Consider the following 135,783-nt stretch of genomic DNA (forward strand, 5'->3'; position numbering starts at 1 on the left):
TCTCTTTCTACCAATCCAGATCTTTTGGCTCAGCTTAGCGACAAGAGACGACTCTTTTGGATCCCAAACAGCACTTCAGTACTTTGCTGTATAAACATAACTATAATGGATTAGCTACCAACATTAAACAATAATTGAATGGATGGGGTGTAGTCCCTCTGTCATTATTTGGATGGATTGATTCTATTAGAATGAAAATACTCCCAATATTCTTATTTCTATTTAAAGCACTACCTTTGTATGTTAGCCCAAAAACATTTGTTTTGATCGACTGTAATACATTTGTGTGGAACAATAAAAAGCCAAGAATTAAACTGAAAACTTTAAAATTAAGGGCAGACCCTCACCAATTTACATAATTATTAAAATGAAGCCCACATACAGATTCTATGAACATAGTTCAATGATGGTGCACAGACAAAATTGAGGTCTAAGGAGGTGTCTTTACTTGAATGCTTGGGGAAATCTTTGCCTTTCTTGGAAAAACGTCTAAACAAAAAACTAGACAGTAAAATATTTGAAAATACATCGACTGTTTGGTATAAAGTCAGGAGGGAACTTAAGATGCAGGATGAAATGCTGGTTTTGAGAGAAATAAGGTGTGACCCTGACTTTACTCAAAATAAAGAGCTGATGTTTTTAAAGTCTGGTACAAAAGAGGGTTGATTATATTTGCACTCTTGAATTCTCACTTCTTTTGATAAGTCAGAAGCAACCTCGAGAACAGTTGTTTATAAAAGAAAATGATTACAGACTTTCACCATCTCACGATGGCCAATCAGATTTCAAAGAGGCTAAGTGCTACCTCTGGACATCCCTCTGGACACTCCCCTGTTGGTGTAATTAGTTGTGCTGCAGCTACATCTGCATTGGTAATTTGTGTTCTCAGGATTGATCTTATGTTAAAAGTGTTAAAAATACATGTTGATGTGGATTCAGCACCCTTAACATTAGCTTGTCACCATGAAGTCAGATTCTCTGGTGAAGACCTTTCAGAATCTTTGTCATTGTCTGTATCTTTAATGTGATGTCTTTTATGGACAATCCATCATAACTCTCTGCCTGGGTTTAACCCCTCTCAGCGCTTTGTAATTTAGTAAGAAAGAGAATGGCCTTGAGGCAGTGATGAATTCACTTTTCTGCAACATTTCATTATTATGTTAGACCTGCTGAGGGAAAGCAGTGACGTGATGGCGATGACTCGAGGTACCAAACCTTTGTTTCATACAGTAAATCAATACATGAAGCTGTTTGGTTTATGTTCTACGGCTTGCACCAGCATTTTCATCATTGAGATAATGGCCTTAGAAAATAATATGGTTGAACCTGTCCTGCGGGGATGTGTTTTTTGTGTGAAATATTTGTTTTACTGTATATTGTGAATGTTGTATGGCCACATAATAAAGACATGAACACATTAGGGTTCCACAAACTTCATGAGGACCCGCACTGTGTAAAAATGTCTGTTTGCCCCATAATTGCAACTGGGGTCTACAGAAAGAGAGTTTTGCGGAGCTGGGCAAGGACAATTCCATCAAAAAATGGGATCACAGTGTCTTTGAGGAATCACACAGAGTGACTAAAAGCCTAATTAAGCTCCACATCAAGAAGCTTGTTTGACTGGCAAACAATTAGGGACAAATGACAAATGCTGAAAACTGACAAAACATTGATTGAACAATGTTTTGGCTGTTGACATTTATGGGAGATTTTACAGAAACAAAATATTGAGCATAGAAAAGAAGTTAAAAAAAGGTTGCTTTCTTCTATAAATTCCCCAAACTGAGAGCCTAAAGGTTGTCAGAGTCAGAGTTACAACACTGTCAAGTACAAGGGCACAAACTGAAGAGGAATGGCTCAGCATCGACTTTAGTGTTTTTCCTGCCAGAGCGGATTGAAATATTATGTACCATAAAAGTTTAATGGGATTTCAGCAGGCCCGATATATAAAAGGAGGACTGCAGGACTGAGTCGCTGTACTTCAGTCTTTCCTTTATAGCGCTCCGTACCATCTGAAACAGTATAACTGGGCAGGAAGCTGCCAAACAAACAGCTGAGTGGACAGAATGTTTGATGGTTTGGATTTTGATTCACAGACTGAGGCTTTAAATCACTTTGTAAATCAGATTGAAGTAGATGTTTAATGATGCAGCAGTTATCTCCGGCAGTTATCTCTGGCCCTTGCGCACTGGTTTTTGCACTATGTTTCCCATGACAGTGTCTCAGGGTCTAAAAACCACTTACAACACTATTAGTTGAAAGTGCATCTCTTTAACTCATAAACCTTTTATCCATCAATAAAAGTCTTTTTTACCTTGAGCTTTAAAAAATCATCAATGTGCCTCACCATTCAAGAGATGCTCTGGGAGTTTTTGAACATGTCTTGAATCTTCAGCAATTAACTGACCATTCTAAATGTTCAGGACATCAACAAAAACTACAACTACACTACTGAATTTAGCCTTAATGCAAGCCTTCATGCATTTGAGCAATATACCAGACAGTTGAATAAGCATTCTTGGTTATAAAAGGATGTATTGCTACAATACTGATGTCATACACTGCTAAACATGCAGCTGTGAGTTTAAATAAACCCTTTTCACTGCCCATAGCTTTTTATTCTCACTTACATTTTAGCTGCACATTATGACTTAAAAACAAACTATATTTTCCCATTCTCTGTATGCAAACATATATTCATTTGGAAAACACTTTATGTTTGGGCTTTAATGATGTCAAGGACTGCTGATACAGGAGAATGGCTGCTGTTTAATGCATGCCCTATGGAGTTTTACATTGTAAATGGGATGAGCATTGCAACTAAGCTGTAAAAGGAGTTTGCTTGCCCTTACCCCCAAAAACATCAAATATATTGCTCTGTGGTTTGAACATTCCAAATTTCCAACATATTAAACACATTGACATTCATTTTTAACAGAAAAAAAAAAATGCAACACTTGCCTTAGAACCTGGTTTTTTTTTTTTTGCATTGCCTCCTTTCTTGTATTCCTTTATTAATACACTGACACTTTAAACAACATATGGCAAAAAAAAAAGCAACCAAACTTATGTTTGTAGCAGCTTTTATGTTCAGTATCTTTGTTGTGACATCACTTCCACAGTCTGAATCCACATATCTATTTTGGCTTAACATATCTTTTAGAAACAATGGTGTCACAGCATATTGGTCAGACATTTCTGACATCTTCTGGGGCTTTCTTTTACACCATTGCTCCTCTGTGCTTCATTTACATTCAGACTCAGACAGAGTCTCTTTTATCACCTGAGGCAGTAACTGTGATACTTGTCTCAGTTGTGCTGTGCATACAATAGATAAAAGAGTGCTAGACTGAGGTATATAATTAAGATATTTTAGAGGATCTAATGATCTCACATCACAACAGTCCTCTGGATGTTTGTGCAATTTAATTACAGAGTTTAAAATTGACATTTGTGATAATTTGCACCTCTTTGTTGTGGTATGTTTTCCCACCACTGTGTGATGTTTCATTGCTGTAGGAAATTAAGAGGTTCACTGAAAATGAAATCATTAGCAAGGTTTTTGATGATAAAACAGCACAGTATATGAAACACCATGAGGAGCTTCTTAGAACTAGAGATAATACAAAAAATATGTTTTTAGGTGGAGGGTATGAGCAAATCAAGAAAAAAGAAAGGAAACACCTTGGCCTTCATCTTCAAAAACCATGGTCAAAAGGCCTTTATTGAACTGGTGAGGTCTGAATGTAGAGCAAATTAAAAACTGTCAATTCCAACACACATCTTCTCAGAGCCTCCAGTTGTTAGCTTTAAACCGTTCACCTCTGGGTGATAAGCTAGTGCATGGTTATCTACCTGCAGAGCATAAAAAACATCTGGCTCCCTCCTAAATCGCTCGGGGGCCTTCAGTCTGGTCATTGTTCAAACATATGGAAATGTATTAGGGATCAAATTATGAAATAAGATGCTTTATAGGTTGCAAAACTGCATTTGTCGTGTACATATTGAAATGTCCTCTGTGTAAAGTGTGTTATATTGGAAGAACTAAAAGCAGGCGATAAAGACGGACTCTCAGAGCACAGGTATACCATTCCATAAGGACAAAAACGTATGCCTGTAGGGTTAGACATTTCACTGGGAAGTAACCCATGTATTCTGAAAGCTATAGATGCTACGTATCACAGAGTGAAGAAGAGACAGGATCAAACCACTCAATCAACGTGATAGTCTCTAGATTTTCAAGTTAAGAGCAAACCACTACCCTGGCCTTAATGAGGATCCAGCTCTGACTTATTTCCTGTGAAGTGTGGCCTATTGTTGAGGGAAATAGATTTGAATATACTTGTATTGTGTGTTGGTATGTTAATATGAGGTTATGTTTATTTATTGAACACTATGATACTTCTATTTTTCTCTTATTTGTATAAATACATCTTGAGCGGCTGCCCGCTGCTGACCTTTGTATTTACTTCTTGATTGCCCCTTGGTGACCACATGAGCTTACTTGAAAGGGAACTCTAATTCAAACTCTGATTGCTAAATGTTTTCACATGTGGAGTCATTAATCCTTTGTGCATGAGTCGTGTTAACCCATAGTCTGTATAATAAATGAACAGTCTCTGAGACATTACCCATCTGTTGAAACCCTGTTTTGAAGCCTATCGTCACGGGTGCCATATTGGAAATGCTGAACTCAACCAAACTTGTGTCAAACCCTCCTGTATAGTGTGTGCCGTTAGGGAAATGAGCTATTCAGACTAAACTCACTTTTTTTCCAGTCTGTAAACATGTTTATTTTTGCTGTAAAGATCAGCTTTTTTGAATTGGTGTGTATGTGGTTTACGTTACTTCTGGAGCTAGCATCAAGAGGACACTCGAGGAACTGCAGTTTTTTTTGCACTTCTGCATTTAAATAATTTCTCGCGGCCAGAGGTTCCTGCTTGGTTTTACCACATGCATCTGTAACTTCTTGAAGAAGGCTTGACTCTAAAACATGTCTGAGTAAACCGTTTTTAATTAAGTCTTACATTTAGCCAGTTTAAAAAAGGCATTTTAACCATTTTTCTTAAGATGAGTGCTAAGGGTTTTCCTGTCTTTTTACAACATCACAGTAAAGTTTAAAGGGCTGCACACCTCTAAATGTTCAATTCTACCTCCAGGCTGCAGAGGTCTCATTTCTAGAAATGTCAAAGGACAGACAAGATATTACAGTATAAAGCCTTTGACTACTGCAAAGCAGGCAGTAACTCATGCACATATTCTGTACTGCTGATGGAGCTTGCAACAACCCCCAGAGTGCACTTCCCCTCAGCCCTGTTTCCAAGATTTAAGCATCTACCATAAGGATAGGAACAGGAATAAGATAACATTTATGTATTTTCATAACACACAACAGCCAACATTTTTCTTAACTGCTACTACATCGACCAAAATGTTTTTAAAAGCTGCAAAATACAAATTTATCTGGCACATACATCAACCATGTAACAGCTGCTTTAATACCAAAAGCTAGACCAGCTCTGTGTGCTGGCGTCTGGTTGGCTCATTTGGTTCTTTGCAGAATCAGCAATGTTTCCACCTGACTGATACACCCTGAACCACTGATATGAACTGCATTTGAAAGCATCATAAGATTGGGATGTAGAGGAGGAACAGAAGTCCTCCTCAAGATGAAGAGTTCATAAAGCACACGTCAAAACGGAAATGATCCCATTCAACTTAACTTGACGTTTTTGATGCCTTCCTATTTACATTTGGTTCATAGATGAGGCCGTTCTCTAGAAATTACAGACATCTTTCAAGACTTATCTCACAGAAAATCTACAGTGTAATATATAATAATGGGACCAAGAGACTCACAGGATTGTAGCTTTAAACATAAATGTACAGTATTTGGACAACAACAAGGCAGAAACTTTTAGACAAAAAAAAAATAGAAAGTTAATCTCTAGATTAAACACTCTCAGGATGGGTTTCCACTTTTATCTATTTGTGCGGCCCTCATTTATCATTGCGGACAAGGACCCTGGAAAGAAAAGTATACTCGCAGGATAAAAGGTAGCGGTAGTCATTGCAAACCAGCATGAAATGAAAAAATAACAGCTCCTGAAACGGCTTCACTTCTTCAGCATGTATGGTGGCAGCAATGCAAGTGATGCTACTTGCACACACTCTCTTCTCTTAGCACCTGACCAGCTTGGCTCTTAAAATAAATCGATGGCGATGAAAGCAATCCATTTCAAGCTTTGAGTGTCACTTCAGCATCAAACATCAACACCCTATAACATGGCAACGGACACACCTAAGTCATAGTGTCCCTTCATCTGGATGATTCTGGCAGCCAACATGAGCAGCAGGCCAGTGGCCACTTCCAGGCTGTAGGAGAGCCAAGCTGAGGCAAAGGACCACCCGAAGGAGACTTTCACGTTGGCGAGGCTCTCCGGGGATACTACCCGCTGGAACTCATCCATGGCCTGGTTGGAGTATTTGATGTAGATGCTTATTCCAGTGAGGGTAAATAGACCTGACAAGGCATAGAAACCAAACAGATATCACCAACAGCAAACAGAATCTTCCTTGTCATGGCACAATAATTTTGGCATGGGAATGCTTTCATCTTGAGGAGTTGGAATGACCTCTACATGACCTGCCTGAAGGCTATGTGAGGAATTTATTGATTTTTATTTTCTATTCTGATGCCTCTTCATTTCAGATCAGCTACAAGATTGTTTTTTTCTTATACAAAATTTTGATGCCTTTGTTCGGATTTCCCTTAAAAAAGCCATGTCGATATTTGCCACTCACCCGGAAGTGGCTATGTTTAGAACTCTGCTGAAAATGTTGTCAGTGAGAAATGTAGCTCTAGCGAAAGTTCAGACAGGAAGACTATAAAACAATCACAGCAGTTGTTTAAGTCTCCTCTCCCTCATTCAATAGCTCACACGCTTCCAGCTTCACGCTCTGGAGCTGTCATTGGTTAATCAGCGGCGGCTGTCATCCAATAGCTCAGTGGCAGGCCCTTATCGTCAACTCTCTGCTGTCTTTTTAAATGTGTCTCTCTCTCCTGCTAGTTCCTTCTTGCATTGATGGTGCGCACCCCTCCACCTCCCCATCTCCACCTGGTCTCTGCAAGTCTTCAATACCTAGGATCATCATCAACCACCACCACCAGTGTCTGGACTCTAGAGGGATTTCTTCAGCTGCCAAATTCACGCATCCTACGCTCACAACATTATCCCCATAGAGTCCTTACGCCAAATATTTCTGTCAAGTTTCATCATTCATTCAGTTGTAATAAATAACCTTTAATATTCAAATTGTGTCTCTCCTGATTGAAGTAATTGTGTGAGCTGGAGGAGGTTTTCTGTCTTTCAGATAATATTCTTTTTCCATGATATTTTGCACTCATGGCTGATACTGGAGCAGGATTAGCAAACAGACGTGCTTCTTCTGTTTAACATTTCTGACAGAGAAACTTTACAACTGCTAGGTAACGGAGCAAAATGACTATGAATAGGATTTACTGTTTATGCCAGTGTGCGGATGCTCACTGCTCTTTGAGGACATAAGACTCAAACTGTGTGCATGATTACTTCATTCAACAGTTATTGGCTCCCTGGAGTACACATCATGCCACCGGGCATCAAGGACGTGTAAGGAAAAAAAACACACACATGGTCACCTGTTTTAAGGTACTTATGGTAAAGAATAAAATACACCATCTCTCTTCAGCCTGTATAAATACCCATATTCCATTAATATGCTTTCATGACAAATGCACAACTGGCATGAGCCACATCTTTACGACAGTAGGTGATGGTGCTCATGGGAAATGAAGTCTTTATCTCAGAAAACCCTACGGATTGCGTCCAACGGGGCCGCCGGCATCAACATAACATGAAATTTCCTCACAGTAACTTCAATTAGACTCTGTTATCAAAAGGATGTATCACTCTGAAACACTTTATAAAGTAATAATGCATTATTGGTGGTCCTTTTTTCAACGTAATTATCTTTCCCACTCCTGCTGGAGATTTTGAGTCAATAGACTTCAACCTATTAGTCCGATAATAAGAAGCCGTTAGAATAATGTTAAAGCATTAAAGATTTCGAGTACTCCACAAGAAGAAAGAGCTTTTTCTGTTTCATTTCTGAATCATTCCAGAAAGTTTATTCTATCTTTCACTGGATATTTTGCAACTGACTGTCCTTCATTGAGTGTCAAGCAGTTTGTCGAATCTGCGGGTGAGCCAGAGCAGGTCAGAGATCGGTGAGAACAGCAGGTCCTGCTGGCTTCGTTGGTTTGCAAGTCTAGCAATCAATTTCTCAAAGACTTGTCCAAACACAGTCTTTCACTTGAAGAAAAGCAATACCAATTACTTCGTTTAATGGAGTTCAGGTTGCTTTTTACAACAACCTTGAGTTGCAGAGTCAAAACCAGGCAAGATTAAAAACTGTTCAAGGTGAGAATGTCAACTTTTACAGATCTCTTATTCACAGAGGCCTGTCCAACGAGACAGATTCATCAGAGCTGCGGTACTCCATTAGCATTTGGACTAAAATTTCAAGGACCTATCACTGCATTGCTTAACATTAAACTTGTGTTTGAATAAACCATCCCAGATACAAAACTCAGAGAAGGATGTTAAGTTATAAATTCCATTGCCCTTTACATTTAAGTTGGTTTTCAAAGTGGCAGATATCTGAGCTTGCAGGTCTATTGATGTCAAGATGTGGTCAGGACATTTTGTGCAAAGCATGAAATTAGCTGTTGCTTCGGTGTGACAGGGAAGGCCGGCTCTGTCAGCTGAGATGCTGAGGTATATAATAAGTCCTTCTACAGCTATGACAGATTCATGCATTCCCTCAATCTCAATCTAAATTGAGATTCGAGCCTATTGCGTCTGAATTTGTGCCTAGTCAAATGCATTCTTTGAAGAGTATTGTGTTTTTTGAGACTGCCCAACAGCTAAACTCACAAACAAAAAGAGAAAAGGGCAATCTTTCTGTTTCTGTATTGCTGCTGAAAGCACGAGCCTCCACTTTCATTTTAGAAATTTGATAAGGTCTCCTTACTTTAAAGTTTAAAAAGCGCCTCCTTTTGCCACCAAAGAGAATAATAGATGGTGTTATATTTGAACGCTTATTCTGTCAAACATAATTATTGTATAGCTTTATAACTCTTGACCATTTGACACTCTCTCTTTCATGCACAGAAGAAAAAATCTGTAAGTGTTACAGATGTTTTGTTTCTCATGCTGCCATTCAAACATTACACTTTGGTAAAGTGATGCTTCAAGCCAAATGCTATCACATGGAATCATAATCATAAGTTATAGGATATGAAATGATATGTTATTTGATTTAATTCCAATGGGAACATGAATTTTTGCACCAAATATCATGGCAATCCATTCGATATCCGTTAGGATAATTAGCTTAAAACCACCCATGAAGCATCATTGGGGAAAAGCTAGGGAGAAACCACGGTCAGAAGCTGTTAACTCCTAAAAACTCCCCAAAATATTCTGAGGGGGTTGCATGTGTAGAACAGAACAGCTGAAACCTGTACCCCAACTTTACTTGAAATATCCTTACCAGCACTCAAGTAAAATTTTGAGAACTTGTCCCTTGTCTAATCACATCCTGTAGCAATATCAGTAGTATTCTGTAGGAATCCTTCTGCTGTCTCATAACATTCACTGCAAATCTTTTCTGTGGTACATGTGAGGAAATTAAGCACTTCTGGTTTGTGCATTGCATAGCGCTTTTGTCAGAGACCAACCTGGCAGCAGTGGTAACAAGCAGGAAAATTTAAAATACAGAAATAATCAATCTTCACGCTTATGGTCTGGTTTGCTGGTATACATGCCAAAAAACGAATCAGTATTCATATCACTGTTTTATGTAACCATCATATAATACCTTTTAGAAGCTTTAAGTCTTCGCTAAGGATTTGCATGTTTGGTCAACTACACAATTAAACATCATCACCCTCTCTAGTCAGCACCAAAATAACTAGTGGGCTAAACATATTATTACTATTTTCATTACTCTGGGTCCGAAATGCTGGTCATCTGTTATTTCTGAGCTGTAGCACAGCCTCTCTCCACTTGGAGGGGCTGGAGTGCCATAATGCTAGACTGCTCTACTACCTGGATGTAAACAAGCACAGAGCCGAACAGTCTGGCAGTATTTTCATCTAGAAAATGGAGATAAAGTTATATATAGGTTGTGTCTGGTTAAACTGGAATAAAACCACTCAACCAGAGCAATGCGTAACCCCAAGCCAGAGGATGTTAACCTGCAAGGAGGACTGTAGGCTGGCAGTGCTAGCTCTGCTAACATTTGCCACACTTGGCAAACCAATTTGAAATTGTTTACCCCTGAACGCTTTGATGCTATTTTTAGCTGTGTTAAATGAATCGTGCTCAATTTTGACTGTTGGAAAATCCAACTGTGTAAGAGTAGGGTGTATCAAAATAGTAATTTGGGGTTTCCGACAGAGTCTGATTGTCAATCAAGAACAAGCTCATCTGCAATTTAGTGCTACTCAACCATGACCGGCAGTCACTCCACATGATCAGTAATGTTGATTATGACAACATACCTTGTAGGTTTGGTGTCTGGAAATCATGTTCAGGCTCATAGAGAACCATTTTCACTTTTTGCAATTGAAAAAGGGTAAGAAAGTATCATCTAAAAACTAGTTCTCTTTTTATTCACAGCACTCTACAGCTTCATGTTGTTTGGTGTAAAATAAATGATTTTGCACATGGGTGTCCTTGTCAGAGCATCTTTCACTGTATAATTATAATTATCTCGAACGCATTATGTAGGGCTGGTTGAAAAACTTAAAAAGAAACACAGATTAAGTAAAGACAAAGGAGTGCATTACAGCAGAGTATCCTCACTTCTGTGGTTTTCAAAGTGGTTTTCACTTTGATCTATGAATATCCTCATACATCTTGTCTAATTACAGTGTGACCATAAAGGTCATTACCCTAAACAACTTAATTAGCGTGACAGACATATTTACAGGTAGCTGTGAATTCAACATTATGTCAACTTCAAGATGAACATGTTTTCTTATTGGCCCTTCAGTCGGCTCTGGAAATGTATGAAATAGATCACAGAAGTTGCCATAAGTCTAAGGAGAATCATATTTCTAAGGAAGTATTTAAAATGATACAACAATGCTTCTTCACAAAGTTCCCACAGACTCAAGGGTAACATTATGCATACAATATGCAACCCACATACTTTTTCTGAAAAACTGAAAAGTGAATGACTCACTTTAGTCAAGCCTGCACCCAATGATGCATACTGTAAATGCTACAGGCAAAGATGAATAAATGTATAGTAATATGCTGAGGACTTACTACAGAAGAGAAAATATGATGCCGATCCAACCAGCAAGCTGGGGCTACAGGCCAGCGAGCTGACGAGTCCAAAGATCCATCCAAACACCAGCAGCACCAGGCTGAGGGGCAGGATGATGACCACTACCTTATGTAAGCCTGTGGATACACAGCATGTGAAAGCACACAACGGTTACTGAGCTTATAGATTCTCAAAGCATCATCCTGTTATTGTTCTGTCACAACAGATCAGCTGAATTTTTAGGTTATTGCAAAGTTGAACCATTTGAAAACCGTCTGGGAGTTTCAGAATGATTTAAGCCATCCAGGGAGACATCGGTTTTCATTTTCACTATCAGTAAATTAACTTGTTGAATATTGAACTCATCCTGAGACAGTTTGGACATCATATTACTGTATCACCTTATTACCAACTCCTTTGTTGGTTAATTAATAAAACCACTCACCAAGAAGCTGCTTTTCTGTCTCCGACAAGCTGGACATATTTGCTGTGAAAGAGGGGATGACTGAGCTTCTGTTTGCTCCTGAAAATGTCAAACAAAAAGGTTACACATGACAGAACATAAGGACAGAGCTGTGGGACTGAAACTGGATTTCAACAATTTCACATTTTTCCTAGTAATGTTTTTTTTCTACAGCTGTGCACAAAACGAGTACACTACAAGAAATATTACATATAACGAATTCTAATTAATCAAATCAATTAAAGACATCTCAGTTTTACATGTGTTTCCTCAGCCCTGAATGTGCGACGGATTTGCACCAAGAATGTGTTGTGCATCCCACTATGTCACAGGTGTGAGCACTGCATGAAGAGTTTCAACCATTATGTAGGCTCATTACTTGGCATGTAAATGTGGATGCCAACAGCACCAAGTAGGAGACCTCTGGGATCAATTTCTGCATCCAACAAGCACATTATGTTGCAGCTGTGAGGAAAAAAAGCTCTTTGGAATCTGTCTGCAGTCTCCTGCATGCTCACCTGCGGCTGCTTGCAGGGATGTACGGGGATCACTACTACAGTTTTTAATTAGGGGGGGATATTACAGATCTACTGATATATGTCTAATATCCCTTCTGCATATATTGGCTATATTCAATGAATGCAAAGTGAAATATATAGTTTCTTATAGCTTACCTGACAATTCACTACAAAAACGCCTTTACTTTTTTTCTCCAAGTTGATGACGCCCGAACTCACCTTTATTGTGCAAGTGTCTCTCAAATGAGATCCATGGCAGCATTTAAGTTCATCAAATCCTCCGCCCTCTCAGTGGAGTGATAAGAAATAAATCAAGGCTTGTGCCGTGAACTGTTACGCAGCAACAGCATGCATCTATGATCGATGGAAATGTACTCGTAATTGAACTCCTTGAGACAAGTTGGCTACATTGATTTTCATTGTTTGTCAATACTAGATACGATCAGCGTTTTCAGTGTTGCATCTTAATACAGAAATCTGGCATACTGTAGCCTAATACCTGGTCAATTCAAAATAATTATAATGTTACAACGACTGCATAAAGAGCGCAGTGACGGTGCTGCAAAATGAAAAGGCATATTTAAGATACCTCGTAAGAGAAAGCGCAAAAGTTGTTTTAGAAGAAAATTAAAAATAAACGTATAGCAGCTCACTCCTTACAGGCTACCTGAGCATCTTCTCTTTGTATGAAAGCTTTTACAAATTACAGCCTGTCACAGACTGCGCTTAAGTTGAAATCACATACCTTCAATAATTCTCCACAGTCCAGAATGTGAACTCAGGTCGTCGGGACCTGTGTGGTTGTCTTTGTTCACATCGATGATGTACCAGTAATCAGTCCCAATAGCCAAGGCGAGGAGGCTGAAAGTGAGCAAACCTGCGAACCCAGCAGCAAGGACCACCAATCCGTACCTCATTGTTGGCAATACAGTCCACAAGTAGCCTTAATGGTATTCTCTGAAGTTTCTATTATCTTACAACGATGCTATTTGTACAGACGCTCCAAAAGATGCCATGCGTAAAAGCTCTCCAGCTGGATCCATCCCTGTTACGTGCTGGCTCCCCATGCAACCAAGACACAGAAACTGGTTGCAGGGGCGGAGCCAGGGAATGGCCAGGGGGGTGACCATCCCCTGCAATCTTATTCGCCACCTGAGTGGTCACCCTGAAATTCCAAACCACAATTGGCTATTTGCCTTGTTAGAAGCAGCAGTTATATTGAATTCTACAATTTGGGTTGTGTTTCAGCCAGCTGCAAGTAGCTTCTATGCATTCTAATGTGTGAAAATGTATTTTGTTCAGTTACCTCTAACAGTGAAAATTATATCCAAGAATGTTGCTTCTTTTTGGATTAATTTATCTTAGAAGTTAAAGTAGATGTGATAAGAGGAGATAACCCTCCTAGGTGTAGGGTAAGCCCCTAAAGTGTACCATGAATGGCCACCCCTACAGAAGTCTGTACCCCAGTAGCCCACCCCAATCAAAAAGTCTGGCTCTGCCACTGATAGGTGGGAAATTATAAAATAACAAAATTGATTTCTGCAGTGCTGTCCAATTTTCTTCAAAAGAAATGAGATAAGAGGGGAGAGATGTGCTTTTCTCAGCGCTAGTTGACCACACACTGCCTCTTACCGGCAGCGCTCTTTGAGAGATCCACATAGTCCAGTTACGGGAGTCTTTTATAATGGCCACCCTGGTCAGCTGATATTTGAAGGGTCCTGCAGGTGGGGCAGGCAGGTTAAATGACTGAAGTATGTGTAACACACAGCATGCATGAGTATCTCCTAGAACGGGAAGAGCATTAGCACACTGTTGTGAGTTTGACAAGCTAATGTGTTGTAGCTTGACTATGTGGCAACTAGCTAGCACTTAAACATTCAAATAAAAAGAGGAGACATGATGGAAACCTTTTTAGCTACAGCTAACATCAGTACCAACCTAAAGTAGGTGTATGACAAATGAAGCCATCAATGACTATATCTCCCTATTTGGAAATGAATCACAGCAACAATTGATTTAGGCCTATTTCACTCTTCTCTTTGAAGCCACCATGTAACAGTAAACCTGGCACATTTGGCAACCACATGGCCTAACTGGAGTTTGTGTCTCTGCCATGTCTTTAGTGTGAATGGGTCCATTAACCATTCACATTTGGACACTTCATTTACCCTCAAATGTACGAGCGTCCACAAACGCTGTCCTTGACTGAGTTGTTCACTCTCAGCCCACAAAGTCAGCTCAAGATAATTAGAAGGCATTAATGTGGAGCATTATAGCTGTTCAGTTTGTAATTATTTTGCAGCCTGCAGCATTTACTTCATTTTGTTTATTTTTGAAATATAATATATTATCAAACATTTTACTTGTTGGAAATATAGTTTCTTGATGTAAAAACAACGTAAAAGAAAATAAGCACATGTCCCACAGCCGTCTCCAATTACATTCAGTTAAGTGGAAAATAAAATTCTAAAAATATACTTATCTCAGAACTACACCCTTAAACTCAGCTGTTAAACTGTGCTACAGTTCTTGTTTGTGTTAGCTCAGCTGGGTGAACATTTCTTACTTGTTAAAAAGTTAAATTCAGACATGCTTCTCCGTCTTAGACAAGGAAGAAAGAGGATGGAGGATGCAGTTGGCTGCTTTAGAATAACACCTGTCATATTTGACAACAACAGCTTGGAGGATTTGAGGGTATCTTAGTGAAACTATCAAAAAGTTATTATAAAGAAACATGCATACAACCCATTAACAACAAAATAAATAAAGATATTCAAACAGTGTGCTTGATTGTCCTCTGAAATTCCACATTTTATTTACTTTAGATCGTAAATTAAGTGTGAATTTATCCTCTTTTTCCTAAACTGTTGCAGCAGCTGACAGCCCTAAATGAAGAAGAAACTGATAGAAAATAGGACATCTTTATACTTTCTTCTGTGACCTTGTAATCAATATATGTTTGAAGTCCTATAAATACATCATGGCAAGTTTTCTGACACATTGCTGTCAGTTTCACAGAAAGCCCTGCTTTTCACAGTAACAGACTTGCAGTGTCTCCTCACCTTCTCACCTAGGTCACATTGTTATGGCACAGGAACTGGTTGCAAGATGCAACAGTTGGAACAAGATGTTCAGGAAGACTCTCAGATCTTTTATTGTCATTGTGTGTCCTCCATATGCTCCACATAGTAGAAACATGGATTGATAGATGATTGAACCCTCTCAAGCTTCCAGCTCCCTCTTCAAACCTCTTCCCCTTGAGCAGGAGTTTAGGTCTTTCAGTGCAGGTTTGTTCTTTACCTGAACTGAAATGTAAACACTCTTGAAGAGGAAGAGCTAGTGCTTGAACAGCATGCACTTGAATATGTTTTAGGGACAGCAAATCAGAACTTTGTGTTAAAGTACCGATACTTTTTTTATGATTTGAAATGTATTAGCTTTTACAAACATTCAAATAAAGACACACAAATAATGACAATACAATAAAATTAAAAAATACAAATACATATAAAATAAAACAATAGACAAAGCAGAACAAACAAAAAAACAACAAAACAACAACAACAAAAACAGACAAAACAAATTCAGCCAAAAAACATAAATTTGACGGATTATTTCCAGCAAAAAACAGTGAACATAACAACTCTTCTAATGAGAGAAACATATCATACCATACACATACTGATATACACATGTTAATAATTATGTGCATAGGCACATATATATGTATGTGTATATGTACACATATTAAAGAAAATTAAAATAAATACATAAATAAATTAAAAGGGGGATGCGGAGTGGCTGTATTGGTTTTTAATACTATTAAATACAAGAGAAAGACAAAAGTTAGAAAAGGGGCGTCCTAATGTTTTCCCTTACAAGATGTTAATATAAAGGAGAAATTTTTCCCACTTTTGTGGTATTTATCTAACCTGTTAAGCAATGAAAAAGAAACCCGTTCATATGCTGCCACCCTAGCAAGAAGGTTATGCCAATCAGTGACAGATGGTGTATGGGCTTACTTCCATTGTTGAACGAGCCAGCCTTCTACCCAACATGAAAGCGGTCACTCTGGACCCATTCTGTAAATGGTAAATGAGACTTTATCTTTCAAAGTTGATGGGTCCCCTAGAACAAATAATTGGATGCAGAAGGGGACTACCTGACCAATGATTCTCTGAATTAATTCATGCACTGCTCTCCAGAAGTCCTGTACTTTTGGGCAAAACCATAGGACATGAGTGAGTGTACCATGGTCAGGGTACTTCCAGCACACAGGGCCCCCTTTGAGCTTAGCCCTAAATAATCTAGATGGTGTCCAGTATATTCTATTGATTATCTTGAATTGTATTAACCTGGTACGAATGTCTTGCGACACATATTTTGAATTGCGCCAAACAGCCATCCACTAAAGTACCGGTACAAAGAACTCCAGGTTTCCTAAGTGTGTCAAAGCTATTTTTGCCGTTCTGATTAATGTATTGAGTTAAGAGGGCAATAAAGTATCTTATTTAATTTTTCACTATCTCCTACACATTTACATCACAGAAGAAGAAAGATGGAGTTCAAAAGCATAGGATGGGTAATACAGATAGCTTTGATCCCTGCAATCTTCAAAACTTTAGCTGCCGCTTTGAAGTTGAACTGCTTTCAGTCTCCACAAATGCACCTGCTGTGATGTTGGAAGGTCTAGAGAACATTGCAGCACTTATGGAAATAGACTCGATTGAATCTGTATTTGTCATGTAGGGGAGTCAGAAGGGAACATTACAATAAATAAGCTGTGCCTCGGAATAGACTTTGTTGAGATCTGAGTGTAATTCAGACAGACAAGCCTGTATGTGGGAGGAATTGAGTGTCATTACTGAATGTCTTGAATCAGAATCGCGGTTCACATGTTTTTGTGGAGTAACTAAAGCAATAATTATCTTCTGATCATTGCACAGCTCAAAGAGAGTTCTTTTTTGTAACTGTAGAAGGATATTTGATTTTACTTTAGTTTAACAGAAGCAATATAGCAATTTAATGATCCAAGACAATAAGAGGAATTCTCTTAGCTATTAAGATTCTTAATAGAACATATTAATACATGCAGACTTGACACTTCTCTGCACAAGCTGTAGACTTAGAGTCATTTCATATCATTAGTCATATTTAAGTTATATTATGCCCCTTTGTGTGGAGCAGAAATAGAGTGCCTATGTAGATGTTAGCATATTATTATTATTGCACTTGAATGTTTTCAACCATGACATTTCAGATATTCACAGTTTTGCATTTTGAAGGTTTGAGATATGTGCCGAAGACCTTTACCACATTTATTCAGAACTTTAATCTTAATGTAAAAAGCTTCCCTTTTTCCTTTATTGACTGCCATTTTAAGGAAAGAGTATTAATCAAATGGCACATGCTTACTGTAGGCAGTTACACTACATTATGGCAGACTTTTCATTATTGTTACAGTGAAAAGTCATCATGCTTATCTATGTAATGCGAAGCGCACATATTTTTTTTCCACTAAGTACCAGCCGTGAAAAATTGGCGTAGTGTAAATTAGAGATTCACAATGCAGAAAATAAACCGTATTGGAAGTTTTATTGAAAGACATTTTGTGAGTCACATTTTTTAATTTTAACTGAAAAAAAATGTTATTAATTCCTATCGATGACAATTATTTGAGTCATACTGAATAAACTTTGTTTTCTCACCTTGAAGAGAATATTCATAGGTGGTTTATCTCTGCAACATGACTACACTTCATCATGACGCTAACACAAATTCTACCATTGACAAAAATGGCAGCTTCTTGCACTTTTCTGAGAATCGTGAAAATTATGATACAGCTGTAGTGAGGAAGTTTGTTTTGTTAGAATTGATTTTAAAAACCCCTGTAGGCTAAACGGTAGATCTTACTACTTTGCTTATCTTATCTTGTACATACTTAAGTAATATTTTCTCAAAGAAATCTAATTCAGCCTTCTTCAAATAGTCAAATGTGTCAAAACTCAGGAGCTGTCAGACTGTCTCCTTGAAAATTCTCCAATCCACAGATTGCCCTAAACACATAATCTTTAGGTACAGTTCAATAGTGGACACATTGTTTGCGAAGTGTCTTCAAGTGTTACAGCCATCTCTTCTTCTTGTAAAAAGCCAATGTTTAACTACAGTATTGGTTTTTTACCTAGCACAAAGCATTGCTTCTTCCAGCTCTTTTAAGTGGTCTTCTGACCACTCAGAGCACTTCCACATTACAAGTCAAATTTATCCGCTCACACCACATTCACACACTGATGGCAGAGGCTGCTATGTTAAGCACCCATTAGTATTAAGTAATCCCATTCACACACTGATGACACAGCCACTGGGAGCAGGTGGGGTGAAGTGTCTTGCCCAAGGACATTTCGGCTTGTGGACAGTGGGACCAAACTCCCAACCTTTCAATTGACAAATGGCCGACAACCACTGAGCCATAGCTGCCATACAGTCTGCACACATTGAAGGTGGCTACATCTATTCTATTTTCCAAGATTAATTAGAGGAATGCAAGAGGATTCCACTCAGCAATGTTGTTTCTAAACTGTCAAAGCAAGTGTGAAGGTGTGAAAGCAGAGTGATTAGGAGGAGCTTTAGGAGGAGGGGAAAGGAGAGGTAAGAAAATGACACCTCATTGAATCTGGAAACAACGTTTCTTTTCGTTCTTTTTTTGTTGATGTTTGCAGATGGGACTCTGGGTTTCCAAGTCTGTCTGTGTACACCTGTTACAATGGAATTCATGTCTTTTCATCCGTTTACGCCACCTAGGTAATCAGCCTTCCTGTTGTCTAGTCAGGACCAGATCAAATTAAGGTATAGCTTTGAACTGAATGTTAAGTGTCGGTGCACTTACTCCTCTGATTTGCTATAATGAGGTATGTCAGAGAAGGTCTTGATGGCCAGCTGAATGAAAGAAAATTGTCCTAACTTTGTCTCCAAAAGCTTTAAATTTATGTAATTTGCAGTCCTTTGTATGTATTGTTATATGCTTAGTGCAATTTTCAGATGGAAACCCGGGATATCTGATGGTTGTGGAGGGTAAAGACATAGTTTGCACTTTTAATTTTCTCCCTAGAGATTGATAATGTATTATCGCATCTTTAACTAGATTTCATTAATAAGAAAAACATATTTCATTTTAGTTAATTATTGTATTGTTTTCATCAATAATTTAACAAAACACTTGTCACATTTGATGACAAAAAAAGAGGAGGACCCGTGTTCAGGCAAAAAAATAATGGATTTATTAAAAACAAAAACAAAAAGGCAAACTAAGAAAACTTACTCTCTATGTAAATCCACCAACTGAGGAAAATAACACTTAAGTCAATAGACACAGGAGAAAGCACTAGAAAAACTTAACAAACAGACACAGAAGAGAGAAAACACAGAATGAGTACCCTAAGGGTAATCAAACACGGGTGTGACACGCAAATGTGTGAAGCTAATCAAGGCAGGGCACGCCATAGACATAACAAAGAGTAGACTCCGCATCGACCGCTACTACCTATTGGCGCTGACGAGCCATGGGGCCGCCATCTTGGTCCGGTCACCCGCTCCACTCAGTGTAATCTGTTTGGCAGGCGCAATTAATTGTCAGCGCATTTAATCAATCATAACTCGCTGAATATTAAACTGATTTTCATGCAGGTGTTTTTTCTGCAAACGTCATACATGTAGATATGATACAGGACACATGGTTCGGCGTATCTTAATATTCATAGTGGGCGTAATAGTAATAGAATATTCTGATATGTGATATATGTGATGTATGATAGGTATTTTGCCGCACAGTGCTCTGGCATCTGGAAGTCTCTGCTGCTTCAGTTTATGTTTACAGGTAGGATCATGGGTAGGATGACCGGACCAAGATGGCAGCCGTATTTCTTGTGCCCCAGCAGCCAATGCGGCTTCTACTCTTTATATGTCTATGGGGCACACAATCACAGAAGAGGGAAAACCCAGGGAGAAAAACTTGCCTTGACACACTGGGGAGAAATACTACAAAATAAAACAGGAAACACTACACATACGAGTACAGAATGGACCAGGGCAAAGAATAACAATATGACAAAGGAAATGATAACTACAATACAAACCAAAGCAAAAAGAAAAACTAAAACTAAAGAAACTCATGACATATCCCCTGTTATCAAACTATGAAGCACAGTAATAAGTAGCATATTTGCTCCGTAAAGGTGAAGCTGAAGTTCCCAGCAGCAGACAAGGGAAATACATGTAAAAGTTGCTGCAAGGATATTTGGTTTGTATAGATTTTGGCGCCCCCCTGTGGACTAAGTGATTTCTGCCTTTCATGTCCTTTACATGCTTAGAGTGTTTTCAGACAAAAAATCGCATCCTGCTGACTTTTGATGGTCACTTATAGTGAATACTTAAAAATGGGAAATCTAAATAAATTGTTGTTTCTTCTGCTGCTTATACATGCCCACAAACACCAGTTTAAGACATTAAAATTACAATATCAAAATAGTCAATCTTGTGGCTGATTGTCTTGTTTGCTTTTGTTGTTCATCAAGCAGAATCAATATTAATTTCAGTCCATGTCATAACCAGGAAAAAACTGCTAACAGGAGCTTTAAGTACAATTACCTTTAAATTGTATTAAGGTGTTGGGTAAATATACTAAGCAGATTACAGCCACAGGTAATCTCTTTGTTCTAGATATAAAGGGCATGCCTGTAAGACTTGAGTTGCTGTGAAGGGAGCTACATTAAAACTAATGAATTGCATGAAGTGATGACACTCAAGCAATTTCAAATTGAAGAAAGAATCTGAAGCAGTGGAGTGAGAAAGAAGTGAGATTACCAGACCTTGCATTTGTGCCTGAGGCTGATAGCTCCAGGCTAAATTAGCTGCTAAAGGCAGAAACTGCAAGTTAAGTGTTGCTGGTTAAATTTAATTGTGGATGATGAAGACACAGGGTTTGACCAAAAAGACAAATGAATGAAATTAAAAACAGCACAGCACCTCTGATCCTGGTGCATCAATTTTGATAATTTTGAAAGCTAGTCATGAGTCAAACAACACTATTGTATAGAAACACAATGCTAATTTAGTAATTCTGCACCTTGCGTCTATTTTGCTGAAAGGTCATAGCTGATCCGAGCAGTTACTTGAACTTCATCAAATGGAATTGCATACACTCCTACATAGTCCAACAAAACATCTGTTTTAAACAAGCACTTGTCCTCTGTCTAGTGTTAGTATTTTTCTGATTAAGTGTAAGCATGTGTCAGAAGAGCCAGAAAAAATATTATTATGTCAGGAACAACTGTAGCTTTAGGCAGTGTTGCAGCACAACACACACAGGACCAAAACAGTGTCAGTAATACACATTGACCTCTGGTCATCCATTCCCAGCAGAGCTCTTCAATTTCACAGTTCACATACAAAGAGACTGAAGAAGGAACTCACGTCAGAAAGTTTTGTTACACTTTGGATGAAAACATTTTTATTAAGCTTCACAGTTTATTTCTACTTTATTTGCAAGAACTGAAAGCGCTCTATTCTTTTGATAGACATTGCATGGTTAAAATTCTCGCCAACAGCAGAGTCAATGTCAGGCTAGGCAAGTTAATCTGTTAAAACATCCCCACTTCAGTGAGTAGTGTGTAATTATCTGGCCTAGTGAGCAGCAGATTAGTGGGCTGTGATTCTCAAAGAAAACCTTTGCCAGAGTAATTACAGAATCAAACACAAGCAGGGATGTCATTGTTAGATGTGTTTGGGCTGTAGAAGAGTGAAGCGTGTGCTTGTGTGTTATATCACAAGCACACACTCCATACACTCCACTCCATGGAGGTGATGGATGCTTCTCACTCTACTTACCTGTCGGCATTTTGTGACAGCTGATGTCAGTCCTGGATTTAACTCAGTGTTGTGGTTCATGGAAGCCTGAACAGATGTCATGAGGTGAACAGCAATGTGGGGGATTACTTACAGGTGTCTGCCCTTGATGTGCTTGAAGCAGTAAATTCCTCTTTCACAGCAATTGACACTGAGCATTACTGTAACAAACACTGAACTTAAAGAGGTACACAGTGCCACCCAGTGTAGCAAGGAGGAAATAACCTTGGCTGTAAACCCAACCATTCAGTTTCCACTGCCTTTATTTGTGGACAAATGCTTGCAAAGTTGGGAAATTCTAATTCACCAGCCAAACAGTCTCCTAGAACATCATAGCATCCAGTCACATTTGTTATTCAGTTTCCCTCTAGCAGCTATATTTTATATAAAAGTTACATGTTTACAATGTAATTGATTACATAAGTGTTGCCTCATTTCCATTAGTACGTCCCATTGAGCCAACATGGTCTTTATTAAGACCCTATACGAGTCATAGACTAAAAGTAGCTATCAAGTCATCAGGTATTAATAATAATTCTTCTCCTTCTCTGAATTAAACAGAAGGAAAAGGCATATTTTCCCATGCAATACAGTCCTCTTTATGGCTGGGCATATATTACTGTAGAGAAAGCACACATAACAATGAAATAATAATAGCCCACTAATGACGGCTTTGGCTGCTCCTGTTTCAGTGTGCTGTTTTTTGCATTACTGCTACCTGTCCAGCATGAATGCTTATTATTCCCAGAAAGCAGGATAAAGACTTAACGAAACAATGTGTTTATCCATCCACTTCTATTACGCAAATACAGCCCACTGAGACAAACACCTCGTGTCACTAATTCTCCTGTCAGGTGCCATTAAACCAGGAGGGTGCCGTTAAATCAGGGTGATGTGAAAGTGCCAGTTTAAGCTCAAACAGTGAAGGATGTGTAGGGAATACGCCAATTGTATTTGCTTCATGTTTAAACACAAAGAAACAGTTTTTTTTTTCACAGCATAAAAAAGGTGTAATATTTGTTTGCCAGCTAATCATCAGTAATGGTAGATGTGAACATTTCCTCTGACACCTGAGAGGGTGACACACTAGTAACCTTATTGACCTGAAAACAGACAGCAAAAAAGCTCTTGCGAAGTGAAGCACAGGTGACGCGAGGAGGAGCAAAACACTTATGTAAAACTGCTGATTCAAATGTGATATAAGAATCCTCATCCTGAACAGCACAATCTCTGAGAAGTAAAAATGCAAAAGAGTTAGCCATATTTCTGAATGAATATATTTGAAAAAGGATACAGTTATTATTTATGGTAGGATCAAATGTTGTTTTTCTTGTTTTCTGTCGGTTCTAAAATAAATAGACTGTTATAACAAGAGTAGCAGGTAAATTCTAGTATGAGGAGACTTAGTTGCCTTGTATCGGTATCAGTATCAGCCAAATTTAGTCTGAAAATATTTGTATATACACACCCCTAATGAAAAACAACAGGTCTTTAAATTTGAGTTTGGAAAGAGTGTGAAATTTGGAAATGGAAAAGTGCTTCATGGACATCACTACTGGTTCTCGAGTAAGCGTGATGGCGTGATGGCTTTGATCAAATTAGTTTAGCTGATCCTTCTTTTCCATGTCAACCATGCATGTAAACTTGTTCAGATTTCCAGCGTTTCTGCTTTGGTACAGATTGAATGCTCGTAATGACTTTCATGGATATGCACTTGTGTTTGGAACAAAAGAAGCCTAGACAAGAAAAAAAATGCAATTTGATCTCAGCAGATTTGCTTAGTCCAGAAGCTTTGGCAGCTCAAACCAAAACATCAGGTGTTTTTGCATTACTTGCAGCTGGTCACACAACAACAAAACTGACAGTGAAAGATGTTTATTAGAGCGCCTGAGCAGAACAACAATGGAGGATTATGTTGTTTTTTTCTCAATAGGCATGATTGTTTGGAAAATAGGAGCATTTTTGATTTAAGATGCAGGTGCTCTGGAAAGCTGCATCTTCTATGTATGTTACTCTCACTTACATTGTCACCTCTGCAACCAAAATAGATAGGTTTGTTTTGTTTGGACACTCAAATCAGTCTTCAAGATCTGATTTGAAAAACAAAACAAGAGCTGCAGTCTAAACTCAGTCGTCATGTCCTAGTTAACTACGCTGTAACAACCAATGGAAGCATACACTTTTGCTGATTTCACTTGAAATCCAAAATGTATTCTTTCTCTTACTGTTTGGAGTGTAATGATTCTTGCCCAATAGTAACAACAGGCCAAAGTTCTTCTAGCTAACACTGCAATCACTTGCCAACCCTTCATCCATCTGAACTTTTAAACTAACAACTTTGTCGTAGTCTGCATGCTACTTGTACAGTTCTAGTACCAAAGAAAACACAGTCATCGTCAAGTTTTTATTTGTCATTGACATTTCAAAGGTTTGCCAGAAAACATAGATAGTATAACAATTTAAATCTATTTATAAAATACATTCTATGATATGACTGGAGGCGGTCTACAGAGCTGGTACAGGATGCATACGTGACCGAGCTGTTCATGCCTTTCTAAAGTGTTTCTCCACTATTGCATATGTCACAAAATCATTGGGTTTCACATTACACTTGAGCTATTGGAATTCTTCACAAGAAATAAATGACAAAAGCCTACAGGATAAATTGTATATGGGTTCAGCTTGTGCCCTTATTGATTTATAAAACATTGAATCATAATACAAAAAAATGTCCCCCCTTCAAAGGGCTGCACTTACTAGAGGTATACCAGAGGCTACTGAGCACATTTGACAAAAGCAGTGATGTTAGGTTACCAGAGTAACTCTAATTCTGCATGGATCCTTATACGATATGACTGTTGTTATCACCTAACACGTTTTCTTACTTCACTTTTAAGTGATCTTTGCAATTTAAAAAAAGAAATCTGTTTTCTTAATCAGTCATATTTTCTAATCTTACCACCCAACTCTGAACATGAGAACAGGGCATTAAGGGATGCAGAGCGCAGTATGGTTTAAGGCCCCTAGGCAGAAGACCAGATAAGCACTTTCTTAACATGTTTATACCTGGTACATTAGAGAATGATGAATAGTGTGTCACATTCTTTAATGTCCTTCCCCTCTGGTTTCATTGCTCGTCCCTGTAATGGGTTTATTACATTTCTACTGATATTCTTTGTTCCTTTACATGTCTGATCTGTGATTCTAAATGTGTACACATTAAACATTTCTATATGTGCAGTGATGTTGGATGAAGCCCTCTTTGGATATAAATTGCTCAGCGTTGCAGATCTGTTCAGGTCTGCTTCATTTGCTTCTTAATGTGCTTTCATGGAAGCTGTAAATGGTTCATCAAGATAAATGAAACACCATTGGCACTAGCCATTAGCTGTCTTTGAAGACATCGGTGCATTACCTTTTTAATTGGTGTCACATTTATGACAGTTCTCATAGAACACGTCTTAATATTAAAACCATCCAAAACTGTAAACAAACATTTCTTTACTGTCTAAGGTTGCAGAAGGAAGATCAAGATGAAGTCAGCTGAACTAAAAGTAAGTTGATTTTTTTTCTTAAGAGAAAGGATGCAGATCCCCTGACCTTTTAATTCTGATGTTTGGTATGAAGGGTTTTGTAAAAGTATGTGAATGCTGTTTTGAAAGAAAATTTGCAAAGGCTACTTCAGCTTTGGGGATACTTTGTCTTTTTGCTCAGTTGGATTTTGTAGTAACAGAACGACTTAAAATTCCTCTTGTTAGCGTCCATTGCCAAGCTTTTTGAATAGGCTACACAGAAAATGTGTCCAAGGCAGCAACACTTAAATTTCTCTCTTTTCAGGGACTGATCAATATGGCCGCCCTCAAAGCTATTTCAACCTAACTGTATTTGTTTTGCACAACATATAGATCCACTGTTATATTCCTTATCATGTGAAGTATGACAAATTCACACAATATATGTTGTTTGCTGTTGGCATTGTCATTGGGAAGACAAAACATTCAACACTTACAATCCTGCCACATCCTCCCAAAGTGTTCAGCTCTTCCCAATTGAAAATAAAACAAACCTTGTTTTTGGGCACCGGTTAGCTAGTATAAAAACAGGCAGGAAAATGTAACTGGGTCAGTCCGCTTCATTTGAGTAAATAGAAGCAGGTCCTGCACTCCGTCTTGTGGCTTTCTCTTTGAGGACCCTGATTGAAAGGGATCAGTACTCCCAAAGAGAAGATGCATCAACAGTTGTTGCATCCCCCATAAGCGTACCTCCCTTATCTCCACGAAGGTACTTGCCATTCGAGCCCTTGATGGCGACGCATCCATGTTCCAGGAACTCAAGGAAAAAGTCCTCAGTTTTTTCTCCATCTGAGCACACTAGGCCACTGCTAGAGACGTACCAGAACAATCCATTTACACCTGCAAGAAGACAACAGTGGGTTATGTTGTGGCCATTTTTTCAAATGACACCAAATAAATCAGCTCACAGGATATATTGATTGCTTGGCAGAAATCTGGTTGTGATGTGAATATGAAAACACTGACTTTTTACGTGATAGGCGCCGTCATTGAAGATCAATGAGAAAATGTCATAGACTGAACGATTTGCGTCCAGAGCATTGGAGCTCTTGTGGTGACACACAAAGCCATTCTCCCCACGAAGTATCAGTATGGGACGATTGATGAGCTTCATCAGGAATAACTCTCCCTCACCTGCGATGAAGGACAAATACTGTTTATAAGTTGAGAAGGGGAAATATATCAATGATGGTGCCCTCAAACAAACACTGCATTTCAAGTGGGTTGCCTGAAAGCACATACCAACTGTATCGCTGACCGCTGAGAGCTGCCCATTCTTCTTTGTGCAAACATACTTTCCATTACTTGCTTTGAGGGCCACCCTTTTTCCTCGCCACTCAATGTCAAACATTGTGTTTACCTCTCTGGGAAAACAGAAATGTAAAGGCTTCAGGTAAGAATTATGTGCCAACATGGAAGAAAGTTCCTCTTTTAACAGCTACAAAATCTACTTACACTTCTGTGGCAGTGGACTGGATCTCTCCGTGAGACACCAGAGTCCAGTAGGATCCGCCATTTGTCCTGAACATAGGCTTTTTGCTGTCCTTATCAATCTCCATCTGGAAGGTCTCCATATCTGTCTCCACATCCTGATTGGCTGAAATACTCACTCCTGGATACAAGAGAAGAAAAGGCAGCATTGTTTATTGTGTCTCTCTAGGGTAGACATTGTGGTTTACAATATTGCCTCCCCTTGAATGTCATTTCCTCTCTCAGGCACTGTCGAGGGAACGTGGGAGAATAATACTATTCCAACATTTAATTATGTTGTACTTATTCTATTGTTGCATCACATAATACAGAGGGCTACATACTGTCTCATGCAGGGCTTCACAAAGAAACACATTAAATCTTCTATTCATTTCAACAGTGTATTTGCTGAATTGTTCTGGCTGTTTGATCCGGTTCAACCAAACCTGTGTTTTCATGAAATGCTTTACAGCAACTAACACGTGTGCAGGTTTTTTAAGCAGCCTCAAATCAAATGTATTTGGAGTTTGTTTAAATTTTAAGTTATTCATTTTATAGCTCATTACTCAAAAATATAGATTCAACTGAAAAGTCTCAGCCCTACCATTACAACATGTCATTAATGGAGTCTATTGTACATTTCGAGCTAATAGAGGTTGAGTGTTTTGGCACCCAAAAATACATTTGGGGCTGTGGATCACTTTAACAATTAACCAGCTTTGTTTCCGTCTGCCAGCTTTGGATTTCCCCATGCCGCGCATTGAGAATCTTTGCTCTCATGCTCTCATTTTACATGCTCAACTCAAAATGTTTTTGCATACATGAAACAGTGCAAGTGAAGGTAAACCAACACAGAATTGTTTTTAGTTTTCACTTTAGTTTAGCCTAGCTGTTAGTTTTTAAATCGGCACCCTCTTCTCTGAACCTGATTGCCTTACTTCCAGCCTATCCAAAGTCACATACTTAATCCACATGCATTCTGTCTTTGGGGTTTGTGTCAGGTGGCGGAGAATACACAGACACAGCTGAACTGTGTCTGCTGTTGTTCAAATTAGATGCCACGAAAATATCCTCCAACCTTTCTCTTAAGCCTGTTACAACCCTAATCCCCACCAGCCACCACTCCACCCTTCCCGTTCATTCGCTTGCTGTAATTCCCTGAGTCGTGAAATGCAAATCTGCACTGCAGGGCCCACTAAGCAGCTTTCAATACCTTGTTCCTTGAAAAATGTGGAACTGCCACAAGGAAGACTACAACTGTTGAAAATTGAATTCCTGATATATACTGTATTTTGACATTGAACAGCCGAGTTGTTTAAAAGTGTCAATTCTATTTTCAGTTGAGTATTAGCGTAACGATGATTGCAATCTTGAGGAAGTCAGAGAACCTGATTTCTCAGGTATACTATAGTACTGAATGTGCAATGCAAAGCTACTTTCAGTTACTCTAACAAATATGTCCTCCAAAACAATGAATAGTTTGTTCCTAAATATAGACTTAAAGCTCAATGAGAAGGCAAAATAATCTCATTTGCCCCCTGTCTTTTTGCATTGTTTGCCTCAATAGCTGTGCAGAAAAGAGAAGATCCCATTATACAAAAAGATCCCTTGTAACTGATCTGTCTGGTAAGGCCTGGCTGTAGCTCTTTGCTGCCAAACTACTGCCACATTGGTAGACGTCATTGCAAAAAACTAGATGACGGTGATCAGAGAGTACTACGATGGTAATCAGCACCCAAGGGGCAGAGGTCTGCACAGGAGTCAATTTTGCCTCTGCTTAATCTTCAATGGACACACAGTGGAAATGACAAAGCCCATTACCACAATGACCTCATGGTATGTTTGTCCACCATTAGGGAACCTGTGTAGTCAGAAAATGCAGGGTATTCTCTTATTAGCAGGGACATTTTACCCACTTCTATGAACTTACTAAACTTATTTTAACTTTAAGATTATATGTAATATAAGTTATATGGGCTACATAACTTAGAAATGATACATATGCTAATGCTAGAACTTGAGCTCAGCTAAATCCAAGAGCTTGGAATTAGACCACACGAAAATGCCGGGAATTATCATATATAACTTCATTTAAAAGGACCACAGAACTAAATCAATACGCTTTAAGAGGACTCTACAACAAACAACACATAAGAAAGGCTTGTCATGAATACTAAGAGTGAGAGTCTTCATATTCCTACATTGTTACATTCTTATTTCGTCCTTCCTTAAGTGTGAATTTCATCAGGGAGCCTCTGATGAATTCAGTCAGGTCCACTTAGCTCTCATGTTCATTTTATTGTTTTCATGCTGATTTGTTTCCATGGCTACACTTGTGCCTTGAGTTCTTTTGGATTGATTCAACTTTCTTGAACTTTCAAGCATGTCTTTAAAACAAATCAAATACCTACATTCAAAGGCTATGATTTCTGTAGATGGAAGTCATTTTTATATATAAAATTTTCTTATACTATACAACATTGTGGTCGTCAAAACCTTCAATTAAAAAAATGTGCATCCATGCAAGTTTAGCTTGTTATCATTAAACAAGTAAGAGATGTGATTACATAAATGTTTTTTTCTTAAGACTGCATTCAAGACTTAATTACCTTGCTTCACAGAGACAAATCTTTTGTTGGCAGCTTGAAAAACCACTTGAGGATGACTCTCCTCCAGATCAAACAGCTCGTCTTTTCCAGGCTTGGAGCATCGGCCGGATCGCAGTGTTCCAGTGGGACCCAGGGGGCTCAGATATTTCCCATCACAGTCCTTAAAGGCCAGCTTACCGGACTTCAGCTCAAGTGTGAAGCTGGTTGTATTGGTGTTCTCCTTCACCAGTTTTCCATCATTTCTGAGGAAACGACTATCACAGGTCTTCAGGCTGTACTTGCCATCAAGGTATACCAAGGTAACCAGGGAGTCGACTCCCCAGGGAATGTTGCTATCCACTGAGATCTCTCCATCTGAAGAAGACAGATGGGCATAGCGCTTACGTGCCACACTGAGCAGGCTGGCCTGTGGGTGCAAGGCCAAATGGACAGCCCATAACTCCTGCTCCCCAATTACCTGAGCAAAGCAAGACAGGTAGTCAGCTGAGCCTCCAAAGTAACGCTGATAAGGCTCTGATTGCAATGCCCAGCGACCATCAGACTGGGGTACAATAAGGAAACGGCAGTCAGGGTCAGGCTTCTCCGCTCCACATGTCATCTTTCCATCTTTGTCGGAGGCCAGATACCGTCCAAGGTGGCTTCTGAGGAACACGACCTGGCCATCCTGCTCGTCCTGCTCTAAGGTCCAGATCTGTTTCTTCTTCATGCTGATGCCTGAGGCGTTAACTTTGAAGCCAAAAGCCTCAGCTGTTAAGTATCGGTTCCCATAGTTGATGAGACCAAACTGCAGCTTCAGGGCCTTGTTAATTCCGTTTGTAGGCATGCTTCAACAGGCCACTCTCAAATATTACAAACAAGGGAAAGGGTAATGAGGGAATGCAAATACAAAATGCTTGATTTCTCCCCTTGTCCGTTTTTCAGCCTGTAAAGTAGCTCCACTTATCTCCTCTGATAGATTGTTTTCTGTTCCTTCCTTTTCCTGTCACTTTCTCTCCTTCACCAGAGGGCTTGCACAGGCACTTGCTCTCTCTGTTCCTTAATGAGTAAGGATTAAAATCAGCAGGACACAGCACCTCATCCAACAAGCTGCTGACGTCACATACCAGTGCACCAACCGCAAACCTCCCCTCCTCCCCTACCTTCTCCAGTACACACTCAGGGCAGATTCTGTCAATATCGTCTCCATATCTTCTCCTTACCCTCATCTCCTCCTTTTCCTAAACCCTTGTCTTTCCTCTCTGTAACTCACACCGGCACACTCATTTGTCAACTTGACAGCCTATTGGTTGTTACTCCTTTATTTGCATCCATATTCTTGTAGACACGCCATCCAGTCCAAGGATTATCCTAGCTTTGATCTGCTGGCGAGCCACAGCCTAATTGGAAAAAGTCCAGACATTAAAGGTGCTTTTAGTTGCTCCCCGCTGCTTCTCCTTCTCTTTTGAGTCACTTTTCAAAGAGACTCTGTCTAAGATTGTGATTTCATGGTCAGCTCAAGTAAACATAAGCACACTTTGTGTAGCATTCCCTCGTCCTAAAAATGTATTCTGCTCGTTAAAAAGCTGATATAAAGATTAAAATAGTTTTCACAAAGAACCTTTTCCAAATGGATTTGTCCAGAAGAATAGACTTAACACTCCAAAGCAGTACAAAGGTTTCTTTCTCAAAGTTTTTACCTCAGTTTGTCACGTACAGGTTCAGAGGAGCTGTATAGCAACAATATGAGTGCTTCAAGTCTTCAGAGATAATCAGCTGCATGTCTTTGTTGAGCTTAGCCAAGACAAGTTTGAATAACAAACATTTGCGTGCACCAGCATCGCCCATTTGCCTTTGTTTGACTATCACGTGGCTTGATCCTTACCTTTTTCTAACCTACCTGTGCCATCTTTGTTATTCTGTCAGTCAACTGAAAATAGAGGACGCAACTCCCATGACCTTTGTTACAGTGCACACCAAGATCAACCTTTGTAAGAGCATTATCTTCCATTAAGGTTCCTTAAGGTTCCTTGGGAAGTTTAGGGTAATACCAAGGAAAACACAATGTTAATACCTAAAGCTCAAAACTGTGATTGATACTATAGGACGGAGCAAAATCCTTGAGGTATTGTTTCTACTTGATAATCTTTAAAGGCAATTGCTTTAATTAATTAGCTTTGACAGTTAAGCGTGATTAGCGTAGTGATTCCAGACCACCACAGGGGGTCAACGTTCCAATGTTAATCTTAGGACAAAGGCTGGTAACAGCCCGGATCTAAAAAGAGGCCACTTGTGGAGCACGACATTAATAGGAAGTAGATGTGTGGAGTAAAGAAAGGGAAAGTATCCTTTTTATCTATTTCTATTATAATTGTTCAATTCACTGTTTTACTTTAGGGCTTAGATATCCAAGAAGAGCTTTGAGTATTCTTCTTCTGATTGAAAGTCAATTAAGGTTCTGCTTTCATCAAATACCAGAATAGTGTGTTGTCATTTGGGGACACAAATAAAGCCAGGATTCTGGGGGCCATCCACCTAGATATTTGAGCATGCACACAATGTCCTGTGTTCTTGTCAACATTTATGCAGTGTAATTTTGTATGTACACAAAAGGAGACTCAGAGACAGAATATGGAAGATTTTTGTAGTTTTATCAGCTGTGTAGGAGTATTAGTGCTTGTGGTGGTTGCAGAGGGAGTTCAATGGCTGACAGTGCAGGCTGGTGAGTGGAAAAGCTGGCTTGCAAGGAAGAACTGGACACTGGTAATCTATAAGAGACAATTGTAAATAAAGGAGCATAAGAAAGAAACTCTAGAGGCTATACTGAGCAGCCAAGAGAGTGACTCCCTCTGAAACAGGCGGAACAATCCGGCAATGATTGGATGAAGAGCCAGGGATCTTATACTGCATTGTGATGAGATTATCGGTCACTGGCTTGGAGATGAATCAGCAGCCAGGTGAGGGGAAACCCCGCCCACACAGATACTCAGAGGAAGAACAAGGAAACAGCTGTGATACCACTTTGTAATTAAGCAAGACTTAAACTGACTTAATGACTTTAGCACTGTTAATGTCATCTAAAAACAAAAATCCCAAATCAGGTTTTGGAGATAAAGAAAGAGAGAGAGAGAGAGAGAGAGAGAGAGAGAGAGAGAGAGAGAGAGAGAGAGAGAGAGAGAGATAACATTTGCTTGTTTAACCTCAAGTAAACTAACCCTGCCTTCTGTAGAAGTCCTGGATACATTTTGCTGAAAGGAATTATTTCTAAACAAATAAATACAGTTAGGTAACTATTATTGAATCACTGTTTGTTGTCGGACTGAACACAGCAATTACATTTCAGAGTTGTAAACAGAACTCACATGTCTCAAAATTAGCCTAAACCATTTGGACTAAACAACCTTCTTCAATCTGAGATTTCATCACCATCATGCATTTCTTCCAACTATTCATTTCTCCCTAAGAAAACACCTGGAAAACACTTCTAAGCTGCACCATAGGGATCCTGACTGTAATATTTTCACTCTTATCCGTCAGCTTCTCTCTTTCACTTGGAGTAATGGGTATTTGTAATAAGTAAAAAGGTATTTTATCTCTAGATAATCAATATGTATTGTACGGTGGGCCTGAAGGGCAAAACACAACATTACAGAAAATACAAACACTTCACAAAACGGAACAAAGGGAAGGACAACACTTCTTGTTGCTGATTGGAAAGAACCCAACAGCTCGACATAATTTCCTGTTTCTATTACTACTACTCAGCTGAGTCCCTGTATGAATTTTAAACTGAGTTGGAAGGACTGGAAGAGGAGATGGAAATAATAAAGGAATATTTAGACAAAGGATACGCATGTAATATAGCCTAGTACTCCAGCATCAGGTCTCTTTTGCTTTGGAAGCAACATTTTTCCCTTTTTTCACATTTTGATTACATATAATTTGACTACTCTTTGGAAAGTACTCTGATTGCATGTAATCTGAATGCTTTTAGGAACAGTAACAGGATGGTATTCTTTCTGATTAGTTTGGGGAATGAACTCTGATCATTACAGGCATGTCAATTGTTTGGTGGTTAGCACAGACAATCTTCAACAAAATAATTCTTGGTTCACATCCCGGACTAAGGCTTTACATGTGAGGACATTTGAAGTAAGTGCTTTTGAAGTATCCCAATGTAACCGGCTGATTAGCGCTCATGCCCCACAGCTGGGTGGGAACCAATCACCTGCGGTTACCTGGTTGTTTGCGGGGATAAAATTGAGTGACGGAGCTCCCTTCAGTCTCTGCAGAGCTCCGGGTTTAGAGCAGGTACGAGTCGCTTGTGTTAAGTGTTTTCAATGTCCGTACATGTGAGTAACTTTCACTTTTATTTCAGGACTGTGTTCCTTTCGGGTTGGCGGATCGTTGTGTGCCGGCAACGCATATAGTATGCGGTACGAGCGTGAGGTAGTGACATGATAGGGTCGCGGACGGCCGAGGTAAACCTCAACTGGGTTTTGTTTATCTTAATGTGCCGTGTGTTGTTGTATGTAAGTGGTTAACGTTCATGTATTTTGTTGCAGATTGCCACTTTTGCCTTGTCTCTTTTTGCTTGTCTTTTTGTCTTGAGTTACAGACTCTGCTCAGTAACAGTGTGATTTAAAGACTCTGCTCCGTAACAGAGTGATTTAAAGACTCTGCTCAGTAACAGTGTGATTTTAAATACTCTACTCAGTAACCGTGTTAAAGTATCCCCGTCCAGGCTGTGTAAGCAGCCGTGGCTGTAGCTACAGTTTGTGTCAGGCTTTTTCATGTCCTTTGCATAGTCTCATTTATTAACTAGATGTGTGTTTTATTGTAGTGAGTGTGCCGTGTTTATAGGCCTGATGAAGATAACCTGGCTGCAGTTAGCGGTGTCCCAACACTGATTTCTGGTATCTGTTCATGGTTGTAGTAGTAGTAGTTGTGTTAAACTATTTTGTCTACCAATTAAAATAAAGATTGTGTATATTTTTCTAAACCATGCCTTTGTATTCGTTTGTGGACTAACCTGTGTATTGTTAAAGGGGAAACCCTCTGTTAAAGGGGCGGTAACTAAAAATAAGTATATTGTTAAAACTCTTTGGCTGAAAGTCCCAAGGTGGCATTGTTGGTATTTTATCTTCTAAATCCAGAAATCCCTTTCCAGCCCTAGCTTGGTTACACCAATAAAATGTTTCAATGAAAACCCCTAAATCTCAGCTAGATAAGCACTGCCAGGCAGACCGTGGTACAGTGTGCTTTCGGTGATATAGTTAAGGGTTCTAACCCTGGACGGAGACCTATTTGATGGTAAACATGAAATGTTTTCATCACAAAGGAGATGAGCTGAGCTTTTGAAGTACCATTAAGATATAAATGACCCAGATAGATAAGCAGATGCAATGTGTAGAGAGATACGGCCTTTTAATCCAAGGGTCCTGGGTTTGAATCCTGGCGGGGACTGTGCATGGGAGATTGAAATTAAACACTTTCCTCACAGTGTGCTTTTGAAGAACAGTATCCAAATAGTCGAATGAAAAGACTTCCAGAAGAGAGCTCATCGAAGAAGCCCCGTGGTGTTGAGGATAGGCAACATGTCATGTTTTGTCAAATTTTTTTGTGCTTTGTGAAATGTTTTTTTTTATTTATTTTTTTATTGTGTTCTCTGTAATGTTTTGTTTTCTGAAATGTTGTGTTTTGCCCTTCAGGGCCACCGTAGTGTCCATTCCCACAATGTGATTCTACCTGTCGCAGGTCCTCTATCACACAAAGGCAAATAGGGGGCACAGAGTGTCACAAGTACCCCCCGGTAAGCCAACAAGTCAGGGCACTGAATATAAATATAATTTTATGTAGGACATGCACTCCCACTGAGAAGCAATCACAGCAAGAGAGAGGGAGAGAGATCATTTAAATATAAAGCCTGATGTTCATTTGTATAAGTATCTGGTGTATAATGGAAGAGTGTTAACCACATGGAAGTCTGGAGTGTCTGTTAAAAGTGACAGCGCGGCTACTATCTGTCATTAACAAATTCTCCACAGGTTGAAAGTTCACATTAAAGGCACACTTGATTTTTATAATTACTGACACATTTATTGGCAGTAACAAAATCAGTTGGAAATAGGAAATTGGTAAGGACATGTCTCTACCACCACTATTAATTTTACACCCTTGTGTCATTACCGTTATCTGTGACTGCTGGCCTTCAACTCCGTCTTCAATTTTGGTAATGGAAAGCTATAAAAACGTTGAACTTGCTGATGACGGAGGTCTTACTGGTGCAGGTCTGGTTATGCTCCAAACATTTTAGTGCCTATAATGTGTTGTACCAATCTTGCTGTTAAGTTTTACTCCCACATTTACAAAATGCAAACAGTTATTTCCCTTAGGATAGGAAACTAAAATGCTTCTATCAAGGGCGGCATGCTTTGGGGAAGGGGAACTGACTACCAAGCCCCAATAAAGGAATGGGCCTCGCTGGGCCTGAAATGAAAATGCATTTTTGGTTTGCATATAATATTAAAGTTATATCTGTCACAAGTAAAGTAAGATCAGCTGAATACATGAACAGAGTTCTTAACTCTGAAAAATTGTGGGGTCTCTCTTAGAGGTCCCTCTCGTCTGTACTATGTGTACAAAATTGACCACAGAATTGATCTTACCACCATAGATGATATATACAAATATATTAAAATGACTAAGTCTTTACTGACTGTGAAGCCAAAAGATTTGGAGCTTTCCCTGCACATAAGGTCATAAAACCTGCCTCCTCCATTCTGACAGATGGAATTAGGGGCACGCTATATAACTCAAATAAAAATCAAATACATTTGGTCCAAAAAATGTTTTCTGTTATTATAGTTAGTTCATATTATGCTGAGTTATGTCCAATTGCTCTTTTTTCTGAGAAGCTTAGTTTTTTAATAGTTATTGATTTTAAAATGAGGGGGTGTGATGTCATGATTGGCAGCTTTGTTGACAAATGTGGGCACCTGCATCGTTCTGTGCCAGATCAGCAGAGTGGAAGAGGAATGGTAAAAGAAAACATTGCGAACAACCAAACATGAATGTTAGCTTCAAATCAACACAGGAATCTGTTGTGCTGTGGATTGTACCCATCTGGGGCAGAATTCAATGTGTTAAGGGTAAGTTTTACTACGTGTAAAAAGTACAGTGATTTCATTCATATTCTGTGTTGGTAATGCATCAATGCCAGTAGATTTTTATTCAAGAAACTAAGCAGTAAAATAATATTAAGAAAGATGGCTTTCCATTATTTGTTCAGAAGGATATTGGTGTTACCACAGTGAAATCCATTGAAATCTAATTGTCTGGTAAGATGAAATAAGTTGAAAAATAGTGGGGAGTAAAGTTTTTTTTTAAAATCTTTTACTTCACTAGGTTGGGTGACAGGTTATTAAGTTCCTTCTTTATAACCTTGTTTTATTGATAACCTTCTGTTTTTTCCTTATTCAAATGGTTTGATTTACAACATTTTGCTTGATTGCTTGTCTTCCTTAGTTGTTATTCTTTCCATTAGTTAAAGGTTTACCTCCTTTTTTCTATTTCATTGATTTGCCCACACCTGATGCAGTGGTACTGATTAGGCCATTACTGGTAGCCCCAACCTTTTTAAGTTTTTCTGCCTGTCTTCACAAAATGTTTGCCTGATGAAAGTTTAGTACTGAAATGTTGCCATTCAACTTTTTATGCAAGTTGGACAATGTGCTGGATTCTTGCAACTCAAATGTTGTGTGTGTAGCTTCTTCTCACTTCTCTCCTATGCACCTGTCCTAAATTAGATGTGCGAGGCCCTTTCTTCGTTTTTGGTATGTGGTGCAAAAATATAAACATATTGTGGAGAACAAAATGTCAACAGGCTCTGTAAGTTCTATGACTTGTTCAGTCTTTTTCCACACAGTAACACTTCAACATCAAACATAATGTTTGCTTTAATGTGAGGAGTAACAGCTAACTACACTGACTTGAAGAATGGTTTCAGCATTTTAGGGACCATTAGTGGAAGAAAAATGATCCTAAATCATTTTGAGGTCAAAATGTGTCAAATTATTGATTTTCTTTAGAAATGTCATTAACATAATATGTACAGAAAGTGGGTATACCATCACAACAGTACTCTGACAAAGAGCAGGTCTGCTTGAAATATCACTGCCCTGACAAATTACATTTTCTGGCTTTTAGAACCCTGCAGTGTGGGAGCTTTCTTTCTTCTTTGATTTTCTTATGAAACTCTTACTCCACTCAGCACCTGCCCTCATTGTTTATGATGCATGTGTGACTTGATCTTTGTACATTTTTTGAAGTCGTCATCAAAAAGGCTCATATCTTGTTCTAAGCTCATAGTGGCATTTCAGTATGCTCAGCAGTTGACTAATCTGCCCCAATTCCCTCTGACTTTCCATGTGTTTTCACCTTGTGAACACTGGGTGGCAGCAATGTCATGTAGTCATGGTCAGACATAGTGTTCAACCAACACAAGGAAGAGTTACCTAATATCCATCTAATAGGTGACTTAAAATGTATCTTTTTACAATGTCTGTTTGTGTTGTACTGTAAATCGTATGGTAGTTAGGATGATTCTAAAACAAGCCACATATCCACCAAATTAAATATCCATCATTGGTCATTCTCATGCTATACTGTGATCATTATTATTCCTTGACATTATTATTGATTATTGTGTAAATTGGGATCATTTGTCATGGCAGGGATAACAACACTAACTAAGCATCTTCATCTATGAGAGTATGTGGGCTGACTTTTGAGAGACCATGCACCTATTTCAGTTGTCAAAGTCATTTTACAGGACATACACTTTGAAGATTTCCCAGTGTAAAACAATCAAACAATAGTAGAACACTTTGGCATTCTGTTAAGGAAAATAACAACAACTAAGTAATCTTGGTTTGGGCTTGGAGTCAGACAAACAAATTGCTTGGACTTTGAAAGATATGATCATTTGCCAGACCTGTAAAGACCAACAAAGGACATTATTGAGTTGCACAATGAAGGTTTAGGGTCCAGGGTTTGAGCCTGATTTGGAAGAACATTTTGGCTCCTGCTGCAAGATTTTCTAAATCTGTCAGAAATCTGTCTGCTAAGTCCTCTTCCTATGTGGGAATGCTTTTGAATGTCCACCATTTTCATTTCAGTCATGATAGTTTTGTTAACAAGTCCTGGTTAAATCACAGTCCTCTCTCTTATGCATTAGTACAGATACGTTATAGGCCCCTTTATGAATATTAATTGTCTTGGATGCCAAATATAACATCCACTCATCTATTCTGGGACATGGCCCAGCTCTCTTTGAACTTTGAAACAGTACCCCTGTGTTTGGTACAATTGATGCATGTCCAGTAGATGGCAGTGTTGACTATAAATTGAGACTATGTTCTCTCACACATTTTGATTTGTATGTTCACTGGGTTATGCTGTCACTAGTTTCACAAGCTTCCTAATAGAAATAAGTTGCTTGGCCGGTTAAACACAAAGCAAAACTGAATTGGTTTGTGATACAGTGCAGCAAATTGATTTCTGAGGGTAAATAGAAGAGGATTCTTTTTTTCTTTTTTCCTTTCTTCCTGGATAGTGCATGTCAGCCAAGTGCACATGTGTATCAGTCTGATTTCCCCTCAGCTATTTTGTCAGATAATTTAAAAATGACTGACTTTGAGAACAAAGGCGCATAAATACTAAGTTCCTTTTATTGCATGTTATGTGAATGTCATTCATATTTCACAAAAAAAGATCATGGAGTGGTCACAAAACCATGGAAATAGGAAAGTTGACCAAGCAACAATATGCTGTGACACTGTAAAAGACATTTTGAAATTTGCTGTCAGGATCTCAAATACAATGACACAGGAGCAAAGTGTAGAGTGAATCATACTAATAGAAAATGGGGCTCTGTATCCACTCCTGTGACTTCTTCCAAACACAAAACAGAAAAGAGCAAGAGGCTTTTTTTTCACCTGTCCTTCAGATGCCCCCACTCCAGCAGGTAGGGGTTGTCCGACACTCCAGGAGCCACATGAGCAATAACTGTATGCCATTTAAACCGTGGTGGTCCAGTGCCCATGCCAAGTTGCAATTATAACTTGAATGTCTTTAATTTCTCACCCTCTCTGTCTTTACTAGGTGTCGCCCCATTGGTCGCTCTCCTTATGCTTTTTTTCTTAACCCCCCTCTATCTTTTTGCGCCAATTTCTCCCACTGGAGTTCCTTGACAAAAGCATTAATGTAAGCCAAGGAAAAATGACTTACTTTGTTGTTAACTCAAAATAAAATGATTGAAGGATGTTAAAGGGAAAAAAATGAATAAAACTTGCAAATACAGTGACGCATGCATGTGCATATACCCGCACACATACTGTAGACATGCACTCACACAGATCAAATGTTGAGCTGAGGTCTCCCCACGGGGGCAAGAACATGGATTAATGTGCAGAGTGCGATTATTTCATTTATAACTGTCCTGGACCTTTTCAGATAAGCCCGTTTTTCAGGTTGCCATCTCAGTAGCACCTTTTAGACTGCATCTATTAGCCTGCCATGCACTCAGAGCTCCATTTAAAGGGCCAGGACTCTCCCTGTTTAGCTTAAATTGTAAAGCACCTTTAGAGGTTGTCTTGTGGCAGATTGAGCCCCATTTCCCAGATGATGAAGGTGCGAAAGTTAGAAGAAATGTGAAAAATGACATTGATTTGATTGTTTCTTCAAAAAGAAAAAACATTCAAGATGGGAATTTACTAATTCAGGTGAGGCCAGATTCTGGCAAATTCAATGCACTTTTTTAATAATTGTGAAAAATACTCATAAATAAGCATGAAATGGTTTCTCCTGTCCTTGAAATGGCTCAAGGTTTATAAAATCACAGATGTATAACTAGTATTCCCACCTCCCATGCCCTATATACAGTACATAGGTCCAAAAATGTCCTTTCTTTGCCCTCTTGGGCCCTGTGGGACCCTCCTGCTCCCTCTAAAACCAGCAGAGGAAAACGAACCATGAGACATGCAGTTAAAGTAAAATGTAAAATGGCTGCCTTGGCTGGGATTCTCCTTTCTCAGCAGCTTGGTGCTCACTGACCCCATTAATCCAGGTGTTCAGTCATCTACAGGACCATCCTCCCACAGGCCGTTAACGGCTCACCCCACTGTGTTTGCCCAGCCCTTACCCAGCCCATCCCGGCCTTCTCTTCTTCGCTCCATCCAGTGAAATGGGGGCTGCCAATGAGCTAAGTGTGGACAACCATATAAATGAGCCTTGGTAAATGTCAGGCCTTTTAATACCCGGTTGTAATGCTACATTTGTTTTGTTGGCTGTCATTTGTTTTTTAGCGTGAGCCAAACTTGTTAAACCCCCCCTCCCCCTCCTCATTCTGAAAGGAGTGAAGACAGAACTGGTGATGCAGAAAGGGAAGGTGGTATGACTTAATTGGAGGTTACTTTGCTGTCAGGGTAATACATTATTGACAAAGATACCTCAACTCTCAGGGAGGGAAATCAGCCTGTTAATAGGTAAGCAATAAAAGCAGTTTCTCATTGATTAAACTGCAGGCTGGTGGACATTGCATTCAGCCGTGCACAGACTGGGCTCTTGTTTCAATGCAGACAGGGTGAGCTTTAAGGGACAGGAGCGCTCATGTTAATGTCATCCTTTGCTCACTGGCTCTGACAGCAGGGCTAATATGAGGCCTCAGCTTCTGCCATTCTGACAATTCCCTGTCTCTTTCATATAAAGGGAATGATCATGTGAATTACAATGACAGGTAATGGTTGTCTGTCTGTGAGAATGTGCTTGTTTGTGTGTGCGAGCTAACTTAAAGGTGGTTGTGAGCTTGCATGCAAAGCTAGTACTCACTACCCCTGTGTGTGTGTGTCTGTGTTTTGTTTGTGCCTGTGCGTGCATGTGCATGCATACACAGTAATTTATGTGCAAACACATGGTGTTTCAGCATCTCCACATGTTTGGTCTGTTCACTCTGACGTTTATGCACAAGCTCTGCCATTCTGTGAGAGCTAGACGTGTACGTCGCAAGGCATTTCTTCTCTCTCACTTTTTTACTGCATTCCCACATGCCGAGACTGTAAAGGAGAGTGATTTACACATAAGTGCATAAATAGTGTGAGCTGGTGATACAGTCTATGTCTAGTACCTCTCTCCTGCTGATTTCAAAAGCTTCAGTCATTCCCAGGGTCTTTTAAAGCGGGTCAGAGGGGCATGTTTGCTTAGCGCCCCAGCGAAATGTGTAAGCAGGACTGTTGGCACAATAGCTAGAGGTAACAATAAACAAAATAATTCAAACAGTGCAATTGTTAAAGCAAGGGGATCATCACTGAAATATAAATTAAAACAACATTTTTCAAGGTTTGTCACATAGTCAAATAGGGATAGAAGTCATCACTAGGCTACTCATGGCAACATGTGAGGTCAATACTGGCGCCGATAGCTAATGAAACTGGCCAGGAGACAGCAGTGTAGGCCAGCAGTAGGAATAAAGGGGACAATGTGTGGGAGGAGAGACAGTGATGAAGAAAAGAGAGGGAGCCCTTATTATGTAGTGTGAACTCAGCCAAGCTGTATATCCAACGTCTGTCTCCATAAGCCCTGAGCACTTGCTATGTGTTCATCCAGACAGAGAGATGCTATTTGTCCTTGCAAACACACACACACACGCACACACACACACACACACACACAAACACACACACACACACACACACACACACACACACACACACACATACATACACACAAACACGCACACACACACAGATTCCCCTCAAACAGTCTATGGTAGCTTGTCTGACAAATTGGGCACATTTGTTCGCTGGAGAAATTTTCATTGAGCAACTGAGTCTCCCCTCCGTCTCCTGTTGTTTCTCATTCAGAGGTTTCCTCCCCTCTTCCTCCGTCTGTGGGTCGATTGTTTACAGCAGGAAGTGCCTGGCATCCCCTCACTTGGCATTGGGAGACAGTGACTTGGCTGGTGCGGGTAGCCCAACATCATTCACAGTCCCAGTGCCTGCTTCAGTGTAATTCATGTGCTTTTGGGAGGCATCCTTACCGGAATAGAAAGCATTTTCGTTGATTATTCCGTCTGTTTTTGATTACATCCTGGCTGGCCTTGGAGAACTAGTAGACAATTTAGCCATCATTTGTAGATGGGTCAATGGGCCCAGGCTGGAGGTTTCGGTTGGGGTTCAAAATAGTAGATTGGCTGAGCTTTTTATTTGTTACAACAATGATTACAGGAATGATTGGGTTGTATTCTCTTCTACGTATGTTTACAAATCGAAAGGTTCCCAGCTTGTAGCTTTCAGTGAAATGTCTTAACAATTGAATAGATTGCAAATAAATTTGGCAAACATTGTCTTAACCACACACAAACACACAAACACACACACACACACTCACACACACACACACACACACACACACACACACACACACACACACACACACACACACACACACACACACACATGCATGCCTTTACTCAGAGGATAGGACAGTGGATATAGTCAACTGGGAAGTGATAGTGGAGATGACATGCAGCAAAGGGCCTCAGGTTGGATTTCAACCACCTGTCAGGGACTACAGCCTTTATACATGGGGAGCATGATTTAACCCCTGAAGTAAACCAGCATGATGATCCCTGAGCGTATTCTCTGTGGCCATCATTGGGTCAAGATTTTTTTTATACTTTGATATCTAAAAATGCTTACTTGTATTTCCACCAACTGTGGTTTGGTTAGTGGTAATATGAAAATGATCACACGATGTAACCCTGTCTCTGGGGAATTATGATACAATAAAACTAAAATGCCTTTCTTAATTAGTTGAGGAGAGAAAGTAATCACTGACTGCTTTATTTTACTGACATTTTCTTTTAATTGGAACATAATAATTACATAATGAGCTAGGAGGTGGCAGGGGTTTATGGTGGGTGTATGTTGATGAAGAGTATGACTGTCACACCCATAGACTGTATTATACATGGAAGTAGTTTCTGTGACATCACCCATTGGTTTTGAGGCCTTTCGTTGGCTGTCGCCATATTGGAAATCTTAACCTTACTTACTTACAGATGACCTCACTACAGGCACAGAGGTGGAGTTGAGGTCAGCTTTAGGCCTACTTAGAAGCAGCTGCAGTGTGCCTACCTGTCAGTCAAGTCAGCTGTGCCCCTAAATATGCAAAACTTGTAATTTTAGAATCATTGAGTTATTAAAAAAAAATTAACCTCCTGTACGATGTGTGCCAATAAGTAGAAATTTGCTATTCAGAACAAAAACGTTTTTTGATCCAGGCTGTAAACATTACAATTTTTGCTGTAAATATGCCTTTTTTGAATCGGTGTGTATGTAGCTTACGGTGCTTTTGCAGCCAGCCTCAAACAGACATTGCAGTTTTTACCACTTCCTTAGCTGTACATTTCAGTTTAGGCAACAAGTCCCTCTGGTAAAGGTCAGGGAAGGGTTGTGAACCCTAACCCTTGTAAGATTTTAATAAAAAATTGTAACGTCTCGAGTGAGTGCTGAATTTTCATTTCTGTGTAAAACACACAATACAAAATTTGAATATTGTCACTGACAGTGGACAGTGAAAAACTGTCAAAACAGACAAATTCTCAGAAAAAAAAAATATTGTAACTGTCATATTACTATGTTTCTGCAGTATCTGTTTATTCAAGGATCTCAATTAAGCTGACTTAATCCTTACGGAGAATGGAATGTTGACTTCAATACAAATTCAAACTCAGCTAGCATATACTGTTGAATAGACGTTTCAAAAATGTCTATGGATACTGTCGATCAAAAGACGTTCAATAAGGGTTCAAGAGTGAAAGCTTTTTCAACGTCTGTTTGAAGACATTGATTCAATGCCTATGTTTAGACTATATTTCAATCGGGAATCTGCTTCTGTCAAAAGGTTAATCACACTTTCACGAACATTGACAGCAAATTTGAAGCCTTATCACATATAAAGTGAGCAAAGGATCTCAGTCACCATTGAAAATCTTATAAGCAAAAATTGTCAAATTGTCCAGCCCTCATCACTGTTAGCCACCAAGAACTGTATACAACCTTGTTATCAACCACTTGGAGATTAAGGCATCTTTTTTGCCTCATAGTAAATGCCCCGGCATGTACATCTTCTTTTTCTTCTGCTGTAGCGAATGTCAAAAACTGTTCTCCTTACATCTCTAGGCCTTCTAGTTAACATAACACGGCCCATAAAAGTGTAGAATTTATCAGTTTTGTATGAGAAACAAAATGTGTTGAAATTCCATCTTTGCATAGATGGGTTTTCAACCAGTGCTGGAAATCACCTCAGAGTAATGCGGTCAAAATTAAATCATCCTACCTTTTTTTTTTTAACTAGAATGCAAAACAGTGTTTTCTGACAGGTTAATGTTGAAACTGTATTTTTGCTGATTGAAAACAACTTAAAATTTAGTAATATAAGTCAAGACCCAATTTCAACCTTTTTTCAACCAAATTATTTGTTGACATCATGGTTAGTGCTCACTGGGAAGTTACATGTCTAGAAGAAAGGGCTGCATACAACACACATGACGTATGGTGATGGTGGAAAACATAAAACCTGCGTAGTATCAGCATGTTTCCTTTGTCACTGACAGTTTGCATGCTTACATTTGCATCTAGCCTCACAGACCCGAACAGGCCTGAAGTCTTACTAGACTTCAAAATGAAGATGATTAATCCATCCCCTCACTGTTTGTCCGGCCCACTTCCTGTTGTTTACCCAGCTGTGACACGGGACAAACCGTGAAATGGAAGATTCTGCTGTCTTCAATGTGCAAACAGAGTTTTTGCCCTTTGACCCTTGTGATGAACGTTGCATGATCTGAATAGTGCTAACTTCTGCATAAGTACACCAATTGCTCTCTGCTGAAGTGCTAAGCCTTCTGGGGCAGTTTGTGCTGGGTGTGCTTGTATTTCCTTGAGCACGCACCACCTGTCAGCAAGCAACACAACTGTGCGTACATGTGTGTTTGTGTTTATATGTTCATGCATGGACTTTACAAGCATGTCACAAACCATGACAAGTGGCACAAGTCGAAACGCATATGTTGTTTTTCTATAACAGTAAGAGGGTGCGCTCTTATTGAGGAGCTTTTAGACCATGTAACTGTATTCCAAAAGCTTTTTGCCAGTGTGTGCTTTTGTTAGTGCACATACACATGTAACTTTCTCATGGGGCTACCTGATCCGATTACATTATCCACCAAACATCAAAGGGTTAGGAGCTGTCTGCCTCTATAGTCATTAAGCCCTCTCTTAGCCACAGTAAATCAACGCTGTGCCGGCAACAGCTGCTCTGATCACCTATTAAAACTTCCATAATGTGCTGTGTGTACAGAGTGGGGCCTGTAACCTGACACTGGCCAATATACCCTGGATAAAGGCCATATTGAGCCTTTGATCTGGTTCCTATGGTCAGGATAGTGAGGGAAGTGGAGCTGAGTGGGGAGAGATGACAGAAAAGCCTTGCCTCAGGGCTTGAATCCATGCAGGATGCAAAACAGATATGGCCTGCACTGTAGATGTATTTATATCTCAAGGCACCAGACTATAAGATGTTATCACGCTTTTAGCTCAGTTGGTTGAAGTCTTTAGAACTTAATGTATTCAAAGCTGGAGATTTCCTCAGCAAATGCCTGGTAACGGCTCAGAAAAGGCTTTATCTGATGTGATGGGAGCTGTACATTAAAACTAAGTGAAGGAATGCACCATGCACATGTGAAATGCTTCTTCAAATACTACAAATACAAGTGTTAAGAGCCAGATCTTAACATTGAAGAGAACACAAAGCAGATTCTTGCAATTTTCCTCAAAATGATTTGACCACAGGCTTGGTTTTTCCCCTGATCTGGTCAGAGAAATTGTGTGAAAATCAATAGTAGGACTAGCTAGCTGGACGACTGTCAGTTTGTACAGAAGCATACACTCAGGAGGCCTGTCTCCATGGAGACACAAACAGGGCATAGGACCGCCCTCAGGTGAATGCTCTGTGTGGCTCCGCAAGCTGAATTGGTCCATTTAGGTTTCATTTTCTCTCTTGTCTACATCTTTCTCTTTCTCTTTTTCTTTCACTTTCTCCCCCACTGTTCGGCAGCGGGCCCTGAGCCCGACTCTTCTATCTTTTGCTTTCATTCACTCACTTTTGGTTTCTCTCCCACTGACAGGTTGCAGGGCTTAAATTCAAAAGAAGACATAAGGTGATATTGGGTCTCTGTACATAACAACTGTCACAGGACATTCAGGGGATGGATGCTGATTTGCTTCTGCTAAGGTTGCAGGGATGTTTTCCAGTTGATCTCACAGCACAGGCCATGCATGCTGAGCTCTTCCCTCTCCTCTCTGGCAGAATATCTCTTCACCTTTATCTGTCCTTGCCTCTCTTTGACATTTCCTCTAATATTTTTTTTCACTAAAACATGCAGATTGTTAAGCAGTATCTCACCTCTTTATTAAAGAGACTGTATATGGCCTCTTTTTTCTGTATCACAAGGTACATTTAGTGCTTTGAGTTTGTTTCCAATTTAGCGCACCAACCCCAATGGATTTGTTTGAAGAAAATAAGAGATGTCTCCAAAATGTCTGATCAAAGCCATGCTTAGTTGCCCAGGGGCTTCAACTCATGTTGATAAGATGTCCAAGTGCCAGTCATGGAGCTTATGACTGCACAGTATCTAAGCAGATTGTATATTTTTAAAGTGCTAGATATATTCGAGGAGGAGAGGAGAGTAGAGCAATCCAGTGAAGGACATGGATGTGTTTAAGGGCTCTGGCAACTGGCACTGGGGGCCTGGCAGCTGGGTAGAATTCTTTTATATCCTGCTATGACTGGCACTTTTATACACACACACAGGCATGCATGCATGAGTACTCGCTCTGTCTCTCTCTCTTTCTGGATGTCTCTCTCTTTAATACGCTCACTCACCACTTGTGCCATTACACACGCTGATATCCCTTTTCATCGTGGGCGAGGCTACTACAGCGCAAGGCACATAGGAGAAGAGGTTTTTTGTGTGTGTGTGTGTGTGTGTGTTTGTGTTTGCAGCAGCTTAAAATGCTGCACGTATGTGTCTTCATCTCCCTCAGAGGTCTGGAGTTTATTCGCAACAGTAGATCAGTTGTTTTGACCACCTGCAGCCCAGATTAGGGGTATGAAGGCATAATAGAGCTGGAGGCGACACTAGTATGTTGGGAGAGAGGGGTTATATTCCAGGAAAAATTCAGAACCTTAGAGATTTACCTAAAGATAATTCAAGCTATACATTCCCTGAAGAAAAAAATCAGAAACGTTGAGATTCTAAAGAGGTTTTTTTTCACGAGAAAAAAAGAAAGATTTGAGAGACGATTTTTGAATACTGTCTTTGCTGTTTTTTCAGTCTTTTGCCTTTTTCTCCTTTCCAAGTTTTCCTCTTTTTTTGTGTTCCATGAACCCCATAAGAATGTTAACTTTTTGTTTTGCCATACAGATACAGAGAATCCCAAGATTCATGGTTGACTTGTTAAGATTTTGGAAGTATATTGCAGAAACTGATTGAAAAATGTAGGAATGAACACACAAAGAGGTCCAAGTAGAGAATAGGTGAGACAAAAAGCCCATTGATCAGGGATGTACAGGCCTCCATGAAACACTGATGTTGTTAGCTTATTTTGCACCATACATTGTTACCATAGCAACAAGAAGAGGCTTTTTCATTCACATCGATCAGGTCAGAATTGCTGTAAATGATGCACAATGACTCGATATGTCTCTTAATGAAACACCTCTAAACCTGCATACTCAAACACAACTTGAAACAGAAAGAGAGAGAGAAAGAGACAAACTGATGCTAGTTCACATATGAGCGCTTGCACACAGATGAAGGGACATATAGACCAAGGAAGGCCCATATTCCACTAGCCCCAAGCAGCAGCTATTGTATTGTGATAAATGGAGTGTCTCCTGTCTCTGCAGCCACACAGCCCTGCAGCGGTCCACTGGGAGCCTGAGGATGCTTGGTGGCCTTCCTCCAGGTTTCCTGTCTCCTGACTCAGCACCAGCTGTGCACACCAGCAGGAAAAAGAAAAAGCAAAGGGTAAAAATAATTCACTGGAGATTCATGGTATGGTGTGACCCGCAGGCAGTCAGTTAGACAATAGTCCTTCCTCTACCTGACAGCTCGGCAGGCAAAGCGTTTTCTGAGGAGGGATCATCATGCTCTGTGAGATAATGGCCCATATGGATGATGTCATAGTTGTAGAAATATAGGGTACTCAAATGATGAGAACGCAGTATGTTCTTAATGACGCCCCTCCAAAGCTGTGTTTCATTGTAAAGATGTTTGTACCAGTTTATTTTAGATAATCTGGATATGATTGCTTGCTTATTTTAAATCACCGCAGAAATGCATCCCATACGGAGACAATTAATCAAAAGCTAAACTTGGCAAATTTGTCTTGCGGTTTGAAGACAATCTCCAACAGTTGCCCTGGCTGACTCTATGCCCAGAAGCCACTCTGGCATTGAAGGAGACTGAGCTTTATGGCAACAATGGCAGGCGTGCCAGCAGGGCCAGGCAGTCGTCATGCTAGCAACCACGGTGGGCTGTCAGTGAGAGAGAGCTATGTGGCAGCACTGTGCAGTTGAAGCGCCTGCTCTCTCCATAATGGAACAGCTGTTTGGAGCGCGGTGCGCCAGGGCGCTGGAGCACAGAGTAAATAGAGGAGAAGAGCAATGTAAACAGAGATGGGATGGCGGGAGCTGCTTCCCTGCTACCGTGAAAGGGGGTAAACACCCCAGAGAACTAGACGGAGGGGTTGTCGACACAGGAATGCACAAACACCACTACACAGCAAGGTGTGGAGAGAAAGAGGGGTGTATTGTGTAGGATGAACAGCAATGCTTGTGCAGCTTCAGGTTCCCAGACAATACCTGAACTGTTTATTCTTCTCTAGATGGTATGCATGATTACAAGTTTAAAGAATCTTATCTGCCATCTAGCTCATAAACAAGCAACAACCTCAGATGGTGAATCTAATGTGGAAGTGCAACACAATGCAGTTACTTGTATATCCACTCCAGGCTGGCTCTGAAAGACAAGAAATTCTGCCTTAGTTCCCATGTTAAAAATGCCCATTTTTACAGCAGGTGTAAACAATGCATGAGGCTGAATTTCTACTTAACTCATCTGTTTTGATATTAACGCTACAGGCTATGCATAATGAGGCATAATTAGGGTGTGACTGATTTGACTGACGAATGTGTGTGCTTTGTTGCTGTTTGCCAGAAGGCTTAGGGCCCACCTCAGCTCCTCCTCTATACCTGCTTTTAAAGGGGATGTGTGCATTTATAGTCGACTAATCAATAAACATCATCACCATCACTAGTCTAAACCAGAGTCACAAATTGGTTAAAAAAATTATAAATGATCGTTTTGAAATGCCGGTCATGTGTTGTATCTAAGCTGTAGCCCAACCTAAGGGCTGATGGCTTCTTCTAGAGTGACACAGTTGGCAGTATTTTGATCTAGAAAATGGAGATAAGTTGTATGTAGGCTGTGTTAGGTTAAACGGTCATATAAGCACTCAAACATAGCAATGCACAATGAGTACAGGTATGTGGAGGTTATCCTGCAAGGATGACCGCAGGCCAGTGATGCTAGCTCTGCATGGTATATCCTCAGACTCTTTCATGTGTGTGAGCCGGGTTAAACACATTTTGCTGAATTATGAGTGTTTTGATTGATTTCTTACCTGTAGACTTGTTGCCTATACTCATAATCAAAATTCCCGTTAAGCACTTGGAAAGTAACATCCCTAGTCTTTAGCTCAGTCAAAAGTTTGATTCAGTGTTTTTGATATTGTCGCCACCATCAATGGGCTGCACTACATCTCTTCAGAAACAAGGGAGTGACGTTGCTGAGGCTGTGTCCATGTTTTATACATGAATGAATGGTTCTGATTGGACTTTGTATGGAATGTATTATCAAGCTCACTAGACTCTTTTTCAGTGGACCAAACCCAGTACTAGTTTTATAACTTTATTTCTAAGTGTTTTCAGCTGTCCCACACTAATGAATAGAGAATAGAAAGAGCAGGCACCGGACTCTTTTAATAACAGGCTGTAACTTTTCCTACTATTGTTGGATCAGGAGTGTGGAGAATGGACATTAGTGGAAAAACAACTGCAGGTGTTCCTCAAAGTCTTATTGTTAAAGGACAAGTGGGACACATAAAAGCATCCATACATGTCAGATCAAAGCCAGATTTTTGTTGGTGGTGAGGCCGATTTTGGCACCAACTAGTGAAAACCAGCCCTATTGTCAATGCAGATGGGTAATATACTTAACTCCCCTGGGCTTTTTTAAACAGGTGTATGTGTGAAAATGTAGGTGCAGAAATTTTTGATATTTCGGATATACTCAATTAAAGAATGCATCTATCTGACTGGAAGAAAGTGTGCATTTTACAGGAATGTGCTTTGTTCTCCTCTCTTTTTGTTTCCCTGCAGCATTAATTCATTTATGCTGCATCTTACAACATTAGGCAAGATATTTAAAGGCATCAACAGGATAAGTCCAACGTGAAAATATATGCAAAAAAATTGAACCACTATAAAAAGAGGGAAGAACCTGATAATGAGTCATGCATTTAATATTCTGTCAGCACCATGTAAAAACAGGGTTGCAATATTACATCAGAGTTTGTGAGCAACATATGTAGCGAGGAGCAACAGTAATCCCATGTAATGCTGCGAAAAGCTCTCTTTGCATAGCTGATACAGAATCTTTACAAGCCACTAATAATGAGCAACAGAGAAATGGATTAGGGGTGGCATGGCTGGATGTGGGCCACGGCAAGCAACACAGCCTGGTTAGTGAGTGGCATATGTCCATGCAACACAGGAGCACATATTAGCCTGGCTTGTCTTTATAAGGAAGTGTAGGTATTTGCAAACAACAGGTGGTTCAGATAGTAATTCAATGTTGAAAGCCTCATGCAATGCATGCCGTAAACATGCACACTATTTTACTGTGTGGAAGTTTCAGGAAATTGTTTTTGGTAGATGTAGTCCTGAATCTGCACCCAGCAAAAAATGTTTGGGGTCTTATTTATCCGCAGATTCGTCCAAAGTGTCTCACACTTAACAGTAACTTTACTTTTTCCAAATTCCCGCTTTTTATGCACAAGCATATTTCTCTCTTCAGCAAGTCTTCTATACTATTTGTATCTAAATGTAGACACCAAAGATGCTCAGTTTTTCACGCTGTTGCTGCACTATTGCTTCACTCCATGGAGGAATCATTTGGAAGCCTCTGTGTTATGGGTTATTCTACAGTGACTGCATCTGCTCCATAACTGATATCCCCAAACACGAATGATCAAGGTTTTTGTGCCCCTAAAGAAGAAGCAGTCAGCATCTGATTGATCTGTTTGTCCTGCTCTCTTCTCCCAGCACCATGTTAAGACCCCTAAACCTCACCCCAACCCCTCTGCTACGCACACACACTGGGCCGTCTGTCCCTGGTTCAACCCCCTCACAGTCAGAGGCCAGACAGGGTCAAGCAGAGGGCGCAACATTTATGAGGTGTAGATATTTGTGCAGGAAAGCATTCCTCCTGTTGACACTGAGCAACACAGTCTGGATGCTGAGCGAGCTGAACCAGACAGGCACTGAAACGACAGTCAGGCAGACCAGCCTGTCGAGTGAGAGGTAACAGAGCCCAGGTTCTTATTTTTTCAGTGTACTGGCCTATTTTAGTGACCTTATCTTTTTCTGGAAATACTGCATGTTTGGGCATCTTAGTCCGAAGTGAATAATTAGTTTAAAAAGTACAACCCTTATTGCCATTATTCTATTTTTATGATATTAGATCACTGATGACGCATATCTTTGCTCTGTTTCTCTAAACACAGAAGACAGATCCCCCTCAATACATGGTAATAACCTTAACCCCCTTACACACCCACTCTTAACCCCATCTACAGCTAAGAGGCTGAGAGAGTCCCTCCTGCCCCCATGCTGCTGATGCAGGAAGGGCCACGGCTCTGACACGGGGCAGTGGCCATAGTCAACACTAAAGGTTGTGGTAGTAAACAGAGCTGTTTGTGTTCACTGGTCCGCTGTTGGAGATGACTGATGTGCCCATTAGCCCCTGTCTGGGCATTAGGGGGAGGGGTGATGGCGCTCGGTCTCCATGCGGGACAAAAAGACCCCATGGGCCTGCAGAGAAAGGTCACTGACCCATATTGTGTTTCCTTCAGGCCTAGCCAGTGGTTAAACCACTGACGGAGGTTACAGAGATTGGCTTTGTCAGAGCTTGTGAGCATGTATGCAAATGTACAGATGCTGCAGGTTACAGCTTGTATAGTGGTACGGAGGAGTATACCTGCTGCTCTAAGAACTGCATCACAATAATAGACTTTTATAGAGTCATTATTAAAAGAAAAGGTGCTCTAGTATTTAGTATGCTGTGGTATATTTTCTTCCACTAGAGGGCACCCTCCTTTACATTTATTCTCCATTTGAGAGATGTGATGTGTTCATCATGTCTCCTTTGTTTCATCTAAAACATCTTATTGGAACAATTCTTGAATTGTTGATATTGTATTGTTTTGATTACTAAAGTCATGATACCATTTATTGTAGATTCATTTTGTGAATATTGCACACTGCACATAATTTTTACATTTACAAAATCCCCAAAACATGAACTCTTTGTATACTGACAGACCTTTTGAGAGCGTGACAAAATGATAGCTTATGGGCCTTTTTCCTTTTTTGTTTGTTTGTTCGTGTGTTTGTTTGAGTGTCCACCAGATTCACCAGAACACTCAATTAGTTTTGAAATGAAACAAGCAAATTTACTTTATCATAAATCACGCAAAAACTCAGATCTATCCCAGAATCAGTCAACATCATATTTACAGAGCTTGGCAGCTAAACCCAGTAGGCTTTATTTGATGCTGTGACAGATTTGTCTCTATTTACTAAGGAACTCAAAGCTCACATAAACTCAGTTCAGCCAGAGACACTAACAACAAAGGATTTACCGCAACAAATAAAAGAATTGGCAGAGTAAGAGTTTGGTGCTTTACAAATGAATCAAAATTTCTAAAGGGAGTACATTAAAACTTCCTGAGGTGTGTAAAGAACAGAGGCCTGCACGCATAAAAATAAAATATGTGTTGTACCTAATGCACAACAAGGCAAGGGCTGCCTTTGCTGTGTGTAGTAATAGAAAAATAGAACAGGTGGAGGATGGGGGATAGTTAGTGGAGAAATCAGCTGTTCAATACAGGAATAAAAAGTAAAACCAGTTCCTTCAAAGGGAGCGTAAATGATCAAAAATAAGAAAAGTTTGACATTAAAGCTTCTAATTGACTTGTTGACTCACCTTCTTAGTGAAAAGAGGCAGAACGGCTGCACAACATAAGTGCTTAAGCTGAAGTGGTTACTCCCTTTTGTTAAAGGTACAGTGTGTAGTCGCACAGACTGGTAGAAATGGAATACAATATTCAAAAGTATGTGAGTATGAAAAAATGTTCTATTTTGGTTAACTTAGAATGAGCCTTTTATATCTACATAAGTAACTGGTCACCTCCCATGGAGGTCGCCATTTTGCACCGCCATGTTTCTGCAGCAGCACAGAATGAACAAACTAGTAACAAACATGTTTTTGTATTTAGTGAAGATCATCCCCCTTAGTTACCTTTAACCCTCCTGTCAAATTGACCCTTTTTAAAGTCTATTTTAAGCAATATATACCTTCCAAACCAGCTAAATGCAGCATAAAAATCTGATCAGCATGTGACAGATGTGTTGTGTTAATTTATCAACATCACTTCATAAAAAAAAAAATCAAAATTTAAAATAAAGTAAACAAAAATCTATGTCATGTCAAACTATTGTATTTATATTTAGGACTTTCCAATGTACATCTAAAAAAGTGTTTACATTAATTTTAATGCAAAATTATTGAGTTATCCTCATTGAACCATGAACTGTGAGAATTGAAGAATACCAATGGGCCAAAATCTTGATTTAAATGGTTAGTAATGTTAAAAAATGTGTATTGGGATTTTTTGGGGTTCTGTCACTTTTGGATAATTGAATATGCCCCGGGTCATATTGACCCAGGAACATTATTGCTGTTCCAGAGAAACGAAAATAACAGGAGGGTTAACGGTGATTCATACATGGTTGATTTTCTTTTTCACACAATCAAATTCATATCACAAACTTCAGTTGGTGAGTACAGTAATGTTTTAGTGCTGGTATAATTAGGCTTCTTCTGTTTTTAAAGTAGAAAAAAGATTAAATTGACTCAGTTTCATATAAATATGTATGATGGAAATTGGCAAGTGCAGTGAGATGAAGGGGGGTAACACTAGAATAATGAAATTAAGGCACAGAGGTTTGTGGATGAGAAGAATCCAGTGTTGCTTTATTTCTTTTCACTAGATGGCCTCTACAAGACCAGTTTTATTTAAGAAATGCAAATGCGACATCACACCAAGAAAAACAATGTCACATTCTCATAAAGCGCTCTTGGCATGAAAAAACAGCAACACTGACAATAAATAAATGTTGGCCAACAAAATAAAACTTTGTGAACAAAAAAAATACTCAGGATTGCATATCAAACAAGACAAAAAAGAGACAAAAATGTACTTGGCACAAATTAAATAAACTTAAGTCATTTTCAGATTACGTGAACCTAACCTATGTCCATTGCTTTGTGAATCTGATTGTCCTTCACAGTTAGCATTTTGAATGTGCGTGTACTGTACAAAATAGACACAGATGGCTGATGAAATTAAAATAGACTAATTCCAATAAATTGTCAGCACACCACGTCTTACTTTGTCAGTACCTTGACCTTCATAGTCACACTTCCAGGTGGCCTTTTGCTGCATATGTTTGCACTAAACACAACTGCAGGTACATGTGCAAGAAACCATTGTCACAATGCAAAGCCAATATATATATTTATGCACATAGTGGAGGACAAGAATTCTATAAGTTACCAGTGATTTCTGATTTGAGTTCAGTACAGGTGCTCGACATAATGTTAAATTTAAATAAAGAAATAAAGATATTAAAGACACTTTGGTATTTAGTCGGTCATAATGTGCTGAACTATGCATTCATGAGAGCACATTTAATGCATTTTCATTATAAGACCCAGTCTTGTTCGTCATTGATTTGTGTGGACATGATTATAGTGATGCCTGGACACTCATCACACACAAATATTGTGTCATAACGGTATGCTCATATCATTAATCTTAAATCATTTTGACCCGTGATTGCAGTCCAATGGGATCTGCCTTGTGATAATGACCAACTGAGAGGTACATAAATAAAAAGGTGTTATTAGAGTAGGATAACAAATATGCAAAGACACTGAACACTTACAAAAAGCCACTTGACCTATTTTTTAAACAGGATGACCCTTTTCTCTAAGAAAGTGGGCCTTGTCCTGTCATAGACTAAATCCTTCTGTCTTTGTTTGTGCTCTGTCTGTCTCTGTCGGTCTCAGCAGGGCATATGCAGTGCAACACGAACACCTCCAATCTTGACTTCCCAAAGCAAAAGGAAAAACATGTATTCTACACCCATATAAAAATAAATCAATCGCAAACATGGAAAGATACATCTCATATATACAATAAACTCCTATATAAAATAGTTTTTATGTACATATAGACAACAGACAACAATACAATAATTGAACTGTACAATGTACACCTGAACTGTTTAGACAGGCGAGAGGTACTGAAGTGTATGGCTTGATTGGGAAAAATTCCAAATATTTACAGACATCAACTTTACATCCTTTACATGTTTTTTACTTCCCTGGAATGAAGAGGTCCAGGGGGAGCCCCAAGCCTCACTTTTGTTTCCATTCCCTTAGGTAAGGCTACCTTTTAAAGAATTGGTCCACAAAGACTATTCCACATGGTACTTCCACAGAAAAATTCACTCTCAGCTCTCCTTTGGTGGCATATAATGAGAGCTGGAAACATGAGTCTCCTTAAAGTTGTCCACAAATGGATCCATTAAAAAGAGATTAGTAAGACGATCGAAATGCCACTTATTGAATTTGCCCAGGAAGAGCCAGACTTTCTCTTATTCTTCTTGACAGGATCAACCTGTTTGGGCATCCCCTCATTTCCCCTCATGCTTGTCGACTCCAGCGTGTAACCTCAGGCAGTCCTGCTTTAGTGCTCACATTTTAGTCCATGGATCCTTGAGGCAAACCCAAGGAATACTTGTCATCCTCCAGTGTCTGAGAGTCTTGTAGATAACTTCTTGGACTTTAACTTCCTCCAAAGGAGTCCTTCAGTAGTGTCCTCACTGAGGTTCAGCACAAGATGGAAACCCCTTCAGCAGTTACCAACTGACCAGATGTGGGGTCATACGTCCCGGCCAGGTAGTAAAGGTCTGGGGAAGTACTGTTCGGCTTCTGATTGTGAGTCAGACACTCATACTCCTCCCTGCTCACCACCTGGCACTTATGGGAGATTGTCTGGACGTCATTCTCATCCTCATGACACGACTGGTACAGGGCGTGCTGGAAAGAGAAAAAAAAGGGTCAGTTCTAACAAAACCCACAAAGAGAAATTATAACGTGAATGTTTCTCAAATTTACATCTCCATCACATCTCACCTTGCCATCTTGATGCCTCTTTCCGAGCTTGGTTTCTTCAGGGTGGTAAAACCACTTGACTTTAACTACCATGTTGGAGGTCCAGGATTCCCAGAAGTTTTCAATCCGGCCTATGTACGGGAGGTTTGGGCGCCCAGCTGAGAGGAACACAGCACAGTCTCCCACTTTCATGGTGTCTCTTCCTCGCACAATAGACTTATAGAAGAGCTTCCTGGCCTTGCCTTTAAGACCTCGCCGCTGTGGAGAACCAGACACTGTGACCAATCTCGTTTTCGGTTTTAAGGAATATTATTAATATCCCCTTAAACTCTAAAGATTTAGTATTCTTATTGAAGGCAAGAAGGACAAATCTTGCTATGTTGAATGTCTAACTTTTCTCACCTGTGTAGGGTTTCCTGACCACCTCCACATTTGTCGTCCTGCAAGGAATGAAGACATCTTGGGCCTTGGAATAAATGAACTGTCATCAGGAAGCATCCTAGGCTTCTTTACAAAATCCTTGGATGGTTTAGAGGCAGAACTGATGCATTCTTTCCTCTTCAGGGACTTAGAATTGGACACCTGTTCGGGGAGTCCTCCTTTGGCATTGGAAACAGCCACAGCTTTGGCCACAAAAGAGTGCTGGTGTGGCCTTGATGAAGTGGAAGGTTCAGAGGGCTGCAGGAGACCCCGGTGGGTAGACAGACAACTCTGCAGCATCAGCGTAGAACTCTCCTCATCCTCAGAGCTATAGGATGAATCATTGTCAGAGGAACACAGGCTAGAACTGGAGAGAGAGCCTGAGGAGGAGGAGCTTGAAGAACCAGAAGAGGAAGAGGAGACAGAGAGACGAGAAAGGAAGCGGCCAGCCGTCCTTAGTCCTCCTGAGGCTGCAGCCAGTGCAGCCCTCCTCCTCTCGTCCTCTTCATCATCCAGATCAGAGTATGAGCTGTGACATTCTCTGTGGTAGCTGAAGCCCATGTCTGCGTATTCACCCAGACGTAGAGAATCAGAGGGCTTTCTTTGAGGTGTTGTTCCTTTCACGAGAAGTTCCACCCGGGAGGCACCCCCCTTTTTGTTGTCTTTAACCAGCAGGACTGGGTGTGAGTAAGCCTCCGTCCTTGGCATACAACTCACACCAGAAGATCCACCTCGCAGCAGTAGAGCTTTGCTGTTCTTTGTCTTTGGGGAGGTCACTCCTTCATGATCTAACTTGACCAGGAACTCTTGTCCAGACTTCCTGCTCTTTGGCATGACACACTCGTCCTGCCTGCACCTCTGATCATACAGACCACTTCTGGAGCCCAGAGACAAACTCTGACTTTGCCGTGTAGACTGAGTGCAGAAGGACGAATAGCCATTTGCAATGCTGCTGAAGGAGTCCACCTCAAAGGAGCTGCTGCTGAAAATGCCTTTGGCTGGTGTAGAAGCCAGCATCTGGGACTTAGGCAAGGAAAAGAGATCATCCCCCTTCCCTCTCAAGGCCTTCCTGGGTGTCCCGTTGAGCTGGAACAAGTTGTCAGACGTCCTCTTCCTGGTGCTCGTCATTGACGGCCAACCCAGGAAAGGTGAAGGGTTTTTATTGGCGTTTTCAGCCTGTTGCTGCTGCTGCTTTTGTTTCTTCCCAGAACCCTTTGGTCTCCCTAAAAATGAAGAAATAAATGTTATTCTACATTAAGACGAAAACTGACTGTCTCAGTTACACTGACCAATTTTCAAGAACCTCTATACATGTTACACTTGTTGCATGTTTTTATTTCTTGTCTCTAGGTGAGATTAACAGTTGTAGGGATTCTTTTTTACCTGGTCTTCTTTTATGGACAGTCAGAGTTTGGCTGTTGATGTTGTTGATAACATTATTATGAGTGCTGAGTCTGTCAAGAGGTCTGTCACTGATGGGAACCTGCTCCAGGCAATAACTTCTCTTGGCTGATGTCCCGCTAGGTATCAACAGAGCAGGCGAAGTCTCCGGACCTAAAGGAAAAGATGTTGAAGATTTTTAGCATTTAAGTAAAGATGCTCAATAAACTGCAACATGAAAGCGGGACAATTTCCAGAAATGCCGAGTGGAAACACCCACAGTAAATCTGGTATCCTGGAGGCAGGAGGCGGATGTTTGGGAGAGAAATCTTCCCTCGGTCTCCATCATCAAACTCCACCATCACTCCTCCTTGCTTCCCTTCATCAGATGAACCACCTGCAAGAGACGAAATTGTACTTCCTCAGGAACGGAGGGGAATCAGCAAATGTAATTCAATGTATGATTAAACATATAGTTGAAGTCACAGGAAAACAGAGATGGAGGAAGCTGATGACTCACCTCTGCGGACGTAGCCTGGGTATAAGCAGCGTGAGCGTTCACTCCAGTAAGCACACACCCTGGTTCCTTCGCTGAGCATGGCCTCTGATTCAGGACGTACATCCAGGACCTGAAGGCCAGACCAAAACATAATAAAGATTCATTACAGGGCACATACACACAGGCCTGCATGGATGCACACACACACACACACACATACATACAAACAGTGTGAGGGCCATGGGGCATTGTGCATGGGCAGCCACTGTGCCACGTTTCCAAGCGGCACTTATCTCATGCCAATGTGCCAGTCAGGGTTGAAAAGAACGGAAGCCATGATGCAGTAAATCCTGACTTGCTGAGTAATACTAAAGAGGGCCTGAATAGAGGGCTTGTGATTGCAGGTTGCCAGATCCTCCCCCCAACAATGCAGGCAGCCCCAGCATCCGCCACTCACTGGGGGCTCTTTCAGGTTGCTTTCATTTACTGTTGCCATGGCGAGGGACCCTTTGACTGATGAGGTGTGGATGTGGGTGTTTGTGTGCATTGGATAGGGAGAGGAGGCACAGTGAAAATCGGGGTATTGGTATCAAAGTCAAACAAATGACTCGTAACATAGAATAACATAGAGCCAGCTGCTATCTGATGAATGTGTAGATCAGGCTGACGTTGTCACAAGTGTGTGGTGTCGAACTGAGGGGGGAAAGGAAGAGACAAGCCATCTGATTGAAACTAGGCGATCTTCTACTGCAGAACAATAGCAAACAAAATATGTGGGACTTACTTGAAGAGTATTACTAGATAAATAACTAAAGAAAAAAAAGGTCTGTGAAATTCAAGATCATTTAAGTATTTAAGTATATTTAAGTATATTTGTGCATTTCTCTCAGCTAATAATACACATGATGGAAAATGTGGGGTTTCAAATTACAGAAAATATTCAACATTTACGAAACAATTCATGCTATTTTATTTGCTAAACAATGGTGTTTACGTCTTCTGATCACTCAAAGGGCTTTTACATTACATGTCACATTCACCTATTCACCACATAAATGCATTAATGACAGAGGCTGCTACGCAAAGTCCCCATCGTTATTAACTAATCCCATTCAGTGCAGTTTGGGATAACGTGTCTTGACCCCAGACACTTTTGCATGTGGACAGAGGGATCGTACCCCCCAACAGTCTGATTGACAGACGAACAACTCTATCACTAAGCCACGTGACTTTCAATGAATGAAAGAGGCTACAGGCCAGAGTAGAACCTGGTCTGTCTGCTATATGGGTGTGCCACTTAACCATTAGTCCAAATCTACGCCCTTCATGAATGTTTTTCTTTTTCATGATCAAGTGTTTTGCTTTATCCATGCAAAACTTACAGACAATCAACAGGCTAAAAGCTAGTGTGTAGTTTAGATGTTATATCATGTACAAAACAAATAAAGCTGAGATCTGAGCAAAGTCTATGTGCTTTCTTCTTCAACAGCTTTCCCATTCCAAAATCAAAAGGAAAACCCTTGAGTTTACAAATCATGGCAGGATTGATTAGCTTGCCTCTTCTTTGTAATGTGCATTATCTCGTCTATCTGTGCCTGTAAACAACTGTTACCTTGGCAACAGTTGGATGTAAAGTCTACGTCATCCCCTATTTAAACTCAAAAAGCGTGAATGGATGCAGGTGTCAGTGGGATTATCCCACCCACACGCAGAGCTGGGTTTAACAGACATTCTGACACACTCGAACACAGAGAACTAAAGGTCCGGCCTCCCATATGTTCATATTCACATAAGAGGTTTAGATGGCCTCAGTGACCCTGAGTGACAATCCATAGAGGGTGAAAGAGAGTAGTAAAGGCAGAGCTACAGAGTGGAAATGCATTTCTGTTTTAAGGAAACAGAAGTGCTGAGCAAACCAGAACACCAATCAAGCGATGGTTTTTCCTTGTAAAGAATTTTTAAACACGTCAGGGTAAACTTACAGCTTCTTGTAGCAGTTGCTCCAGTGAATAGATTCTTGGGCGGTTTCCTCTTTCACCATCAATAACAATGCTGAAGCTAGAAAAAAAAGCACAGCAGAGGTAGAGAAAGATGAGGCTATTTTCAGACGCTTGTATTGTGTTTTCCTGACTCCCATGTCATGCGTTACTCCCACTCTGCTGCTATTATAGAGTCTTTATCATGCCTGAGCCGAAGACGCTGTATTGATACTCAGAGATTTGTATGTGGGTTGCTAATGTAAGAAAAATAGACCTGAAGACATGACTAGAGTTAAAAACAGGCTACATTTACTGGCGGTAACTTTTAATCCTCTAATGGTTTTTTTCCCGATCCCAAAGTCTTGTTGCCATTATTTCTGCTCTGGTGGGTTGATATCTGGATGGATGTGTTAGCCTCCAGGATTGTACATTCATTTGATTTTACACTACTTTCTGCTCTATTTTAGTATCTGTGTTCAGCTCGGACCTAGTTTTAGCGTATGTGCTGAGTGAACTTCAGCAAATGGCTGATCTTTACAACTGCTGCATGCTGCTTACATGTCCGGGATCTCAAGAGTGCGGACCCTGGAAGCATACAGAAGCTCATCTTCCTTGGAAATCAGCACCTTCAAGCCGTCAACTAATAGATCTTTGGTAAGGACACAGTTTGGAGCTGTAAAAGAAAAGGAAAACATAAATCAGGATTGAAATTTTCAGCACTGTCATTCTCCACATAGAACTGACGTCTTTTCTGATTGGTCCTGACATGAACTGGCAAACCCCTTTTACATTTCTTGATAAAGACAGGCCTTGTGCATCACATCTTCACATTGTTTTCATATCACCTGTTAGTATCAAATCAACCACAGAATGTGAAAACTGCGGTAAACTACATTGTAAATGCTGACTCCAACTAGCTTCTGACTACTCAAGAAATCAAAGAGGTGGAGCTGAGGCAAAAGCCTTGATGCCAAGCAAACAGCTTCAACACCTTTCAACACATTTCAGTCAAATTAGCCATGACGTCTTATTATCTGGAATTCTTAGCCTTGAAACAATCGAAAAAGATGATTTTATACAAAAAATGAACCCCTCTTATAGTTGTCACAAATAAAGATATGAGGTAAGAGACCAAAACTGTTAAAAATTAGCATTTCAATAGGAGCTCTCTTGGGGATTTCTTGGCTTTTTGAGACAGCCTCAAGTGGACACTCAAGGCACTTCTGCATTGGCTTCATTTTGCAACACCGGAGGTTACCACTTGGGATCACGAAGCTTGCATCCTCTGCAAATGTGAAGCAAAGGATAGTTCCAGATACTATCCACGACTTTACTGAACCAAAGCTGTACCATGTAGCAGAGAGGAAGCTTATTTTCTGCTTGAAACACTGCTGAAAGATATCCAGTGCTATCGTTACCTTCGGGGCTCTTGCTGTTGTATGCACGCTCGTTGTCCTCCTCCTCCTCTGAGAAGCTGCTTCCATCCATCTGAAAGCCCTCATCAGCAGCAAAGCTCTCCAGCAGCCTGCTCACTGCTCGTCCCTTTGACTGAACATAACAGAGGGGGCAGTCAGAGGAATAAATTAATGCAAGGACGGAGTATAAGAGAAACTTGGAGATGGAAGTTGTGATGGAAGAAAGAAGAAATTGTTTAGCATGCTATTCAAAGTGGAAATTAACTGCAGGGGACATCACAGTGCCTCCATCATCTCCTATCAGTAACAAGTTTACTCTTAACATTTCTTCACTCAGTCATAGCAGAAGGTGTGAGCCTCCCCCCTTTCCCATATCTCCTCTCCCATCCTCGCCTCCCTTAAGATTACTCAGCAGGAGGTTGGGCTATGTGCAATGTGCTAAGTACTTTTAATAGTTCTACAGTAACAGTCCTTAGGGTGAGAAATCTGGGACAGTAAGACATCACCAGAATTGTTAATAGAATGTGTGAAGGGTGGCTTTTTTTCAAGAATCACATTCTGTTTGACGGTTTGCGTGTGTCTGGTGAACTGAGTGAACGTGAGGTGTTTTTTGTGACTGGTACCTGCTGATCATTGCTCCTTCTTCCCCTGCTGCCCTCCTCAGGTTGTGATGATGGGGCTCCAACTGACCAGCAGCCTCTTCTCTGCTGCGGCAGACAACATGATGAGTAACACTGTGACTTATCCCCACAACTCCATCAAAAACAAAAACTGTATCAGACATTTCTTGAAGACAATAAAGGCCCTAAGCTGTTTTTGAAATACACAATGGGAGGATTTGCATAACTTCTTTATCCCTTAGAATTCAAGCAACACTATAGTACTCCTTTGTCTCTAATTCAGCATTTTGAAATGTCTGCAAAAACTCCCTCTGCTAACCTTATTGATTGCTCCTCTCAACATAGTGCTCTTGCGGGTCGCCCTCTTCAGCCTCTCAGTAGTAGTCGGGAAGGTAGCCAATCCCATGCTTCTCCTGTAACGATTTCCTCTGGTCCCAAGGCTACCCCATCGAGGCTCCTTAGACCTGGGCACACATGGCCTTCTTACCCCTTCAGGCCGGTAATCTTCGTGGTGGTTTTTGACTGCAGTGGCTAGGCTCAGCCTACAGGGGGGCTTCTTTCTTACTTTGACCTCCCCCTCTGCTCCAGACAGACTCTGGGAGCCTGTGCGGTTCAATTAGAGAAACAGATTTAGAACTACGCTAACAAGCTAGGAGGAGAAATGCAAAACAGATGCTCCCCATGAAACATGAGGGGCAGCTCTGCTGACTTCTGCATTAGTTTCAGAGGGCAGTCTTACCATAGAGCTCTTGTCTCTGTTTCTTGTTCCTGGCTTTTTGGTTGGCCTCCAGTTTCACAATAGATGAGGGGCTTGGACCTGTCATGGAGGAGCTGGAAGTGACATCTCTGGAGGATTGGACTCTGTAGTTTTGACCTTCATCGGTATCATAACTGCCTTCCTCTTCTTCATCATCTAATGGAGATGGAATGAATACAACAGATAAAGAGACTCTTATCAGAAAGGTTTATGAACTTATGCAGCGTCTCAAAAATCTGTATTAAAGGTAAGTCGATACCATCCTGCCTTTTTCTCTAACTTACTCTCCATCATTTCACAGCCACTTCATTAGCATTTAAGTAAACAGTTGCTATTCATAGAGATTATATATGAAGTGCCTCGCCTCTGTGGTATTTCCTGGTGTTAACCCACATGCTACAGGGTAAGCATGGAATGGAGTGTAGGAGTGAGTTTATGTGTGTGTTGTCACTCCACTTTCTCAAACAGCTCTTTGACCCAGTCTGCGAGTCTCCAGTGCTGTCAAATCTGCTCACAGGCAAGTGTCCAGAGCTGTGGCTGCACATCCAGCTCCGACCAGCCAACAAGGCTGATCACTGAGGTGTCAAATGTCCACGCACACCCCCCTGACATTCATCAACACATATTATCTTACCTCTGATTACTTTTAAAGTGATTTACAAGTTAACAAAAGGCAGACTGGACTCAAAAAAGATACCCGATTTAGTGTGTTGGTGATACTCTGGACAGACATAAATATTATATGTTAGGGGTTGTTTATTTTTAACTTGAAACAGGTTAATGTGCTTAATACAGTGCAGCCCTTTGTTTCATGCTCATAATAATCCATGTTTTAAGCCTAGTCCTGTATTTCACAGAGGATATGTTATGTTTAAATGTTACATTGAAAACCTGTTTATTCTCACTCCTGTCTGCATTATTGTGACAATATTTAGGTGCTTAAATCAACTGTGGACAGCTGTGTCTTGATATTTCACCATCTCAGCCACCAAGTTCTGTACCAAAAGATAGTGGGCATGAAATCTGTGCATGTAGGTGTTTACATGACACCACAACCTGGCCTCTTTAGGTAGCATTTGCAGGTTTCTCTATGTTTGCATGGTCAAAACCCAAACATTTCCAACACCTGATCATGATAGTTCCAGGGGGGAATTATGTTTTGAGTTTTTGTTGCCAGTTTGTGTCGCAGAATTACCAGCTCTCTGTTCTTACTGTCTCACCTTGATCAGAGGAGTCACTGTCTTCAGGAGAGCTCTCTCCGTCTTCCATCGTGTCCCGTCTCTGACCTCTGAGAACTCTGGCTCTTGATTGGCTCAGACGAGAGGAACCCTGTGTAAGGGAGTTGGATCCTCTTTTACGTCCACGGCGCACCAGTCCCGCCCAGCTCTCTTGGGTACCACTATCCGCACTGGCTCCTGAGAAACATCAAAATTCAAAATCCATGTTTGGAGTTGGTGGAAGAATTTAAAAGTTGACAGAGAGTGCTAAAAATAAAGCATGAGGCATATTCAGTATCATGATTTCTAGTGTCTACCTGTGTCACTTTGTCCCCCTGACTCCAGCCTGGACTCAGCTTTGCTCGTGCCCTGGCTTCTGTGTCTATGCTTGGGGTTGGAGTTGCAGGGCGAAAGCTCCTTGTCCCTGGAGCCTGTCCCTGAGAGGTTCTTTTTACCATGGGCTTTCTGTTTGAGCTGAGTCACATCACTAGCCAGCTTGGAGCTAAGCATGCTGTGAAGACTGCTTTTTCTGCAGCCCTGTGCTTTTATCTGCTGCAACAGAGAGAGATGAGAGAGCCAGAGAGAGCCAGTTACACTCGCGGTCACAGCAGCCGCAAAAGCATCAAAACGTCACAGAGAGAGGGCTCTCGTTTGCTCACACACAGAGAAGAAAAGAAATGGTAGAAGCCTCAATAAAAAAGATATTAATATGGAGAGCAGAGGATTTGACTCCTGAGGGTAGCACCTAATTAGAAATGGTGTGCAACAAAGGAATATATCAAACACAGAGAAACAAAGAGTGGCCTCTTTCATTTCTAGTTGCACAGAGGACAAAAGGGAGGAGGACAAGGGGAGCCTGACCTGTGTGCTGCTGAGTTGCTCAAAGCCTCGACTGGACAGCCTCTTCTTCCTTCTCTGGCTGTCTCCGCCCCCTTCGAGGTCCTCAGGCGACAAGGCAAGCCCCGCCCCCATCGACCTGCCAGTCAAAACAAGGGAGAGGCATTCATTAGAGGAGGATAGCGGTAGTTTAAAAGAAAAAGACGGGTTGGGCATCACAGGGGAAAACAGAGTTGAGTCACCTCACTGTGGGATCCAATAACTCCTTTCTCTGTCTGATGAACAGAATGACAAAAAAAAGACATGGAGAGCCCACTGTCTGAACCACACACTTGAAAAATGGGATCTAACAAGAAACCTGGGATTGTTTGAGGGCAGTGTGGCATAAGAAGCCTTAACGCTGCATCTGGGGAGCGTCTCTGCAGCCCTTGAAGCGCTGCAAAGCTTTGAAAGATACAGTAAATGGTTGGAAGGTATTGCATTTGTATGCAGCTCTGTTGTTCTCGGTGAATATCATAGCTCGGCAGTTGCGTTTTCATATAACTGTGGCACACTTTTTCCCCATACGCTGAACAGCATCACAGGCAATGCCCTTGAAATTCCCCCTGGAAGCCTGCCCACAGACCACACCGACATGAGCCAGGCCGTGCTCAAACAAAAGATTAACTTACCCTCTGCTAGTGTGCCTACTGTCGAGGAAATCAGTTACATTAGAGTGAGCAAGGATTTAAATAGGAAGTACATACAGTTCTTTTGCATATTGTACCATGTACAATCTGGGAACATTGTTTGGAATCATATTCTTCGTTTAGTCAGCGTAAGAGCACGACACAAGAACACAGTCTGTGTATAGGCCTCGATTGTGTGTAAAACTCCTAATCAGAGTGTGTCAGCGTGCATTTCCAATAGACGAGCTGAAAGCGAAGGCGATTGTCGGGCAGTGGGACTGTCTGCCGGCTGACTGACAGGAGAGTGACAGAGGTGGCAGTGGAGTGTGAGTTGTCCCTGTGAGGCACATCCCGCCACAGCTTGCCTTCCGCTGCTGACAAACACAATATGACAGAGTCCCTCCCCTTTGTGGGGGGCTGTTGGGGCTGAGCATCCAGTGACTAATTAAACAGAATTGATTAGCAGGGTTTCTGGCGAGCGGCAGTTCTCTCCAGCCTTCCCCCCAATCAAAGCAGCACCACAAAGGACTCCAGTGCTCTACCCACAGGAATAACAGGCACGCACGAAAAACAAACAATGCCTGTATAAATGCTCATGTGCACACAGCTGCATCCATTTCTAATTGCACAGATGCATAAAAAGCACAGGCAGGGGAGGTTTGAATTTATCGTTCGCTTGCTCCAACACTGCCACACACACTCCCTGTGGTTCAAGCAATTTGAGGTAAGGAAGAAAATACCAAAAGGCTGGGTTGTTACTCCACTGACCCACTGCCCTCCATCACAGTCCCCAAGCATCAGCTTCTTGTAGTGGCATGAGTGGCAGGTGCAGCACATGCTTTTACATAACCCTGCCATGTAACACAACATGGGGCTAATCAGTCCCCAGTCTTTCTGTTCCTCGTTCAGATCACTCTGTGCTGCCTTGCGCACACACATCTTCAGAAACAAAAGGGTGCTCATCAGAGCTGTGGCTACAATTCAAATACATTAAAGACAGACTGCAGTTTACTGTGGCCTACAGAACCACCATGTTGCCCCCTCGCTCTTCCTCCCCTGCATTTTTGCTGTAGGGTCCTGGCTGCTACCCTTTCATTTTGGGTGTCATTGTCACCCAGCATCAGCATCCCTATTCTGACGGGGCTTGGCCAGAGAAAGGAGGGGGGGGGGGGTTCGCAGGGTTACATGGGTGGAAGGTGACATCGCAGAGGGTTAGCTGGGAACAATGTGGCCCACTGCCCAGAAACCACAGTGAGAAAAGGAGGAATAAGAGAAGAGGCAGCGAGGGAGAGAAAATGCTGCAAGTTGGCATACAGTGCTCTTAGCTTTTCCAAACCCTGATGACAAGGCTAATTGAAGCTTGACGGCAACCTTTTCTCCCCTAAACCTTTTGGTTCATCAGTTTCGCCAGCACCACCAAACAGTGATAATAACCCTAATACTTAAGACGGCGAGGCTCGCAAATTTTTAAATGTCACCAGTACAATTTAAGAAAATCTAAGAGACATTTTTCCTTGAATATCTTGCTATCCTTTTCATCCGTACCCCTCTCATTATTTTTTATTCTGCTTTGATTACCTCTAATTATTTTTTGTCCCTCCGACACACATGGACAATGAGTTCTAAATGTCAGCTTATCTCCAAGTGCCTGCACTGTCCGACCACCATGTTATCCCCTGGACCCCTGGTGACCCCACTGGACTGTGGTGCGTCACATTCCTGCTGCTGGGACAGATTACAGGAGAATTCACAGTACTCTAATTACATCCTCTGCCTGTCATCCCCCCTACTCAGCAGTCAGCTCCCCCTGCAACATGGCACAGCTAAGCCAAACATGCACGACCGTAATGCCACTGCGGTTTAATATTAGCTGCGTTATAGCTCAATGAGAGGCATGAGTAGTTTTCAAGGTATGTGTGGTCCATATTTCAAGACAGACATACACAAAACTGACACTGTTTATGCTGTTGTACGATTAATGCCAGCGTTGATTCAATTAGAAGGGGACTCAAGAGGACTTTCTTGAATGGTTCAGCTGTGTTCTCCGTTTCCTGTTTATGCCAATGAGAGGCAGTCCCTGTATGCCAGTGATACAAAGGGGCTTATCAGGCAAGACTGGACCAAAGCCAGCCAGCGGAGATTAGCTGAGCGGTACTCACTTGACTTTTCTTTGGCCCTCAGAGGAGGACACTGGACCTGTGGTGAGGGTGGGTTTCCGCTTCCTTGGCCGCCCTGGTCCTCGTCGTGCTGGGCTTCGAGGTGTTTCCTCCTTCCTGCATACACATACAGATGTCAACACACATGCAGACAGAGACACTGCACATATCCTTCAAACAGTGTTCCAAGCAGAGAGTACAGAATGAAATCCTCTTGTAACTACACTATTTGTCTTACTTTTGAAATGTCTGACAAAAAGTTTAAGGTAACAGAGCATAAGGTCATACTCACTGGTGATCAGTCTTCCTCTGGAGTTTGGCTAGCTCCTTTTGCTTCTCTTTGTAGCGACGTTGTAGCTCAGCCAACTTCACGCGCATTGCAAGCTCAGAACCATCCATAGTTTCTATGGTACCTTTGGCCGGACACACCTGAAGAGTATTCCTTTGGTTATTTTTTTCATCATTAAAAACCACCAAATTCAATCACTTTACCAAGGTATCCATTCTCCTACAGCCTACAAAATAAACACATCGTACTAGTTTTTACGTGCAGCACAGGCACACGTAGTTGCAGTCTTACCGGTTCATTGCGAGGTGTCCAGCTACATTTCCTGCGTAAATTGAGGATCCTGCGGGCTGGGAAATGTCGCCCTGAACCAGCACCGCTGCCGTCCTGCGTTCCCATCTCTATTGCACGTGCTGTGGCCAGGGTGGCGAGGCTCTGGAGGTCAAACATCAGCATCTCGTCTCCTTTACAGAACATCAGAAATAAAACATTGATTTGATTAGTATTATGTTTGTTTATGCATACTTGATTCAAAAAGTCTCAAAGTGAACGAGAAAGGTTTGGGTGTTTTGTGCTTGTGAGCATCACAAACCTGCCTTTGCATTTTATGTTTCAGAATGTGTTTTATTTGTCTAATAATGGTGACAGAGAGATATCTAGAGATCTTTGGCATGCTAAGAAGCTTCTGTATATTGTTTCAGAGGTCATATCACTGTGGACCCAACAGATGCTGTTTTGTCAATTGCCATCTGGACCAACTCTTCATGTAAATCCCTACTTGCCTGTTGCATTGACTGAAGAGATGGGCCCACAGGCTAAATATCTGTATGTAAAGAATGAACTTTGTTACAACGTAACACTGCCTTATTTTCACCAGTAGACTAAATGACTGATTCTTTTCTCTTGTTTTGCACTTGTTTTGGTAAAGACAATTGTGACTTGACATGAGCCACTTCCCTTGGCTGTCAACAGGATCACATCACAAAGACAACATCACTGACTCTAAAATCAGTTGATGATACCCTTTTTATATAAACCTCTTTTGGGAGCAGTTAAATGCATTAGGATGCTGTGGTAAACACAAAACATTCTTTTGCATGAATAAAAAAAACACATGGCGCTTTGAAAAACAAGGGAGCTTTTAAAGGCACTTAAAAACAATGGGGTCTAATTAGCCAGGCAATGCTCCAGGGTGCTGAAAACATCGACTGCTTTTGCGATTACACACAAACTTTCAGAAACGTGTGTGTGAGAGAGAGAAGTCAATTGGTGTGTGCCTTTTTCCATTTTTTTTTGAGAGTGAGCGTATTTGCAATGTGTGTGTGTGTTTTATGTGTGTTTGGGTGTGTGTGCATTTATGCACACATGTGGATCAAACAGTGACAGGATGGAGAGACAGTGAGACAGCTCCCAAAGGAAAGCTGGAAGGGAAAGAGAGGGAGGGAGAAAGGGAGGCGTACACCCCTCACTAGTAGTTCAGCTCTGTCCTCCTGCTTCTTCTCCCTCTCCTGAGGCCTCTGCATCGTTAGAACAGCCTTTTAGAAAATAAAAGTGCCTTTAACACACCAAAGAAGAGAACGGCAAGCAGGCTTGCAGACAGCTCCTCTGGGGACATGTTAGAATTCACCAGAGGCCCCTGAGACCAGAAGGAAGAGAAGAGTATCTTGGAGGGAACACAGAGCGACAGAGGCAAGGCCTGAGGGGGGAGTGGGAGTTTGTCTCGATGGACAAAAGGAAAAGGAGGGTAAACTAGCTGAGAGAAGTGCAAGTAAGTATGTTTTAATATGCATGTTAATGTATGTGAGTAATGGAAGTACTTCTGTCCCTCACCCTGGCTTTTCCCACAGGTGTGCTTCTGCTGTTGTAGCTCCAGATCAGCCAGCTCACTGAGAAGCTCCATACCCTGGTGGGGGTTAGGCGGTGATGGGGCAACTAATGGTGCACTAAAAGGAAACAAAGGGAAGGGGGGTACGTCTGTGCAGAATGCTGCAGCGATCAGCAGCTCCAGACTCCAGTAGCAGGGCACGAGAGGTTTGTGGGGCACGGCAACAGTTGTCTGACTTGGGCTTACAGGGGCAGAAGTAGAAGCAGGAGAAAGACACACAAAATCTACTGAGGCATCATCAGGGAACGTCTCGTTCTCCTTGCTGTCCTTTGCTTCCTCCTGGGCTGGAGACTGCAACTCAGGGGTTACAGGGGACGCAGGGTCGAGCTCAATGATGGTAGGCAGCTCTGGCTCTTTCTCTCCAGGCATGTTGACCTTTTGAGCAGGCTCCACCTGGCTCTCCTCACCCACTGCCTCATCATCATCTTCCTCTTCTAAGGTGATGACAGCCTCTGGCCTTTCAAGCTCTTCTGTTGAGAGGGAGTCCGGACAGGAAGCAGCCTCACACATCGGGCTCTCAGCAGGGGGGCAAACCAGGACCTCTTCCTCAGCAGGCCCCTGATCCCCCACTTCCTTCGCTCCAGGCACATAGCTGGCTGCTGTCACCACCGCTACCTCAACCTCCTCCTTCTGTTCCAGAACTCTCTCACCAACTCTTTCCTCCTCTTCCTGTTCCACTTCCTTGGGTAGCAGTGGCTCCGGGAGGGGCCTGACCACCGCTTGGCACTCTAGCCCCTCCCCGAGGTTGGAAAGGGACTGGGGAGCATGCTCAGCAGGCTCCACTTGGACAGCTTCCAAGTCGGCTGGCTCAGCCAGTCGAACATCCTGGGGGGAGGGTCCACTTCTATAGCTCATGGTCATAGCGGGATAGGTATATCCAGGAGGCAGATCTATGGGGTAAAAAAATACAGATCATGGAATCATTAATGGTCAAAATTGGCTAAACCATTCTGATAGATCCTCTCATAAAATTTCTCATACATCTCCTTTTTCTTAATCATTTAAAACAGAGAATCCTCATCCATCACGCCCACTCATTTGAGGATAAAAGGGGCAAAATAAAGAAAGATTTAAAAAAAACTTTGCCCTGATAAACCAGCAGTGGGACCACAGGACCACGTGTAACCTTGTGTAAGAGCGTTTCTGAAGTGGGCCAGGCCTTTGGTTTATCAGAGCACCTGACACAATTTCTCTGGTGCTTGGTGGCTGTTAGCCAGACATTAATGAAGATGAAGAGAGTGTGAGGCCTGCTGAGGTGGGGGAGAGGCGAGGGACGCTATTGAGGTGTTTCTCTGTCATTACCACGGTAACAGTGTTAGAAAGCCCTAGCTCAGCTAGTAGCCATTTGAGCTGTTCAGTCAACCAGGGGCTTGCCAACACATCATAAAACATATTACCACCAGCAGAAGTATGATCATTACCAGAGTAATTAACACTGGGTTTAGTATTCATTGTCATGCTATAACCTAGGTTTACTGTACATTGTATGGAATGCACCAAAAGCAGCTGGAGAACATTGTATGGACATATTTGCATTCTTACCAGGCTCCAGAGACTCTGGGTACTCCTGCGGGGGCTGTCCTTCCACTCTCTTGTCCTGGGCTTCATTCCCCTTGGGTATTTGTGGTGGTGCAGGGCTGATAACCGGTGAGTGAGGGGCGGCTGCAGCAGGGCTGGGAGCAGGGCAGGGTGTAGAGGGAGTGCTTTTCGGATGCGGTCGTAGCGAGGGAGACTGACAACAAGGGGACAGGTGAGCAGTGCAGGCCCCGGGGGGGGATGTGTTCTTCTGAGGGGGGTTATAAGAGTAGGGCTTGGTGGATTTAGGCGTCCTGGGTTCCGAAATGAGTTCTTCGAGCTCAACCGAGGGCTCATCCTGCCTCTTCTGCATCTATGGCATTAGAATAAGAAATTATTGTTACATTTTTCAAGGAAGTACCTTTCTTTATTGGCTGTAAAGCAAACTTCTCACTGACTACAAGCTACTTTCTCTGCAACCTATTTTCAGTGATTCACTTTATCCGTGTGAGAAAATCAGCATATCCCAAAAAAATATTAGGGTAGTTAAAAATAGACTAAACGGTAATGTGAGGACTTAGCTGACTTATACCTCACAGACTACTTGATTCTTACTTTCTTGTTTAGCTGAAACTAAGGACATCTCCTTTAATCAGACTCTACATCACACTGAGACTGATTTTTTTTTTTACATTGCCTTTACATTCACCTGGGAATTATGAGTTGTATGATGCTGCATGTCCATGCCATGTACAGCTCTGTGCTGCTGCTGCTGCTGATGCTGCTGCTGCTGGATTTGAGACTGTGGCTGTGGTTGCTGTGACTGGTGGCTCTGGTGCTGATGTTGATGCTGATGCTGAAGCTGTTGGTGCTGCTGGAGAGCATACAGCTCCTGTTGCCGTAGAAACTGTGATCGGGAGTACACAGCAGGATGCTGCATGTGGGAGGGTGGGCCCCGGGCACCGTACACAGGGGGCCACAGCCCTTGCTGCTCCATCACATCTAATGAGAAAAAGGAGGAGGAATGTAACGGAAGGGGCTACCTTAGAAAGCACTCATACTCATCAACGCTATGCACAACACTACAATACAGCATTGTGTTATCCATATCGCTCATTATCTACCTCCCACATACCCATTTCAAAACATTAAAACCATTATGGATCATTTAAAAATCATTCTATTCACATTTTACAGCAACGGCATAGACAGATCTCTTCAAAATTATTTCTGAATTCACATAACAACATCTCCCCAGGCACAACAATCCCACACTCTGCTCCTTCCTGAAAAGAAAGCTGTATCTTTTAAGAAGTGTCTGGAGAATTTGCTGGAATGCTGGAAAAAGTCATGACAGTGATGAAATGTGAACAGATGATGGCCACAAGTTGATCAGAGGTCAAAGCACTGGGCTGGAAATGCACTCAGTGTGTGCTCTCACTGCAAAAGTCCCACCTGCTCAGCCAAACCACAGAGAAATGTGCTGCTAAAGGGCCCAACAGGAGGCTAAGTTCCCATGCCTGTGGGTGGACACCCCTTCTCATTATGTGGCTTAAGGACCATTACAACTTCATGTGGGTGCTTTGACAGGTCCCGCTTGGAAAGTAGTGGGCCTGCAGTATAAGAGTCCTATTCTCTCACCCCTGACTCGCCCTTCCATCCCCTTTCTCATAGACACACTAGAAATCCTTGTTCAGAGACATAAAATTGGATACGCAAATGTTTCCTGTGGGAAAGCTTTTGCGGATGCATTTCCTCCCTCGGCTGAAACTCCTGTGGAGCACAGAAGGAAATGTACCGTTGAAGATTGTGAGCTAATTAAATGTCACAGCCTGTTCACTGAATATGTCTACAAAGAGTTCGGGAAGTGATCTTTCCCTCACCCGAACACTCTCATACCTTTTCCTCTATGTATGCATGAGTATTGGGGGATGTACATGCAGCACTGAGGTGTTTCCTGACCCCTAGAAAGCTTACATCTACTGAGGCTGACAGGTGGTGAGCATTTGAACAGTGGTTTGTGTAAAAATGAGTCATTGAATGTTCGTCCATTTTTTGTACTTTGCAACCGCATGTCTTTTAAGTGCCAGGATGTGGCATACCCAGGTGATGAGTTGCAGGATGGGCAGGAGGTTCAGTGGGCAGAACCACCAGCTGGGCAGAGGGGTCCTGAGGCAGAGGCAGAACTGGCTGGAGAGGGCCTGACATTGCCGCAGAGAAACCTGGGGGTAGATTCTGGTGTAGGGCCGTGTGACCTATACCTGCTGAAGAGATAAGAGGTCAGTTTAGATTGATACACCAATCTCAATCTATTCTGTAAAATTCCAAGAACACATACATACACATTCCCCTAAGCAATATCTTGAAATATATGGACTCAGTATTGAATCAGTGGCCTATCATCACCCTTTGTCACTGAAAAGATTGAGCTGACATCAGAAATGCTACATGTGGCTTTCAAAATTCGGCCTCAGTCATATCTGAAAATGTCTTAACTTCATATTCTGATAGTGCCAAAGTGGTCCCATTCCAGAGACCATATATGATCCAGATATGACATTTTACAATGTTGAGGTCAGACAAAGTCCAGTAAAGATTTTTTATCATATATGGGTTATACTTTGAATATCCATCTCTGTATCTTGAGGAATTTTGCTCAGTGAAAGTATGTGTTCTTAAGCATAATCTGCTGAATCCAACATAAAGTGTTAGTGCAGCATTTTGTATTTAACTCAGTAAAGTCAGTTAAGATAATCCTAAATAAGCATAAATGAAAGTAAGTCACTGGAACATATCATCATATTCTGTGTTTGACCTTTTTCACAGGACTGCTTGCCTTCCTCTACATTTTTTTTTAGGAATCCTGAAATCAATAAAATCATGAAGTTTTTATTTTTAAGCACACTTCCTCTTCTTCATTTCCAAAACTATAAGAACATTCTCACCATAAGAGTGTCCAGTCATCCAGAGGGATGGGCTTCCAGTTCTTGGCATCCAGTGATGGTGAGCGGAATGTGCAGCCGGATCTCCTAACTGGCCAGACTGGAGGGAAGCTCCGCCCGGCACCATGAGATGAGAGGTGAGGTCTCCATGACAGCTGTTGGAGGGATGGATTCTAGCGAACTCAACCCTTTCTTTGTTATCCCTGGAATTAGGATGAGACAAAAATAATCACATCAGCACCGGAATATAGACTTTTTGTAATAGTAACTGTTTTTTATTGAGTATTAAACTCTCTCTTACCGGATATATGCTTCTCTCTCTCTGTCCAAACAAGTCAAACCTATCTGTTCTCCGCTCATCCTCTTCCTCTCCTCCTCAGTGGCTGGATCTGAGGGGTACATGGAGCGGGGCATTCCTGTGAGACAAAGATTAGCTTCATCATTACCTTTCAGTCTTGTGTCCTATAGCAAGTACTTATTCTCAAATTCCTTATACCCTTAATCTGATGTTACAATGATTCACCAGAGACTTTGGGCACTGATTATTGAACTTGTCTGCCATTTTACTCATACTTTTATAAAGTTTCTGACTTTTAGCTTGTGCTCTCTATCCTTTGTTTAATTCAGGTATCATGAAATAGATTTTGATCAAATCAAAGAGAGTGGTAATAGACTGAGTTTATGGTGCAGCCCACCATGGATAAAGTCATAGTCAAAGCTTTAAGAAGCCATTGTTTTTCTGGTTACAGCAAAAACATTTCAGCTTTAGTCCTTTTTTCCTTTCTGCTTCGTCAATTATTTCTCCTTTTTTGTTGTCAAAGTCAGATCACTAAAAGGTAAGACATAAGAATAAACCTGCTCCCTGTTCCCTGCAACTCTGTTTATGAGGCATTGACCTTGTCTGCTTACCTTTTACTGAGGGATGCACCCTGCCCTGACGGCTGTTGGAATGGCTGTCTGCTGAACGACAGGGTGGCTCCCTTTGCCTGGCCACCGCCACTGCAATCCCAACCGGTGGCTGTCGCACCTCACTTTCTCCATGACCTGTGTCCCCCATATCCCTGCTCCTTCCACTGTAATCAGGCCGTTCGTTTTCACTGGTTGGGCCTTTTCTGGAAGGTAGAGTCTGTTTGTTGCCCTGTAGAGCACAGCTCCCACCAGCAGGACCTGATTTGAGGTTTCCTAGGCCCCCAAAGGGACTCTTCTGGGAGAGGAGCAGTGGCTGTTGCTGGTTGCTGTACTTAAGTAAGCTTTTCATGGCACTGTTCTCCCCCTGAGTAGGACCCTGGGGCTCTTGTTGCTGCTGTGGTTGCTGCTGTTGCTGACTGAGAGGAGGGACATGGGGAGGTTGGGGAGGAGGCAGGCTCATTCCTGGTTGTTGCTGCTGCTGCTGCTGCTGTTGTTGTTGTTGTTGTTGTTGTTGTTGTTGCTGCTGCTGCTGCTGCTGCTGGGAGTGTCCTCCAGTGCTCCCTAACTCCATGTAGGACTTCCTCTGCTCCTCCTCAGGTTGTGGCATGTGGTTTGGAGGCCTCATGGCCCAGGATGGCACTGTGGGCTGCTGGTGGTGATGCTGCCCACTGCTGTTACTGTAACCATAAGGAGACATGTCAATCTTTCTTTTCAACTCCTGACTCGTCACTTGGTTCAACTCAGCAGGAGAAGGAGTATCTTGGCCAGGTCGGCCATGCTGCTGGTGGCGTATCCTGGCTACCTTTTGGCCATCTCTCTGTAAGGAGCAGCTGACCCCTGGACTAGGGCCATGGGATGCTCCAGCTCCACTATGTTGAGTCATGCCTTTACTTCCAAGGGGAGAGGAGTTTGGTTGGGGACCGGGATGGGAACAGTCTCTGTAGGGTGATGTGTTGACAGAATGAGGGACAGAGTGTCCAGCTTTTGGCCCCTGAGGCACTGAGGACCTGAACACATCCATATCTACACCACTGTTGATACACTCAGCGCTTCGTGATCGTGCAACTTGGTGTTGCTGTTGGGGGTGTGGAGGCTGTTGTAATTGGGGAGGTGGAGGAAGCTGTGAGGGCTGAAGGTGTTGATGGTGGGATTGCATCCAGTCTGGTGCCTTCTCAGTCTCTCTGTATGGGTGCTGCTGTTGCTGTTGCTGCTGCTGATGTTGCTGTTGTTGTTGTTGTTGTTGTTGTTGTTGTTGTTGTTGCTGCTGTTTTCTGTGCCAACTACTATGGTGCCCACCACCTCCATTTTTTTCTATTACCTTGTCCTTGGCATTTCCACCTCCCCCTCCAACGCCCACACCCTGGCAGTCAGGGTTACCGAGCTGGAATGGCCCGCTGGATTTGTCTCCCAGGTCTGCCACAGATGGCACAAATGTAGGCCCTGTGACTTTACCTTCTCGCACCACATTGGTTGACCCCCTCTCATGTGAGGCAGAGTTGGCAAGGGGAGCAGGAGGAGGTGGGCAGAAAAAGTCTGGGTGGTGGTGCGTGTGGTGGGAATGATGTGGGTGGTGTGGGTGACTGGGGTGGAGCTGAAGGCAGTGGAAGCCCCCTGGGTGAGGATGTGAATGGGGGTGAGGGTGAGAATGTGGATGGGGATGCCCCCCTCCTGCAGGAGAACTCATGTGTAAGGGCGGAGGTACAGAGTAGGAGAGAGAATGGTGGAGGGGTGCCTGACCCCTCTCTAGACAGTCTGATGGTTGTTCACTGATCCTCATTTCTCTGCTAACCCCCTCCTTGGTGCAACGATTACTGCCACTGGACACCATATGTCTGACCTGGCTACTACCCCCACCCCCCATGGCCCCAAGGGCTGTGCCCTCTCCACCACAGCTGGACATGGAGGCCTTGGCCCCCGCTCCAGCTCCTGCATCTCCATTTTGCATTTTGCCATTGTGCAAGCAGGCACTGAGGGGCTTCCCCATAGTTTGAGGGTGTTCCTTGCTGTACTCCATTGTGAGTGACGACTTGTGTCTGTCCATTGCCCTGCTGTTGACCTCCTCCAGGGGTAGTGGGTGCTGTGGATAGTGTGGATGCTGATGATGGGGATGGGGGTGGTGGTGGTGGTGGTGGTGTGTTGGCTGGGGTGGCTGGTGGCTATGGTGCTGTTGGTGCTGCTGTCTTTCCTTCGCATCTTGTTTGCTACTGGACCTCTCCTTGTCCTTGACAGGTCCCACTCCTCTCTCCACCGACCCCTCCTTAAGACCCTTATGTAGACCTGTCCCCACCCCTGGATCTCTTTCTCTGCTGCAGGACCCCTGAGAGTGCCCCGAACCTGCCCTGGACATAGGTGGCAGACTGTGATTGGCTGAGATGAGAGGCGGCTGGGACGGTAGACTTCGAAGGTAGAAATTCTCTGATGTGGGAAAAAAGAAAAAATGCATTGGTCAAAAAAAGAAAAAGGCAATGACAGAATTAGATTATTCAGCTCACATGTCCATGTCCCTAGGCATCTACATATCTGAATACGAGATCACATAACAACATAACATGCTGCATGAATTTGATTTAAATGTCTTATTTCTGTCTGATTAAATTCTAATCATCACATGACTCACCTTTTTGGGTGTCATAGAAACGGTGTTGGCCGTAAAGAACTCCACTGTTGGCATGGTGATCCAAGTGGCTCATGGGAAGGAAAGTGTGGGCCAAACTCCCTGAGAATCGGGGATACCCTGGAGCTGCTGAGATGGATAGCAGAGAGGAACAGAGAGAGCTGATAAGACAGGACAATAACCACCAAGATGCAGTTATTCAGACTAACCCCGCATAATCCTTCAGGTCCAATGCAGCTGGTGGTGTTCATACGCAAATAAGTACTGGCTCCGCCTGTCATGTTTGCCTTTCCTGCCTGAGTTAAGAATGCAAACAATACAAGACAAGCCTGGGGATTGCTGTAATGTATGAAATTTGTCTTGGAAACATATGGCTCTTTCTTCACGTCTCCCTCACAATCATCAGTGGCTCCTCTATCCATCTGAATGCGGTGATAAGGATGGATTTGAAGCTTGTTTACCATGACGAAAAGAGCTGAGAGGCTGACCTTGACTGACCTACATCACGGGTAAAAGGTCATATGGGTGTTGGGGCTGTAAGCCAGTACACCTGGGCCTATTTTATCAAGCCCATCTGGAGAACATTTACACCACAACCAAACACAAAACTCATTTTGCGTGGGACAAAAAAAAAATCACAAAGGACTTTGAAGGTGGAGGGCGGAGAGAGAACATGGATTGAGATGAAAGCCAAACGCGATATTAGGACAAAGAAACAGCATCACTATGACAACCCACTTCTTGTGTAAGTGGGTGACTACAACATCCAAACAAATTAATCAGAATTAGCCTATCTCTATCTTTCATATTATGTGATTAATTATTCAATATGGTTTGAAGAAAGAGATTTAAGAGTAAAACGAAAGCACTCACTGGATAAAGCATAAATAGGGCAGCACAGGCGTATGATGAAAGTCAAGTAGAATATTCTCTACTGACCGTATTACATAATGTCATATTAAAAAACATAAAAACTACCATGATTAGACTTCTACCTGACACACCTACTCTGCATGAAAATGAACATGTAGGCCCTATCAGTGAGTGGTTCAGTGTCAGAGGAGAAAGTAAATGAAAGATGGAATAGAGACATAAGGAGAAGAGAAAAACATGCAGTGTTAGTTTGTCTTAGTGTTTCTCTTTTAATGGGAGTGACCGTGATCAAAGCAGAAGTCTCCTGTCCAGCAGCACAACATATAACCATCTCCGTGACCTCTGAGTCATCTACACAGTCCAGGTGGTTCACGTCTCCTTTTCTCTGCTTTTGCACCTGTCTCACCCTCCAGCCTCACTTTCAAACACAGCTCACAGACGGAGTGAAGGAAGGAGGAGGGGGATAAGGAGAGGAAAACATGGCTCTACAAGCTAAATGAAAGACAGACGTATTTGTGTTGGCAAGCGTGCGACCTTCTCCATGAAAGCGCAGATGCAATTCATTTGGTCGTGTGTGTGTGTGTGTGTGTGTGTGTGTGTGTGTGTGTGTGTGTGTGTGTGTGTGTGTGTGTGTGTGTGTGTGTGTGTGTGTGTGCGTGTGTGTGTGTGTGTGTGTCGCCCGCACAGCACCGTGGTTTTAACAGGAGCTCAGAGTGTGGGATATCTCACTTTCCAGCGCTGGAACAATGAGGCCGCTGCTGTGAGCTGGTTCTGGGGTAGGAGAAGTGTTGTGTTGGGCTAATGACCCCGTCTCAGAGCGGCCTCTGCATGCTCCCATCTTAATTAATGAAATGCACAGAAAGGGCAAACAGTGAGCAATAACGCATGAGGTGCTTCTTTCTGAGGAGGGCAATGGGGTGATAATTACATACGCTCACTTTTTTCTCCATCTTTTTCTTTGTTTCACCTATTTTTCTACCTCTCTCATGCCGTTCTCTGTCTCTCCTTTATTGTCTCTGTTCTCGTTCTCGTTCTATGCTGTCATGATTAATAAGCACACATTTATGCCAATTCATCTACAGTGGAAGGAGGGGGTTCCTTTGTTAAAGCAAGACGTTTTTCTCTGATTTTGTGAGGGAGAAAAGCACTGAGCTGTTTGGCAGTCTTTATCCAAGCTGGTAGAGGGGCTTTTTTTTTCCACGGCAGCATGTTGTTTGTGAGCGTGACGATTGACGGCGTAATCCCTTTTCACAGCGTGGTCTGGCTGTGCCCGATAATGCCAGCCCGCTCAGTTTCAGCATGCCCTCCATTGGGGCGGCAAGAGGGGGACTGCTGGGCACGGCAGAGCCCATTCAGCCATTAATCTGGCCAGGACAAGGGAAGCTGCTGCCGCTGCTCCTGCTGCAGGCGACGTGAGCAGGGTCTTAGTGCAGTCTGCTGACTGCACAGCAGCCTCACTCTCTTTTGCTCCTTCCACACACTCACACACACATAAACAAGTCCGCATTGGCAAGTGAATGGCAGAAGGCAGTTCGCAGCACATGCCCTCCTTTCCACGGGCGGAGCAGGGGCGAGAGGCATAACAAACAGAGCCACATCCCAGGGAGGGATTTCTAGAAGTTCTGGAGGTATTTCTCACAGCATGGTGGGTTAAGAGAAGCAGGCCGACAGGGAGGACAAAGAAGGGGGCTGGATATAGAACAGCACCTAGAGGCAGAGCAGATTTAAGCCTGCTGAATTAAAAGCAGATGACAGTGTTTCGTTTTGCTCAAGCATAGAACCACTCGCTCGTATCTACTCCAAAACCTGCTCTGAAGACACCGGCATGTCCAATTGCAGATGAGGGTCTCTTTAATTTCACTACAAAGCAAAATAACATCAACTCAGAAATGAAGATTGTCTCCAGGGAAATGGCTGTAACATTTCAGAGACAGAGGGACAGGGAGAGAGCACAGCAGAGGACGACCAAGAGGAGAGGAGGAGCAGGCTTAGCTGCCTGTCAGGTCCGCTAATTGAGAAAAAGTGACAGAACCATCAAGACACAGAGGAGAAGGAGGAGGAGGGGTTTGGCGGAGGAGGGGCAGCGCTGTGCTGGATCTCTTTAGGTTTGACTAATTGAAAGGAAGGGATGCAGGCTGGCACGAGAGGCAGAGAGAGGGAGAGAGAATGAAAGAGGCAGGAGTATGGAAGAGAGGAGAGGTGGGGGGTGCAGCTTAAATCCCACCAAAGGAAAAGCTAGCAACTGCTAACAGAAGGAAAGATGGACAACTGAAGATAGGCTTGGAAAGGCATATCAAACAGAAGTGGATTAGACAGGTGTGTGAAGGCAGTTGTGTATGTGCATGCATGTGTGTCTATATGTGTTGACAGAAATATGAGACTGCGATTGCTTTTGGCATAACGTAAGAACTCATTTGGACTTCAGCCAGCTGGCCTCAGGCCTGTGAGGAGGTAGCTTTTTTTATGGTCCATTTTTCTTTTCTAATTTTTCCGCTCAGTTGACTCAGAAAGGTTCATTTAAATGGTTCCCAACATGAGAATAAATCACCTGAACACTCAAAGGGCCTAATCCATTTCACCAAGTGTTATGAAGAACATTCTACATTACATTTATTAAAACAGTCACAACACTGCATCAGTTCCTGCCATATACTGCCAACCCTTTCTCTCTCGCTCTTTGTCAGGGAGTCCAGGGTTCCCCTTATAGAATAAACAGACAATCCCGTGTGTGGTAGACACAATGGCTCTTACTGTATCTGGCAATCAATCTGAAAAGAGAATCTGAAGCATGAAAAACCTTTTTAATCCTTGCTCCCCCCTGACACCATGAAAGCTACTAATGGTTCGGTTCTTGGCATCGTCACCCAACACAAATATGTCAACGTTTGTACTACAGGGTACACTTTCTTTCCCTAAAACAATCCATTTTCAAACAAAACTCAAGACTTCTACTCCACCGAATTTACTCACTCCCTCTGCCAAAGTCATCTTGATCCAAAGGACTGTTCTCCCTCTGTTATGTGAAGAGTTATTTATAGGTTTGCTTAATGTGTCACTCAGCTAATGGTTTGTCACACAGGCTCCCAGTAGATATGTGGTCTGTATGCATGACTTCACTTACTCTCTCAAAACACACTCATACCATTTCAAAGCCAGTCTCTGCTAATGCAGATTAAGTAGCATCTTATTCTCTCAGATCTGACCTTCCAACCCAAGAAATTAAGCTCTGAAAACTCTTTCCCAATGTGATTGATTAGCTTGTAAATTGTGGTCATCTTTTAGTCCAACTCCACATTTCATTTAGGATTCTGAAACAAAATGGATCATTCTTAAGGTTTTTAATATTTCTCATGCGATACTACAGTAAAAAAAGTCACATATCAGCTGTGTGTATATTGTAAGTGTTTGACACTATATGAAGAGTGGATTCAACATTTGTCCATGTTATTATAAAAGTAACATATTCTGTGAGGATTGTGCAGACTTAAAAAATGTACTCCCCAAGTGCTTTCTAGTGAGGAGGGACAAAATATTGATGTGTCAATATATCGCCGTCCTGACCTGTGTGATACACCTTATCGATTCACCGGGGCTGAATATTGATATTTTAACTGGATCAAAAATACGTCCTCTAAATCAGATTTCCCTCCCATTTTGATTGACTGCGTCACTGCGTCATGACTGGTGGTGCTGCTGGTGTGAATGAGAGTGACGTGGACAGCAGCTAATTGGCTGAAGAAGAAGTTGACAGCTGCGTTATACCAGAGGAAGACAGCGGGATGTCAGTCAGTAGAGGAAAGAAGGTACGAAATGCGGCAGTTGCTTTCAAAACCACAAAGAAGAAAGAGAGAAGAAGCTATTCCCGCTCTGTATTCTGAGATGAGAGGAAAGGTGAAGGATGAACTGAAGTCTGCAGAGAGAGTTTTACTAACCTACATGGACTCCATATGCACCAGAGACAATCATATTGACAACATTTTGTTGACCACAAGTGGGAAATGCATTACTAAGAGTTACAGTGGTGTTCATGTGACTGAAGTTTTATTGAAGGCAACAAAGAAATGGTAGCTGACTGGAAAAGACTGCTGTTTTTGCTTGACTTTGCAGCTATTATCACTGTAGCTGTTAGAGGTACAGTCTTACAAGCAGGTTGTGTTTGCTCAAGAACTATAATAATGCAATATTTCCATCTCTAAGGTAACGTAAGGTAACGTAAGGTAACGTAAGGTAACGTAACGTAAGGTAACATAACGTAACGTACCGTAAGGTAACGTAACATAACGTAACGTAACGTAAAGTAACGTAACGTAAAGTAACGTACGGTAAAAAATCGTGTTTTACCTAGCAATTTTGACCACTACTTTCTAGATAATATTTAATTAAAAAATATATATGTTGATTACTACCAGAATCACAAAAATAAACATTTTGAAAGCCCATTATACAAGTTGTATGGAAAAAAAACATTTTTTTTTATAATTAACCTACCTTTTCAATGTAAATAAATAACTAAATAAATAAACAAACAAATAATCAAAATTCATTGTTGGGGATGTTAGAGTTTAATCTACAAAAGATGCAACGTAGATTTTCCTATCTGACTTCAGTGGCAAGGTTATCCAAACCTCGAAAATCATCTATGAGATCTGGTTAATATCAGATCTTTAACTCCAACTGTGTTTCGATAGATTTGAATTTTTTTATTTTTGCAAATCTGATCAGATGTTTCTGAAATTGAATCTGGATTGGCCAAATTGGATTTGGGCTGGAAGTTCACACAAGACCAAAGTGACTGGATAGTGACTAATGAGATGATTATTTTCGTATCTATAAATGGTAGCTTCTGGGGTTCTGTGAGAATCTGCCAGTGGAGCAGAAGAGACAAAGACATTGTGCACCATGACAGGTGACAGGTATGTGCTGGAGACATGAGGATCAAACTGTGATCTTTGAATGCAAAATTTGCATGCAGCCACTTTAAAAATGCTCCTGGAAAACAAAACGCAAAAAAAACTGGAGAATATCTTTAAGGTTACAAGTTACACACCAATGCACTGACACATACACGCACAATTCAGTGCCTGCTCTGCTGCTGGTGGGGTTCTGCTGACACCCGGAGAGAGCAAGCGAGAGTCTGGGTAATTGTGCCGCTCATTTTGATGACTTGCTTTTTATGCAAAACAGGAAAAAGACAATATGCAATTATCTTGAGGAGGGAACAGCTGAATGTGGTTGATGAACAGTCTGGATTCAATCATGCTCTTAGTGCGTTATATGCAATTAAACTGCAATAGAGATAATGGCCTCCATTGCCAACTGAGTAATAATCCCAGTCATAATCACCTCCATTACTTTTATTAGGCTTGGCATTATCATCATCACTCTTATTAATATTATTCTACTTTTCCACAAGAAGAAAATCTTTGACAATGACACCCTGAAACTATGAAGTAAAAGAAACACTGATGTTTAAAGATTTTTTTTAAGGATAAACGTTTTAGACTACACTGATGCTGGATTGGATTTTTCACTCTGTTGTATCTTTGTCTTCTTGTTTATGTGAAGAAGGGTTTGGGACCTATTCTCCCCTTTAGCTGCCCCCCTGGCTCAACCCCTGGTAGTCAGGTCTTAAAAACAAAGTGGAAGCAGGGACGGGGGAAAGGAGTTGGGAGGTGTCCAATGCCTTTAACACACACACAAACAGATACACATACACACAACGGGACAAAAAAACAGACAGCATCTCAGCTGCACTGCGCCCAATCAGCTGAACACCATGCAACTGGGGCTCTGCTGATCAGTGACCACAAATAACAAACTCCCCCACTAGCTTTGCCTTCTGGACTAACAGCTGGGCTATTCTTAGAAAATAAATAAATGATTGCAAGAAGACTAAATGACAAAATCTGTCAACTTCAGAGACGGCAGTTCACTTTATGGCATTAGGTGACCATCAACATCATGTCATTTCTAAAAGATAATGAACATGTAGATCTCGAAAGTGACAGAAATGGAGTCACAGGAAAGCAGACCTTGCATTAATGTATCAGTGGGTGGGAGTTCTTACATTTATCTGACATCCTTTGCATTTGAATTTCCAAAATACTCAGGCTGACTAATCTGTCTTCTTTATCCTTGTCTGACTTCCTGGAAGTATCCCAGCTGAAATGTGGTGTTGAACTGTATATGTGCATGTGTGTGTTTGTATATTCCTGACTGTGCATGAGTGTCAGTGTGTAAGGATGATTTTTTTTATCCTTAACTATGGGTGGGAACCACCCTATTAAACTGTGATGGCGACACCAGCTGAAAGCTCTGCAATCACTGCAACTTTTTACTGGCTTGCCCGAGCTGCTTCACAGAATCCAGAGTGACATTCCTGCTGACGTGAATCCAATACTGCAAGATTCCTTGGCTGAACTTTTGACCCTGTGTCCCATCCAGAAACCATGGCAGCGTGTTCAGTCCTAAACACGAGGTTCCTGGGCCTATTTTGGAGTACAAATAAAAGGGTGGGAGCCTGGCCCTTGCTTTATGATTACAAGTTGTTGGTGGAAAGCTAACACAGCCTAAAAATACACAGTATTTGAGTAACAATACACCCTGCTAAGCTCTGTCCCCGATACTGCCAAGACATGAATTTCCCCCCGCCCCAGCAGACAATGTTGTGAGATGATGGGTTTGAGACTGTGGGAGTGTGTTTGAGTACATGTGTGGCTTGAGGTACCTTCATGCGAATGGGGGAACCAGATTTGCGAGGCGCCGGAGTGGGGTCCGCCCCGGAAGGAGGGTGAGGAGGGCGAGGAGGGTGGCCGGGAAGGGTGAGGCGGATGGGAAGGGGGGGTACCCAGACTACTGGCCAGAAAGGTCCCCATGAAGGAGGCGGAGGAATTGCCCATCAATCCACTGCCTGCATGCCCACAGGGACAAAGTCAAGGAGAGAGAACATGGTTAGAATTAGAGGAGTGCATGTACATAGCGAGCATGAGTGTGACCAAAATCAAGAAAAAAATCTAGATCTAGATGTTAAAGAACAGAGGCAATTGGCCTTCTAGGTGGAATTATTATGATAGGCAGAGTTGATCGCTACCCTGGGGAGAGAGTGAATGAGTGTATCTTTGTGTGTGTCTGTGTGTGTGTGTATGATGAGACTGAGTGTGAGACTCTCCTCCCCCTCACTGACAGCAGAGTCCTCTCCCCTCGTCTTCTCTCCCCTCACACCACCTCTCCCCATGGGCAGACAGAGGTCTCATCTCACAGCTGAGTACACACTTTCTCAGGCTCTCTCCCTCTCGCTCTCACACACTTTTGCTCCTGCTCCCCAGTGTCCCTTTCTCAATTTCTCTCCCTCCCTCCATTATCTTATGCTCTCCATCTCTCACTTTCATGCCCTCAATCTTTTGCATTGCTCTGCTCCATTTCACCTCCTCTCTGTCTCTCTTTCTTTCATTCTTTCTTTCTCCCTGCATGACTCTGATATCGTACTCATACATTCTGCTTTGGTTCCATTTTGACATTTTGCTTCTTTCTGCTTCCTCATTCTGCTTTGTCACAGTGCCCCCTTTCCTCCCTGTCCTTCCTCTGTCCCATCTCTGTAAGCAGACAGACCCTATGTGTATGCCTCTTTCCTCTGTCACTCTTCTATTTTCTTTTTCTCCGACACATTGCATTGCTTTGCTTTGTTCTTTAACATAATGGTGGTACCAGCCAAGCAATCTGTCCCTGGCTGGCTGAACTGTGTGTTTAACAAGACTATGATGAGTAATTGACCATTCGTAGCAACGCCCGTGTGACTGGGGGCTGATTGTCTATTATGCATTGCTGGGCAAGTCAGAGAAAACACACTGATTAACCACTGCTTAAATTACATTCCCATTACGCGCCCGCCAGTGCACTTGAGCGAGGGGCCCGGGTCCCCGGCTCTTTGCACATTCATTTCCCCCTAGTCACACTGCTGTGAAGCCTCATGCATATGTATGAAGAAGCCTGGATGAGAGCACACATGCACATACATGCACAAACACACATTGGTGTGGCATATATTGTACACACGTTGTGATAGTGGCATGGTAAAAATTCATTAACAGCCTCTCATGACGTGCTGTTCTAACAGAGAACGCTGTGTGATTTGATTTTATTTAAGCATGAATCAGTGCAAACATGAATCGATCTTTTTCTGGGAGTGTGAGAAACATTGTGTGGAAGTCTTAATCAGCCAGGCAGTGAGTGAGCACATGCTCCGAGCAGACAGCAGGAATAAACCCATCAGTCTGCTGCTTGCCCCTGCACCGAAAAAGCCTATGGCTCATGGGCCAGAGCACAGGAGCATGCAGTGACACACACACACACACAAATACACTTCCTGCATAGAAATAGGCATTGGACACGCATTCTCGCACACATGCAGGCACAGCTCTGTCACTCTTTGCACCACAGCCCCAGACAGGTGGAAATCCCCCACAATCCCAAACCTTACAGAGCGCTTCCTTGAAAAACAGCTTTAAACAGCCTTGTGTGTGTGCGTGTGTGTGTTTGTGTGTGTTTGTGTGTTTCCTGCCGCTCAAGGAAAAACAAAACGTCTCCTTTTCTTTAACAAGCACAATTTATTGCCAATCTAACAAAAAAAAAGACCCCCAAATTTAGAAAGGCCTTTATCTGTGGGTAATTGTTGGTTAGTTTTTTGCTGATTGACATTTGTACAACAGAGGACATGTAACAGAATGATTCCATCTACAAGTCAGCCTTTCGAGGCATAAAGACAGCTAAATATTTTCTAACCAAACCATTTTTTTGTGTATAGAAAACAGTGAGAGAAGTGCAAATATCATTGCAAATCGTTACAGGATAAAGCACACAGTAATAACGAGGAGGAGTCCAAACATCATAGATTATGGATGCTCTAGGGACCATAAATGGTGGCTGTATCTAGCCTGATAGCTCCAACAGTATCCTTGCGTTTCTCCCTCCTTTTGTTGAACGGCCACCTTGAATCACCCCTGACCCTTCACTGTGCTCCTGGCAGAACTCGATGTAGTCCAGTGTGGGTATGAGGGGCAATGGGGGGCGGGCTGTGGCCAAACACACTCCTCGGTCTCACATCTAGCCACCATCATCCAGACACCCAGGGCTCCTGTATGGCACCGCCCTGCACATTGCACAATCCTCTGCTCTCTCTTTCTGCCTGTCGCCCCCAGGAACCCCAGCTTTCCTCAGTGCCTCCGGCTCACATAAATCAGCTAATCCTCCTGCATTATTAACAGCCTCGGCCCGGAGAGAGAGAGAGAGAAAGGGTGAGAGAGACACAGAGTGACAGAGAGAGGCTGCAAAGCCCTTCTTCACACGCTGAGTGAGGAGAGAGCCTCTGCTTGGAAGACAAGGAGAGATGAGGGACAATACATAAAAAAGGGAAAGTCTAGATGTCAGGCAACGGGATCTTTGAAGTTTAAGCTGATGTTAGGGGTGAGTGGGATTGAAGAAAAACCTTAGGAGGGACTCAAACAGGAAGTCTGTCCCACAACACACCAGATCAGACCTCTCAGTTATCCAGTTTGGGCGCAGGGTCATGCTGGGAGAAGGGCTGGACACCGGTCCCAATCTGAACTGTAGTGCAGAGTAATCATGCGATAGCCTTCACCTCTGTCACAGTGGGTCTTGCTGACTCCACAGCCTGTCACTCAGAAAGAGCTCCTCCCTGAGAAACGTACCATGCACGGTACTGCAGAAATACCCGTGCATTCTCAAACCCCTACTGAATCTGAGGACATGAGTAACCCTCACACTGTGTTTCTACCAAACCCTCCCTAAATGCATGTGAACTCTAATGAATCAGAGGTGTCTGTGAGAAAGCACACAGGTTATAAAAGTGGGCTGGGTAGTTAAAGTTTGGGTGTCAACCAAAGCAGTGCAGAACAAGTGGAGCTAAAGGTTTGAGGCATGACAGCACCAGCGCTGGACTCACCATAACTGTTTATTTAGCAGCTTATTAAATAGTGTCAAAGATTCAGGGAGCCTGCCCCTGCCAGGCTAGCTCCTTATAAAAGTTGTGTGTTTTTCTGCCTACGTTCTGGGAAAAAAGAAAACAGCTTGTTTATTTATTTCTTGAGTTCTAAAGTGGTACCAGCAGTGTGCTTGTGTTGCCTCTTCAAGAAAATAGGGTCCTGTTCATTCCTAATAGGTGCCCATCCCTAACGGAGATGGTGATTAATCCTATTAGAGAATTAAAGGAGAAAGAGGGGAGTATTAGTTTGGAGGAACCCCACCTTCTCCTGCACATCTTACAACCCACCCTGACACCCTCACGCAAATGCACAAACACACAAATACACCAGATCCTCTGAAGACAGAGGTGTTAACTAGCGCTACTCCACCCACACTCCAGCGTGGGTGTGCAGAGTCCAGTTTGTGCACAACAACCAAAACACACATGTATGCACACACTGTAATGTGGGCCCAGGCAGAGGCCCCTGTGGACGGCGCTGAGTGAGCAGCAGGCGGGGAGGCGGAGCAGGGAGAATGGATGCCCAGTTGTCATGGGAACGATGGAGAAACAGCGCTCGAGGCGAGAGGCTGAATGCTTCCCATTACTACAGCAGTGGGCAGATGCAGTTGGTCATTGTGCTGCTGAGGAACAGCGACCCTCCCTAAACTACCTTGAAATCCCACCCGAGATCCTGCATAGTCTGCATACACCCACAAACACACCTTTCTCCATACTTTAATCTGGTTTCAATTGTTAGGCTGCAGGGAGGGAGGTGACATAATCTTTGCCCTGTTTGGGCGGCTAATCTGCCCCTCTGAGCATCCCTGCCCATTAATACTAATCAATGCTGAGTGGTATTTTGGTGTCTTAACAAGGAATTATACAATAATAGGATCTACAGGGATTCATCTGAGAGTGGGCAAAAGAGTGATGGAGGGAAAAAAAAAGCTGCGAAGACAACAAGCACCCACCCACAACACGTTGTTCCTTTGAATGCTGGGAATCAGGTCAAAACTTCCTCCTCAGGGAATACACACCTCCTCTACATGCTTTGGCATGCACGCGGAAACATACACACATGCACTGATCTACGACTGCGTCCATTGTCTAAGAAGAAGATAGAATGGAATATTTCACCGTGCATCATATTTCCCTGTCTGCTCTTGAAAAACGAGCCAAGGTAGTCTGCCTGTCTGTTTTATCTGCAGACGGCAGCCTGGAGGGACGGATGGACATGTCGTCTAGACAAGGACACCAGACAGACAGCCATAGATGAGAGTGATGGTGACAAGAGGAGAGGGAAGACAGAAAGAAAATTGCAGGTGTGACTGCATCAACCTGTTCCCACAGCTCGGTGATAAGGAGGCACCAGAGAGGATGAAGGGGACATAAGAAGAAGAAAGGCCAGGAGGTTTAGAAACACACACATACATATGCATAACTAGTTATAAGACACCTTATCACAGAAAGTGTGAGTGAGCAAGGGCTGATTGAGGTTGCAAAGTCAGCAGTCAGTGCCATGTGGCAGCCAGGCTCTGCATCTGAAGGATTACAGCTAACATGCGCTTATTTTGTCATGACCTGTGACAAAACACACAATCCCTTCTCTCTTTTCTCATATATCAAAATTAGCATTACGCAATCAAAGACACAACAAGAAACATTTTCTTCTTATTAAACTGCTGTTTTATACATCGGCTATTTTAAGTAGCTGTTGCTGGCATTCTTAAAACTCTGACACAGCATGACAAGTCATCAAAGCATGGGTCTGAAACAAACCAGACTTGGAAATAGATATTCCTCTTACCCATAAGACAGTTCTGTTTCTGCTGTCAATGGTCTGGCTTAAAGCAGTATAAGGAACAAACCCGTAAGCAGTGCTCAAAGAGTGAAGACAGAAACTATAAAGGCAATTCAATGTAAACTTACCGAGAGAAAACATATTGCACAGGGTGTCTGTTGGTAAAACTCACTCCCACATCAGTGTCTTTCGCGTCAAACTTTCCTACAGATGAAGCTCCATGTTCTACCCAGGAATTCAGATGCTCAAGAAGAAGCCAGCCAGACTTTCCGCACACATATTCGCTCATTTACACACAGCTACGTTTCTGACCCTTCTAGGAACAAGGCAAAACTGGACTGGATTGGGCCACTGCACACACCATCAGCCCCAGACAGACTGCGCAAGCTACCCTGGAGGGTTGCTGACTAACCCAGCACCTACTTCCTCACAATAAAACACAGAAAGAATTTCAAATGGCTACTAAAGAAGGGGGGATTTCCTTCAAACAGTCAGTCATCTTGAAAACATTAGCACTACTGGTAGCCAAATTCTTCCTCATTTCGGAAACAACTATAGCAAGAAGGTTTTTAGATGTCAGTGTTGTTGTTGCTTCACAAACTCCTTCTATGACGTTGGCCTTTTTGGGTTGGTGGGTGGCTGAATGGTGGGGCTGAGTGAGTGGGGCTGACACATGAAGAAGGCTGCTCAGATCAGAGGCATACAAAAGTGAGAGAGAGAGAGAGACAGCATGCAAGCGGTCCAGTCCTGGAGCTTGGCTCAGTGCAGGGGTGGGGGAAAGTGCCAGCAGCGCACGCCTCCGACACTCTCCACACTGCGTGCCTGTGGAGTGAGTTTAGTGGATGTGGTCAGTGCGGGGGTGGGAGAAGTGGAAAGGGAGTGGGAAGAATGGATGCAAGAAGAAAGTGAGAAAGATTGTTTGTACTACAGAGCAACATCCAGAGGAAGGGGTTAGGGGCGAGAGTTTGGACTGGAAGTGTAGATAAGGGTGTGAGGGACTGTGAGAAACTTTGAGGGTGAAAGAGTGGCAGAGAGTGTGTGGGAGTATGTGTCACTGAGCATATGCCAGCCTCTGCTTGTGTGATTGTGTGTGAATATGGTGGTCGTCCCACTGAAGATGACAGCCTGTGCTTGCAGAGTGGCTTTGTGGTCAGCCACTCGCTCGGGATTCAAGCAATGGCAGACTGGGAATAAGACTTCTAAGGAATTCAATTGCAGAAGTGTTATTCGAGTAAGACCAACTTTGAGGTCAGCTGAAGCCCCACCCACTTCAACTTTTTGTTTTTTGACTAATTGTAGCCATTTGAACCCAAATTTAAGTTCCAACCAACAAGCTAGTCTAAAGATAGGAAACAAAAAAATAAATAAATACAATTTAGCACAATTTATTTAACATGGCAACACACATGATCACAGAGATTGTTGGTAAACTATGTGAAATTGGTTTGCTGAGTGAGACTAACACTAGCAGAGCTAACACCTTCAGCCTCCGGTCCTCATGCCGAGGTTGGTTACACATTGCTCCCTCATACAATTACTGCCAAACCTTGCTGTGCTGCAAGATGCTATCTGTCATCTGTGCTTGTTTACTTCCAGTTATTAGAGCATTGTAGCAGTAGTCATCAACAGGAGCTAGAACCCATTTAGTGGCAGATAGCTGCACTACAACTTAAGCCTGGTTTATAATTTGCATTTACTCTGTGCCATAATGACCATTGCATCACAAGCACTAAATACTTGTGCGTCGGGTTGGTGCGTCACTCTGCGATATTCTGCCTCAACACTTGTAGGCAGTCTGAATTCTATGCTAGTCAAATTGCCTGTTTCTGGCAAGTGGCAACCTCTGGTCTAAAAATATGAGTCCAATGCGGAAGTGCTAAAAACTGCAGTTCATCGAGGATCCGTAGTCACATACACATGAATGGGAAAAAGACGATCTTTAAGGCAGAAATAAACATGTTTACAGCCTGGTACAAAAGACAAGTGTAGTCTGGATACCTCAATTCTCGATCGGCACACACTGTACGGGGGTTGAATTTTTTTCTAACGTGGTACTTTCAATGACATTGAGATTACAAGTCTTTACAATTACAACGAGAGGCACAGCTAACGTGATTGACAGCTTGGAACACAGTAGCTGTTGGCTAGGTGGCTAAAACTCCGCCTCTTAACGTCACAATCGCTTGACAGCAGCAATATGGCTGCCGCCGCCAATTGGCCTCGAAACAGTGTTTCAGAAACAGATGGGTGACGTCACGGATCCTACATCCATATTTTATACAGTCTATGGTTTCTGGTTCCACTATGTTTTCTGTTTGCTTGTGTACTTAGAACTATGTTGCCTACAAGCATATTACGGTAAGTTAGAGCTGATAAATGTTGCTGTTTATCTTACAGCAATTGTTACAGAGAAGAAAAGAGCGGAGATGCTGAAGGAGATGGAATGTATGGCTGACGATAAACCGTTATACAGATGATGTACAGACATTTCCAGAAACGTTGTAAGGGCTTGCGGAGCATGTTGTTTTTAAGCATAGTTACACTTTGGAGGAGATGCTTGTCAGGCTACATGCATCTGCGTAGGAACAGACGACCAAATGCCAAGACATGATGGCTGCCAAGCTTACCCAGCATTGGTGTGGTTGGCTGTGCATATCCTAAAAGATCAACACGATACAGAAGCAAGGTGCAGTATGTATATAAACAACAGGGGCAGTGTACAGACAGAACAGATGTGTCATAGTAAACAGCAAATGGCTGAAAACTTTTGAGTCGAGCTGATAGAACAAGTGGACATACATACCACCTATGTTGCTGCTGTTGCTCTGCCTTGATCTCAGCATCAACAAAAGAGAAACCTACTTCACTTACACACAAAGTGCAGTCAGGCATAAGTAAAATTACACTCACAGCCGGACATGTACACGAATGCCAGGCTACAAATCAAGTTTTACCTCCAACATATAACTGGCATTTTGGCCAACAATAATAAAAACATTAATAATTTGATTAACCAGTAATTCTGTGGCCAACTAGTAAGGGTGACAATGTTAATTATTTAGTCAACCATGCAAGCACATCCCTAGCTTATTCAATGTACACAATTTCATGTAGGGGTAAGAGACTGAGCCTAAACAAATTATTCCAACTGGCTTGTCAGGGAGTCTAGAATCAACAACAGATCCACTCATCCTCACACAGAAAAAACAGAGAGGGGACATTTTCTCCTGGAGTGATGTCAGAGAACATGCAGACATCCCACTAATACACATTTCTCTCCACCTATTCTTCTTTTCACCTCCATTGTTGAAGAGAAGTCACACAAAAGCAGGTATCAAATGTGTGCCACTACCTGGCTCACCTCCTCGAGGGGTAAACTCTTCTTTACAACATTAAACATTCAAAGAGCCTCCTTTTTATTATTAAAGCCATCAATTTCAAAACCGGGTCCACCTCAAAATCCTATCACTCCTGTGCCAACAGTGATGGAGGCGGGGGAAGGGGGTTGGCAGACAGGAAGTGATAGCAATGTCTGGAGAGGTTCCTGCTGAAGAGACGTTTTATAGACACTGTAAATAAGAGCTGGACACACAGCACCAGTGTGGCTATTTGCTAAGGAGCAGAACAGGAAGTGTGTCATTTAAGAGACAATAAGACCTCTGATTGTCAAAGTAAGAGCTGGGAGAGGGTTTGGCTGTGTGGGTGAAGGCCACAGAGGGGATGTGGAAGCTGGGGTAAAGGTGAAGATGTTAAGGGTGGAGCACAGTGCAGGGCATGTGGCTTGTATTTAGACTAGGGAGGAAGCTGGACATGGAGCGGCTGAGAAGTTAATGGTTTGGCAAAAAGGCTCCAGTAAAACTATTGTCTGGTAGGTTGGCGCTTGCAACTCAGACCTGTGTTTGGGTGATCTCTCTGTGATCCGTGTGAAAGTGAAATGGAGTGCTGAGTCACTGGCCTCATCTGTGGAGAACAGGCAGACATTCCAGACCAGGACACAGGAGGTGGGAGGACAGATGCGAAACAGCAGCAGCGACCAGGCCAGGACAAATGAGCTCAAGGCCCATTACCTTCCTTTTTACACCCACCCACACATGTACACTCACATTCCCAACTCCCACAACACGAATTTAATAGCATACACAAGAAAAGCTATGTCACAACACAAAATCGCTTAACTCTGCTTTCAATTCCTCCCAGTCTTTCCTTTAAATATTCACGATGTAGGAGGCACATATTACTCCACATCAATGTAGTTTTCCTTGGACGTGACTCTCATTATGGAGTGTTTTCTCTCCAAGCACCTCCATCAGAATTACATTGTATTAAATCTGTCTTCAATGATTGCCTTTGTGTCTCTTGGTTGGGATAAAATGCAAGTGTTTCTTATGGAACGGCCAATAAAGGCCTGACATTTTGCTGAGTGCTTGCAGACCAGAAGCACTTTGTTCTTTGTATACAGGGCAGCTACACACTCCTCAAGGAGAACCATTTATTATCTGTCCAAACTTTTGGTGAGTGTGCTTGTTAACTGACCCATTGTTACATGAGAGCGAATCAGTTCTTCTGGGTCTTTATTCCTGAGGCATAAAATTGTGATTACCTAAGTGAGGCTCATCCATCTCATTCTCTCCTCCACACATGCATGCTAAACATCCACATTTTCATCTTTCATTTCTCTCTTTCTCTTCCCCTCTCTAGTTGTCTCCGTCTTCCTCTCTCATGATACTCAGATTTGTTCTCTCACACGCACACACATACAGCAACACACCCAAACACAAAACGAGCCGCCCACAGCTGCATCAGGCCATCTCTCTAACAATCCAATCTGTTTTCTTTCCCATGATGTTTCCCATTGGCACAGGGAGGAGAAAATCAGATTTACTCCCCCACAGGGCCCATGCAGTTGCACTGATATGGAAAATGATTTCAGTGCTGCTTGAGCCCATAAACATTATTTTGGTCTCCCCTGTTAATGACACATTTCTTCCCAGCATTGTAGATCTCACAGAGGAAGAGATGACTGTAAAGGGGGGTGAAGAAGGGAGGGGGAGGAAGAGAGGAAAGGGGGAGGAATCCTCCAGGGTTTCACATACAACAGGGGAGTCCTTCACCCTTAAAACTGCATCCTGACTTCTCTTGGCCCCCCTTATCCATTCACATACACACACACACACACACACACACACACAAACATGCACACACAGTTAATCAACCAAGCAGGAACTTAAACTGTCACAGCCTTCAAATAAGACCAAAAAAAAATCAGAGCAAAAAGATATCCCTGCTTAAAAATGAGCAGAGTCAAAGAGGGATTTCTCACCTCTCTCTCTCTATTTAGCTGTCAGCCTGATTCCAAACACACTGCATTTGGCTCCAGGGCGCGAAGCAGCCCCACTACAACTGTGTCATAGAGCCCACATATCTTTTATTGGTGGTAGCAGCCAATATAGCAGCCCCCCTCTTCTTGAACACAGGGATAAAATTTGTTCTTTTAGTGGTAAGTCACAAACACTCTCCGCCCGAGGCATATTGTAAACGAGCAGAGCACGCTGTAGCCTCGAGTCCTAAACACAAGTCATTTAATATGATGGTGTTAAAAAGACACTCCAACAGGCCAACAGCAAGGCACTAAACCTCCCATTTGGCATCCATTAAAACCCATCTGCAGGACCAAAAAAATACGAGTTGGTGAACAGGAAATAGTCAGGTTAGATGTGACTACAAACCGTCCTAACCCTGAGGACCTTTTCTTGCAGGTTAATCATCTCCAAATTCAAATAAATGTTTTTTCAAGGTTCTCCTGTTCCACTGGAGTCAGCAAACAGAGTGGTCTGGATCCAGTTTGCTTCACAGCTGATGACTGATCTGTCTAATCCCACTGTTTTTATGTATTAGGTTTTCTCGCCGAGGGATGGATTGGTGACTAAGGGCGGCTTGCGTGCCATGTTTCAGTTGATGCAGCCTGAGCTCAGTCAGCCAGGTCATGGACTCAAACATGCCTGGTAGAGGGAAAAAGGCAGATAAAAACAAGTGCTCAGCACTGTTCCCTTTAATTAGTCCCCTGTTAACTTTTGAACTTAATTGGTTAATTGAGATGTGGTTAGACCGGGCAGGTTTCCCCTCCCTCAGGGTGACCATACGGCTCCAGTGTTTCAGCATGGCACTGCCTGGCACAGGAGGTGGTTGCCTCTCTCTCACTCTCTCTCTTTTTGAACATCCCAGCACCTCGGTGACGAGAAGTAATGATGCCGCACAAGAGGCCGTAAAACTGTATTTTGCGAGTGTGTTTTAGCGGAGATGGTACCCATGCACTGAACATATGCTTGAGCCACATCAAAGCACCTCTTTGACTACCCGGTCCTGGGTGGTCTAAACCTCTCTTCTCTCAACCATCACTGCGAGATAGATAGGCTTTCGGAAAGTGGAGAGTGGATGTGGGTGGATGTTACCTCACCACAGGCAAGTGTGTTCTGTCGAATTCAGCAGTCAGTTTGCTTTGGAGGAGACATGAGCGGCGTGAGGATGGAGAATGAAAGTGTGGTAAACAGATAAACACACACACAGCCCCATAGGCACCACATTGCTCCAGTCTCTCCATCTCCTCTGGTTGATGTATAATGATACCCAAAACACCACATAAATCTGCAAGCAGCTCGATTCATGGAGCGGATTTTGCCTGCTGTCTTCCCTTTTTCACTTTCATCCCCTGTTCTCCTTTTGCTCCTTTGAGCCCCATCACTCATTCCCCTTCTCAGTTTTCCCTTTCCGTCCTCACACCCTCTCCATCATTCCTCCATCACTCTGCCTCCTTTCCCCTGCTGCTCAGCTCCATATTTCTGTCCTCCCTCATCGCCCTGCTCTCTCTTCCCTCAGTCGCAGTCATCCGCGTGCCTCAAAATGGAAACACTTTCTCTTCATTTTTGGGGTTTTCAAAACCGCTTTCACTCCCACCCTCTCGTCCCACTTACACTTTGTTTCTCTGCTCTTGTTGGTCCATCACTTTTCCTGAGGTCTGGCGGGGTAATGAACGTCTTGTTTTATGGGGAGTCACAGGTTCACCCCTCCCTCTGACAAAATCGCCCGTAAATCAGTATCCCAACATTCAACTGGCGACTAGAGCTCCTCAGCATGTCCTGTCCTTTCACACCCCCCCCCCTTCCCTTGACCCCCCTGTCCTCCAGCTGTGGCCGGCGCCTCCTTTAGGTCATGGGGAGCAGTGCTGGTTGAAGAGAGTGCTCTGCTGCTGTCCTCTGAGTTCTCTTGGATTGGCCTGTAATATGATAAAGTCTGGGAGTGATGTGTGTGAGAGAAACAGAAGGCAGCTCCCTGCTCTGGCTTCTCTCCGTCTGATGTAGCCTGTCAGAGGCTCAGAGACAGAGCAGCACAGATAACGGAGCTGAGAGCCGCCGCGCCAGCCAGCCCAAGGTCTTTCTGCAGCCCTGAATATAATTTGCCGCTGGTTCACAAGGGGAACAAAGGAGAAATGTTTAATTCTTGTAGCGTTGTGCAAGACAAATGTAAGTATTTTGATCCGATAACCTACAGACAAGGGGAGGGAAGGCACCTGTGGCCAAGGCCAGCTGATACACAGTATTACCTTGAAAAGAACACACTGTATAAGACGCGTGCAGCTTCTTGACTTCTGTTGTTGCAAAACTCTCTAGCCATAAGGACAATACCCTGCTTGACGCATTTAGATAAACACTTTCTTCCCCTCTGTAGCCGCCTGCATTTTCAAATGTGTACAAGGTCAGCCAAATCTAACAGCAAATTCTTTTATGGAATACATCTGACAAACAGGGCTTTAGAGTTGAGTTATGTCTCCCGATTGCTAACACTGGTCATCCATGGAATGCTGCTGCCGGGGCCTGCTCAACATCTGCAGCAACACACTCGAGCAGAGATGAGTAAAATTAGGAGCATTTCCTGCAATCTGTACAGAGGAGAGAAGGTCATCCTCTCCCAAACATGAGCAGATGAAGTGTAACATAGAGCAGGGCAGCCATAAAAAAAAGCCTCTACTCTCCTCTCCAGCTGGTTAGCTTGATGTAAGCATTAACAGCAAGGAGTACAAAGGCACAACCCAAGGTGAAAGCAGGGGGACAGAGGGGAGGGATATCATCTTGATCAACTGCTCATAGCTTGACTGTGTGGTTGGTTGGCTGCACAGCTACCATTGGTGTCATATATCACGTTTGCAGTGATCACATGGAGTCCGCTGGTCAGGTGGGCAGGAAGGACAGTTAAGTTTTATTCCCTCTCGCGCTTGTTTTTGTCTGCAGGTTGAATTCAGAGCCAGCAGAGGAGGAGGGACACCTTATGGGGTTACAAGAGGCCTCCAGCATCTGATCGGAGTCAACAGATGTGTTGCAGCTGTTCATTTTGTTTGCCTTTGCACATCCTCAGTCACACCCACATACATACTCGCTGTGAATGCTCACAAAACTTCACTAACATACACGTGTTAGCAGGCTGGAAATGAAAATCATATATTTTCCTCCAGGCCATGCTCAATAGAACTACTGGCAGTGTTGTGGGCCTCAAATAAAAACTCTGCATCCCAGAGTAACCATTAAACCAGCTTTAAACAGTGTGCCTATGAGTGCACATGTTGGCTTTTCTTACTTTTCTTTAATATACGCTTAGCTCTACTGGCCATAAAACATGTCAGCATCTATGTGTCGGGCCAGAAAGCCTGAAGACTGGCCTGGCCAGACAGATATTTGGGGAATATGTGAAAAGAAGACAGCGAGTCACAGAGTTAAAAGGAGAGAGCACGAGAAGTAGCGCAGAGAAACCTCAGCTGGGTGTCCTCATATCCACAGGAGGGCAACAGCTTTCAGCAGGTTATTACAACGCCGGTGTGAGCCAAGCTCAGTCTAGACCTGGCAGAGGCCATAATGGAGAGGAGGGGGGAGGCAGAGGGGGACAGAAAGAGACAGGGAAGGAGAATAATGAAGAGTTATTAGGGTGATGTGAGGCAGTGAGGGGAAGAGGGCTTACTGAAATGTTTTGACACAGAAAAATAGCAAATGTGACACAGGTACTTAAACAAGGAGGCTGAAAAGCAAACAGCCGCCATCTTTATTTCCTTCTGTGACCCCTCTCCCGTTTTCCTTTTCCTTCTCTTTGACACACACTCTTAGAGTGATAGTCGCAGCTGCATCTTCCACAAACTGCTCACTCACTTAAGTCTGAGAGCTCGTCTGACTGTCAGGCTAGCCTTTGGTCTTTGCGGAGCGAGGAGAGTCTCTGTCCTTCTTAGAGATTACTGAGATCCTAAATGCTGAATTATTCTCATGTGCTCACATGAACACCAAGCTGTCTTGCAGGAAAAGCCCACGCTAGGACCAAAACTTCACTTATGCATTGTTTTGTGCCATATTGATAGCGGCAGTAGCAGCTTTGACTTGTAGTGCCATGCGACACATTCCCTTGCATAGTGTATGTGTGTGTGTGTGTGTGTGTGTGTGTGTGTGTGTGTGTGTGTGTGTGTGTGTGTGTGTGTGTGTGTGTGTGTGTGTGTGTGTGTGTGTGTGTGTGTTTTGAAGAGTGTGGTTTCTATCTCCATACTGTATTTGTTCTGGCACAGTGTTCCATTGTGGGGCAGGGCTTTGCACTCCTCAGATAAGAGAGCAGTTATGTCAACACTGGGTGCTGTGAAGGAGCCGCCTGGTCATGTTGACATTCTACTACACTGCTTATTTACTCTGACCACAGAGTTCAGCCATCATCAAGCCTCTAATGCACTAATGACCAGAGGCCTCTTGGGGTAGAGCCCCCTCCTGGATCTGCCTGGTACTGTCTCAATTTGTCACGCAAGAAGAAAGATGAGGCAGGGTGCAGATAAGTAATGGCTTAAAAACAAAAAAAAGTTGATTTTAAAGCAGGCAAACAGATCCTAAATAATGACGCATGCTCCTCACAGTACACACAAACCTGTGTAGACTCAGGCAGCATGACTCTGCATATTGAGCTGAACTGTGCAGCCCTATCAGTAAAGAGCCAGTGGAGCAATCCATGCGTAATTAGGGAAGGGGGAGGGGGTTAATTGACTTCTTTGAGAAAGATCCTGATTTCTATCAGCCAGTCCCATAATCATGTGAGCCAGGGCTCTCATTAAGCCCCCTCCCTCATTTATCTCCCTTCCCCTCTAACCCTTTACCCGCTCCCTCCCTTTCCTCTCCTCCCCCGCTTTGAAACAGGGTGAAGCCCCTACTGCTCCTGCTGTGTCCTCAGCAGGCCAGGGAGAGGTGAGGTGGATTTATTGGTAGCACCTGAGTGAGTAAAGTGCACACACAGAGACATAAACCCCTGATGAGTGCACATTGACGTTTTCACACACAAACACACATACATGCTAAGGCTCCAGTCTGCAGATGACCTCACTCTGACCCCGGTGGTGCGGCGATGCAACTGGCTGGCTGATATCAGCAACAAACTTGTACGCATATGTCCCTGTGGGTAGAAATGTTCTACACACTCTCACACATAAACACACTTATTGTGCGCAGAATATTCAGAAGTGATTTTTTTCCACCCAACAATAATGTTCTAAACCACTGTGCAGCAGGAACAGCACCATAACAGGTGCTTTGAATTATTCACAGGCAGAAAGTATACACTGCCTAATGACACGCATCCTAACCACAAACAAAATACATTACACAGGCATGTCAACACCTATGAATATTTACTAAATCCTATCCACTAAGACAGGCCTTTGTGTGCTATGGTTTTAACTGAATAAGCAGCTCCTTTTGTTGCTGTTTTTCCTCTTCCGTCCTCACCCTCCCCTCTTTTCTATTCTCGAGAAATAGTGGAAGATTTAGGGAAAAGCTGAATTCCATGAGAGAGGGAGAAAAAAAGGATGATGTGAAGAAAAGAGATGAAAACTGACAAATGAGAGATTTCCTTTACAAGCTCGTAAATCAGTAGACGCGGGCAGTATGAGGCCTCCCTCAAGAAGCCAAACTTCTTATTTTTTCTCTCCTCTCACAGCCAGCGCAAACCAACTCTCTCCCTTCACATGCACGCCAACAAACACCTACACAAACATATGTGCGGGATCACATGTACGAGAACACACACTTTCTCCCTTCCTCTAGTCCCAAGATGGTTCGTCGTGCTGGAATGGCATCCCCATTACTCCCCACCGATCTGGTTGTGGCGCAGTGGCCGGGCTGACTGGCACAGAAACACGTCTCATAAAATCACTTACATTTAGGAGTGGTGAAGGCTTCAAAGCGACGTGCCTTCAAACCAGCCCCGTTAAAAAGATCCAAACACGGGTGCTGAAATAAACCCTGCTCATTCTGTCACATAAAATCATACAGGGTAGGGGGCTTGGGGGGGAAGGGCTTAGGGTGTACAGCTGCCAGTGCAGGTATGCAAGGCGGTAGTGGGGAGTTGTGGGTAAGGAGCTCTTTGCTATATGCACCAAACAGTGGGTGAGGATGTGAGAAAGCAGGGACACCCTGCTGGGTTTGGAGGCACCAGCTAAGTTGCCAGGGAGCAGTGGGAGCAACTGTCAGCAGCCTCTTTTCAGAAGCAGTGTTTGTGTGTGTGAATGCAGACTGTTGTTGAATATGAGATTAAAAAACAACGGACAAGAAGGTGGCAACTACACCCCGACTGAAGAGCTTCGAAGGCTCAGTCGTTGCTGAGAAATTTGAGCCCCTCGCAGGACTGTCCCAGAGACTGTCGGATTGATGGAGATCCAAAAGGACTTAGGATCTGCTTTCATTCTGAATGTTCACCATCTGCTCGGCTGGAAAGAGAACCCACAGAGCTGGAGAAAACTCTGTCAACTGACAGATGAGACAGTGAGTGTAAAAAGGGTGTGTATATGTTGTGTGTGCGTATGTTTGTGTGAGTACTTGTGCAGACAGTGTGTCGGTATCGATCCTCAAAGCGGCTTCACTTTCGGTAAGAAGATCTGTCAGATGGGGATACACACATTTACATACACACACCCAAAAAACAAAAAGGGGTTCATACATCGCAGACCTCAAAGCTTAAATACATTCTTTCGAAATAACAAAAAAAATGCAACTCCATCACATGTTCTAGCACACCCAATCATCCTCCTCTGCCCACACAGCAGCATGGTTTAATCCACCTCCGCCATACCAGTGGTATTGATCCATCCAGTTTCCGAGCAAACTGATGACTCTGGTCTGGAAGTGTGCTATTACGAAGGATGACCACTTCTCTCCACATTCTTCCCCATGTCTGTCACCGGTCTGGGGAAGCACAGATTGTCCTCATCACCAAAATAAAACGAGCACATGTCCAGAATACCCACAAATCCACATGTGCACATCCAAAGTCCGTTTATGATCCCTCAGCAGCCGTCTCCTGGAGGTCCAGCACTGACCTCCAAATCCAAGAACTCTCCAGCCCCACTATGACCCCATCACTAACCCTGGAGGAGATCAGCAGAGATGTCACTACACCAAAAGTTCACCTCCTGACCCCTGGAGGAACCACAATGACAACGTTGTGTGTTCTCTTTCTATCTAGTTAAATGAGAGATAACAAAGGTTTGAGGTCCCGATGGAGAAACAGCAGATACACTCCCATAACTGTCATCCCATATGCTGGGAATGTGATGTGATTTACAGCACTTTCCTGCAAAACAGTAAACCACGGCGTCTTGCAAACGTGGCCGTCTGCGCACCTGAGAACAAGCTGTTCTGCAAAAAGAAAAAAAAGTAATTAAAATTATGAGGTGAAAAATGAACACAGCTCCTTAAAATTCTCCCCTGATTATTTATGTAGCAGACTTACAGTATAATGCTGCGTAAATCCATCTGTGTGTGTTATTATTGTGATAACTATCACAGATATATTGGCTGATCAGCGCTTTAATTGAAGCAGGAGAATTTACTACATACCACGACAGCACCTTGCAGAAGTGGAGAACAGAAAGAGACGGATGGAATATAAAATGCCCAGGGCTGAGGTAGAATTAGGCACCTGCATCAGCCCCCCGTCCACCCCCACATGCTGCCCTCTCAGCTGCCTGCCACTCTGTTTCCTCTCTCACTCCTTTTGTACAATCTCTCCACCACACAGCTCCTTTGATTGCTCTTTCCAGTAGGCATACACACACACACAAACACACACACACACACACACACACACACACACACACACACACACACACACACACACACACACACACACACACACACACACACACACAAATACAACAGATGCGTACACACTCTAAAACACACTTCTTACATACTGTTCAGAGAGAGTTACACCAGCTGAGTTTTGATTTGGAAATAAAAGTTGCCTCCACTACAAACAACGACAGGCACTCAAGAAACAAGCCGAGCACAGCTATCACACCAACACAACACACACACAACACACACACACACACACACAAAAACAAAAGCACAACCGAGTATGCAAGCAAAATGCAAAACTCACAAAAAACATGCCAAAACCACTCTGAAAGGCAGGATTAATCACAGATACACACAAGCAGCCACCCACACAAAGCAAACACACACATGCTCACACGTGCGTCCACACACCCGCCCATTATGCTGTATAACCAAAAGGCATTCAGCCATTTCAGCAGCGTTCTGAGAGCCAGCCAAGTGAGAGGTCTGTCAGTGCATTAGCCAGCATGTAATCATAGCCCAACCTCACTGCAATTAGAAGTGGTTCTAATTCTTCACTGGAAACACTGCCTTCTCCCACCGCTAATAGTTTACTTTACTCCAACAGCTGACAGACCCAACCCTGCCTCAGCTTCTTAAACACACACGCACACAATCACACACGCACGCACGCAAGCACGCACGCACACACACACACACACACACACACACACAGCCGCGCACACACACCCGCGCACACACGCGCACACACACGCACACGCGCACACACACACACACACACACACACACACACACACACACACAGACATTGACACTCGCACAGACACACCCACAGCTGCATCTCGTCTGTCAGTGTAGGAGATCAAAATGGATCCTGGGAATAGTCCCAAGCCATGTCCCACTTGTGCAGCATCAATCCCGAGAGTCTTTAGGCTGTGCCACAGTTAACCTATGTGGCTGAGCTCTGAGAGCAAAGGCCTCTGCTCTGCGCTGTGTCTCTGTGATGCATTCAAGAAGTAATTCTATCTTTTACATAGCACGACAGAGAGAAATGACAGCGAAATCATGAAACAATTGCAAAAATAAAAAACCCCAGAAGCTCCTGGAGAGTCTCTGTAGCTGAAGCAGGCGTGTGCGTGGAGAGCAGTGAGATAGTGGTGGGGAAACGTTAGCTAATGAAGACTGAGGAAGAGGGAGCACTCCCTATACTGATGGTTTTGCTATTAGCCTATGAGTCGGTGCACTTGGGTGTCACTTCAAAGCATTCCCCACTATTAATCAGAGACTATCCAGCCCTCCAGCAAAGGCCCTGCTAGTTGTGCCGCTAACTACCCCCCTCAACATCAACACAATGGAGCCATCATTACGGCCGTTACGCTACGCCTTGGCCAGACAGCGCACCTTTATCTCGGCATATAAGTTACATACTCACAGCCAATTAATTTACCTGCCATGTCTCAGAATAAAAGGGGTGGCGTGGGTGGTGGCGGTGGGGTGAATTCAAGCACACATTTCCATTATGTGGTGGTTTATGTATTTGGTTGGGGGATGGGGAGCACCTGGCTCAGGTTGCTTCCAGCGGTCTTTGCGATCCGCCTGGGGAGCTTTTTATGAAAGCACCTCCAAGAGGCTGCAACCTATCTGGCCGAGAACCCGCAGGCCTGACCCCGCCCAGATTTGACTCTCACCTGGTAACCCTGGGCGAGCTGACAGGCAGCACAGTGTCTCCCTGACAGCTTCTTCCCTCCAGGCCCCCCTGGCTAACAACAGCCACTCCGCAGGATATCAGCCACCAAGCTCGAGGATTAACTACTGCACTGGCCGTGCTCCTTTACTACTAGATACATTTTAAACAAGACTAATCCTCACCATGAACTTTTCGTTCCTTTTGTTTTGACTGCTGTGATGGACAGCCTCTTCTGCATGGTCGAAGAGAGAGCCCACGGGGCGGGGGGGGGGGGAATTATTCTCTTTTTATCGGGGTGAATGTCAGCTAAATGTATTAGTGAGGCTAATGGGGGAAATACATGGCCGTGTTTGCCTTTGCTCGCTTCTCGTAAATTTGCACATTCATGTTAGATGAGGATGAGAGGGCTTACTATACAAGACACTTCCCCCTCCCCTTCTGTCTCTTGTTGTACTGTACTGAGAGCCTGCAGACTGTAGCAGCGCTGAGGGGATGAGATAACCGTTCACCATTGTGAGAAAAGGCTGTCAAAGCTTTGTTTTTCTGCTCGCTCTCACTTCCCTCCCTCCCCCCTCTTGTAAGAGTATAAAAAAGCTGGAGCAGTGGTTGCAGAAATAGTCCTGTTTCTATAATTAGATGTAAACAGACGAACCAGACTCTCAAGCTTGCTCTGTCCCACTGGCCTCATGGCCTCCTGGGAAGCGAGATGTGTGAGTGTGTAAGAAGCGCGAGTGTGCGCGCTAGTGTACACGTGTGAGTGTGCCTTTGTGTGTACATGCTTGCAATGCACCAGTAAGTGTATGACAGCATGTGACAGTGTGCATCTACTCTTGCTGTCGCTCTCCTCTCTTTCTTTCTTTCTTTCTTTCTTTCTTTCTTTCTTTCTTTCTTTCTTTCTTTCTTTCTTTCTTTCTTTCTCTCTGTCTGTCTGTCTGTCCCTTTTTTTCATGCGCACAAATTCTCTCCGTCCCTTCCCCCACACTCACCAGAGGGTAGGTCAGTGGCCGTGCATGGCAAGCAGAGAAAGCTAATGCATGCAGCACCAGCAGACAAACACACATCTGTTGCTGAGGAGCCAGTCATTTGCCCCAGATCCTCAGGACACATACTGTATGAGAGAGAGGATGCAGTGTAGCCTAGTGGTCACAACAGGCAGAAGGGACTGAGAAAAAAACCTGCAGATTGAGGTGAAGGGCAGACCGAGACAAATGGGGGACAGTGAATGTAAAGGAGAAGAGGGGCCTGCAGGGGGAACTGGCAGGGGACGGACATTGATCATCAAACAGAGAACATGTAGACATGAAAGTATCTGCATCTGTAAAATAAGTGATGTGACAAAAAAAGGAGGGGAGGAATTTTGTTTTAATCAATGTCAGAAGGAGCACAGAAGATCCATGTTAGAGAGAGGGAGAGGGGGGGAAGACAAGTGTGTGTGTATGAGAGAGAGAGAGAGAGAGAGAGAGAGAGAGAGAGAGAGAGAGAGAGAGATAGCAACAAGTCCCCTTTGGATTGAGGACTAGGCAGCTGTTTGGATGGTCCCAAGAGACTTATTAAAATGGAATTCCTGATGCTAATCTTTGTTTTCTCACAAAAAGGCTGACACATCCTTGAGAGGCATGCTGCATGTATATTTAATGGAAACTATCTGCATATATTTAGCAGAGCACCTTATTGTTTGCTACAGTGTCATACATGCCCGTTGTTTCACACAGAGTCTTGGCCCATTATTTCTGTGTTTCTGGTCTCAGTCCTGTCCCTGACATCTACACTTAAGGACCCTGGTCTCCTGTTTGAAATGGGGAACTTTTTAGTACAACAAAAAAATAAAAACAAAAAGGAACTGAAAGGATCAGCACAACAGGAACAACTACAGAGTAGAATAATTGTTTCCCTTTTAAAAAGAACCTCATTTGTCGACTGCAACTGCAATATCAATCTTGTAGAGTTTTGAATAAATCGACTGTTTGGGTCTGAGAGAAGAAAAATTGTGCGCTATGAAAATGATCGAATATTGTGCAAAATAAAAAAAAGGGTACTGTTTTGTATGACGCGTAACGAGCATGGAATTCTGCAAGGAGCACTAGCAGGGACAGACTCAGACGTTAGAGGGTTAACAATGCACCTGTCTAGGCCGCACAGTCAACCACAGGGTGCCCGGATTCTAGTGGGGGGCGTCTGGAGAAAAAAAGCCCAGTAACACGCACATGCACAAACACAAACGCTCATACACATTTGTGCAAAACCCACATGCCCACCCAAACATTACCCAACACACACTTACACACACCCAATGTGTGGTACAGTATTGTCAGCGACCACAAATCTGCTGACAACAATAGAGCAACGGCCCTTTTTTTTGTTCTTTTCACTGACCGATTACAATAATAAAATTTAAATTAAAAAACAAGTAATCTGGATTTTCTGCTTGAGCTGTTAATAATGTCTAACAGCTGTCACATGCAATACGGCCATGCGCTTAGGTGGGCCTGGGGCTGCCTGATGAGAAGCAGCCTGATACCAGGAGAGGGAGGGAGAACGAGGGGGGGGGCGAGAGACAAAAAGAAAGAGAGAAAGCAAAAAAAAAGAGGGAGATCTCAATCACAAACTAAACAGCAGTAGTTGACTTTGGGCGAATGTATCAGTCTACTCAATCTCAGAGCAATATATTCTTAGTCCAACCATTTCTTTTAGCTTTGGTGTGTGTGTGAGTGTGTCCGAGTGTGTGTGTGTCCATCATGGGAAGTGAACAAAAGACTTTCAGAGCCTTTTTGGATTCTTAATGCAACTTCTCACTTCCTCATGTTGAGTGTAAAAATAGTGGAGGAGGTTTTGAAATCCAATGCCCTGAAATCTGATACAGGAAGGTATTACCCTGGCCGTCACTCTCACCCGTGGGTCTCCTTTGTGTTTGTCCTGAGTACACGCCCCATGCTCGAGGCGAGGGCTCTGTGGCACCATGCCACACGGTACTGTAGTGTGGGTGGCGGTGTGTTTGAAGAGGCGGTCTCTGAGGCAGCATGGACACTCGCATTCCTCTTACAGAGCCAGACCCCTGTTTTCTCTTTATTTCTTTTTTTCACACTCAGCCTCAGCCTTCACTTTCTGTGGACAGTTTTGCTGATGAGTAAAGAAATGCAAAGAAAAAGAACTGTCACTTAAGTTACCGGGGTGTACTGAATTCCGGATGCTGTAACTTATTTTTGATGAGAAGATATTGGACACCTTGTACGATGATCCAATAGTGACAGGAAACCTTCAGGGATAGTCTGAGGCTTGGCAGAGTTTTAATGATACTGATGCCTGAATCCACTTGAAACACGCTGAGTGTATCTTACTCAAGTTATCAAAGGTATTTGAAAATATGCAGGGGAATTATCCTTTCACAGACAGTTTACTGCCCTTGCAAGTCGTGTTGGTTTCCAGAGGGAGTGTCAGGTGTAGGTGACAGATGGCGGCTGCATTCAGCAAGGTGCTATTTCAGCCAGGTGTACGATGCCAAGCGACACCTCCACTCTTCAGGGTAACTCCTGTGACATCAGGCCTGAACCGTGTCATCTCACAACAGTCCACAAAACGAGCCCGACAGCAGACCAAGGTTCTCGCTCTGTTTTCAGAGCTGGAGCAAAAGAGAGAGGGAGTGCAGAAGACCTGAGCCAAATTCAACTTGGCCTCAGATCCACGTTCTGTCACTGTACTTCCACAACAGCAGCTCGTGGATACAAACAGCCCTTTAATGTAATATTTAAGATGTGTTATTCAAGATATCAGTTTTCTTTTCACCCAGGCAAGGCTCCTGTCTTGAATTTCTCTCACCCAAATCCCTAAACTTATTCAAATTTAAAAAGAAAGGACAGACTTTCTGTTGCGGCTGGTTGCTGTTCTGCTAAATAATTACGCAGAGCACGCAACACACTACAGTCGCCGCTCTTGTCTGGGGTCAACAAGGATGTGGAGGTTAGGTTAAGCCAAAGGGAAGCTGGGGACGAACAGTGAGTGCTCACAACACAAGAGTTACAAGGCCAAGAAGAAGAAGCCTCCCTTCCCACAAACAACCCTCACCCACTCACTGAGGTTTGTTCTTTTAAAGACCCTGGTTGTAACCAGCCCTTTGCTAACTCCTCCTAACACCTGTGTTTGTATTTGAAGCGTCTTCTTAACAACCACAGACCCATGGGATATTCCAGCAATGAGACGTTCAATAAAAGTCTCAGTAAAGTTATTTATTCCCCTTTGGAGAAAAAAATGGGAGACGGCAGACAGCATAGCTAACCTTTGAAGGGGGAAGCTGCTCGGATATCCAGCGAGGACATAAAAACTGAGAGAATGACAGGGACATCCTACCAGAAAACAATAAAGGGGGTGGAAGGGACTGTTTTTTATCTTTAACAGCAGCCGTAAAACACACACAAAGCTCGGGTCTGCAACAATGGCCCGGGGCAGGGGAGGGTGGCCAAAACAGAGGTGGCAGGAAGACCACCACTTCCCAGACACAAGGGTCTTCCTGCTGGAAAGAAAGGAGGCCGAGAAATGGAGGGGAGGAGAGAGAGGACAGCCCATGGCAGGGGAGACAGAGGAGATGTAAAGGAAGGGGAGGCGAGCGAGCCAGATGACACAAATATGACCTTTGATTACATGGGGTGTTTAGAGCAGAGCTCAGCCATGGACAGCCTCTGAAGCCCCCTGCTGCTTTCACACAGCCACACCTCAGCCAGAGCACATTGATCAGAACAATATGGCTGAAAGATGAGCCCCCAGCCATAAATGCCAGCAGTAAAGACAGCTCCACTGTGTCTCCTCCTTTGACACTATCCAACATCTGAATCCCAGCCTCACAGCCAAGTCGAGTCTGTCTCCCAACCCCTCGCCAGAGCCAGCAGAAGATAAAATTACTATTTCAAAGACCTTGTAAATGAATTGGCTGAATTAGACTGCATTAGATGAGTTAACAGGTCTGCTTCTCACTGTATCAGCAGGCACACAGTGAGAAGTTGCTCCAATGTCACATTCCCTGAACACAGTGCAAACTATAAATCGACCACCTGACATGCATTACAAATGACTGCTTGTAGTAGGTGAAGATGGACAGCGGCAAATGCGCGCTGACAGAATCTCTACCGGTTCTATGTTAACCCGGTTCAGTGGGCAAGAAAGCAGGAGTGTGTTCTTGCCTTATTGAAACAAAGTCGCCAGCATGTGCAAGAAAAATAAAGGAAATTTCCTCCAAAATCTGTTCAAATTCTGTACTACAACCAGGAACAATGCCAAGGAAGAGTGTTGCAAACGCCATCATTCACTTTTAGCAGAAGGGGGTGAAGAGAGCGCTCCCAATAAATACATCTGCAAAGTCAGAGGAGCACTTTCAAGGAGCCACATCAGAAACCTGCCTCTGAATGCATTTTTACATCAACCCTGAAATATTCATGCTCTTTGTAAAGTATTCATGTGAACCAGTGTGCAAGTTAGTCCCCAGGGGGAAAGTGCAGAGAAACTGGAGGGATCCAACACACTCAGCAAACAACATTCTCAGTTGTGCTAATGTTGCTAGCATACGGGGACACTCGAGGGGACACTAATGACCTGCCCTGTCAGGAAGAACAACAGACTGGGTCCAGTTTGGTCAGACAAGATGTGAGAATTTAACTGAGCTTACATGGTGTGAATGGCCTGTTTTCATTTTGAAAACTGATTAAAAGATTTAAAAAAGCATTCATTTCGATTTACTTTTCAACTAAATTATAGACAAAAAAATGCTGCTGTAAACTTACATTATACATTAAAGGGGATTTTAAAGGAACCCTTTCTCTTGCTTCAACTTATTTTTTCCCTTTGTCACATGGATAACAGATTTGCGATGTGTTCTGTTTTGATGAATTACCATCTTAAAATATATGGCATGAATAATTGTTGGATTTTTTTCCTCTCATCCACCTATTTGCATCATGACATGCTTGACATTTTCAAATATTATTAAAATAATAAATCAAAGATTGTGCAACGAGAGTGCAATAACAAAATAATTCTAACAGCGCCTGGAGGGGATTTAGACACAATGTAAACTCATGAAATTATTCCCCGCGTTAATTTAATAAAATACCCCAAATGCAAAGAATTAGAGTAATTTTCCAAATCTTGAGGATATTAGATAGACTTCTCTCCAGTCACACCCATGTGTTACTGACGAGCCCGGGGAGAACAATACACCACCTGTGCTGCTCATTGAACAGTGATGACATTTGGAGGGTCGGTCTCCTTGTTGGTGCAGCACAGCACTACAAAAGAAACACTGAATCTGGTCGGGGAGCACCTGTACCCTGTAGCCAGCATTAGCCTTCATGCTCTCTACAAAACATCCATAAGAAAAAAAAACATACGGACGAAGGCACTGTGAGTGTGTACGTGTGTGTGTGTGTGTGTTTGTGTGTGTGAGTACTGCCAAAAGCAAACATGAATGGTGAGAGATGAATGGTGAACAGCGCCCATGAATTCTCTTGAATGGCTAATTATACCTCATGTTTAGCATGTTTTTGCAAATGAATTCACGATTTTATAAACAAAATAAATTAAAAACATATCTTTGATTAGGCTGCTACAGCACTGGTTCAAGTAAAATAGCTTAATTAGATATACAAAATATATAAATAAACAACTTAGTAAATAAAATGTAGTCAATGCAAGATAAAACAAAAAAGCTTTAGATATTGATAACATATTTAACAACCTACAACAACAACCTACACTGTGCCCACAATTTTCTTCCTCAGCTCATATGTTACATAAAATAACTTTGATGGGATAAATATTCCTTACTTTGCAGTGACCCTAGATTCCTCCGCTGCTGCATCATAACTTGCTTTTAGAAGCAACATTACCATATTTTCAAAGGAAAGTGCCTCAGAAGTGTAACAGTTTGATGCAATCAATATGCCTCTGTTGTGACTTATTTACATTTCTTTTGTTTAACAGAGGTGGACAAAATAACAGCAACAATAGCGCGTTGTGATCCAGTTTGTTACGACGCTATGTGATAAAAACAATGTTTTTTTCTTGATGCCAATTAGAAAAAAAACACCATATGTTTAAAGCAGTACCTATGAATAAAACTGATGAGAGAAAATGGTCAACAAAAACTGAACACTGGAAGCATCACTACGGTTTTGTACTTTTGAGGAATCTTGTGAAAGATTGTGTTTAATTTATTATTAGAACATGTTTTTCAGCTGTGAAAAATGACTCTGTTCTCTGAGTGGTAATGTGGGCACAGATATGTGTTCCCATGTTTGTAAATGTGCACATTTTGGTACACAAGATACCCAAGTCACTTGCTAAACCTAATGCATGCACTGTGAAGACATTTGCACCCTGACACTTTGAAACCCAATATAGGAGGAGTATTTTCTGCTATTGTCTTTCTCCATACACTGCAACCCATGCAGACCTGCTCATCCAGCTCCATCCTTCCCTTGCTCTGGCTCTAGGTATAGCCCTTGGTTTTTGATTAAGCATGGCACCTGTGTGACACTTATCAATTTAACTTAAAGTGACAAGATCTTATTTCAGATTCAGCTCCAGAGCCAATGGGAAATCGTGCAGAGCCCAACTCTCTATGTGCAAACTAAAACAGATCTTAAATGCCATTTTTAAATACCATGGCATTTACCTTACTCGTCAAATGGCTCTTTGTTTAACTAAGATGCCTTTATTACCTTTCAGATATCTAATGTTGATTCAGCTTAATAAAAAATGTAGATTGTAGGCCCAGTGTAAATCAAATATCACCTGATTTATTAGACGATATTTGTACAGTGAAACTCTGTCAACAGCAACACCTGAGCTGAGCAACCATTTATTTTTAATAGAAAGTTCCTTTTCCGTAAAAATAATCAGCTTTTTGCTTCACTTCACGTGCAGGCTACAACAATATACTCACAGTGATAAATGAGCAGGCTATATGGCGCAACATCAAGACAAGAGCGTTTGAAACAACAGACAGCACTGAGATAAATGTATGTCGCCGTTATTGGAACAAACAACACATCAGTAGCTCAACATTAGTGTGACAAAACCTTCGTTTGTGTTTGACTAACCTGAGTGGGGAGCCATTGGTATGTGCGAGGGGTAATATTTCCCAGGCGGGAAGTGACCGGCGTGCTGCACAGAGCTGTGGCCCGAGGGAGCGATCCGAGAGGCGGCTCTGTGCACCAGGGCGCCCCGCTCTGATAGGAGGTGCGCCGGAGCAGCGAAATCCCGTCCTTCCATTCCGAAGAATGTTAAGTAATCCGAAATCCGGATAGGGCAGGTCAGGAAAATCAAATGCAACCCATATAATAATCCTTTCCGTCAGATCTAGGTGTTGCATTCAGTCGATCGCAGGCTTCCCCAGCCAAAAACGTAGCAGCCCCCGATCATCTTTTCTGCCAAAGGAGAAAATCAAAGCAACGTTCATTATACAGACAGATGAAAAGCCCGGTTAAGGATAACACGATGCAAAATTACTGACAGTGCAGCCTAGTCTCATAAAAATTTAGCAAAAAACAAATCATTACTGCAGCTCCATTGGATTTTGCTGTGACATCCTTTCTGTCACGTCAAAATTTCTCCTACACTGAGCTGAAATCTCATTTTCCTGCCTTAAACTGATGGTGCAAAAGAAGTCAGCGCGTATAGAAACGGCCAACGAGGCGTCCAATAGCCCACTGAGCCGGGCTCACATTCAGCTCTATTGATCAGCCTGCATGGGATATGGGCCTGCACGCATCGTATGGAGAGGAGCACTTCATATTGCACTCACACACACACAGGCACAGGGACCAGATGGCACATTCTAGCCCTCTATATATTCATTTCTCTTTAATAGTGATATCATATTTTAACCACACATTTAAGTCAAATAGCCTACCACGTCTGCCAGGTGTCACTCTCTCTCTCAAACTCTAAATCACGGTAAGCATATTAATAGGCAATTAATATATTTTATAAATTCGTGATTCTTTCAACATTGCAAAAATATTTGTATTTCTGTTGGATGAGGCAGTGTCTTGTCCTGTTTGGGTGTGTTTAAATGATGGAAGCCTGCTCAGCCCATTTCTCAAGGTGAACAACGCTGCCTGCCTTCTCCTGCTCGTCCTATTGTCTACGATTGATACAAGCGGTTTTTTCTGCTTCCATAACCTCCAACTAGCTCTGATTACAACTCACACTATAGTCACATTTACACTTCAATGATGTAATACAAACAATAATGACATGAATAGTAAAAATATGTTATTTCAGATCATCTGCATACTTCATAATAACCTTGTTTATCATACACCTGGCAAATAAGTAAAATTGCATCTTGTATCGGGCAATTTGCATCGACCATCAGGTGAAAGAAATGGGCTTTTAATTTATAAAGTGACAAAATACACGCCAAAGCAAGATCCCTGATGTTTTGAGTGAGCATGTAATTAAAATGCTGCTAACAGAGATGCATCAGCTCCAGAAAGACATGGACTCCTATCTGGCTTTTAATGTGTGTGTGTGTGTGTGTGTGTGTGTGTGTGTGTGTGTGTGTGTGTGTGTGTGTGTGTGTGTGTGTGCGCGCGCGCGTACTTGCACATGCGCGTGCACTACTCTGAGTGTGTGTGCATGTGAATAACTGAACTCTCACTGTCTTCATTTTCCTTGACCTATTTCAGGTCAGGTAATCAGAGGGAGTAGTAAACACATTACAGGCTAGATCTTTAGCCATGCCACAAAATTGGAATTACATGATATAAATAAAAAAATAAAATGAGGATAAAATATATTTCCGCCCAATAAGAAATGCATGCTTTTGTCTCTGCAACAACCTAAACGTGACAGCCCATTTGTGTGCCTCGGTGATGGCTGTGAGTAATTAAATATAAAGCAGGCAAACAGAAGGCAGCTTAATTTTTATAGATCTAAATAAATTAATAAATAAATAAGTCCTACATGGCTGAATTTTCCTAACACTGGAGACTGTGTTTGGTTTTACAATGTGGATTCCTAACTTGGGTTTTTAAGGTGTTCTCAAAGGGGGATAAAAGTATAATTTTAACATAAATTAAATACAAATTAAAAGAATACATAAATACTACATGTGTCAGGCTGCAAAGGCATATTATCATATTAAATGCTATTTGACTCAGCATTATTATCTCCACATGTAGCTAGTTATAGCCTAGCCTGCAATTCAGGGCTTCATCAACAACAATAAAATCCTTCCATACGGAGCTCTTTGGGACAAAATCAATTCAACTGATGCCTCGTGTATAACGTAAGTGCATGCATGTGCATGGGCCCTTAACGTTTAAAATCCGTGAAGAGCACTGCTAACACAAATATGATAACTAAGTCTTGAAATTCTGGAGTATGGAAGATCTAAGGTGAATGGCTGCCCGTCAGGAGGAGGACTGCCTTTGTCTCCACACTGAGAAAGTGGTTTGCAGGCAGCCATTAGCCTACCTTCCCCCTCGCCATGCTGTTGCATTCAGCCCACTCTACGTCCACAAAAAACCTCAAAGTATAACATTTTCTAAATTTACCTGACATTCACGAGACTGTTGCTGTATAAATGTACTAAATGTGCATTCACATGAATTTAATTGCAGCAGCGTGAACACCCATCGATGTTTTCTTTTAGCCTTAAATATGCGGATCCCCTCACTAAAATGTACGTTATCATTTTTAAAAGCGACCAAATTATCGACGCTCATGAGACAATTCGTTAAGCAGCTGTCAGTGCCATTTGCAGGATCCCATCGAAAGCAGAAACGCAGATAATAAATCAAATTATGCTGTGTAGGTCCGATCGCGCTGGAAGACAAGCGGCCCTCCGTGACCGAGCTGGCCGGCAGGGAGGGCACCTCTGCCGGGGCGAGTATCAACATGTCTCCTGTTCTCTAAATGTTCTCTAAATGTTCAATCTTTGCTGATATTTAAGCGCTGACAGATCGTAACCATAGTCTAAACACTAACCACAATGAAATTCAAATTTATTTGAATCGGAGTGGATATAAAAGGTTTCTCAGGCTTATCAGATTGCAACATTTATTGAAGTAGACTGGCACGATAATAAAAATTAAGTTAATTTAAAATAAAACATCAGCAAATAAGACCTTTTACTAGTTTACCCGTTAACAAATTGCGCTTAATGTCAACATCTGACCCATAGCCTATAGCCTATCCTCCCAACCAACGATATTAATATTAATACTAACAGCCTTACATTATATTAAAACGCTCATTATAATAAATATAATTATTATTTAGGGACATTTATTTTGTAAGCTAAATGTATTCACTCACTGAATTATTCCACATAGTATACACCTTCTAGTCTACATATAATAGTTTTTTTTATTTTGTAAATTAAAGCATTGTACTGTGTACAATGAACAGCGTGACAGATGTAGCGTTTGGTTCTAAATTCTGCCTATGCCATCTTCAGAGTAAACAGACTCTCAAATACTTTTATTCAATAAAAAATACAATATATAAAATTACTACTTACTGGTATGTTAAATCCTTGCATAACAATAAATAATAAAATCACAAAACACAGGGAGGGTAGGAGCAAGGCCAAGTACGACGCCCATTTAAAATCAAAACATGAAATCAACCATGTGGCTTCAGTGAAATCCTACAATATTTCCATCTGAGGCTGTGCAGGAGCCTTCTGCGTCAATCTATGGAAGCTGTGGTACTACGGCTTCCGGCCTGGCTGGATCGCGGCTCGGATCTCCGAGCAGCGGTTTCTCTCCCGGTGCAACTGCGTACCTCGCGTCTCGGGGCAGGGTAAACACGCCCTCCCATTGGTCGGATACCTGCATGGTAATGAGCTCGTGCCGCCCGCCCGGAGATACGGATGGTTGTGATTGGCCGTCAGCACAGGCCAATGGTGTGGTGACTGGCAGTGCTAAACAGAGTGAGAAGCGCCAGATTTAAAGCACAGAATGGGCCAAATCAACCACAATGGAGCTCAGTGCTGCCTGGACAGAAATAATGGAAAGTGGGTAGTTACAGGTATACAGGAGGTGGTCATAATAGTTTAAAAACACGCCTATTGCACTTCAATTCATGCTTACTTTTCAGCAAATGTAGAATGAACTGAAATATAATTAGATGAAAGAGATTTACCTGATGTACTATATCCCAATTACCAGCTTGAAGGTGTTAAACATGATAACCTATGCAAAATTGTCTGCAGAAGGTGCAGTATTATTGAAGAAGAAAAGACCAAGTAGTCTACAAATGGAATGTTATATGTGTAATTATGTTTGAATTAATGTTTAATAACCTGAATACAAAAATAGTTTTATGTTAACTCAGAATGAGCCTTCTACATCTACATAGAAGGGTCCCCTTCAAGTGAGGCCGCCATCTTGTGCCACATTGTTTCCACAGTAACACAGAAGGAACAAACTAGTGAAATAGTATTTCTCACAATGTATTTCGTGAGTAGCATACGAAATTCACAGGTCGGAATTAAGGGACTAAAAGAAGAGAGTGGTGGTTGATGTGCACAAAAGTATTTGCACTGATAGACATATTTGATCATAAAAAGTTGGAGGTTAATATGCATCAGGAGCTTTTCCTTGGATGCCACCCAAGCGGCAATCTTCCGTCTAAAAGTATGAGTCCAATGCGAAAGTGCTAAAAACTGCAGTTCATCAAGGATCCGCTTGAGGCTGGCTCTGTTTCTGAAGTACCAGAAACCACATACACACCAATTCAAAAAAGCCGATCTTTACAGCAGAAATAAACATGTTTACTACCTGGTACAAAAGACACGTGTAGTCTGGATAGCTCATTTCTCGATCTGCACACACTATACGGGGGTGAAATTTTTTCTAACGTGGTAATTTTGAGAATATTGAGATTACGAGTCTTCCAATGAGAGGCACAGCTGACTTGATTGACAGGCGGGAACACTGTAGCGGTTGGCTAGGAGGCTCAAAGCCCGCCTCTTTACGTCACACTCGCTCGACAGCAGCAATACGGCTCCCGATTGTCGATTGGCCTCAAAGCAGCGCTTCAGAAACAGATGGGTGACGTCACGGACACTACGTCCATATTTTATACAGTCTTTGATGCCACCATCACTTCACCATTGAGCAGGAGAGACTTTTTAATCTTGAATAAGCGATTGTGTATATTCCCAAATATTCCCGTTTCTACACACTGTATCTCTTTAAAGACTATATGTAGGAATCAGCCTTAAGAAAGCCCTTAACATTATAACTAACAGACATAAAAACATAAATAAATTCGCTATTCCATGTACATGAAGACCCCAATTTAACTGAAATTTATTTGAATTTTAAAAAGGATCCAAAAAATGAATAGTTACCGTCTCGTACCAAACATTTAAGCTTGTCGCAAATAATACAGAATAGTACATGACTTTTTGAAAAATAAAATAAAATCAGAGAAAACACAAATAAAACTTGATTAATTACATTGCGCCTAGCTCCAAATGCCACCTGTGCTTAATACACCCTTCAACAGGAGCTCTGTTTTTTTTTCAGTAAGCTTAATTACACTGTGAAAAAAAAAATTCCAGCTTGATGTGATTTGCTCAACTTTCAGCAAATTTTCCTTTTTCAAAATTTGGCTGATTATGTGGGGCAGTTTTATGTGCCTGCACATCAAACAGTCACTGTGCTTGTGTCTATTTTTCTCTCCTCTAGAGACACTCGAGGCTTTTTGACAAATGGTTTCAAATCCAATTTCTTGAAACTCTACACTGACTGATGCAGACAAGACAGTAATTTCTACATTTCCCTCATGTTATTACAATGGACTTTGGTTATTACATTATGCTGAATGTTTACAAATGAATCCCCTCCTGTGTGCGAGGCTTTGATTGGCCAGCACGGCGCCAGAGCATTGTCACTCACTAAAATGTAAACAAGACTCTGATTGGCTGTTGGCCAGTCCGCATTGGGCTGTCTGAAAAAAAGGCAATAACTGGCCCTGCGGTTTCAAGGCTCCCCGGGTGAGATGATGAAAGGGGATAAGAAGGGACGGTTTCAAGGCGCCTCAAAGGCGGACCCCCATTGGCCCTGAAGCCATATGAGTCAAGCGTGAATCAAAGGGAATACTGCAGAGAGGGGGAAATTATATGTTGGATATTTAGAATAATCGAGGTTAGTTTTCGGAATAATGCGGACCAAGCGATGGCTAATCATTCCGAAAAGTTACGAAAACAAATGAAACTCGAAACAGTTCAAGTTGTAGGCTGCACGTGAGGCGGAAAGGAGAGGGACGGAAAAAAAAAACCGCTCCGGCTGTGGATCGAGCTGAAGTCCGCTTTAATGGAGAAAATCTGCGTGGAGTCTTTCACCATTGTTAAGTGTGTCTGCATGAGGTTTGTTGTAGTGGGGGTTAGCGCGACAATAGAATACAAACCAGTGTACTTATTTTAATGTGAAATTTGACGTGGAGTTGATCTGCTGCTGTCTTTTTGTTGTGCTTGTTATTGTGGTCTTTCTGAGAAAAAAATCAAAAAATCAAATGTGAGTATTAAATGTTTACATTAAACAAATGGACATATGACAACATAAATGTAGAACACCTCTTTTTTTATTTATTTTCTCCCGTTTTTCACTGTATTTTTGTAAATCGAGGTTTTCATGCCCCTTCCTTTGAAGTGAATAAAAAGCTGCCACTTTAATTATGTACAGTGCATTTGCAACGCTTTATATATATTCTTTTACAAAAATAAAGAAACAAAAAGGTTCACTTTTTTAATCCTTTTTTTTTTTTGCTATTTATAAAATGTTCTTTGAATTAAAGAGCTATTTCTGTACTCCTGGTTAGGCTAACTGTTTCATTTTACTGATAGATTACAGAACATTAAAAATAAAAGGATGATATAAATATGTATGGGAAAACACATAGGTTTATGTTTAATTTTTTTTAACCAATTTTTGTGACCCCTGATCAAGGTAGGTTTTTCATTTTTTAGATGGCCTCAGAAATATATAAATAATTCCCTATTTTTTTATTTTTTGGGAAGACTAAACCTTTCACTGGCTCTTTTTTTTATTTCTTGGCAAATCACAACGTTTACAGCCTGAAATCTTAGACTTACCAAACTTGGACCTACATTAGTTGTAGACAAACAAAAGACCTCTGACATTATCTTTATTTGCACAGCTGAATTTAATGGATTTCATTTTTTTTGCGTCCACAGACTGTGACCACTATGACACCATTTTCACAGTGCACTTCCCTGTGTGAGATTCTACCAAAGGTCGACTGCTTTGCTTGAATACTAACTTGTATTTTAGCAGAGGGTGTTGGAATTTCATCTCATCATGGGCTCTTCTCGAGTGAGTGCATGCAATGTGAAAGAGGTGCTCAGTTGCACACGCACACAAGCACGCACGGTAATACGTGCATGCATACACACGCACGTATACTCACAAATCAAGCAGGGTGATAATTAATGCGGAGTGAGTGATTTCTTAAGAAAAAGACCGGTTTTACGACGAGGATTGTCCTTGATCAATGAAGCGTCGATGATTGACAGTCTGTGCCTCCCACCCATATCCACACACGGTGAAAGGGCCCTTGGATAGCGAGGATACACAACCTCATTGACTGTATGCTTTTATTTCCACACATAAAATACCCAAGAACACAAGAAGCATGGCTGATCACCTGAAACATCTCACTGTGATGTAAGAACCAGAATATTGTTTCAGGCATAAAACGAAAACGCCTTGTACCTGCAAATACTTGTGTATTTTGCAACACGATTCCTTCATTTTAGTCAATTAAATGATGTGAATCTCACTGAAAATAAATTACTAATTAAAAAACTTAAACTAAAAACAATAAATTGAGTGTATGCGTGAATTGGCATCACTTTTATAGTTTAAGTGAAGTCATGGAAGTGCAGCCACTTTCATTTAGATTGAGTTAACTGTTGGCCTTTGACCCTTATGTGTTTGTGTGTGTGTGTGTGTGTGTGTGTGTGTGTGTGTGTTTGTGTGCGTGTGTGTGTGTGAGCAAGTGTGCGCATGTGTTTATGCATGCAGACATTCTGATTGAATATTAGTCAATATGTTAATTAAGCCATAATGAATCACATATTGACAGGTCTATCTGTATGTATAAATCAAAAAAATAAACATTAAGACAGCAAATTTAACAGCTTTGAATTTTATGTTAAAACAGGTGACATTTTTTCAGCATGTCATGGGTGGATTGGCATAATCAAGGTGGAGATGTGTGTTAATGTGTATGTGTGTGTATGTATGTGTGTGTGTGTGTGTAAGGGGGGTTGGGGATGCTCGGTATGAACTGCCTGAATTGCAGTGACATATGGTATAACCAGAAGCCTGAACTGAAGGCTGGCTCTGTTTCATGGATCTGTCTTCACTTCAAGGGGAGAACCCTGATCTTACCACTCTAATAAAACTGTTCATTTTATTTTTAGATGATTCCCGCCGAGATGTAGCGCTGGCTAAAGGGCAGCTCAAACACATTTCAGTTTTAGCAACAGTCTGTTTCGAACCAGGTCTCGTTAATTCACATCATACTTCCCCTGAGTGAAAACAAAAGATCATTAAAAGCATATGAGTGCCAGCAGAAGATGGTGAACACAATGCAAATGCAGAGCTAAATTAATGGAATAATAGATAAATGAATAAACATAACTTCATTACCAAAAATCTATAAAATAAAATACAAATCCTGGAAGATTGTCTTGGTTTAAGTATTGCGCGTAATTATTTTGGCTCTGGACTGTGCTTTGAATTTGTCTATAAAAATGAATGAAACCATGAAACATCCTTGGATACCTTCTTTGCCTTCTCACTCACCAGCTAAGGGAGCCTGACATCACATTTTAACCCCTTGATTACCTCACTGGGAGCCAGGACAGCTTCCTCTGCAGTGCTGCAGACCCACAATAGATGAAATCATTAGCTGCTAGCTCATAAAAAGGTATACTTAAAATGTAGCTTTGTATTTTTTTGCTAATGCATATGCTATAAAACGCAAATTTAGCAATTCATCACATTCGACAAGAAATGTCTCGTGTTTTTCCATTGTCTGTGAGGATGTCAGAGTTTATTTGACTTAACATTCAATACTGTCTTTTTCTTCTCTCGTAATTTAATACATATAATTAATATGAAATTCATTAATAAACAGCTGTAGTTGACTCAATGTTTGGATAGTCCCATTGATCATTGCCTCAGACTGTACCACACACTAAGTCATTATCTTCCTTGACCAAGTCTTGTGATGGTGGATGTTGAACACAGCTGTTGAAGACTTAACAACACAAGAGTGACATTGTGCCTCCGTTATTAAACTCATCAGCCATGTTGGTACCCAACATCTGCAGCAAGGGGTCCTGGGGGACAGCTGGGGGGAGAGGGGGGGGGTGCATGATGCTCCCATAGTCATGTGACCAAGATGACTGTTGTCACTAAAAAGCTCTTGTTCGAGAGAAGAAAAGGGGGTTTGTGGTGGGATTGACCCCCCCCCCCCCAGCTGCAGGTCGGCGGAGGAGCATTGCATAAGCATCACATGGGCAGAAATCATGTAGACCAGTTCAGGGTCCCAGATGAAGGCCTGGCATCTCCCAGACTCAGGTCTGTCTGTGAGTAAGTCAGCACAGGCTCTTTGGGCTCCCTCCTATCACACATAGAGCCCCTCATTTATTCACACAACTCATGCTCTATCCACTTCTTCTCTCTCTTTATACTTGTTAGGGCTGATTTATGAGGATATTCTGATTTCTGTTGCCGGTCCGAGAAAAACACCACAGGATTTATGTTGGTAGTGAAACCTTGAAAATGAAGGCTATTTTTTTTTTTTTTAACTTATACTGTGATATGAAAGAGATGTTGTCATGCAGCGGCGTCTGCTTTAAGTTGACTGGAAACAGACTGCTGCATTCCCCTGCATACAAGAGACCAATGGAGACAACATTATCATGAAACCAGAAGTTTTTATTCCCTTAAAACTAATATGTTAGTGTTTATGTCTTCTTGGCAAAGTGAGAGTTCTGGATATGAAGACAATGACAGTTAGTGAAAAGAAAATGTATATTGATATTGCTGATTTGATGACAGAGGCATAATCCACATATTAAGTTAGGGCTGTACTATAAATCCCATTCTTATCATTAAGGCTGCATGAGGATGCGCATCACATAAGACAAATTATGACTTTTTTTATGTGCTTTCTCCTTCAGTATGCATAAAATTCACCTTTAAGACAGAGCTCAGGGTATGTCAGCCAAGCTGTAACACCAGTCTGCCAGTCAGATAAAGCCCCAGCTGGCTATCAGATACTTTCAAATTAGTTGATGTCAATTTGAACGTGGAAATAAACAGTTACTTGAAATTATTTTGGATTCAGGGGTGACATGTTTGAAGCACAGACCACGTGTAAAACATGTAGATGAGCAAGTTTAAGAAAACACAATGTTATCCATAATACGCTTTATTATTTGTTTACTCTAGGCTCTATTGTGAATTTTTAACAACATAATTGAATCTTGCAGATTTTTCTCATATCCTGCAGGCCTAGTTTTGGGTAAGAAAAAAAAGTCAAAACCTAATCCATGAGATTTGCATACTGTCACCACCTCCACAAATCTGACAATCACCAATGAGAAGCTTATCCTCCAGTCAACCACCTCTGTGTAAACTGTTGCTGAATCAAGAAGGTGCTGAGACCAGGCCACCAGTTAGTGATAAATAATCAATAGGATCTCAGTGATTCAGGCCTCGCAGCGCAGCAGGCTGCAGCTCTAACTATGAGTGTGAGGTTCAGTAAAAGGTATTTAAAGGCCTTAAATATTGATGCTTGTCAGCGCCAACAGAAACAACAATGACAAGCCTGCGCTGAAGTCAGAGAATGTTAAAATGCCTGTCGCCTGATAACAAGCAACTCTTTTTTTTTGGAGCAATCAAAGTAAAACGAAGCATTCCTTCACAGTGGTTCGGTGCATTGATTGTGAAGTAATGACTAAAATGTACAGCTGTCTGCCTCCATGCACTGCTTTGCTTTCCTTCAAAGCCTCTCTCTCTCTCTCTCTCTCTCTCTCTCTCTCTCTCTCTCTCTCTCTCTTTCTCTCCCTTTGTCTCTTAGCATGCTGCTATAAATCCAACTCAGCCATCATCCCAACAAATAGGTTTATATGACATGTATATGCTTTTCACATCAAGCGTCCAATTAAAAATGTCCTCTGCAAGGCCCAAACCAGCATCCCCGTTTCCCATTGTGCCCCTCTGTCATATTAATTTCACATCCCAATAGCTGATTGTAGTTCCGACATAAAAGTGATGAGCTGTAATTCAGTGTCCCGGCTGATGCTACTCCCAAATACATGGAAGCCTTTCTATTGATCTTCAAATATGCAGTTATCATGCCTCTCTCTGCCTGCCTGCGTGAACAGCCTGAAACACCTGCAGAAGATGAAAGTTTGACAATGCTAGAATGATCGCAACAATGCCTAAGTGGAGAGAAGAAGAAACAACAGCATGCACGGTCAGTGAGCTAGCAATGTGTTCTCTAAAACTCTCCACGTGACTCTACAAATAGAAAAGGTTGAGTTCTGATGCGCTAAAAAAATAAACACAACACAAGAAGTATTTTCATCTTTTTGATGGCAGAAAAAAAATCTTATTGAAGGTCAGCTTTAGCTATAGGTTGTCACATTTGATTAAAGCACTTGGAATGCATTGAGAATTGTTTTTCAAATTCACAGCAAACTCTAAATGTAATCGAGGCACAGCAAAATGTATTAATCCATGCCTCCTGTGCATGCACATATATTAGTCTACATGTTTCTGTGATTTTTCAGGACTTTGCAGCTGTTTAAATTAAAGCTGTTTTCATGTTTCTGCACTTGCTCTTACAGACGCTGGACATGTGTGCCAGCGCGTCATTGCCCTTCTGACATAGATATTGCAAAAGATAAGTTAATATTATTGTTTGGCTGAATATGACCAGGGAGCCATGTTCTCTGCTCTCAGGAGAACATGACACATGGCCTAGGCCAGAGGATAGAATAATGTGTGGCAGAGTGAATGGCTGCACATGCTCATTAGTATCATTAATCACCGGGGACAGAGATGCCTAATGATAGAGGGAGGAGGGTCTTCACCGAGGGAGGAGAGGGGGTGATATGACAGAGATGAAGGATTCCTCAAGAATATTAACATTTGGAAAATAAAAGTTGCTTTCTAGAACCATTTAAATTTATCTATTTTTGGCTCCCCTGGGACTGAAAACATCACAGGAAACAAGAGGAACAATGTAATTAATACAAGGCTTAATTGTCAGTCTAAATCGTCATATAATTCTAATTTAATGTGGTGTTCTCACTTTGAGGGTGGGGGAAAATTGGGTTGAGCCAGTTCCCTTGTGGAAAAAAAAAGATCTCTGTAGGGGATCAAATGGGGTGTGTGACATTTTCTCACAGACGTTTGATTGTGTACTGAAGGATTCCTCTTATGGGGCTGCTTCGCCGTTATCCGCTCATGGTGGTGTGCAGCTAATGGGAGTAGCAGAGCCTTGAACCAGATCTCAGGGCGGAGAGTGCTGGGGCGTTCGGTGGGAGCTACTGGCCCTGTGCTTGGCCGTCCCTCTGCAGCAGCTGAAGCTCTGGGGATAGTCGTGCATGGCGAGGGCAGGCTGTTTGATCAGCACATATTTTTAATTGGCTCCGGGCACCCTGGAGTGTCAGCATTGCCGCAGACTAGACTCCTATTGCACCTTTCCTAATTAAAATCATTACAAATTCCAGGCGCATCATAAAGGATTAAATGAGAATTGTGTGTGCGAGTACCTTTGTGATTGTGTGTGTGTATGTTTTATCCACTGGTGAGCCTGTGCATGGGTGCGTTGTCTCCTTGATAGCTAGCATGTATAGCCTAATTGTTTTCTCCTCAGTAATAGTAAATGAGGAAGGGCTGGCTGTAATCCTGGCCCACTAATCAAATTACATGAAACAGAATCTCTCACAGAAATACCGTTGAGGAATAAATGTCTATACATTTCTCCAATATAACCAAAACTTCCACTTTTGGTCATGTTTAACCTGCGGTTTTATGTCTTTTATTGAATATTCACATCTGTCCTGCTGTGAATAGCGAGTTTAATGAGAGCAGTTTGTCATATTCAAAATAATTGATGTCAGACAAAGTGTGCAAATCTGTGGAGAATTATTTTGAAAGGCCCGGGAAACAAATGGTCTCCAGAAAACTTGCATTTAACTTCAGTGGATGTTTTATTCATCACGTCTTTGACAGAAATAAAACTCTTTTGCTGTGTTAAATGAGATGTTTGAATGATGAAGATATTATATGAAAGCTCAATGATCTTGCTGCTTTACTGTGCTGCAGGGGGCTATAGGGAAGGAGAGGCTTCAGTCCCCTAAACAAAGGAGGCTTAAATCTCTTAAATATCTACCAGTGCCACGGCGCCCTGAGGGAGCGGAGAGACAAGGGAGTGTTTCTTTGGTCTGATATTGGAAGCTTGAGTTCAGAAAGGCAAAAAGAAGGCGATGACTATGGAAGGATTTTAAGATCAGGCTCTGTTCGAAACATGCTCCTAAAACCTTAACACCCGCCCTGACACAAACATTAAAATCATATGACACTTGACGGAGAAAATTACTACAATTTATCACAGTAATAACCATGTCTGACCAAAGTTTAAGATGAATATCTCAGGCATGAGAACCTCTATAGCATTCAGAGACAAAACAAGTCCCAGCCAATAGTTATGGTGATTGAGAATGATGTCTCTCCTGGGACACAGTGGGACTTCTATTCACATCAGCAACCAATAAAACTACAGCAACTCATATAATAGTTAATGGACAGTATTGTCCAGCAGTGAAAGGACATGTTATGGGTAAGCAGACACAACAATGGACAGCATACAGACGTCCCGAGGTTCACTGTAACTCTTGTGGTTGAGGATGTGGAGACCAAACTAGATGCAGATAGAATTGTGTGAATACAGAAAAAAAGGTATGATGTTTGTTATGTGTGAAACTGAAAAAAAAACTGGGACACAGATAGAAAGAGTATAAAAGTTATATTAATCACATGTATTTTCCCCAAATATTCCATAAAAAGAAGGAAACTGTGAGTTGTTTCCAGTTCCTGAGCATCATCTTTTTAAGCCACTGAGGAAAGTCAACTTTTTCAAAAATTGTATCCACATATTTTTGATGGCTATGATTTCAGAACAGGATCTCTTGGTTTCTATTGACTCATGAAGGGTAGACAACAGAGAGACGTGGCATAGGAAAGAAAGTGAAAAATGGATTGGAAAGATGAGCGAGGGTGGGGTGTCTCTTCAACCGTCGCCCGCTTCCTGTCCGGAAAAGTTCATTCATCATTTTCACGTCTCAGTGTCACGGCTTACTTTGGCTATAGCCAGAAGTGTGGCAATGATGACACTGAGGATTGATGAGGTGCAGGCGGGGCTGGCTAGCAGGGGTTTGGGGTGTGGATGGTCAAACCAGATGTGGTGCGAGGTGGAGCTATGAGGGGGGACCTGATGAAGGTCATAGTGTTACCCATTTCTCCCCCCATTATCCATAATCCATGTAGACACATGAATGTAGGTCATGTGCAAGGTCTGGACTGTGTATTTTAGTGTATATGTATGTAAATCCTCAAAAGTGTCAAATATAATTACCAATCGAGATTTAGGAACAGTTTACCATAATTTAGACCCACAAAACACAACAATTATACCATAAATTACATACAATACTGCATTAAAACTACAAAATAATAATGATGATGCTCTTAGTGAATTTACTGCTTGTCACTTAATGAAAATCTGCCATTTAGCTGATTAAAAGTTGTATGCTTAGCTTAGCATAGCACATAGACCTATAACAGTGGAAATAAGCCAGCACCTTAAAGCTCACTAATAAGTAAATATTATGTATCTTCTTTGTTTATCTGCTACAAAAACTGAATATTTATTTGTTGACTTATTCTTTCCACTCTTTGCGTTAAGCTGAAGCTACCCAGCTGTCTGCATAGCCTCATATTTGATCTTCTTATCCAAAAAAGTCAGTAAGAAAGTAAAAAGGCATTGAATTTCACACACAGAAGTCATAGTGTTTCACATAAAACATACAGACAAATTAAAATAAAAGGTAAAATGGTACCAAAGCCACAGTTACAGTTTAGAATACACATTTTCTGTAATATCAAACTATTATTTGTATGAAAAGGGACTTCGACTTTCAAAAAAATCTAAATCATTTAAAAAAATTACAATCAAGGCTTTAAAATGATTGACTTTCTAAATTGTGATTATTAGCAGAATTTCCCCATAAAAAATATGCAGCAATGCATGTAAAAAAACTGTCAGTGTCAATATGGTGTGCAGTTATTAAGGGATATTTTTGATGACTCACTGATGTCCAGTGATCCCCAGTTAATGCAACAGTGTTTTAACTCTTCAGGAGTTCCAGTTTGGTTGCTTCTCTGTTTCATACAGGTCCTGTATGAGTGACACCAATGTTCCCCACAACAGGCATGACTGGTTACAACATAACAACCTGAAGACTTCCTTTAGATACAATCAGGTCTGTGGTGATTCCTAAAAATAGTACTCTGTCAGCTTTTGTGATGCTATTGCCTGTTGACATCTGTTACAGTCTGATTAGCATCAATTGTACACTTTGCTCAAAGATGGTGAAGTACTTTGGTGATATAATTCAGTTATAAACAAAGTGCAAAATGCTTTTGACTTCTAAACTGAGCTGTCTAGGAGTTTGTTAAAGTGAAATGTGCCATTCAAAAATTAGTGGTGTCTTTATTTTCCATCTTGGCAGGAAACAGCAGCTTATGGTGTGCCAAAAAGGACAAAACAGAAACAGAATTTAAAATAATAAAAGTGTTAGTTTTGAAGCTTTATCACATCACTACTTACGCATGAACCCTAACAGCCAAAATAACCCTAATTACAATATAAGTCTGCATCCTATTTATAAGCAAAGATGTAATCACTGCTCATTCATTGTACATGCAAGGCTGTTAGTGTCTACTCATGTTTGTTGGGATAGATGTGTCTGTATATTTTTGTTTTTAACATTTCAATGGTTTAAATATTCCATACTTTTAATGTCACAAGTAGAGTTTGTAGTTAAAGTATGTTCGTAAAGCCCTGTTAAACTCCCTTTCCAGCTGTCTCACTGCACCTTTGAGTTTTGTGCTTATTCTAAATTTTAAAGCTTCACTTGTCTCCCCTCGAATATACACGCAATGCAGTTCGACATTAGCAGCCACAGTAATACTGTCAGCTGTATGACTGTGCATTGCTTGACTCCCCCTTGTGGTAAAATATTACACAACTGTAAAAGAGCCCAGTCTGCCAGACAGATAGGAATGCATGGTAATGTAAAAGGGTAACTGAACTTGAACTGAATTCAATTAGAGCCAAGAATAATATCAAAAGGTGTTTTCTCTCTTCCCTCTCTGCCTCTCTGCCTCTCTCTCCCCACATGGCTGTGAAGTGTATCCCCTGCTGGCGCTGGGCGTACTTCGAAGAGTGTGCCTCTCCCAACTCAGTAGCTGATCAGAACCAGGTGGGTCAGCCTCCATGTGCTTTCCATTTGTGCAGGATGTAAATGGATTCAATTAGATCCAAATGCACAACCTGTCAGCCAGGGGGAAGTGGCAGACTTTCAAAGGCCATTAGATTATGGACAGGATTTGGAATAAAAACTTCACTGGCCGGGATTGTGCCATTAAATTGGTTGATGTGAAACTATTGAAGTGATTTGAAGCTCTCGTGCTGACTGCGCGCTATTCATGTGGGCGCAAATTCTGTCACACACACCCACTCCCAAATCATCATTAGCACCCCCGACCCTCCTTTTTTCTTACGTCTCCTTCTCAACTCCCTTCATGTACACACACATACAAATAAAAACGCACAAATGGCATACACAAAGCTGTAGTATACCCTCAGACATATTGCCAGTGGCCTTTGCGAACTCGCCGGCATTACACACAGAAGCTCTTACAGCTTTAAAGGCAAATGGCTCCATCAGTCATGGCTGTTAAGAAGCGCAGCCATAAAAATTAAAGAGCAAACTGACCAACTGTAACACGTCTCCTTTGTTTTGATTGGCTGGAATATTATGAAGTCTACTGTTAACATTCGGTTTCACTCACAGGTCTCTGTAAACATGTAAAATACGATGGAATTCAAGCCTGATGACAGAAAAAAATCACAGCAAAGTCATTCATAAATACAACTACTAAGCTGTGTAACACATGTTCACATATTTGATAAGGAGGCTTTACAAAAATACATATTACTGGACCAAGCAATCAACTCCAAGCCAGCGATACTCTTGAAAAGTTGGCACAAGGAAGGGGCTGATGTGCTGAAAACAAACGCCTTGATTCAAGCAAGTGATAAGAGAGACTTGACCCATGATTTGAATGCATAGAGCCTTTACTTTATAGGCCAGATATAGAAGTGAATCAATGGGACATTTCTAAGCCATTATTATCAATCACCATTGCTTAAGACACCCTAATGAGCTCATTAGATAAGATGAACAGCAGATTGATTGCAAAATGGGGCAAGTAAAAAGTAAGATGTAGAAAAGTAGAAGGTGATGGAGGAGAAAGGAAATAGGTCTCATGGATCTCCAGATAGAAGAAGAATGGGAGAATGAAATTAAATGAGTTAGAGACAGGTCATGTGTCTTGGGCTGCATTTCAAAATTCTGAGGTTTTCAAAATTTTGCCTCTTTAATCAATTTTCACCTGAACAGGCTTTGCAGAGATCACAGAGATACATTGATTACACTGAGATGCTGAGGGCTTTTTCTGAAGGCAAGATGCTATCAAGAAATAACTACTCACTTGTCTTGTATATCCTACTGAAGGCTACTGAACCGTAGCTGTCTGTTGTCTGTAGAACAAGGCAGTCCAATGAAATTACCCCACCCAGATCCAATCAGATCTGATCAGATCCAATACAATACAGTACAATCACTACAATCAATACTATACCATGAGATCTGATGTACTACAATACAATCGTTAAGATACGATATGGTACGAAAAGAAACAACACCATACGATAAGATCAAGTGGCAACCTCCGGTCTGAAGTATGTAGCCCATGTAGAAGTGTTATAAACTGCAATACATCGAGAATCCGCTTGAGGCTGGCTTCAGAAACACCGGAAAACCACATAACACCAATTCAAAAAAGATGATATTTGCAGCATTAATAAACATGTTTACAGTCTGGTTCAAAAAAAGGCTTGACTCTACGTAGCGAATTTCTTCGGCACGCACTGTACGGGGGTGAATTTTTTTCTAAAACAACAGTTCAGAAGATATTAAGATTACGAGTTTTTGCCGAAATAAGGACATGACGGACTTCACTCCTGGACGGGAACACATAGCTGTTGGCTAGGAGGCTCAAACCCCAATATGGCTGCTGCCGCCGATTGGCTTCAAAACAGCGCTCAGGAACAGATGGGTGACGTCGCGGATACTACATCCATTATTTATACAGTCTATGGATAAGACAGGACATGACACAGTAAAATACAATATGAAACACTGCAATACGATAAGGTAAAGTATGGTACCATACCCTTTACGATACCATACCATACCATTCCATGCAATTAGGTTCAATACAATACAAGACGATACGATACGATACGATACAATATGATACAAAATGACAGGACACGATACGATACTATATGATACGATACTATAAGACAGTATGATATGATATGATACGATACTATAAGACACAGTATGACATGATACGATACGCTACAATACAACAGTATGATTCACTAAGATGGGATACACACAATACAATACACTGTAGTTAGCACACTTTGAGATGATATTTGGTGCGATATAAAACAATACAATAAGGTGCAACATGATAAGATATGATATTATACATTCTTTGATACGATACCACACACTACAATATGACAGTATGATAAACTTGCCAGGTCATGATATAATTTGAAATGATGCAGTACAATGTAATGGCGCCATGTGACACACTATGATACCATAATACCTTACGATACACTATGATATAATGCAATTCGATACAGTATGGTAAAATATAATATAATAAGGCACCATTAGATACAATACAACACACTATAATTGAAATTTGTCTTGGACTACAATGCTGCATATATTTAACTGCCTCTTTAATTACACAGAGGTACTTGAATATGTAAACATGGCAAGGAGCAGAGCCGTAAGAAAAGTAAAGAAAGGGGGGGTAAAGACGTGTAAGAACAAAGGATGAAAGTCAGGGGAGTCACAGACGCAAGAACACTAAAAAGGAGGGGGAAACGATGTGTATGAGAGTGTAAACGATGTGATTTGGGCAGACATTTGTTCCCCTTGGGCGAGCTTGATAGGCCATTCAGTCTGAAATCGGGGAAACACAAGAGATCCCCGCTGGTGTTGGATTTTGGCTGCTGTGGCACTACAGTTCACAGCAAAAGGGAAAACATTTAAGAGAAGGTCAGTATTAAAGCAGCAGCAACGCTCTCTGTTTCCACCTTGGACAGAACAGATGTGCTCACTACCCCAGCTGTTACCAGATGTGGATGAAGGGACATCTGCATGAGCTGTTACAGCGCACGTGTGTGTGCCTGTCTGTCTGTGTGTGTATGTGTTTTTAAAGAAAGCAGGCACCGAAAGCTGCAGTCTTCATGAGTCAAAGTGAGTTATGTCGCTATTTTTGATGATTAGATTCCAACACCTACTTCTCCAATTACCTCCCCGTCCTGATTCTTGTAGATCCTGTTACCCTCAAGATGAATGTTGGCTCTTTTCTGGGAGGAAAAAACGCTAAACATTTATTACTGGAACATAGTTTGGAGCGTGTTCATACACTTGAAGCATCTTGTCACATTTGTGTGCTTCAAAAAGCACATCATAAAATGTTGCTGCATAAACACTTTGATCTCATGTGTGGTCATTTACAGCATTAAAACTTCCTCTATTTGTAAGTATGACACACACCAAACATTTATATTAGGGGAATATAGACTGCTGACAATGTATTTTCTCTTATTTCTTGTGCACCATTACATACAGTACATGTCTTACTTTTAAGGCACCTAGGTATGTTCCTTTTGGCTGGACATATGCGACGACCAAGACGGCGATTGAAAGCCAAAAAGAAAATCAATGTGTAAAAAAGGGAAAGTCATTTTTTTGTGTGATCCAGGAATATAAAACCTGATGAGACATATAAAGCCATAAAGTGTTATGGGACCCCAGGAGATGGTAGATTAAAATGTGCAAGGGCGATTTCCGCCAATAAAGGTGGAGACAGCGGCTGCTCCACTGCTGTGCGCTGCTCCACCAGGCAAAGAGAATGGTCTGAATAGATTTCAGCAACCTTCATAAAGCCAGGACTAAAGCCACTCCACAAAAAGGAATAGAAACCAAGCCAATCAATTAATGCCCCCCCCCTCCCCAACAATGACGAGCATAGACAGGGAGAAACGCTTTCAGACCTGGTGTTTGTCTGAAACTTGCTGGGTTCCAACATCCTGTGGCATT

General features: G+C 42.2%; 3 protein-coding genes and 1 long non-coding RNA gene across 12 annotated transcripts; 1 reads left to right on the forward strand and 3 right to left on the reverse strand.

Moving 5' to 3' along the window:
* Positions 1–4,782: 4,782 nt before the first annotated feature.
* LOC117831925 (transmembrane protein 235) lies at positions 4,783–13,485 on the reverse strand. Of its 2 annotated transcripts, none has more exons than XM_034710832.1 (4): positions 13,109–13,485; positions 11,828–11,905; positions 11,382–11,519; positions 4,783–6,523 (listed from the first exon to the last, which is right to left on the reverse strand). In XM_034710832.1, the coding sequence occupies exons 1-4, from the start codon at positions 13,278–13,280 to the stop codon at positions 6,279–6,281; spliced, it is 633 nt and encodes a 210-aa protein (XP_034566723.1). In that variant the 5' UTR covers positions 13,281–13,485; the 3' UTR covers positions 4,783–6,278. The 2 variants fall into 2 exon arrangements, with proteins under 2 accessions (XP_034566723.1, XP_034566724.1); XM_034710833.1 differs by lacking the exon at positions 4,783–6,523 and adding an exon at positions 10,830–11,109.
* An 11,211-nt stretch (positions 13,486–24,696) lies between these two features.
* fscn2a (fascin actin-bundling protein 2a, retinal) lies at positions 24,697–30,737 on the reverse strand. Its single transcript, XM_034711885.1, has 5 exons — positions 29,915–30,737; positions 27,291–27,447; positions 27,078–27,199; positions 26,802–26,969; positions 24,697–26,675 (listed from the first exon to the last, which is right to left on the reverse strand). The coding sequence occupies exons 1-5, from the start codon at positions 30,735–30,737 to the stop codon at positions 26,470–26,472; spliced, it is 1,476 nt and encodes a 491-aa protein (XP_034567776.1). The 3' UTR covers positions 24,697–26,469.
* Positions 30,738–36,848: 6,111 nt separating this feature from the next.
* On the forward strand, positions 36,849–64,041 carry LOC117832296. Its single transcript, XR_004635175.1, has 3 exons — positions 36,849–37,041; positions 48,920–49,040; positions 63,957–64,041. It is a non-coding gene; the product is annotated as an uncharacterized LOC117832296 (long non-coding RNA).
* On the reverse strand, positions 55,363–119,096 carry LOC117832295 (BAH and coiled-coil domain-containing protein 1). Of its 8 annotated transcripts, none has more exons than XM_034711379.1 (29): positions 118,696–119,096; positions 115,265–115,591; positions 87,299–87,481; positions 79,702–79,827; positions 77,085–79,499; positions 76,477–76,591; positions 76,179–76,378; positions 75,336–75,494; positions 73,943–74,235; positions 73,261–73,606; positions 71,664–72,608; positions 70,128–70,297; positions 69,840–69,976; positions 69,551–69,664; positions 66,748–66,862; positions 66,204–66,435; positions 65,890–66,084; positions 64,652–64,825; positions 64,232–64,515; positions 63,916–63,996; positions 63,296–63,425; positions 62,436–62,550; positions 61,881–61,956; positions 59,920–60,028; positions 59,680–59,796; positions 59,403–59,573; positions 58,002–59,242; positions 57,621–57,857; positions 55,363–57,524 (listed from the first exon to the last, which is right to left on the reverse strand). In XM_034711379.1, exons 2-29 carry the CDS (start codon positions 115,434–115,436, stop codon positions 57,315–57,317), a joined length of 8,862 nt encoding a protein of 2,953 aa, XP_034567270.1. In that variant the 5' UTR covers positions 115,437–115,591; positions 118,696–119,096; the 3' UTR covers positions 55,363–57,314. The 8 variants fall into 8 exon arrangements, with proteins under 8 accessions (XP_034567270.1, XP_034567268.1, XP_034567266.1 ...); XM_034711377.1 differs by having other exon boundaries at positions 63,916–63,999; XM_034711375.1 differs by having other exon boundaries at positions 63,916–63,999; positions 66,204–66,438.
* Between the last annotated feature and the right edge of the window lie 16,687 nt (positions 119,097–135,783).

Source organism: Notolabrus celidotus, chromosome 20, assembly GCF_009762535.1.
Source record: "Notolabrus celidotus isolate fNotCel1 chromosome 20, fNotCel1.pri, whole genome shotgun sequence".
NCBI lineage: Eukaryota > Metazoa > Chordata > Actinopteri > Labriformes > Labridae > Notolabrus > Notolabrus celidotus.

What these genes read in the sequence shown, in the direction of transcription:
- fscn2a (XM_034711885.1), bottom strand. Translation starts at nt 30,737, where the DNA reads ATGCCTACAAACGGAATTAACAAGGCCCTGAAGCTGCAGTTTGGTCTC. An exon ending in ATTTGTCTCTGTGAAGCAAG is followed by an intron (nt 27,448 to 29,914) that starts GTAATTAAGTCT and finishes TCTTGTATCCAG; the next exon opens with GAGTGAGTATTTCAGCCAAT. An exon ending in CGGCGCCTATCACGTAAAAA is followed by an intron (nt 26,676 to 26,801) that starts GTCAGTGTTTTC and finishes GTCTTCTTGCAG; the next exon opens with GTGTAAATGGATTGTTCTGG.
- LOC117832295 (XM_034711371.1), bottom strand. Translation starts at nt 115,436, where the DNA reads ATGGAAGGACGGGATTTCGCTGCTCCGGCGCACCTCCTATCAGAGCGG. An exon ending in GGTGCATCCCTCAGTAAAAG is followed by an intron (nt 76,592 to 77,084) that starts GTAAGCAGACAA and finishes TTTGTCTCACAG; the next exon opens with GAATGCCCCGCTCCATGTAC. An exon ending in GGACACCTCGCAATGAACCG is followed by an intron (nt 69,977 to 70,127) that starts GTAAGACTGCAA and finishes AATACTCTTCAG; the next exon opens with GTGTGTCCGGCCAAAGGTAC.
- LOC117831925 (XM_034710832.1), bottom strand. Translation starts at nt 13,280, where the DNA reads ATGAGGTACGGATTGGTGGTCCTTGCTGCTGGGTTCGCAGGTTTGCTC. An exon ending in ACTGTGGAGAATTATTGAAG is followed by an intron (nt 11,906 to 13,108) that starts GTATGTGATTTC and finishes TGACATTTTCAG; the next exon opens with GAGCAAACAGAAGCTCAGTC. An exon ending in ATCATATTTTCTCTTCTGTA is followed by an intron (nt 6,524 to 11,381) that starts GTAAGTCCTCAG and finishes ATGCCTTGTCAG; the next exon opens with GTCTATTTACCCTCACTGGA.